A 144179-nucleotide genomic window follows, 5' to 3' on the forward strand; every position below is an offset into this window, starting at 1 on the left:
GACAAATTCAACACAAAACCTCCCTGAGTCTCCCGCAAGGCGCAAGGCGTGGTGCGGCACTGTGGGTGGTGGGAAGGGTGTGGATTTGAGTCCTTGCCCCAGCCCTCCCGCTGTGACGTAGGACAAGGTACTCAACCTCCAGCCTCTGTTTCCTCACCTGTGAAGTGACTGCGGCAAGTAAACACTCAGGCTGTTCTGTCCACGCCCCTCTCCCTCTCCCCCTCCCCTCTTTCCTCTCGGCTCCATTCTATACATGCTTTTAAACACACAAGCACTCGCACACACACACACACACAGACATTCACACGCACTTCCACATGTGCAAATACGCATGTACTCACCCCCACTGCGCGCACACACACACACACACACACACAAACACACTCACTCATGCACACATTTCCCTTAAGCTCCTCTGTTAAGAGGGGAAAAAGCACTCCTGCTCTGAGGCATCCAGAAAGCTGCTCCTCAGTCACAGAAATACTGAAATGTTATCTACCTGTTATCACAGAGGCCTAGGACGTAGCCAGCTCAATTAAAAGGCGGGGACAGCCGGCTCGGGGGCCAGAGAAACCAGCGGGGCGAGAGGCAAGGAACTGATTAATTCCTCTCTCCCTGCCCCATCGCTCTATTGACCGTCCACTGAACATACGTGAACCGTCACAAAGCCAATCCCGCCTTCTCTGCTCTGATCTTTATCCCAGGCAGAAGCTGAGTTCATTAGAGATACTTGTTACCCTAATTAGGCAGCTGCATGAAGAGCCATCCTAACTTGGAGGACAGGTGGGTGAGCGGCCGATGGGGTGGGGGGCCGGTGTCCCTGAGATCTGCGGGTGGCCGTTCATTGTAGAGTGTGCATCCTTAATCGTGGGTTGTGGCTGGCGTATCACGTGTGCCGAATAGGCAGGAACCGAAGCCCTGAGTTCCCCTAAGTCAGCCCCACGTCCCTGGCACCCGGCAGACCCCGCCCCCCACCCCCTGCGACGGCCCCCACTCCCCCCGGGTGCTTTCTGGGCAGCGGTGTCCTTTGCGGGTGTGCTGGGGAACCTCAGGGTGCTGCTGAGTTCAATACATCCCTAAATCTAAAGCGTTCGGAAACCTGACTTATACGCAGCGTCCTGGTGTCGCTGCCTGACTGACGGTGCGGGGTTGGAGGGGCCGGAGGTGCTAGTGTGGCCGAGGAGAGGAAGGGGCAGGGCAGTCCCTGTCCCGGCCACACTCCCTCCCCGGGCGGCTCCTGCAGACTTCGAGGAGAGCTGGTCCCCCATGGAGCTGGGCTTAGGACAGAAGGCCAAGGAGCAGCGAATGCAAGTCCAGGCGAGATGCTGGACACGCCCGGGACCGAGGCAGCCAAGCAGGGCCCAGCTGGGGCCAGGGTCATTGCCCTGTTCAGCCCCTCAGCACAGCAGCAGAGAGCAGCTACATGGCCACTCTGGCGGGGGACCTGTCCCTCGAGGGCCACCAGCGGAGGCAGCAGAGGCCAGGGCTTCTGTGACTGAGGGCCTATGGGTTGTGCCTGGAAGAGACTTTGCCAGGAATTATCTACCCAACAAAGATCAGAGTGGTTTCCTGAAGGACTTAGGTGGCAGGGCATGAAACAGAAAGATCAACCAGTTGGTGGACCATCTCCAAAAAGATTGGGAAACCCTATTTTTAAGGCCATAGTCATTCATATTTTTAAAAAGCTACCAAATTCTTCACCTTCTTCTCTCCTATCAAACTTCCCAAGTTCAATAAACTTCTTTAAATCGCTAAACACATTTGGGAGCCCATGAGAAACAGAGCTGAGGCAGACGGCCTCTCTCCCTACAGACTGGGGATGCCGTGCACATGAGAAAGGCCTTCCGGTAGGACCAGCTCCACAAAACATTAAACAGCAAGAAGCAAGCACCTTGCACTGAGGTGAAACTTGACGTCTTGAATTTATTTTTCCCTATAAAATGCATTTGCCATTTTCTCTCCAAGACAAATGAGGGGCTTGTGGTTACTTTAAAACCCCGTTTTGCTTCTTTTGGTGACTTCTGAGGTCCCTGAGATGCCGAACTCATTCTCTCTGAAATATGTTCTCTTTGGTAGAGCGGAACGAATGGGTCGGTTAAAGATGCCTTTTTTGGGTAAAATATTCATCAAGTGTTGCCTCCCAATCTCCCAACATCTAGTTATGAACACTTGCCATCAAAAGTCTTATGGTGAAAAAAAAAGTTCCCAGGAGATGGCGAAAAAACCGACTTACATGGTGACGTTTATATTCCCGGTCCAGTGTTTCAGCATTCCACAAAGCTTCATGTTTGTCTAGAGCAGTGGTTCTCAACCTTCCTAATGCCGCGACCCTTTAATACAGCTCCTCATGTTGTGGTGACCCCCAACCATAAAATTATTTTCATTGCTACTTCATAACTGTAATTTTGCTACTGTTTTGAATCGTCATGTAAATATCTGATATGATATGCAGGATGTATTTTCATTGTTACAAATTGAACATAATTAAAGCATAGTGATTAATCACAAAAACAATATATAATTATATATGTGTTTTCCGATGGTCTTAGGCGACCCCTGTGAAAGGGTCGTTCGACCCCCAAAGGGTCGCGACCCACAGGTTGAGAACCCCTGGTCTAGAGAATAATATCTGGAGTTTTCTTCCTTCTCGATGACTAGTTATGCCAGGAACATACAATGTTGGAGAACTGTTGAGTCTTGGATTAGAATCCACTGGAGAAACTAGTTTGGGATGCAGCTTAGAAGATAGTTGGTCGAGTTCCAAAGGCTCTCCGTCCGATGCCAGTGCTGACAAACGGAGAAAGGGCCGGCTCTTCGGAAGATGTGGTCTGTAAAGCTGGTTGAGCCAATGTCTTCAAATAAGAGCTCCGGTGGGCACCTCACTACTAATAGACAAGAGTTATACCCTCGAATCCCGTGGTCTCTCTGCTGGGAAGTAATGAAAACCCTTTGGTTTTTCTGTCCAAGTAATAACAAGTCTTGTTCAGAGAAACTAGTTTTACTTAGAGCTTTGAGATGGTTGGGAATTTTTTCCTCGGTTGAGAAAAATGAAGTCAGCATTGAGAGATGCTTACTTGTTTCTTGACTATAGAAGGAGAGCCCTGCTTATCTTCTCAGATTCCTCTGGGGAACTGGGATTCACTGGAGACTAGATAAGGAGTAGTCACCACTTCACCAATGTCTAGCTCGCTTTTAAATTACTTATTTCACGTATTAAGCAAACGTTGATATATTATGTCTACTTTGTGCTAAGCATCGTTCTGTGTATTTTACATACTATATTACCTCCATTCATCTTCATGGCACTCAATAAGATTTTCCTGATAATTTCTTCTTTTCTCCCAAAGTTAAGATCACAATGAACTATTGGTATGGATAGGACTCATATTTCTACTTAAGTCTTTTTCTCCTTAAGGATTGTTCCAAGCAGCTAGAAATGAAGAAAAAATAGTGAGTTAAACTTTAAAATATGATTTGGGGATCAACATCAGTAGAGAAATTACCAAAAAAAAAGTGTTTCAAAAAGTAAATATTTAACTCTGGTAGAGCTTGTAGCTTGGGAAATTGGTATATAAACAGGCTAACCTCCAGCCATATAAGCTAACCAGCATGTATTTATTGTATTAAAAAATTAGAAACTTTTGTCACTAATGTACCATGAAATGCAATTCCCTAGATCATATACTAGAGTTAACAGAGTGTAGTTAATGGCAGTTATCACAGTGCTTATTAAGCATGTAGAGAAAATATCACCACGGAATAGAATGCTATCCTACATTACAGAAGACCGAGGTCTTAGTTTGGTCTTTCATTTCTCATGTGTCTTGAGTTGTGTCATTTATGACACCTCCCTTAATGAAACTTGAGGATTGGCCAGATGAATTTCTGAAGTCCCTCCACTGTAACTCAAGATGGTATCCCTCATTTCATGTATCAGCTTGCCCTCATCTAGCCCAGTAGTCTTCAAACTGTGATTCCCAAAGATACATCGTTTCAGAAATGCCTCATATCATGTGGCCCTCCTGGAGATACACAATGTACAAAAGACTCAGAAAAGTCCCTTACCCAGCCTTTGTGTCCTGAGAACGTAGCTAGAACCACTATTTTATCTAGTGAACTCTGGACAGTTTGGTCCAATGTATGAGGACAAGTGTGTTGCAGAGAGGAAACATGACCTTGGGAGGAAAAATGACCTTGACTCTTCCAACCTACCATACAACAAATGAACTTGAAATGGATCAGAGACCTCAATGTAAAAACTTAAACAGTGAAATGTCTAAAGGTAACCATAGAAGAAAAAATCTTCTCAACCTTGGGTAGGCAAAGCTAAGAGACAAAGAACACCAACCATAAAAGACGACAGCGATAAACTGAACTTGATCCAACGTAGAACTTCTGCTCCTCCAAAGACACCACGAAGAAAGTGAGAAGATGAGCCCTGTTTTGAGTGGGAGTTTCCAGAGCTGCGTTTACTGAGACCACAGGCTCAGAAAGCTTCCCCGTTCCACGGGGAAAGACTCTACCACACGCCAATGCCCTCGTTTGCTTTTCCCTGGCTTGGTTCCATTCCCATTTTACTGAAGATTGGCCAAGGGCTCTCTGCAAAGGGACAGTGGGTTTGGCAGCAGTAACCTGATTCCTGCCCAGTCCCCAGACTGGACCGGACACAGCCAGGTCAGGAAGCCAAGCGGGGCCGACCCCTGCGCTCACTTGGCTTGTCTCAGAAATCAGGGAAATGGAGCCCTTGGTCTAAGTGTGGGTCTGTGGGTAAGTGTGTGTTCACGTCCGTGTTTCTTATTTTATAAAAGCAGAATATGCTCATTCCCTAACAACCAGTAAAAGCAAATTCATTATCCAGAGCTCATTGTTTGCGAGTGACAGAAAGTCAGTTCAAAAACAACTGGATTCAGGGCTCAGAGGACACGTGCAGGTTCCCTCGCTCTCCACTGTCAGTTCTCCATCCCTCACTCAGGGGGCCAGCCTCCTTTTCACCTACTACCTGCTGCTGCTGCTTCCTCCAGGCGGCCGGGCCAGAAGGACAGCCACCCAAGGCTCACCTCTTTCCACTTAGCAGCTCGAGAGTGACAAGGCAAAACCCTTTCTCAAAATTTGCAAACAGGCCTAGAGAGATGAATGATTGATCCTGCCTGAGCCGAGTGCCTTGGTTCTTCCCTGCTGTCAGAGGAAGGAAAAACCCCAATCACAAACCAGGGTGACCTCCTTCCCGAGAATTGAACAGAATTTTCGTGCCTTCGGCCTCTCCCTCCGAGAGAGTGCGGCATCGCACTGTCACCGCCTCCACTAGTCTTCACAGACCTTCACACGGACCCCCACTCGTTCCTTCAACAAGCAGCCTGCCTCGTGTCCTGCCCGGCACTGGGTGCCGACGACACAAGATGAGACACTGCCCCTGGCTGGGCTGCTGACCACGGGGACCCTTCTCCAGCTGATGGGACGTCTGCCGTCATGGGGCCACCAGGAGCAGTGGTGTGGGGCTGAGCCCTAGAGAAAAAACACTTGCACACATTCCTTCCAGAATTTCAAAATACGCTCACTTTTCTTTTGGCTCACAATTATAGGGGTGCTCCTAGAGTTCCCGGAGCCCAGGTTAACTGGCCTCTCTCCCTCCACACAGTTGTATGAACTTGGATGTTTCACTGTTTCCTTCAGCCTATAAAGCAGCGGTTCTCAACCTGTGGGTCGCGACCCCTTTGGGGGTCGAACAACCCTTTCACAGGGGTTGCCTAAGGCCATCCTGCATATCAGATATTTACATTACGATTCATAACAGTAGCAACATTACATTTATGAAGTAGCAACGAAAATAATTTTATGGTTGGGTCACAACATGAGGAACTGTATTTAAAGGGCCAGAAGGTTGAGAACCACTGCAAAGTATTCCTCCTCTGGTTCCCCAAGTTAAACTCAAGATCATCTGAAACACTAGCGACAGCCGAAGTCGCCTATTAACCAATAGAAAGATGTGGGGGATGGTCACCAAACAGAACAGCAGTGGGGCCACCCAGTCCTTCCCAGTTACTTCTATTGTGTGTTCAGAAAGCTGTCTTTTCTTCAATCGATAAAGAGCCACAGTCACTAAGATATCCGAGAGTGGACTGGAGATGCAGGGGAGCTGCAGGGCGGTCCTCCCCGCACGCTGGGCGGTGACGTGTGTCGGGTGGAGGACTTTGTAGGGATAACAACGAGGACGGAATCTTAGTGCCAACCGCTCCGTGCGTGTAACCCAACCTTCCCCCGTCTTTTAAATGAAGCATGAAAACTTTAAAGCTAGTCTGGAGCCAACATTTCCTGCATTTTCCAAAAGAGAGATGAGCCCCAACCCAGGCTCACAGAAGATACAAACGCACAGATATAAATATAGTTTATGTAGCAGAAAGACAAAGGGTCCTTATTTTACTTTGGCAAAAGGAATACTCATTGCAGAATTCCTTCAGATAGCATTAAAGAATGCTATTGATTTTGTACTAAAAGTTAAATGGAAAACAACAAAAATTCAACTTACTCGCCGTGTCCGAGGAATGCATCCATGTGTAACACTTGACAGTGGTGTGTGTACAATATGTGTGTGTGTGTGTGTGTGTGTGTGTGTGTGTTTCTAGGAACAGGCTGCTCAGAGGGCCACCTGAGCCCCGGTTTCCTTTCCAACGCGGTGATGAGTCCATACATTTGCTGATCAGCATCGGGTCTTGGATCCAAATGAACATTTGGTTGGTGGCAGTTGTAGGGGAGAACGGAGCACAGCAGATTGGAAATGCACGAACCTTCTGGAAACGCTGTTTCCTGAGCTCGTGTCAAATTTGCCTGAGTTGGTGGCGGCAGCTGCAAAATCGAGGCTCCCGGGTGCAGATGGTGCCCCGGTCACGTGGCCAAGGGTTGGCTGGATCCCTCACATGGCAGAGCCCTCAGCCAGCGGAGGTAGGCCCTCTGTAGGGCACCTGCACCCACTCCAGCCACCACACCTGCCAGGCAGGGCTGCAGCGCGAGCCAGGCGTGGTAGCAGAGAAGGGGCGCTTGCTGTGCCCCCACATGTGCCACAGCCAGCAGCACCTGGACCACTTTGAAAACTTCCAGTTACTACCCCAAATAGACAGCTGCCTCCAGCGACGCAAATCCTTCCCCATCCTGTTTCTTCTTCACATTCTCTCTCTTAATCTCCAGCCTCAGTGCTAAGCTGAAACAAATTAGAAAAGTGGTAGAGCCCTAGCCGGTTTGGCTCAGTGGATAGAGCATCAGCCTGCGGACTGAAGGGTCCCAGGTTTGATTCCGGTCAAGGGCACATGCCTGGGTTGTGGGCTTGATCCCCAGTGTGGGGTGTGCAGGAGGCAGCCGGTCAATGATTCTCTCTCATCATTGATGTTTCTAGCTCTCTTTCCCTCTTAATTCCTCTCTGAAATCAATGAAAATATGTTTTTTAAAAAAAGTGGTAGAAACCAAAAAGATTTCTGCTCATGCAGAGAGGAGGGGCGGAGCTAAGAGGCGGGACCATCCCTCCCCTGCCTCCCTGATGTACAGTCACTCGCCACAGAGCTGAGCTGTGGGCCTCTCCCTGCTCCCCACACTTTGCCCTGAAGGGTTCTCTCTTAGCTCACAAAAAGCAGCGTTCCCCATTTCTCGTATTTTTATGCCTTTGACTTTATTAGACTTGGAGCATTCAATTATGTATGAAAAAATCATTTCATGTCTAATAAAGCAGGGTTGGCAGACAAACTTTTTTTTTTTTGCTAGAGAACCTGTGAGCACCATCGTTAAAACTTTAACAAGCTATCCTGCGTCGTATCGATTCGGGGGAGTGTTTCACGGCACACCGAGGGAATCGGGTTCAGGGCCAACTGATTTCCCTTCGTCTGAACTTCTCTGAGCATCTCTAGTCCTGTCGTGGGAAAGAGCTGGCAATATAGATCTCTACAGCGCAGCACAATGGGTTCACGGGGGTCCCTCTAAACATCCACGTTAATAAGAACTTGGGGGGATATTTATTTCAGGAAATCGGTGAGTAGTAGACAATAAGTGAGAGCTTTTTTATTAATAGTGTAGCTCAGTACCCATTTCGATCTGGTTGAATGTGGCCATCAGCTGCCTTGTTCTCATTTCTTTTCCTGAACGCCTCAGGGTTCAGCCCACTCCAGCGGCAGGAAGGAATGACCCAGCCCTTCCTTTGTCCGAGAAAAAGAACCATTTTGGAGGCCATGGATTTGAGCTGTTTTCTGGGCCACCACAGTCTATTGTGCAAGGAAAGGGGAACAGAGCTCTCTGTGAGGTTCGGGTGAAGGACCAGGGAGGGAGGGAGGTGAGGAAGGGCCAGCAGGGGATGAGTTACTGTTGAGGCCCTTGTACGGGACTGCATTCCTGCATCTGACCCCCAGAAGGTTTCCTCAGAAAATCACTCCTGTTCTTGCCCGGGGAGCCGAGTGGGCAGAGGAAGAGCTCTGTGAGCGCCAGCATCCTCCTTGGTTCAGAGATGGGCCAGGCCTCCCACATGAGGGGGCTCCCTCTGGCTGCACCCTGTGGGTTCAGCCTGCAGTAAGCACTTCCACTCGGCCTGCCCCTCAGCAATCACCTGTCCTGCAGGAGGAACACGCAGCCAGATCCTCCCACGCACCCACCTCCTCTAGGTGCCCAGAGCCCACCCTGGACACCCAGTGAGCAACATAGGAGGGGGAGGGGCCTGGGAAGGGAGGGTCGGCAGCGGGCATGGGACATCCTGGCCTTCCGTGCCCTTCCTAATTCCCTCAAGGCATTTGGGGGACTTTAAGAACCATGGACACCTGAGTGTGAAGGAATAATCAGTTTAATGTTAGGAAATGCTTTTGCTACTCCCAGAACAAAGAGAAGCTTGTGCCTTGATCATTAGGGATTAATGTTTTAAATTATCAGGACAGAACCAGGATGACTCTCCTGTATTTATAAAACCTCTGGGCCCCCTTCTAAGCACACAGCAGTCAGAAGGAAACCTGTCTGTCTCATGTCTCTCTCCACCAGCCCGGCCGGTCTGCAGCGCCCCTAGCGGCCTCCGGGTCATCGCGCCTCTGCAGCGCCGGTGCCTGCTCGTCCGTGTCCACCAGAGGGCGCCAGTGCTACTCAGGAGGCCGCCGCCGTCTACACGGATGCGGAGTTGCAATGAGGATACAGAAGACCAGGACCCTAGCCACCTGGCTTCTGGATCACACGTACGTTACCCGAACGTGCAGCCCAGGAGGCTATTTTACACCCCCTTGTGGCAGCCCCTCTCCGAAAATAATAGTAATAATAATAGTAATAATAATAATAGTCATGTATTTGTAATCGCCCTTGACGGAGGGTTTTCTGCCCCAGGACAATCTTGTCTCGGCTGCTCCTGATAATCATTACCTCTGGGGAGTCTAACTATTATCTCTCCCTCAAGTATTTGCAAATTTTTAATTAATAATATCTTTTATTTGCATACTCATCTGGCTTTTAAACTTCTCATTTGGACCTCACAAAAAGTGTTCATTTCCCTTAAAGATGAACCAACAGACGGGAGAGGCTATTCTGACTGTTGGAGAGAAAGGCTCGGCGAGGAAGCAGCACCTGGACTCGGGCACCATCGCCATCCCTGGCTCTTCCCTCCCCGAGTCTCTGCTGACCTGTCTGCAGCCAGCACGGCCTTCCTCGGCCTCTGTTGACGGTACACGTGGACCAGAGTGACGCAGCCAGGGGAGGGGCAGGGGTAAAAGCAGGCCGTGCTGGCATCTGGAGGGCCTGACCTGTCACCACTGCCCCTGGCAGTGGGGCCACACTACCTGCTGCCGCTCCGCCTGGGATCTCTGAGGACACCCGCAGCCCTAAGGTTTCTGGATGGTGATTGTCTGAAAAGCAAGTGCTTCTCGCCAAAGCCAGCTCTCAGCTCTGCCCCCGCCCTGTCCCCCGTCACGGCCAACAAGCTCCGGGTGTGGTCCGGCCATTAACTATGAGAACCGGATACTGAGTGGTCAGGCCCTGCCTTAGGGGCCCTGTCACCCCCCTCTCTGCCAGTTGCATGGTATCACCTGGACCTTCGTCTCACAGGTTGGGAGGACTCAGTCCTCAATGACGGGGAGCAGCTCCCAGCCTCCTGTTTATTTCTCCAGCTGCCACACCTCTGACAGCCAATAATGGATCTACTGATTGTAAGGGCGGAGTGGTTTTACTAAAGGAAGAAGACACGGGCAATCGCCTTGCAAGTAAAGGCACACACTTATCCCAAGAACCGCCACTGCATCTCCAAGACGGAGAGTGCTCCTCCACTTTTCTGGCAAGTCCACGCGCTCCGATGCCGTTCCCCACCTCCGGGGCTCCCCTCACAGCCCCAGCGCTGTCACAGCTGCTTCGGTTCTCTTCCTCCTCAAGAGCGGGTTCCCCCGGCGCCTGTCCCCGACAGGTGTCTCCCGAAACCTCGGGAGGAAGGGACTTTCAGGCAGCGCCTGGAGCCTCAGGGCCTGGGGCTGGGCCAGGGGGGAGGACGGGCCGGTCCCCAGGCCAACAGGCCCTGGGCCAGGTGCCTGGGGGCCATGGCCCCCCTCCCCGAGGGGGTGGCCCACCTCGGGGGCACAGTGTGTCCCTGGCAGGCTGAACCAGGACAGGCTGCACAGACCGGGAGCCTGGCCAGACGGTGCTCTGCGTGGCTGCCATCGCTCTCAGCCCTGCTGCCCAGCTCCCCTGCAGCCACCAGCGTCCAGCCTCACCCCGGCCTTGGGGAGGGGTCTTCCTCTCAGGCCTGGCCCTCCTGAGGACTGCCCTCCGGCAGGGGCTGTGGCACCCCTGCCAGCGTCCTGTCTGTGTGCCTGCTCCAGGCGCGTAAACCCCACGCAGCACAAGGAAACGGGGCTCCGGCTCGAGCTGAGGAGCGTCCCCATTGACAGGCACCGAGGAAGCTGAGGGGACCCTCGGAGACGGCACACTCCAGCCCGGCTCAGGTCCGACGCATCAGACAGCCTCTCCCACTGCCCCTGCTTTTCTCCGCCTCTTCATGTGCAGGGCCCGTCTCAGAGTCCAGGATAAACTGCCGGAACCAGGGCTTGGACAAGACAGAAGTTTCTGAGGAAACAGTGCAAACACACAGGCGGTCCAGGTGGGTGATCTGCCCTCCTTAGCACTGGTTCACAAAGCAGGCCTTGCCCCAGGGCTGGGAGCACTGACCTGTCCTGAGGCCTGGCTGCCTCGGGCTCTTCCCAGCTCCTCCCAACAGCCTGTTGGCATCTTCCTCCCATGGCCCCAGATGTGGGCCAGGTGGGGGCACAGGGCCCGAGGTCACGCTGGCCCAGCTTCTCGCAGCGCCCCTCTAGCTCTCTGGGCTCAGTGTCTGGCCTCCCTGGGGCAGCCTCCCTGTGTCCAGAGAAGGCGACAGAGAACAGGGCGCAGTCCCAGCAGCTGCAAGCACAAGCCCTCCTGTCCCATCCCCGTCCCCCAGCCAGCACCCAGCCCAGCAGCCGGGGAGGACCCTCAGGCACTGGTTCCCACGCCCGCCCAGGCAGGTGCCTCCTCCCTGAGGTGGTGGACACTGTCCTGACTCATGTCGGGCCCAGAGGACGTGGGAGTAGTGGGCACCACGGGCCCCTCCCCACCCCAACACACAGTTCATTATAAACGGACCCTCTTCCCCAGCACTCACTCTTAAATCAGCGGAGGAGTGCCCCAGAGAAGCCAGTTCACTCAAAGGTAATAAACAGTGACTTCAGACGCTGAGCGCAGGTGTTGCCGTGGTTACACACACAGACTGGCAGCCAGGCTAACCTTTAAATCTAAGGTCTGCCCCTTCCTAGCGCCAGGGTGTGAGCAAATTATGTAACCCCTCTGAGCCTCAGTTCCTTCATTTAAAAATAGGACTAATAACGGGGAACCTACTTCAGAGTCTTCACAAAGAACTGCTACGTAGAAAGTGCTTAAAACAGTGCCCGCCACAAAGCACTCAACTAATGCTGCTACTGTCGCCCTCGTAGAAGCCTTGGGATCTTACTGAAGGAGAATGACAAGCGACCCTGTGGAAATACACGCTCATGGCGCCTCCCACACACGGAGCAACGTGAGTGACCAACCTTGGCACGTCTTGTTCCCTGCTGTCCATGCAGACGAGCCACCTGCTCTCTCCTCTTCCCTCTCTGCGCCCCCCTCCGAGTTCACAGTGAGATATTGTTCCCTCATTTTCTCCACCTTGAGACGTCACTAGCTCAGTTTAACCTATTATCCGACCACAACCTTCTATTCTCCCGTCTGTCTGTTCAACTATCCAGCCGTCAACGTCATCAAAATACCCCGTCCATCCAAGTAATATTCCCTTACCCACCACCTCTTCCTCTCACGTACCTGAGCTACGGTTCACCGTGGCCTATGGTTCATCACACCATGGCGTTCAGCCAACATTCTAAACGCTTCTGGCTTCGTTTTATGCACAGCCTAGCACAACCCCAGCCCTGATCTTCCTGCCATCTCGCTGCCTGCCCTCAGCCAGCTGAGCAATGTTACAGAAAATAAAGAGCAACAACCAACATCCTTTAACGCCCAACTATACTAGTATATCAGGCACTTTTCCAAGTGCTTCACACTTAATAACTTAAGGTACTTCCTCCAACGATTCTGAGAAAAAGATGATTCCTCTCACTGCCGGTGAGGCCCGGCACCAAGCAACATGTACAAAGTCACAGTCAGTGCGGTTTCTTGGGCAACCCCCTGGCCTCAATTAGTGATCTATTTTACTTCCTAAATCTCTCAAAAATCGGACTATTTTCTCCATTGCCAGGTAGCCAGTTTAGGGCTCACCTGATTCCTCAGGAGCCTACAACTGCCTCTCCACTTCCAATCTTCTCGACAGCCCCTCTTCACAGTTAAAATGACCTTTCGAAAAGGCAATTCTGATGATGTCAACTCCCCAAGCCCCATTGTGCTTAATGTTCCTCAGGGCTCCTTGCTGCCCCCAGTGTAAGCCCCAACCCCTTCCACATGGTTTTCAAGAAACTCTGCTTGAAAAGTACCTCCTCAGCTCTACAGCTTCTGGTTTTCCTGCTTCAACTTCACCTCCATTCCAGGCAACTGGAATACAAGCACATCCTCTCTCATTGTCAGGCTTCTCTTTTCACTCTCTGCCTGGACCAGTTTTATCTTTTATTAGTGGAAGAGATCACCTCCCTGACTAACAAAGTGTGGGGTCCTACGTGTTCCTACTATACGCTGAGCTACTTTCTGTCACAGCATGCACCAGTCTCACCAGGAGTCTAACACACCTGTGAGGGCAGGGACTGTATTTTACCTTGTTCACTACTGTATCTCCAGTGCCTACACGCAGTATAAATATTTTTAATGAATTTAAATAATTCTCAACTCAGTGAGGAAGAAAAAAAGAAATTCATTTGAAAACGTTTTCAATTTTCTAATTTAATAGAAATAACCAAAACAATGTGGCTTTCAAACAAGGCTTTAAACTAATCTAATACAACTTCTACAACACATTCCAGAGCATTATAACAAGAAATATTTACAGGCAGCTAATGTATTAAATAACCATGAAAAGAAAATCTTGCTTTTATTACACACCAGCAAAAAACACAGGAACGGAACAACTAGAAACTGCAACCTTGTTTTAAAAAATTAAATATGATTATTTAGAGAATACAATACCACAGAAACAGCACTTTTTCTTTAAGAATCATATTGAAGGGTAGTTAACTATGTGCAAAAATAATAGTAGTTATGGTAGTCGAGGGGAGGACACCAGTTGAAATCCTGGAAGCCAGGAACCAGGAAGGCTGTGAATTTAACCCTTTCGTGTGTCAGTATTTCTACATAGAAAATTAACAGGCTTTCAGATTGCACAAATCTTTTTTCATAGGTTTATATACATCTTTCACTGTGATTTAAAACATAGTAAATGCCTACATTTTTCAGACCAGGAGCAGACATGCATTTCGTTAAGATTGAAATTTAGGCCACACTTGAAAGGGAATATTGCAGTGGCACTTAGAAAATTATTTCTGTGCCTTCCCACATACAAATTTGGTGAATTTAAAAGAACAGCACTTTTCATTTTAAAGATCACTTGCTAGAAAAGGGCTCAACTTAATTTGTACATTTTGTAGTTTGATTTTAACAAATATATCCAATGGATTTGTTTTTGAGGATAATTTTGTTTCTCCGATACAATAAAAAATATATATAAAAGACCACAAAGGCAAACACAAGGAACTAAGACTGAAGAAATGCTACACATGCATTTTGACCAAGTAAAAGAAACCGTTATATCCCAGAGTAACATGTTGAAATCTGAAATGTCTATGTAAACTGAGGCATATAAATTTTTTTCTTAAAAAAGTACCTTCAATTTTTTTACTCAAACACCTACTTTTAAAAAAATATGCAACTTTCCCCAATTTTTAAAATAAAATGCCACAATATATTGTCATTAGCTCCAGCATACATTTACTTTTCTTAATTTTTAAAAGATAGACTGGGTGATATGCATACAAACTTTCCTATAAAGTCACCATCCAGGGGAGGGTTGTGGCGTGCTGAGGCAGCAGACGGAAGTAAAGCAGTGTTATTGCTTTGTCAGGGAGGAGATGACTGTGAGGAGGAGAACATCTAGGTCCAACGCATGATCAAACTGTGATGCACCTTGAAAACCGTGGCTCGCCTTCAGCAGATTACTGATACAGATGGTGAGTGAAGAACCTCATTGTTTCAATTAGGAGAGATGGGGTAGATTTTATAAAGCTACTCACTGATCTAATGCTGATTATGCAAATAAGCAGTGCTAACAAGAAGTGAGATTTTCATACTTTGTTATGTGTGAGTGGAAGTAGGTAAGGGACTTAAAAGGTAAAGGGTGCCTGGCCAGTGTGGCTCAGTGGATTGAGCATCATCTCATGAGCCAAGAGGTCACCGATTCCTGCCCAGGTTGCAGGCTCAATCCCCAGTAGGGGGCATGCAAGAGGCAGTCAATAGATTATTCTCTCTCATCATTGGTATTTCTCTCTCCTTCCCTCTCCCTTCTTTCCTTTCTTTGTACAAAATCAATAAAAACTTTTTTTTTAAAGGTAAAGGGAGAGGGAGCCACAGCATCTACTCCCATTTTGGATACTGAGAGACTGTTCAGTCACATCTGGTAGGCCATAATCCAAGGGCATAGTCAGAAGACCTAAATCTTTTAACTTATTAACACTAATCACTAATAATTAATTACATGGCAGGATACCTGCTGAGGTAATTGATAAATCTACAAATTGCACACTATAAACCTTTTGCTTCTATTTAAAAACATTGTTTCTTTGGATTAATGAAAAATTTTAAAAACTGTTACAACAAAAAGTGAGAATTAACTGACTTTAAATTTTATTTAAAATTCCCTTATATAAGAAACAGAGTCAGAAAGTACCTTGTTGATTCCAAAATGGATTAATTTCAACAATGGCTCCAGTGCCTAATCACTTCTCTGCGGCCGTGATTTGATATTTCTATACAGAGCATGACCTACAATCACACACATGCTTCTCCTTATAAAGCAATTCCTTCAGTGAATCAGCTCAGCTCAGTGTTAAAATATACAAATGTAGGCCAGCGGAACGGACTAAGGAACACTTTATTCTTGGTGTTCTCATAGCAGATAGGAACTGAAATGTGGCGAAAACTTTGCAAACCTTTAAGGAAACATTAACATCTCCAAATCTAAAATACTGCCTTTCAAGGAAGAATACAAATGTGAGAGTATAAAAACAAACAGGAACTGATATACAATGTTTGTCTTTTTAAAACATAATAGGAAACCATGTAAGATTTCTGAATATCAAGTTAATACTTTTGAACAGTTATATCAGTGCACAGATCAGCTTTGAAACTGATCAGTGTGCAAAAAAAAGCTTTAAATGAAATCTAAAGTGAACAACTTCATTTAATGGTGGTTTATGGACAGCTACTAATGAATGGTACTTCCTCAGCAGTATGAATTTTCTTGTTAACAGAAATGGAGCCTATTAAATGTTGACAATAAAGTGGCTTTTTAAGAACCAAAGAACCAATCTTAAAACAAAGGGGATAAACCCCATCTAACATGGTAATATCTTTAAGAGAACACATTATCTTTTAAGGCCCCAAGTATTGAGAAATAAATATTTACTTAAAATTTTGTTTCTTCTGCCATTGGTAGAAAGTATTTATGACTTACTATCTGGTAATAGTGAAAGACAGCAAACAAAAAACATTAGACAAAATGAAGCTATACGGCTAACTCTCCAGTTTTCAAAAATGTGCCCTTAGGTATGTCTCCTGATAATGAAATCACAAATATTATAGGAAAGAGGGGAATAAGCACAGATAAAAGCATTTTTTAAACAATATTCTCCCTCTTATCAGAAAACTCTTCTTTAAAATTTGAGCAAGATGAGTTTGAAATATGTTTTTTAAGTTTACAACAAAACTGAAAGAGAAGCCAAAAGGAAGTTAGAGAATGAAACAAGTCAACAGCAATGACAAAATCAATACCATTAGAAGGCTTGAATCATATTCATGTTTACCCCCACCACTTAAGAAAAGAACAACAACCCAAAGGAGTTTGCATAATAATTTCTTTAAAGCACTTTATTTTATTCAATATGCACTAAAAAATATTTACCTCTTAGACAATTGTGTCAAATAATTTTTCTGAGTAACCTGTCTGAACTGCTTCAGCTGGATTTTTTAAAAGGCAAACGATTTGCCACAAATCTGATATCTGAAAATATCTAATGGAGAGTCTTCTATTTTGGTCACTTTGTATGCTAATGTGTCCAGACAAAAGTAGGACTAAAATTTTTAATCCAACAAAAGAGAAGCCTGTACACAGTCTAGACACACATCTTGGACATGAGCATCACAAATGAAGAGAAGAAAAATGAGACAGAGCCAAGGTGGTGTACCTGCCTCGGTGCTGAAATCAGGGTTAAAGGTGGGTTACTCCAGGAACCAGTCAAGTGGGGATTGGCTCATTTTCAGGATTTACTTACAAGTCTCTTCTCTGTCCTTCAGGCCCCAGTCCATGCAATGTCCCACTTGGTGGACAGATGAGTAATCTAACCCCACCGGGTTTATTTCAATATTTTGATATTTTAATAATAAGCTGCTTCTGAAGATTTTCTGAGAAGTCTGTTCTCTATTAAAATAAGATAGAACCTCAAAATATGAATGTGAACATTAGAAATAGACAGCATATATTACAAATCCATTCTTGATAGGAACATTAGTAAGAATACACATTAGCTTAAAAAACAGGCTCAGCAAATGTTGCCGATCTGCCAGAAGTTTTAGTTCACTATTTACAAATAAGACAAAGTGAAATACAGAAAATGTTACACATTTGGTAGCTGACAGATTACCGTTTGCCAATAGTGGTCTATCGGAAACTGACAGGAAGGAAGACGGGTCAGAGCCAGCTATCCCCTCCTCAATCCAATCTAAATACACAAAAACGAGGCCAATAGTCAACATTCTGCCTTTCATGGGAATAACTAGGATCCGATGATTTGGTTGAGAGATGCAATTTGTGGACGTGTTTTCTGGGAATGATTACTATAATTACATGATCTCCTACTGAAAAGTTACCATATTTATTTCAGTAGACCATTAAAGTTGATTAAATAATGATCAACGGTCATGTTCCCTAGACTCCAAGTATGAACAAAAAAATAAAACTACTGTCGACTTCTTTATATTTATATTTTAAATATAAAAACTAAGGCCCAACAGCATCAAAATGAGAAAAAATGTAAGTGTATGATTCAATGCACATCTGTATTGACATCAAAAATGTCAACTTTAACTAGAAAACAAGCCAGTGTGTATGTGTGGAGGGAGAGGCATCAGAATTGTTTAATAGCTGTACGCTGTGGTCCACAGAGACAATTTATCAAGTGACATGACCCGCAAGTATTTATTTACTTATACATCCAGCATCCTGCACCAATCAATACCACATAATCAACATCTGCCGATTCTAACAGTCAAAACTCTTCAGTAACAGAAATCTTCAAAGTATTTCACTTTTATTTTTATTTTTACTTTTAATGGTGCAGAGTTGTCTCCCCTTCTTGACAAGAATGTGGTTTCTGTCCATTGTTTCAATCTAATACTGTGTAAAAGCTATCAGTTTCTTCAAGGAGGTGCCCCCACTGTAGGCAGAATTTTCCAGCAACACTTAAAAGTGTTTTCGCTCTCTTTTTAAACAACTGGTTTAAGTTCGTGTCTTTTTACTTTATATGTATTGGTCTGTCGTCTGACTTTAGGCGTTTTCTGCGGGGTTGTATAAAGTCTTCATCAGAGTCCTCAGTTACCTCACCGTCATCCTCTTCCTGCTCAAACTCTGGCAAAGGTGCGAAGGTCCTGTCTGAGTAGATCTCTGTGAGTTTATCTTCAAAGTACAACGCAACTGCTTTCCCTGCCTGAGCTACTTCTGAATCAGCCTGCAAGCAAAAGATAGGATATTCACCTATTGGTAATGCATATTCCTTCACCAAGTGTGCATGGTCTGAAAAGCTTACCTTCAAATTAATCTCTTGTGTTTCTGCATAAACTTGAACAACTCTCATCATCTAAAAAGGATACCAGAGTCAAAAAAAAAAGGGAAATTATAAATCCTTTCTAAAATTATAAAACTGCATAGGAACTGGCGACAAGAGTCAGCCATACTAAGGGTGTCAGATTATAAGTGCTTCCTAAAGTTTTACAGAACATGGAACCACTTTCTTTACAAAGTTCTAAGACTGAAGCTACCGTGAAACCTCAATAATTGTCTCAAATTCTGAATTACTGAGGTCAACCTAAATAGAAATTGGTCAGAATATATCAATCTGTTTAAGAGAAACATATCTGTGAGATGAATAATGTAAGAAATGTTGCTTTTAAAAATCTGCCAAACTTTCAACAAACCACTTAATCAGAATGCCATCTATATGGCAATTTGTTAATCATAAATTATTTAACTATTACTAAAGCAGAAAAAAATGGGCCTTCTTCCTGGCAAATGCTAGCTATAGTTCATGAAAGCACATTTATTTAAAATAACCTAAGTGCATTAGAAAACAAGACAAAAACTTGGGACTGTATTAATTTTACTTTGATAGAAGTTTTACTGTTCTCTGTGGCATACTGCTATTGAGGTGACTAGACTTTTCACCTAGTAAGAACTTTTTAAAATTTTTTACAATCATCTAGATGCTTCCAGAAGCAGCTATGAGTAAATTTTAAATGATTCAACGTGATTTATTTTAGTAATAGTCACATGGCACCCAATTTTTACCAGTAATAAAGATGAGACTTTAGTAATAAAGTAATCCTTTTTAAAGATTTTATGAATTCTCATCCAATTCCATTTTCTCCTTCTGTAATAATGAAAAATTTCCTTAACAATAGGCAACTTGACTTTTCCCAAAGATAACCAAAATTATCTCAAGGGAGGTGTGTGTGTGTGTGTGTGTGTGTGTGTGTGTATCACATTTCTTTACAAGATATGGATAACAAATCCTTATCCTCATAAAAATTCAAAGTCAAAGTTAATGAAAGTCACATTGCTGAGATCCAAAAACTCAACATTATATACTCTGGGCTACTGTTCAAAACGAGCCACCAGAGAGTTGTTGCTGATTTTAAGGTTCTACATTTATATGGTCAATAATAAAATCAAAGGACACTGTTACAAATGTCTTTCTTCAATGTACCCAAAATTTAGGCTTTTATAATAGTTTCCCACAAAACATACTTAACTAGAGACTACTTTCTATACTTATCTTAATCCTCAACTTGTTCAGGAAGGGATATTTAATAACATTCCTGATTTATTATGTTTAAGTATATACTTCAAATCATACACAGTAAACTCTCTTTTTTGGAGCTGTAGATGACAATTTTACTCTTGACAGAATTGAAGCAGAAAAAGAAATTTTAAATCAAATTAGAAAAATCACTTGGCAGGAAAAGCAAAATCCAAACAATAAAACCAACAAACAAATAAAAACTAATAATCCCAGACTACAGTTTGGAAGCTAACATACTTCATTAAACCTTTCACAGTTCTTGAAGATCAAACGGACGTCAGCCACAAAGTCATCTGGGACTTGGTAGTGTTGGGAATGTTTTTTCTGCAGCTTCTTTTTCACGGTAGATAAATCCATTGGTTTCTTTATAATTTTATAGTAGTTTGGTATCTAAAAGAGCAAATAAATACAGCTAGATAAGGATTCTCCCAAATGCCAAACTGTTTTTAATTTGAAAATCCATAGCATATTAATTTTAGGGGGAAAATGTATTGACTAATGAGTCAGCTACTTGAAAATTTGGGGTACAGTGAATGTACTGTTTATCTTTGGCCCCAATTTTATCATGAAAATCAAATCATGTTCAGAATATGTGGCAGTATCCATGTTATGAAAGCCCTAAGTTCTATCTTTAAGAAGTAAATTTAGAAAGAAAGCAAATAGCAAGGATAACCAGTCACTAATGTTAAAGATACAGCTAGCTCATCAGAATTTTATGATTCCTGAAGAGGTTATTTTTAAATAGGAAAGGGAAACAAAATGGTTACAAAAGGCATTGTTATTATTAGAACATGATATCTTTTAGAGGACTTAACTTTTTATCACAAAGTACTGTGGGCATAGCAACAGAGGAAGAAAGATTGGAATACCGCCGCCCCCCCACCCCCGCCAACAAAAAAAATTTTTAACCACTTAGTGATCATGCTGGAAAGTTCTGGCCCCGACTCTTGGCCAAAAAGTTGTATCCTCGGGAAATAACTAAACGCAGAGAAGCTTTTTCAATAGTTCATGAAAAATAATTTGAAAGTCACTTTCTCATGAACTTAAAGACAAGACAGACTTGCTAATATCAGATGATTACTATTTGCACAAAACATATTCCTTGTGTCTAGACCAGTGGTTCTCAACCTTCCTAATGCCGCGACCCTTAATACAGTTCCTCATGTTGTGGTGACCCCCAACCATAAAATTATTTGCTTGCTACTTCATAACTGTAATTTTGCTACTGTTATAAATCGTAATGTAAATATCTGATATGCAGGATGTATTTTCATTGTTACAAATTGAACATAATTAAAGCATAGTGATTAATCACAAAAACAATATGTAATTATATATGTGTTTTCCGATGGTCTTAGGCAACCCCTGTGAAAGGGTCATTCGACCCCCAAAGGGGTCGCGACCCACAGGTTGAGAACTGCTGGTCTAGACCTTCTGTGCTGTAAAATTCATTTCTGAAGCTATTCAGTACACAAGTCTACTATTCAATATTGTATAGCACATCTGGTATTCAGTAACATCTTAATTCAACAAATGCTGGCTAACAAATAAAAGATGTATAGCACAGTCTCAGACCATTTATGACGCACTGAGCACCTCTTACATTCCTTTTGCTATGGGACTTCGGAGGCAATATTTATTCCTTACTAAAGTCCCCTTTAAGTTAAACAAAGAATACTGACTTGCAAAATTTTCCCAATCTTTTCTTAATCTTGACTTTTCATAAAAGAGGGCTTATAAAGGCAGAGCCAGTATAAAAGATTAAATTTTACACATTTATTCAAATACATAGATTGTTTTCTCCCCAACCTACAGAACCTAGAATCGTAGAACTAGAATCTTAGAAATAATTTAGTCCAATACTCCCACTGCACAGTTTAAAGAGTAAAGGCAAAAAAAAAATGGAGAGTCGACCAAGATGGCGGCGTAGGTAAACACCGGAGACCGCTGCCGCAAACAACCATTTCAAAAATACAACTAAAAGACTGAACGGACATCACCCAGAACCACAGGAAGGCTGGCTGAAGAGAGACTCTACAACTAGAAGGAAAGAGAACAGCAAATCGAGGCTCAGAGGCGGCGCAGTGTGGAAAATACAAAGGTACCGAGGTGCGCGCGAAAGCGGGCTGGTGGCTGAGGGCGCGGTTGTCGTTTTCTGTCGGGACTGAGTCTCAGACTCTGGGCTCCAGATCCGGGCGAGTCTCTAGGGACCCAGACTCAAACGGGAGAAGCGGGATTACCCGGCATCAGTTGGAACCTGAGGGCAGCTTTCTCTCCGAGGTTTGCAGCGGCTGCCGGGGTTCTGAGAAGCAGAGCCTCTGGGAACGGGACTGAGCGTGGCCATAACTGCTCCCTCCGCCCGCCCTGTTGATCCCGCCCCGCCCAAAGCCTGCGCACAGCCATTTGCTGATCGCCTCAGGCAAAGGCTGGATTAGCGCCTCCCCAGAAGACAGAGTTTTCCGCACAGCTGATTACTATAGCCAGCCAGCCTGAGGGTCAAATCCCCCTAGTGTTAACTACAACAATTAAGGCTTGGCTAGAACAAGACTGCGCACAGAGACCACAAGGGGGTGCACCAAGAAAGCATAAAAGATGCGGAGACAAAAAAACATGACAGAAATGGAGGATATGGAGCTAAGAATCGCAATTTTGAGGGCTTGCCATAAATTTGTGCAGAACCTCACGAAAACTAATGAGACCCTCGATGCTACGATAAAGAAATTAGAAAGTAAGCATACACGGACTGAAATAAAGAATATTATACCCAATAGCAGACCAGAGGAGTACAATAATCAAACCAAAGATTCGACAAAAAACACCCAATTGGAAAAGCAAAATGAAAAAAGAATCCGAAAGTGTGAAGATAGTGTAAGGAGCCTCTGGGACAGCTTTAAGCGGTCTAATATCAGAGTCATTGGAGTGCCAGAAGATGAGAGACAGCAAGATATTGAAAACCTATTTCAAGAAATAATGGCAGAAAACTTCCCCCACCTGGTGAAAGAAATGGACTTACAGGTCCAAGAAGCGCAGAGAACCCCAAACAAAAGGAATCCAAAGAGGACCACACCAAGACACATCATCATTAAAATGCCAAGAGCAAAAGACAAAGAGAAAATCTTAAAAGCAGCAAGAGAAAGAGGCTCAATTACCTACAAGGGAATACCCATACGACTGTCAGCTGATTTCTCAACAGAAACTTTGCAGGCCAGAAGGGAATGGCAAGAAATTTTCAAAGTGCTGAATACCAAGAACCTACAACCAAGATTACTTTATCCAGCAAAGCTATCATTCAGAATTGAAGGTCAGATAAAGAGCTTCACAGATAAGGAAAAGCTAAAGGAGTTCATCACCGCCAAACCAGTATTATATGAAATGCTGAAAGGTATCCTTTAAGAAGAGGAAGAAGAAGAAAAAGGTAAAGATACAAATTATGAACAACAAACATGCATCTATCAACAAATGAATCTAAGAATCAAGTGAATAAATAACCTGATGTACAGAATGAACTGGTGATTATAATAGAATCAGGGACATAGAAAGGGAATGGACTGACTATTCTTGGGGGAAAAAGGGGTGTGGGAGATGCGGGAAGTGACTGGACAAAAATCATGCACCTATGGATGAACACAGTGGGTGGGGAGTGAGGGTGGAGGGTGGGGTGGGAGCTGGAAGGAGGGGAGTTATGGGGGGAAAAAAGAGGAACAAATGTAATAATCTGAACAATAAAGATTTAATTAAAAAAAAAAAAATAAATAAATAAAAAAAATAAAAAAAAATAAAAAAAATAAAAAAAAATAAAGAGTAAAGGCAAGAATATATGTAATTTTCCCAGTTATAAGAATGGCTAATGGCAGAACTGAGAGAAGTTGCCTTCTGAGTCCTAGGTTCAAGCTTATTTCCATTATACCTATTACCCCTTACCTTACAGGTAATAGAGGACATGGAAATTAAATTCACTACGTTTCCATCAGAGCAACAAAATCTTTAAAAACAAACTCCAATTTTAACTAGTGGACCTCATATCCACTTGGCCCTACTAAAATTTCTGATTAATAAGAAATATTTAAAATGCTACTAGGTATGATGCTAAAACATTTACACAGGTTACCATAGACTATATATCCCTTGAAAGAACCCAATGAGGGAAGAAATAGCATTAGAAAAGAAAACTTGAGCCTTGGAGAGGTTGAGGAGAGTCTTCAAGAAGCTGGAGTTTTAACAGAGGAGTCTTCACCAGGGTGGTACTAAGGAAAACAACTCACCGAAGCAGGAACTGGCTCCTGGAATTCAATACTTAACTCATGACAATAGAGGTAAAGCAGAAGACGTTCACATTTCTGGCCAAAAAAAAAGATAAGAAAACCCTTAAGTTTTTTTTGCCTAATAAGATCTTTTTGAGAATAAGGAGTTTATCATTATAAAGTACTAGAGGTCCAGTGCACAAGATTCGTGCACTCGGGGAGGTCCCTCAGCCCGGCCTGCGCTCTCTCGCCATCGGGAGCCCTGGCAGGGAGCGGGCCTAAACCATAATCCTTAGTGAGAGGCTCCGCCACCACTGAGCTCACCAGCTGTGAGCCAGGCTTCTGGGCTTCTGGCTGAGCAGCACTCCTCCTGTGGAAGTGCACTGACCACCAGGGGGCAGCTCCTGTATTGAGCGTCTGCCCCCTGGTGGTCAGTGTGCATCATGTCATAGTGACTGGTCATTCAGCCGTTCAATCGATTTGCACATTACCCGTTTATTATATAGTATTATTACTACTAGCTCTCCAACTAAACATACACCCAAAGAAAACCGCTTCGTTTCCCGTTTAGTTTTGAAACTATCTTCTGTTCTACTTTAAATGCACTTATCAAAGACAGAGAGTGCTTTTGTTCTTATCTGATAACAAAGGTAATTTATCTACTATTAATGCAACTATTTATACACATGGAAGGAGTCAGAAAAGCAACATATAGCATTTTGTACAATAATTTATAGATTACCTAGTAATCTATAAATTATTGCTGTTGCTACTCCTATTGTAATCCCCTGTGGCAGGCCAGACATGTTTTTAATTCCTTTCTTGAAATTATTCTACTCAGGTTCAAAATTAAATAAAAACTATCTGTATCTTCTCTACCCAAATCTAGAATATTTTTTAAAAATCAGAAATAAATTGAAATGCATTTTACCTTTAGTTTTCATTTGCTTAAATTTCTTTTAAGTTTGTACATTCTAAACACATACCTTCTCTTCATAGATAGTGGAGGGGGGATTTTGTTAAGTATATACATCAAATTAGAGCCAAACATAATTAACCACAGAACTATGTGAAAGGTATTTTTCTATGAAGATCAGACTATGGACTACATGAGCAGAAATCCGACTGAAGTGAGTAAGAAGATTTTGATTCCATTTTTAATAGAATGAGAAGCTGTTCAAGGATGTTAAGCAAGGGAGTGATAGCCCTGTTTACATTTTTAAAAAGAACGTTATGAACAGTACAGAAAATGGACTGTAAGGGGGCAGGAGTAGAATCAGGGAGTCCAGTGAAGAGATTATTACAGTAGTGCAGATGACAGGCTATGATGGCTATCTCATAATTATCATTAGGGGAAGTAAGAACATAATATTATAAAGTCACTCCTGATTCTTTTATTTCTCTCAGATTTCTGGCTTGAGCAACAGAGATAATGGTAATATACTGGGGGAGAAGTACAGTTTTTATGTTGTTATTTGCTTATTTATTGCTTTTGCTTTTTGAAGAAGACAATTAAAAATGAAGATTTTGGTTGAGGCATGTTCAGTATGAGAAAACTGGATATAAGAGTCTAAAGCTGAGGGCTAGAGATGAAGATTTCAGAAGTCATCAATATATCATCAGATGGAAAGATTAAAAAATGAAAGTGTATCAGGTTACATGTATATCACACTTAAAAAATGTAGAGCCAGACAACCACAGGATCCCTAACAGTACATCAACTGGTTTCACACTTACCCTTTGGTCCACAGGGCTTAATCCCTGTGCAGTTTTCCCCTTCTTACTATGTTGCAAATTGTCGCAATCATATTCAACTTCTGGTTTCCCAATATCTCTGCAAAATGTGCATATCCAATCCCCACTAAAGAGGAAAACAGACAATTAGTCCATATAATGACAACAAAACCCACTCCAGGAAAGCTAATTCCTTAGAGGTTAAGACTCTAATTTGTTTGTTTCCTCTCGTTTCTATTTTTTTTTCCATAAAGTGAAATTGTATGATAAAACTTTCCCCAAATTTTCCCAGTCACTCTTCAATTGATTACCTTCTGGAAAGCAATATAAAACCAGTATCTTGGCATTCAATAGGTCTTCTCATAGTACAAAGCTGATGAGCAGTACGCACGTAAGACCAATTCTCAGACACCAGTAATCACAATGATCCCATATTAACAAACAAGAAAAGAGTACAGGACACGGAATTCCTCAGGTGTCCTGTACTGTTTTGGGATGTATTAAACATGCCAAAAATAAAACAACTATTTGTTCATAGCCAGTCAAAAGCCTAGACTCACATGCATACACACACGCATACGAACACACACACACACACACACCCTTACAATTACAAGCACGAGCACATATACACCTTAGCTTTCAAATCTGCTCAGTCTATCAAACCATAAACTCCAATGAGTCATGCGCATTCGCTCTCCTCATCCCGTACACACACACGTAAACTCTACATCTCGAGGCTATACTGTGTGCCAACAGCTTCGATTCCTCCCAAAGCTCTGCCTTTGAGAGAAGGCATTCAGTGGCAAAATTCTAATGTTCCAGCAGATGTTACTATTCAAAGACAAGAAAAATATGAAAAGCCTTAATTTCAAGACCAAAACGCCAATACTTTTCTAAAAAAGTAAAGAAAAAGAAGGCCCTTATGGCATCTCTGGCAAATGACTATGCCTCCTAAGATTTAGGTAAGAATACAATTCTTTAGAAAAATATTCTGACAGTTTTTATATCCACCAGTGTTCTAAGCCAAAAGGTTGAATTTTTCACATTCAACCAAAATCACTGTTTCTCAGAAATCTGAGAGGACATGTAAGCTTGTTATGTATAGACAGGAAAGGTGAGTTTCCCCAAGAACACCAGTTTACTTTCCTTTAAAAGAAACCCAGGGTAAGGGTTGGGGAAGAGGTAAGACAGAAAGCAGTATGACTCAACTTATGATCTCTGAAATCAACTGAAGTTGAAACTGTGTGAACATAAAATGTTCAAGAAGAAAAAGAGCTCTTCTAAAACCAACTACCACTTGTAGATGTAGACAATCCCTAAAAATCTGTGAGCAGCCCAAAGTAATCAAGTTAATTAGTTCCCTACAGAGTTATAGCTAGACTACTTTGTAACCCGCCCAGCACATCTATTCCATTGCATTAACTGGCCTCTCAGCTTGCCTTGGGTGCTCAATGACAGCTGTTTTATTACTTGAAACTAGATTTAGCCGACATGGGGTCCAAGGACAATGCTCTTTATTTGATCCCCAAATTATTTACTTTTAAATAAGTAATTCAGTAATTGTCTATTCAAAGTTAATGACTAAAAGACATTTCACCTAGATCCAAAGAAAAGCCTGAGAAGTCTGCACACAGTGCTTCAGGCAGGCAGAACCAATTAACTACTTCCAGTGGTCAAGAGAAAGCTGTTTCTAAAAAAATTCACAACACTGAAGGTGTTTTTACAAGGAGTTTTTTCTTTAAAATGTCTTCTGAGAGCTTTCAGACATTAAAAAAGTTTGGGTAAAATTTAATATAGTTGTCATAAAACTAAATAGCATTCAGATATAAAATAATAATTGAAGAACCTATTAAAATTTATGGCAATTGCCCAGCTGGTTTGGCTCAGTGAATTGAGCATCATCCCATGCACCAAGAGGTCACTGGTTCGATCCCCAGTCAGGGCACATGCCTGGGATGCAGGCTCGATCCCCAGTAGGGGGCGTCAGGAGGTAGCTGATTGATGTTTCTCTTTCCCTCTCAAATTAATAAAAACATATATATTTTTAAAAACGATGGCAATAGATTTAAAAAATTAACTTGAAAAGGAAATCTGCCCTTGCCCCTTATAATTAAGAGTTTTATCTAATTTGTTTACATTAAATATAAACTGAAGGCCAGGAAATAATCTACACTTTACCATTAATGCGGCAGCACTTACATCTTGGACAGTTTATTGTTCAACTATTAGTTTCTCTAGAAGGTAATACCAAAGGAACAACAGGCCCGTTTTACTATATATGCAATGGTTAAGAAGGCCAGCTGCCCTAACTTTCTGGTGGGTTTGTTTGTTTATAAAAGTAAACATCATCAAAAAATCAATTATTTCACTGGTACCTTGGAAAGCTAAGAAGTGTTGGAACATGACAAGTTAGATGAAAGACCTTTGGACATTTTTCACAGCACAAGAGATCCCCTCCATTTTGGCAGACAGCACACCAATCTTCGTTTGGATCATCATCTTTGCTGTTGCCATCTCCTCCCATCCTTGCCGACCTGTGCATGAGGCTTCGAATTGAAGACTTTCCATTAACAAGGCTGCTGAGCCCTGACTGTTTGCAGCTCTCATTCGTATCTGTAGGCTCAGTTTTCACATGGTTTTCCACTCCTGGTAATGCATCCAGCTCACTCTCTAGATGCAGGTTGGTTGAGAGAGGTGGTGTCAGACTACTCTCAGGGCTGCTCAACTAAAACAAAACAAGGACAACCTCTTGAAGAATCATTTAATCCAGTACTGTGAGCTGTGTGTGTGACCTTATGTTAACATGTACACAGATACACTGACCTAACTTAAAATTACTTCGGAAATCATATTAGTGACATAAAGGAATGAAATTAACCCCCAATTTATTTAGGCATGTTAATTTGTGATTTTAGGGAGCAGTCTCCGAAATATTGGTTCACTCAGATAGTAAGGAAATTAATTGAACAGCTAAGCACACTGACTGGGAAGTGAGCATAGGGTTATACTTTTACTAAAGAGAGTTGACGTTGGTGTGTTATTTTTCACTCAAGAATCTACTGCATAGCTTTTGAGGAGCATTCTTCTGCCCACTTATTCTACAAATGTAGGAAGATTATGACAATATAAAAAAGAATCTTTTAACCTGTTTTGGAGGTACTTTCCAGATTAAGTTCTGGATGAAGAGGTGATACTGCTCCAAACCCATGGCTAAATGTGCTGCTCTCTAAACCTACATACAGTGCATTCAATATATAGCTCGAGCTAAAATTTCTATGTGCCAACCACACAGAAGCCCAGGCAGGAAGAAAAAAACCAAGATAGAAATTTCTAAACAAAGAGACTTGTGCCTCCTTTCATCCTATATTATAAATTCTATAAAGTGTCCCATCTGGGAACTCTAAAATGGGTAATAATTCAGAAGCTAAAGGCAATCTTCCCCCATCACAAAACTCTTTGATTGTTAACTTCTTTCATGTCAGCAGCCTTAATTCTGAATGTACCGGTCCAGGCAAATAGCCAAGGGTCATTTGTGGCCTGAGATCATTAAAAAGTTCAGAATAAGATAGAACCTGACTTAAAATCATAGCAAAAAATATGATCAATTAAAAACGAAAAGATAATTTTAAATGAATCTTTAGTATGATTCTTTTCTGATTAGTTACAGCTAACATTTCGAGACACTGAGTTAGAAAAAGAGATAACTGGCCTAGTACCAGGCATAGGCATAGAAATGCAAGCATAAGTACATGTTCACGGAAGCACTATTCAGTCTAGCACACTCAGAGCGGGAAGAATCCCTGGCAGACCCCAGTGGGCTTTACCATGCAGGCACTCCTCCTGCCATCCTCTGTCTTCTCTTGCTTCACGGCTCCTGAAAAGCTACATATTTCATCTTCAGTCCCAGGTTCTTGCTTGACCTTCACTTGATCAGACTTGAAACTAAGACTTGTCTTCTCAGCAGTTCTTCCTGATGACCCACAGCTAATAAAAAAACAAGAAAGGCCACATATATTTGACTGTGTGGTATGTATAAAAATAATGTTCATTAATGTGAAAGCAACAGACAATTTATTAATTTTAAGATAAGATACTTCATAATGTTGTTAAGAGGCGTGTGGTATAAACTTAGCTTCCAATTCTTAAAAATGTAAATCAAACTTTCAGAAGATCTTAAAAACACATGTTATGTTCTGAGGCACTTAAAATACACCAGGTAAGAAGTCTAGTAAACAATCATTTTCCCTTCTCTCTATAAAAGTAATTTCAATTCTTCTCTACCCCCAAACATCTGAAGAAAATAACATCAACCGTCGTTCATGCAGCCTTCTCAAAGGAATTGCTAGTTTAGTTTTTATGGGCAGGGAATTGGGAAAAGAGGAAAACAAATAGTAAACAACCTAGAATGTCCTTATTTGAAATCAATGTAATGATACAAGATTAATCAGTTCTATCTAGAACACAAAGCAAAACCACTGGCAAGAGGTGTGAATAACTGGTAAGACTGTATTACTTCTAAGAATGAACACCTTTTTTTTCACTCAATTTATTCTTTTCTTCTAAAAGTACTGATTATTAAAGTACAATTAAAAAGTCAGGCAAGTGTTTGAAAGGACCAGTCTTCAAAATGCATGTGCACACATGCATATAAAAGAATCCTCTAACGTAAATCTTTCTTGCATTATATTATACTAAATTATTTAAACTAAAGAGTAAAAGTCAACATTATTGTATTTGTCTTAAAACACACTCTCTCCCACCACCCCCATTTTCTTAGTTCTGTCCACCAAAAAGGCATAAAAAACAATGAATAATTCAGTAGTAATGAGTATCCCTAGTACCTAGAAGACTGTCTCCAAGCACCATTTCTCACTAACATGACCAGATTTCTTAGAGAAATGGCTGATTCCAGTTCTGAAGCAGGTAATGTACAAGATGAACCTAGACAATCATTTTATAACAACAAACAAGGAAGCCTTCAGAGGATGCTGGGGTTATACCTCCCCAAAAAGGGGGGGGACTTTAAAAAGCTCTGACAGGCCAAAGATAAAAAACTTTAAGCATCAATAAAATAACATCTACAATGGTTTGGATCATATAAAATATATTTAAGTATATGAGTTCATAAAGCTAAAAATAATAAAACCACTGGTCACTGTTGAAGGGTGCTGGGAAGTCAACTCAATAGGTAAAGAGAGAGAACGAATCTATTCACTCGGCTTTTCCCATAACCAAATAGTTGATGCAGAAAGTGTCTCTTTACAGAATTGTTTAAAATAATAAACAAAGAAGGAATAATACAATAATTCAAATGCATCATTTTTCAACCAGTAAAAAAAAAGTTAGGCAATGATCAGTAATGATCGCTTTCACAAGACAAACAAAAAAACCCGACCAGACATTATGTGACCCTTATGGGAATGCACAGACCACTACCCTTTCCCCCAAATCAAACCTGAATCCAATCAAACCTCCTCATCTAAATACAATAGAGAAAAAACAGCAGGCAGTGTATTTAAATGACAAAATGGATGGAATGCTATAGGAAAAACAATACCCCTACCTCCTCACATACATTGATTCTGACTTCAACATATATATTGATGGCAATGTAAAGGTATTTATGGGAAATTTTAAAAGGTATTTATGGGGAAATCTGAACATTTAACTGTATCTCTAGTAATATTAAAGAATTATCCATTACATTTTTTCTAGGTGTGACAATAATTCTGTGGTTATAAAATTTTTAAATCCTTATATTTTAAGTGATATATTCTGAAACAGTCACAAGTAAATAGGATATCTGAGATTTGTTTCAAAATAATCCAGACCAAGAGGGAATAAACAGAAGAATTAAGATTGGCCATGACTTGGTGATTATTGAAGCTAGATTGTAAGTATATAAGAGTTCACTGTAATAATCATTTTTTAAAGTATATATTTGAAATATTTCTTAATAAAAAATTGTGCCTATTAATAATGTAATACTCACCTGCCTCTGCTGCCAGTACTAGATGTACTAGGGGGTCTCACAGGGGTGTGAGAATTGGATAAACCTGCAAATAAGTCAAAATGAATATTAATGCAGGTATGAATATTCAGAATTCTACCTACTAGTTACAGATTCCAAGATGATCATAATACAATTTAGCTGCCCTGGCCAGATAGCTCAGTTGGTTAGAGCATTGACTGATAAACCAAGGTTGTGGGTATGATAAGTAGGACAACAAATCAATCTCTCCCTCTGTTCCTCCCTCCCTTCCTCTATCTAAAATCAACACATAATTTTTTTTTAATTTCCTGAAAATCAGACCCGGCGTAGCCCTGAAGTCAGGTATGGCATTTGTAATCACTGGCAGACCGCAACCAGTTTCTCTCAGATGAGCACCGTCCCCAGAGCCTCACAGCAGCACGGTCCGATCTATGAAAACTGCCGAAACCGGTTTGGCTCAGTGGATAGAGCGTCGGCCTGCGGACTCAAGGGTCCCAGGTTCGATTCCGGTCAAGGGCATGTACCTGGGTTGCGGGCACATCCTCAGTGGGAGATGTGCAGGAGGCAGCTGGTCGATGTTTCTCTCTCATCGATATTTCTAACTCTCTATCTCTCTCCCTTCCTCTCTGTAAAAAATCAATAAAATATATTTTTTAAAAAAAATGAAAACTAACCAAGAGAAAGCTATTTGCCATCTTTCCCTACGTTATCTGATAAATATACTACTTATATTCCTATTATTTATTCTTTTTTTCAGAGTTCTAGAAGAATTACTTTAAACCTCAAAAATTATATGACTCAAAAAATCTATTAATGATGCATCTCATGCAAAACCCACATTTAAATTTGAACTATTCTTTCTCTAGAAATAATGAGGTAATCTGTTTTAGTAAGAAAAAAATAACATCTCATTTATACCAGAAAAATATATCCCGTAACCACTCTGCACCATAAATCTGGGGGGAGCTGCTTCAATCATTCACTCTTTTTTTTTTTTTTTTAAATATATTTTATTGATTTTTTTACAGAGAGGAAGGGAGAGAGAGATAGAGAGTTAGAAACATCGATGAGAGAAACATCGATCAGCTGCCTCCTGCACATCTCCCACTGGGGATGTGCCCGCAACCCAGGTACATGCCCTTGACCGGAATCGAACCTGGGACCTTTCAGTCCGCAGGCCGACGCTCCATCCACTGAGCCAAACCGGTTTCGGCCAATCATTCACTCTTGGTAAGGTCAATAAACACCTGGGTTTCGGAAGAGAGCTACATCTCACGGACTTGATTGGTCACTTTTTAACAGTTTCCAATAAATTTAAGTTTTTGTTTTAAAATTACCATTTGAAAATTCACTTGCCTTTCCTCAACTCTTTTTTTAAAACAATTTTTCCACTTTTCATTATTTTACCAAGTGTTTTGAAGTTGGGTTGAAACCAAAGAATTCTTCAAATGATGATCTATATCATAAAATATAAGACATGGAAAGTAAATGGAACTACAGGTCCAGCAATGAACATGAATAAAGCCGGGGAGAGGGGCACACTGGAGTTCTGAACAGTGTGCACTATGATAGAAACTCCTACTACTTCAGTTAGCTGAAGAATGCCTAAAGTATTTGAAGAAAAATAGAGCAGGCAGAAAAAACATATATTTTATGAGGTTGTTACTTTGGTGCATCAACTTGGCTAGAATATAATACCAGTTGTTTGTCCAAACACCAGTCTAAATGTTATTATGAAGGTATTTTAAGATGTGATTAACACTTAAATCAGTAAGGAGATTTACAGTAAAAAAGATCAACTTCCATAATGTGTTTGGGCCTCATCCAATGAGTTGAAAACCTTAAAAGACTGAGATCAACCTGGCTGGAGATCCCGGCTAGAACCTGGCTAGAGAACCTGGCTAGGCTGCTGATCAACTGAAAAAAAAAGGACTGAGATCACCAGAGGAAGAAAGAATTTTGCCTCTACACTCAAGGCTGCAACATCAACTCTTCTCTGGGTCTCCAGCATGGCAACCAACCTGCAGACTTCGGACTTGCCAGCCCCAACAATCACATGAGCTACTCCTTAACATCTCTCTCTCTTTCCCTTCCCACCCGCGCACAAATCTCCTATTGATTCTATTTTCTGAAGAACCCAAATGCATATACTGAGAGACAATTTTTGTTAAGGTGTTAAAGAAATGAGGCAGTACCTCAGTTGGTTTTACCTGATGATCCTGGAGATAGGGCAGAGGGACCTGGAGAGGGATTCATGGTACTTGTAGGCTGTGGGGGTAGGTGGCTGCCTGAGATGTATCTACTTAGTAGATTATCTAAACTACTTGAACCAGCATCTTCCAACTAAAGAGAAAAACAAAAAAGATAAATTTGCTTTGATTAAACAGAGATGTTATTCATTTAATTAATATCAGTTTCCTAATAAATAGATTAGCCTACATCTAAGTCGGCTTAACTATTGCTTCTTTAGGCTCCCTGAGGCTCCACACAGTATAAAGTTGATGTGAATAAAGCCATAATAATATGCAACAAACACCTGGCAGGTCAGGACAGACCCAGCGATCCACTAAGCTCTTTATGTTCTGCTATGAAAACAGGGCTGACACACTGACATGTCTGCCTTTACTCAAAACTGATGCAGGACCGTTTTCCAACATCCTTGTTCTGTCTTCCTCCCTTCATTTCAACAAACATAGCTCCCCCAAAACCATTCACCTAAATAGAAATTTAATGTCAATACCTCACTTTAAAGCTCTCAATTGTCTATACTCAACAGAAAGCCCTTAGCCTGAGATATAAGGTCCCTCATTACACACACAAAGAGGGGCAGTCGACAGGCTGTAGATTAAAGATAGAAGCCTTGGCGCCAACTTTGGCCTGATTTCCAATTGAACATCAATTTCCTATCTTTAAAATATTTATCTCTACTGAGGACTGTGATGATGAAATGAGAAAATACATATGTAAGAAATAGTAAACATATACTATTTAATTATGAAAATTACCATAAGTAAAAGTTTATAGTATTCCATATAGGGGATCATCAAATTATTCTTAAATAATTGCTACCCTTCTTGCTCATCTGTTTGTATCCACACTTGTCCCTTTTAATCTTCTCTCCTGCTAGAGGCAAGATCACTTTTTGAAAACTGAACACATATATTTATTACTTGCTGTCCTTTCCTCTCAAAAACCACACTGATTTTCATGACTATAAAACAGAAAAATATGGCATTGAAGCAGAAACTGTGAAAGAAACTATACATACAAAAACCAAGGTAGAATTGGATTGACAGAAAACTAATCAGAATAAAGCAGCTCAAAACATATCAGAGGCAAGGGAGGACTCTTCTAAAAGTAAATAGATTCAACATCCATTAATGAAAAAAAAACTATCAACAAAGTGGGTACAGAGAAAACATACCTCAACATAATAAAGGACATAAATCATAAGTCCAGAGCTACATCATACTTAACAGTGAAAAGCTGAAAGCTTTTCCTTTAAGATCAGGAAAAAGACAAGGAAGACCACTCTTGCCACTTTTACTCAACATAGTATTGGAAGTCCTAGCAAGAGCAATTAAGAAAAAGAAAGAAAAGGCATCTAATTTGGATAGGAAGAAGTAAAACTGTCACTATTTGCAGATGACATGATATTACATAGAAAACCTAAAGATTCTACCAAATATCCAAAATTGCCCTTGCATTTATTTTCTGCTTTGTTACATAGTTAATGCTACCCCATCTGCTTCCTGTATAGCTTCCCAGGTTTCCTTTTACTATACCATGGAAACTATAGGACAGGAGAGAAGTGGTTCTTCTAAAGATAATACGTTGTTTCCCTTTCTATTTTTGGTTCATATAGTTAACTATGTCTTACTGTGGCTGGGCTTTTGTGTAACACCTCTAATTCCTTTTAAACACAAGTGACAATAACAAGTATTGGCAAGAACGTGGAGAAACTGAAATCCTCACACACTGCTGCTGAGAATGTAAAATGGTGCAGCTACGTGAAAACCAGTTTGGAGAGTGGCTGCTAATGGGTACAGTTTCTTTCGGGGCAGTGGTCGGCAAACTGCGGCTCTTTGGCCCCTTGAGTGTGGCTCTTCCACAAAATACCGATTTCTGCACATGGACCACAAAGTTTCAATTGCACTGTACGTGCACGCCCGCACGTGGTATTTTGTGGAAGAGCCACACTCAAGGGGCCAAAGAGCCACGTGTGGCTCGCGAGCCACAGTTTGCCGACCACTGTTTTGGGGTAACGAAATGTTCTGAAATTAAGTGGTGATAGTAGCACACTCTTGTAAATACACTAACAACCAATGAACTGTACATTTTTAAAAGTGGGGTTTTATGGTATGTGAATTATATCTCAATTTTTAAAAGTAAATGATAACTTTAATAAGAGAAGGTATATCAGAGAAGATATGGATTCTATTCTCTGCCCACTTTAAAAAATTAAACACTGGAGGGCACACATTCCAGAGCTTCTTGTCTTGACCTCATAGCTCTTCTGGGCAAGATGACAAGGAAAGTATATGTGCCTTCTTCCCTTATGATGCCCAACTTTTCAAAGATGTGGGACATATACACTTCCACCACCTGGTCTGTGTAAGAAAGAACTAGACCAGTGGTCGGCAAACTGCGGCTCGCGAGCCACATGCGGCTCTTTGGCCCCTTGAGTGTGGCTCTTCCACAAAATACCACGTGCGGGCGAGCACGAACAGTGCGATTGAAACTTCGTGGCCCATGCGCAGAAGTTGGTATTTTGTGGAAGAGCCACACTCAAGGGGCCAAAGAACTGCATGTGGCTCGCGAGCCGCAGTTTGCCGACCACTAAACTAGACCAAGGTCAGAGTGACCCTAGCAAATTATGATAAGTGTGACATTAGCAACCTTCCTTCTCCCTTGGAAAGTTTCTTTAAGAATTGGAATCAAGTCCTGTCTATCTTTTTACTAGAGGCCCGGTGCAAGAAATTCGTGCATGGGGTAGGGTCCCTAGGCCTGGCAGCGATCAGGGCTGATCAAGTTCCCCGCCTCCCCACCTCCTCCTTCCCTTGCTCCCTCAGCGCCCCACCACTGCCGCTGGTCGCCCGCCATGTTCCACGCCGCCTCCTGGTGGTCAGAGTACGTCATAGCAAGCGATCAAACTCCCACTCTCCCAATCGAACTCCCAACGAGACACTTTGCATATTAGCCTTTTATATAGAGAGACAGAAGATCATCAATGCCCAGGACTTCAGCATTCATAGTGCTTAGTAAAATGTCAATGACTCCTTAAACATGTACACACCTCTCTCCGGTTGCCCAAAGCCTCTGAAAACTAACAGCTTTCCAGGCCTCCAATCCCAAACTATCTCCCTGCAATCTCTACAAATATTAGGGAGAGAACTGGACTTGTAATCAGGAATCTAGATTTTGAATTACAACTTTCCCAACACATTTACTGGGTGACTCTGAGAAAGTCACTATCCTCTTACTTTCATCCATAAAGTAGATATATTACATCTATATATATAAAATCCTAAGCAACCAGTCAACCAGTTGATCGTTGGACCAGTTGCTATGACATGCACTGACCACCAGGGGGCAGATGCTCAATGCAGGAGCTGTCCCCTGGTGGTCAGTGCCTCCCACAGTGGGAGCGTCACTCAGCTGACTGAAGGGCACCAGACATCCCCCAAGGGTCCCAGATTGCGAGAGAGAATGCAGGCCAGGCTGAGGTACCCCGGGCCTCTAGTATCATATAAAATGATTTCAAGCATTAAGCTAGTATCTGTTAAAGTTCTTTGTAAATTATAATAAGCTTATAACTCAGCAATTTTATTTTTTACAGATATAGCCCAAAATTTTCCATATAGCCCAGTACTCTTAGTGCCAACACAACGACAATTTGCTTAGCCAAAAAAGATCTCTCCGAACATCAGAAAAGCAATCAGGTTAAAATAATTTACAATGAATTCATGATTTTTGAACAATATTGGAGTTATATTGAGGATTGCTAGTTTTAACACAATGTAACTTTTAAAATTCAAATATATTCTAAATTTAAAATGCCTCAACTTAAAAACAACAACCAGAAAAATATACTCAAAATCTCTAATTAAGACAAGGTTTTAAATCTTTCATTAAACTTAAATACAAACCTGTATGGGTGGAATATCTGGTAGGGATGGAAGGTTTTCTGGGTTGGTAACTGAGGGGATTAACTCTATTGCTGTAACAGATGGGCTGGTGGGACCTCGATTTGCACTTGCCATAGTAGCGGTAGTAGGGCTGGTTGGATTGATTGTGGTGTTGTGCACTGACACAACAGGAAAGGGTCCAGCATGCCCTGGGTTTGAGTGCTGTTAGGAAAGAAGATGCTATCATTATTTAATCAGTGGTGATACCTTAATATGAATAAACCTTGACAACAATTTTTAATTTAAGTTAGATTGTACAAGGATCTGATAACTATGGTTGAGAAACAAAAACATAAGCCCTCTCAAACTTATACAGGAAATAAATAATAATTTAACTCAGCCTTTTCATTTTTCTATTTTTTTTGTTGTATTTAGGAAAAGCCCGTCAGCCTGATGACATGATCTTATTCAGAACAAAGATGCACGTAAACAGATGATCTGGAAGCCCCCGAGTTTTCAAACAGCATTTCCTGAAAGCCACTGTTTTGTCTACATTCCTCTTTGACTCTTTTTTTTTTAAATAAAAGGAATTAATTGTGTATTGTATAATTTATATGTAAATAATGACTCTACAAACAGAAATATGACATCAATTCCCGACTCTAACACGTGTGACATAATCTCAGTTATTTAGAAATGTGAATAATGATGAACAAAAATGAACATATCTGTCTCATTGTAAGGGCTGTTATGAGGATCGTTTAAGATCATGTAGATGAAAAGCTTTGGAAAATAAATTTCCATACACATATAAATCATTTAAAACATTAAAAAATGTAAAATTCTAAACTTCGGGGATTCTGTAGGGACCCTAAAGCATAAGAGCACTGTTCTTAGGTGGCTGGTGAGTGTGATTCTGTAGCTCCTGCCCTCTTCCAAAGGGTGTACCTGGCCCCCCAGTAATACTTGAAGGCTTTCCATGTATTAAGCGGTGAACACTTCGCCCTGACCAGTTTGTAAAAAAAATCAATAAAATATATTTTTTTAAAAAGGGGGGCGGGGGGTGAACACTTCTAGGGCAATTAATGCCCAGAGCTTCAATCATATGTACTTTTTTCTAAAGAAAACTCAATTTACCTAAGAATGTGCTGTGGTCTGCAAGTTCTTTTTTCATTATTTCGCAACTACCCTTCTCCACAAAAAAACAGCAAACCTCTGACCCATTCCTAATCTTATCTAGCACATTGCCCCAAGGTAAAAAACAAACAAGAGAGACAAGTAAAGGTACAATAAAGCTGTCACACTGTTGATCAAGTGCGTGACCAAAACCTGTGTAACAAATTTTTAAGTGGGTTCTGATATTTGATGAGCAACAAAAATTAAGGAAGACCTGAAAAGCCATCAATTGATAAGATATTTTAAAGTTTTGACAGCTCATTGTGAGATTCATTCAGCTTTGATAACCTAGAAAATGTTCAAAGAATTGAAATTCTTATACTTCCCAGACACAATTTTTTGTGAACATGTCTCCTGAGCATCACATGAAAACAAAAAAACAAGCTAGTAATAAAAACTGATGTTGAATTCTGACTTACTCTAACAATAACAAACACATATAACTGAAAAGACTCTATTTTTCTCAAAAAGAAATGTAGATCTAAAAGAATTTTACTCTTTATGTTTCCTAATATTCTTAAAGCATGTAAATAAATATGCTGCTTAAAAAACTGAATAGGAATAATTGTAATACAAATTTGGTCCAAAGAAAAAGTTTCAGTTTAATAATAGCCTTACTATGGCTGGAAATTTAACAATTTTTGTTTTATAATAAACATTTTTTCCTGCAGAATAACTGCAAAGACTGATTGATTTATAACTTTATCTAACATAAATACACATATTTTTATAAAATGCTACAGAGAAAGTAGAAGAGATATTCAAGTCCCAGCGTAAAATTTTGACTTTCAAAAAGGAGCTTGCTGTGGTATTTGGAACGCCAGTGGATTCATTTACTAGAATAAAATATAAGAGTTTTACTTTATAATGTCAATATTTACAATATGCCAGAAATTATGTCCTTTGGAACTATTTAAACTTAAACTTATAATGTAACTTTTAAATGTCAATCTTTAAATGTGAGAGAGCACTAATTCTTCAAAAGTTGAAGGACAGTATGTCAACTTTGGTATGCAGATTGATGTGAGTCCGTAAGAGTTCACACATTTCTGAGTAACCCCCTCCTAGAAATTCTGATTCAGTGGGTACGGCTCAGAATCTGTTTCTGATGAGGCCTCTAAATCATTCTGATGGTCTTTAAAAAATCTTTAAAAGAGCACTAGCTGGTTTAGCTCAGTGGATAGAGTGTCGGCCTTTGGACTGAAGGGTCCCGTGTTCGATTCCAGTCAAGGATACACGCCTGGTTGCAGGCTCGAACCCCAGTAAGGGGTGTTGATCAATGATTTTCTCTCATCATTGATGTTTCTCTCTCTCTCTCTCCCTCTTACTTCCTCTCTGAAATCAATAAAAAAAAATATTTTTAAATGTTTTTTTAAAAAAACCTTTAAAAGAAACATCACTCCTACTGTTATAAACTGCATTCTTTCATAACTAGAAATCCTGTCTCAAAGTAGCTTCATTTTAAAATCATGCCTCCTATACAAAGGTAACCTACTATTCAGACAAAGAGTAAAAAACATGTCCCTAAATACATTTATTTTTAAGGATGGGTATATCTACATCCCAAAAAGAACAATACTAAGTAGAGAGAAGCAAAAAAGTAAAAATAAGTTTTTAAAAATACATTGTTTTGTTCTCAAAACAAAATGTATTAGGCTCAAAATGTCACATTAAAAGAGCAGAGGAACAATTTCTGGAAACTATGGCTCTAATCTTGGTTTTACCGTTATCTCTTGTGACCTTGGGGAAATAACAAGCTCCTTTATTATTTAGATCTATAGAATGAATTGGCTGGACTAGATCAGGGGTCCTCATCCCATAGTATATAGAGGGATTAATGGCATCAAAGAAGTTGTTAAAATTGAATACAAAATTTTATGTCTTAATTCTTAAAGGTATCAGTGACTCTCCCCCCACCAACTGATCAAGAAAAGTGATGTCTTTTAGTTTTAAAATTGTATGATTCTTACAAATGTAACTCTAGGCATACTTGTCTTTGGAGGTGTGGCTGCATCATGGAATACTGAGGGCCGCTGTGCCTGGGTATCCCTGGTATTCGGGCAGCGTTCTGAGCCAATCTCATCTGATGGGCTTGGAAAGCTCCACAGTTCATGTTGTTTCTTTGCATTGTTTGCACACTGATCAGTCTTGGAGGCTACAAAGGGTAGAAATGGCATTTCTGTAATAATATTTTTTATAGATTTATTTTCAATCATTAAATGTTATATAAAAAGACTTGTCAGGATACAGAAGGACATAAAGTAAAAAGTGTAAGTCATTCTCCTCATCTCTAGCTCCAAGCCCCTTCTCTCAGTATATGTGTGTGTTTAAAGCATTAACTTATCCAAACCTACACTAACAGCTCTGATTTGGATGGGGGAGGAGAGAACAAGAGAGGTACAGGGATGGGAATGATTTGAACAAATGCCTAAAGAATATGTCAGGCCCAGCCAGCGTGGCTCAGTGGTTGAGTGTAGAACTATGAACCAGGAGGTCACAGTTCGATTCCCAGGCAGGGCACATGTCCAGGTTGTGGGCTCAATCCCCAGTGTGGAGCGTGCAGGAGGCAGCCAATCAATGATTCTCTCTCATCACTGATGTTTCCAACTTTCTCTCCCTCTCCCTTCTTCTCTGAAATCAATAAAAATATTTTTTTTTTCAAAAAAGAATATATCAGTATTGGGCAAAAATAATCTGGCTCTTTGGCCCAAAATCACATGTATGTGTAAAACAAAAAAGATCTAGTTTGGAGGAATAAAAACTTGTGTACTAGTGAGTTAATTTGTTTCCCATGGTAAGTATTTACTTACTGCCCTTCCTCACACTTTGCAACATCCCTGCGATCCCCAGAACAAATATTTAAACTCTGACCTTGCAGTTTTCTCCATGCTAGTCACGTGAAATGTGTAACTCATTTATGGAGGACAGAATGTAGCCCTGAGGTCTGCACAATGTGTACCGATAATGTAGTGATACAATACTCACCTGTTGTTGTAACATCTGAGGAGCTGCTTGTCGTGGGTGCTGTTGTGTTGTTGTTGTTGTCGTCGATACAGGGGCAGGTGGTTGCTGTATCCTCATCTGTTGCAACTGCTGATGCTTCTGTGCATACACTTGTTGTTGCATGTGTTGGAGTCGAAGTTGTGCTAAGTTAATCTGTCCAGGAGTTTTACTAATGTGGTTTGTCCCTGGAGGAACTTGCCCAACTACAACATTAGGAGTATACCCAGGAGCTGGTTTACTCTCTATTACTAGATTACCTGGAGAATTTAAAAAATGAGAATAATTTGCATATAATCAAATAAATCATCTACTTTGTAGATTAATCAATATCTTTTCCTTTTCTCTGACAACCCTCAGCACTCAAAGCTTCCAATAGTATAGCAGGGATGGGAGCTAGGTTTAAAGATGATAAAGACCAGAAACCTAGTATAGTCCAAAGACAAATAATCGGCTTTTGATTGCTCAGATATATTACCTGCCCTTATGCTTTATTTAGGTAGATTTACAGAAAATTTAAGAGTTGAAAGAGATGTTATTAGAGGAAGCCCATCTAGTCCGTCTAAATCAGCAGTTGCCAACCGGTGGTGCACGGACCACTGGTGGTCCGTGAGGTCCGAAAGGTTGGCGACCGCTGGTCTAAATCAATTCTCCTTTGACAAGATTCAAGGATACTCAAGATTACTATTGCTGATTCCACCTGCTTTTGAATTGCCAAAATGCGCAGGGCAGAGTATTGCATTGCTACAAAACTGTCTTCTGTGGAAATACTGAATGTTTTAAACCACTTACGTCCTTAGAAATGACACTTTTCCTGATTTCTCATATCAATATCCCTGTACCTCTCTTGCTCTTCCCTCCCCCATCCAAATCAGAGCCCATTGCTTTCTAAAAACAGCAGACAAATTTTAGGAAGGTTTGATCTAAGGTAAAGCTGGCAAACCTTTCCTATAACAAGCCAGATATTTTAGGCTTCATAAGAACTGTCATATGTTCTTTTTTATTTATTTGCTTTTACAACTCTTTAAAATGTAAAAAACAAATTTAGCTACCATGCCACACTAAAACAGTTTGCTGATGCCTGATCTAAGGCTTTAGCCAAATCTGAATATACACAAAGACTACTTTTTCATAGAAGGCTGTCCACTTCTGCTTTGATAGCTTCTGTACACAGTACTAATTGTTGGAAAAGTTTTTGGGGTTTTGCCTTGTTTTAAACTGAGCTATTGGTCTGTCGCTCTGTAACTTTCACCTATGGTCCTTAGATCCACGCTGTGAAGTAACAAAAGCAAAGCCCATTTCTCTTCCATGTGGAAAGAGCTACTTCTATCTTTCAAACATTCCTCAGGACACAACTTTTAGACACATCAGCATCCTGGACATCCTCCTCCAGAGGACAATTCGGTTCAATTAATCTACAAACTACTAAGCATCTAACAAATTCTTCCAGAGAATGAAGACCTGTTTGCTAAGTTTCAAGGAAAGAGTCAATGCCAATTTAATAGATGTCAGGAAATATTAAAAATGATACACATTTTTAAAAACTATACAGGAGACTCTCAACATTCTTAAAGATATAAGGAACATATAGTTTAGGTGAGTTTCCAATGAAAAACATATTTTCTAAAAGTGAAGTTAAAAAACTTTCAATATATAAAATTTGCTTTAGATACTTCCTCCTCCTAATTCAGTGTTCCAAGTTATATTCATAAAACTAATTATTTCTCACCTAAATTGACTACATTCTTTGCCCAGAAGGTGGGATCACAATGAAAACGTATTGCTCCATTAGCAGCAGGGACGGGATCACAACGAGCTTTCAAAATATGGCGCAACTGAAAAGTAATCTTCAAGGGAAAAAATTCACATTAGTCTTAAAATTAAATATCACTTAAAAAACCATAAGATAAAGACATAAAAGCTCATGTAGCCCCACAGTGTCAGTCTCAAATGAAATAATATCAGCGTGTCAAAGACTACTTATATTAGCAATCAAATGCACATGCGTGCATTTCTGCCATTTCTGATGATAAACTGCATACAATACTAGGTATCTTCAAAACAGAATACTGTATGATTCCACTTATATGAAATTCTAGAAAAGACAAAAATCAGACTAATAGTTGCCTAGGGCCTGGGGTAAAGGGGAACAAGGAAACTTGACTGGGTGGTGGAGATTTTCTGTATCTTTATGTGGTGGTGGATATATTTGCCAAAATTCAAAATCTACACTTTAAACAGGTGCAGTTCCCGAATGCATAACAAAGTCAACCTACAGAAAAATAGACAACATGTGCCTCACCAGCCGCTTGCTGTACAGGAGGGCTGTGCTGCTGCCACTCGCAATTGCCCAGTTTGTAAAGTTCATCACATGCTTCACCTGCCGCGAGAGGCCTGTGATGTCATTCTGCTGCTGTATTAACTTCATCTGTCTTTCTTTTGTAACAGTCTGAAACAGAACAAGAGGGTCGCCCAAGAATTCTATATGAAAACAATCAAGTCATTATTTCTATTGAAAATGAACACAATACTGCCTGGCCAGTGTGGCTCAGTGGTTGAGTGTCGACCTATGAACCAGGAGGTCATGGTTAGATTCCTGGTCAGGGCACATGCCCAGTTGCAGGCTTGATCCCCAGTAGGGGGCATGCAGGAGGCAGCTGATCAATGATTCTCTCACACCACTGATGTTTCTATCTCTCTCTCCCTCTTCCTTCTTCTCTGAAATCAATAAAAATTAAAAATTAAAGAAAATGAGCACAATACCTACATATATATTTTTTAACATAAAAGTTAACAAGTTCCATGCCGAGACCAGTTTGGCTCAGTGAATAGAGCGTCGGCCTGCGGACTGAAGGGTCCCGGGTTCGATTCCGGTCAAGGGCATATACCTGGGTTGCGGGCACATCCCCAGTGGGAGATGTGCAGGAGGCAGCTGGTCGATGTTTCTCTCTCATCGATGTTTCTAACTCTCTATCTCTCTCCCTTCCTCTCTGTAAAAAATCAATAAAATATATTTTAAAAAAAAAAAAAAAAAGTTAACAAGTTCCTCATTATTTAATGAGCCTATGATCAAAAGAAAAGTTACTCACAAAAGTGGGACTAAAACTTCGTTCTCTAGAGAAACTGTTACTTATCTCTTTTTTCCTTCAAAAGATGAAATGTTTTTGTTACAGTGTCTTTCCATCAGGCAAATCCAGAGATTTTCAACCAGTGTGCCACAAGAATTTTTAGAACATGTAATACCTGAACTCTTTTCCCTTAGAATGTCAAATAAAACATGACAACAGCCAACACAATAGCCATCCAATGTGAATGAATCAAAAGTATAAATTTTGGTGGGCGGGGGAGGGCGGGGGGGAAGGTAAGGTGAGATCATCAAAAAATATTTTTTTATGTGCCGAAGAATTTTAGTTATTACTTTATCTGTGCTGTAAGATGAAAAAGGTTGAAAATCACTGGGCTAATACATTATACGAAGTATATAGCACAATGAGTTGACTTTTAGAAATAATGTTATATAATCTTAACCCACTACACTTTCAGGCCGAAGAAAACTTTCTGTTACCAGTGCCACCTACTGGTGTGGCATGAAGCTAATGTTCAAATCTCTTCTCTTAAATGCTCAAAGTGAGAGAGATAAATTCCACAAGCTCTTAAGAGCAGAGATTAGGGAAAGTTTTGATCTGACAAAAAAGCATGAAGAACAAATGAGTAAGTGAGAGTTGAAGGAAAGACTAATGTGGAGAAAATGCTGCAAAGGAAAAAAAATAAACTGATTTTTTGGGAAGTAAAACTCCCAGAAAGGATAGGTGATGTCCTATGTCCTTTGACATTCAGCACAGCAAACAACCTATCTACTTCGCTCTTAACCACTTTTTCTTTTTCTTTTGTTCAAAAATGACTCAACTTGATTTATTAGACAATTTTTTTCTCTAAGAAAACAAGTTGCCCATTTTATAATATAAAATCAATGAATAACAGTATTCAACTGACAAAAATCTGACAACTTCCCTGGAAATCATCCCTCTTATAAAACTTAGGAAAAACTCTATTTTACAAATTTAGAAACATATTACACTAGAAAACATCTACTGTTTAAATTATCAGCACATTAGGAGAGTGTATCAGATTTAACATTAGGTATTTATGTATACTTTAGCATTAAAAGGCATCTTTTAATACTAAAGTTCTTGAAATGGTTTAAAAACATTATTTTAGACGTATTGTTAAAATGTATTTACAGTAAGTTAAAAGATATAAAAAATCATTACATGCCCACTGCTCTCTCTGTTCCCATGGTCCTTTTGAAAATAAAAATCTATCAGGGTTAAGTGTAACTGGCTGGATGTGTAACAGGAAAGAGACCATAAACTCTAACAATATGCGTTAGAGAACTTTTAATCTCACAATGTGTCTCAATGGAAAGATGAAATTCAGAAATAAAACTACACTGACATCATTTCTTTCACTTGTATGTAATTATGTGTCTAATATTTCTAAGTGCTCTACGAGAAACAGAACAGAAAAAAATCTACTATGGAAAATTTGAGGTTAATAGCAATGAAGTTAATACTTATGAAGTAATCAAAAAATACTCATGTAAGCCCTGGCTGGTGTGGGTCAGCGGTTAGAGTAGCGGTTCTCAACCTTCCTAATGCCTCGACCCTTTAATACAGTTCCTCATGTTGTGGTGACCCCCAACCATAAAATTATTTGCGTTGCTACTTCATAACTGTAATTTTGCTACTGTTATGAATCGTCATGTAAATATCTGATATGCAGGATGTACTTTCATTGTTACAAATTAAACATAATTAAAGCATAGTGATTAATCACAAAAACGGTATGTAATTATATATGTGTTTTCTGATGGTCTTAGGCGACCCCTGTGAAAGGGTCGTTCGACCCCAAAAGGGTTGTGACCCACAGGTTGAGAACCACTGGGTTAGAGCATTGGCCCACAGACCAAAGGATTGCAGTTTCGATTCCTAATCAAAGGCACATACCTGGGTTGCAGGTTTGACCTCTGCCCCCCTATAGGGGTATGTGCAGGAAGCAACCAATTGATGTGTCTCTCACATCAATGTTCGCGCGCGCTCTCTCTCTCTTTCTCTCTCGCTCTCTCTCCTCTCCCTCCCTTCCACTCTCTTTAGAAGTCATTGGAAAAAAATATATGTTCAACAGTGCAGAAAATATAACCCCATATAATGTAAGCCTACTGAAGAGCACAAAATTTTGAGAACAAATCAACTATAGTCAGTAAAGATGATGAATCTTTGATTAAAACTTAATTTGGGTCTCACAGATTGATTGAATTCGCATCTAGAAATTTATATCTACATATTAATCTCAAATATGTAAAACAAAGACCTAATATAACAAAACTATCAGTAAGTTTAAAGTGTACAAATTTCACCCAGCCGGTGTGGCTCAATGGTTAATTGTCCCCCATAAACCAAGGGGTCACCGGTTGGATTCCCAGTCAGGGAACATGCCAGGTTGTGTGCTCAGTCCCCAGTGGGGGTGTGCAGGAGGCAGCAAATTGATGTTTCTCTTTCACCGATGTTTTTATCTCTCTATCCCTTTCCCTTGCTTTCTCTCTGAAAAATATCAGCAAAAATCTATTTTACAAATAAATAAAGTTTACAAATTTCAAAATGAGCAGCACTTTTTGCAAAATTACGGAATATTTTTTTAAATTAAGTGAAACATGCAAATGACTCAAGCAGACTCCCAATATACATTCATATGTATGTAGAAGTTAAATTGAGAATTTGGGAGGTGGGGGCATTAGCTTTGTCTTCAGTTACATCACATTTTAATAATAATTCTTTAATTCCTAAGAGGACAATACTAATTTATACAGCTAAAATCAATGGTATTAAATTGTGGTGCAAAGTAACTACCTCAAAAAAAGGTCTATTTATCAATAGAACATTTAAAAAAAAAATTTTTTTTAGTTTACTTTCGTATCCCCCCCCAACCAATCTAAAAGACTTTTCAATAAACATTAAAAAACAGCTAAAGATAAATAGAAGCAGTTTTTGTTTGATTTTGGCTTTGAACCGTACCTCTAGCTGCTGTAAGAGAGATTTTCCTTTCTTATTAATTTCATTGATAAGGGTGAAAATGGCCACTTTTATTTCCTGTTCTACTCGTTTGTTAGTCTCATTTACTTCTTTTATCCTGAATAAGAGAAATGCATCATTAGGTTATCAATTTATCTCTAAATCATCAACTTACAGAAATTCAACTGGGCACTTAACCGAGCAATTAAAATTAAACCTTTGCCAAAATGTATTACTTATGTTTCAGCAGACCTGATCACTCATTTTGGTCCAAGCAAGTTATGTATATGGACTAAGAATGGCAAGTATATGGATTAAATATTCAGTCATTTTAAATTAAATTCATAAAGGCCAGTTTATTAATCTAGATGGTAATCTCCATTAGTTCCCATGACATGAATGTGATATACAAATATCTGACATCAATGATTGCTGGTATCAAATCTGGCACACTGGTTCTATTTAATCTTAATGCTTTTGAAGAACAATGTGCAAAAAAACAATGTTGCAACCAATAATTACCTTTTCAAATAATAGGAATTAAGCTTAGAATCATTAATTTTCATTTATAACTTAACCATTTCAAATATAAGTTGTAATATGCCCCTTTCACAAATCTTCTCAAAATGGTTTCTTATTGTATACAGTTAAAGGCATAAAACATTTTCAATCCATTCTTTTAAAATAGCTGTTAGATGTTCTAGAAATAGGTATAAGCTCCCACTGTGGTTAGAAAAGTTTTGGTTGCAGATTTTATTTACAAAATAAATAGAGGAAAATCCCACCAATATGAATAAATAAAATATTAAAGAACCATAAGGCAGCCTACAAACTCATTCTACTTCTGCACAAACTATAACCCACACTTAAAACCCCTGAACTGATCTTTATTTGCCAAATTCAAATCTGAGGACTTTAATACACTTAATCATAATAACATAGTTTTCTCTCTTTTGTCTGTATATCAGTGCTTGTTTGGACACTTATTTAAAAATTTTATTCAATTCTGTCCTTAAAGTCATTTTTTTTAATGGGAGTACTGATTACTAATGATAAGACATATGGGACTCAAACTTACAATGATTTTGGCCAAAAATTGAAATCATTAAGCAAGCTGAAAGCAGAGAGCAGTTAGCCATAGTCAGACTCTCATTGGATTTAAGCATGTCTACTATATGTTCAATCGTGAAGGAAGAAAAATAGAGAAAGATCATCAAAAAATATGTCTCAGAGAAGCATCATTAATACCTTTGTTTAAAAGTTTTCTGCAGATGAAATCATCAATCTCCCCAACCCTTTACAATCTTATAAAACATAAACTTCTTGCTCTATTTCTCTACATAAATTCAGAAACATATATACAAAATATGTATAAAACATATAGACAAAAATATCAGACTGCCATGTGAATCAACTCATGTCCTTTCTCTAAAAAGGACATCTATCTGTAATTTATGAGAAGACAGCTATCATCTCCAATATCACCCACAACATATCAACATACCCAAAACACCCTGACATATCCATAAGAACCAACCATCCATGCTTAGTGTGTCTGTATATTTACATATACACTGAGTGGCCAGATTATTATGTCCACCCTGAGCATCAGTACTTCATTGACACTTCCAAAAATACTGAATATTGAAAACTTCCTAAGCAAATATTCTCAAGGTTTTATTATTATTATTTGCATAACTAATTCACTTCACTGTACTGATGGGGTGGTCATAATAATCTGGCCACTCAGTGTATGTGCAACTTAAGATGAAAATTCTACCACCTTACTGTCCAATATATAATTTTCTATTTTCTAACATATAATGTACCATTCATTCATTCATCTATTTAATATTTTTTAGTGTCTACTAGGTGCCATCTTAAATAATCATAAATGAATTTTAATATTCCAAAAGTACCTAAAAGTTCTAGTATTTGTGAATCTGAATAATGAACATCTATCAACCCTATTCATAAATCCAGGAATATACAAGTTTTAATTATGCCAGCTCCAAGTGTTAGTCTTCCTACATTAAGGGCCCTCATTTTGTTAATCTATTCACTTATGAAACTTACTCCCATTTGTCTTATCAACAAATTTGGTTTACTTAGAAATGAACCAAAATAGGATTTTTAAAATACTAATGGTGTTATTGATAAAAATAATAGCAACAATAAAAATTTGAGAGTTTACTATGTGCTATATATTCATCTTATAATAATACTTTAAGAGAAGTACTGTTTTTAATGCTTGTTTTACAGATGAGAAAATAAATTTGTCCACCCTCTTCATATTCTCTCTCCTGTGTCTTCCATAGTCTCTAGTTAAATTTTATAATTCAGCCTTGGCCAGGTGGCTCAGTTGTTTGAAGCACTGTCCCATACACCAAAAGGTTGCAGGTTTGATTCCCGGTCAGAGCACATACATAGGTGTGGGTTTGTTCCCCAGTCGGGGTGCGTACAGAAGGCAACCAATTAATGATTCTCTCTCACATCGATGTTTCTCTCTTTAAAAATCTATAAAAACATATCCTCAGGTGAGGATTATATTTTTTAATTTATAATTCAATTCCTTATGTATTAATTGCATTTTTCACATTTAATTAAGGTTTACAAAGACTAGAGTCTTATTAATTACAAAACAGTCAAAGATGTATCCTAAAAGACTATTCAAAAATTTGGCCAATTAAATTTTACTTAACAAATATTATACTCCAAACTCAAACTTACACCATTTACCCCTCCAAAAACTAATATTTTTAAATATTCTTAGTATTAATATATATTTTTTAAAATTTAAACTGAACCCACTGTATTTAATAATCCTTTAAGTGAAATTATAGTTTTAAGGCAACACTTACCTATTCTGCACCTGAGTAGCTGCAAAATGAACGTAATTCTTCTTCTCAAGAAGCTTAGCTAGTAGATTCTCAATTGCACCTTTCTGGTTTTGAAAAGCTTCTTCCAAAAACTGGTACCTTAAAGCCAAAACAAAAACTACATTTAAACAGGAAATTATTAAGATTTTGGACATGAAGAACTGCTGCACAGGTAAATCTTGAAAGCTTACTTAAATGATCAGCATTGTATGCTGGCCACACATACATTATGTCAATAGCAACTTTTAATTACCAGTACCTCCCCATCTGACCCAACCCTGAAAAGACATTGTAAGATTAAAAAAATAGCTTAAAAACTGTTCAAGTGCTCTTACATTAGAGTTCTGATTCAGGATGACTTTTTTTTTTTAATCCAAATATTAGCAAAAGTTCAATAAACAAGCTGCTTTCTCTCTGACGATAAATGTACCTTATGAAGACAATATGCGTAGATCGGAAACCTTGATTTGTCATCATAGCTCTAAAGCTAGGTCCCTGAGAGGACTAACAGCAGATATGAATTTATGTCATTTCTACCAGCTATTTGGATCTCATCTAAAAAGCTTTGTTAACTTTAGAAGAATTTACAGAAAAAACAAAAATGAATTTGGCAAAGGTTCTTCTTAAAGTAGTTATCTACTTTCACTGAAAAACTAAAACCACCTACGATGACTTATCACTATTCTTAAAATACTTTTAAAAAGATTTTGATGTCCAAAATGTAATAAAAGGTTCTTTTTTTTTTCTTTAAATATATTTTATTGATTTTTTACAGAGAGGAAGGAAGAGGGATAGAGAGTTAGAAACACCAATGAGAGTAACATCAATCAGTTGCCTCCTGCACACCGCCCCCTGGGGATGTGCCCGCAACCAAGGTACATGCCCTTGACCGGAATCGAACCCAGGACCCTTGAGTCTGCAGGCCGACGCTCTATCCACTAAGCCAAACCGGTTTCGGCAATAAAAGGTTCTTATTAACCAGTCTGGAGTAGCACTAAGGCATCAGTATTCTTTTAAAGCTCTCTAGGTACTTATATATCTAAGATTGCAAATATCTACTTTAAAGCTTATTTACAGATATTCATCAATCCATCCTATTTTTAATTTAAAGAACACATTCCAAGAAGCTATTTCTTTAGGAAAATATTTTTGAGAAATGTTACTTACATTGCTTTATTCAAAGGACCACCATTATAAACCATCTTACTCTTTAAAATGCCTGACATCAGGTTTTAAGCAACCACTCTCAAACCATATTGATGCTCAAAAATAATCCACAAATGCCCTTCTCTAACTACACTAGTGTACACAAACTGCAATAGGGGATAGGAAATATTAAGGAAACTTTCACTTGCAGCCATGACAAAGTTAACGGGTACCTCACCAGTCCTGCCACGAAAAACTATTAAACCAGACAAAAATATATGAGGCAATTGTATTCAGTCAGTGGGAAACCTTTGCCAAACTCATTTTTCAGAGAAATTCGGCAGTCCTTCGGAGAGAATCACAATCAGCCTGCCTCTCTGTCTGTAGACAATTTCATGATAACTGGCACAGAGCTAGAGACCAAGCAGAGTACAAAGTTTCTTTGAGCTGAGGAGGCAGAAATCAGGGTTGGGAACTACTAAGCACCTGGAATAGAAGGAGCTGTGCAGAGAGAGGCTGAGGAGTCAGTGAATCCCTCACAAAACCATGTGCAATGTCTGTGCTACACATGTACAGGGTAGGGTCTTGCGGCTGCTATAAAAGTTGACTATGGAAGAAAAAAACCCCAGAGGCCAAGCAGTTCTGGCCGACAGAATTCCAGCTGAGCCAGTGGGGGAAGGGACTTTGTTCACCTCCCAGGCATCTACCTAAGAAACCAGAAAGGCCACATCTTAAAGGAAAATAACTATAGGTGGAAAAACTTCTACCCTAGGCCTATCCTGTCCTAACAAAGCCTAAAACTAAACCTTCATATGATCTTTCAAGAAAGAGCTTAGAAGTTAAGTTCAACCAAGTTACAGGCTTGGGAAATACCTTGGGCTTTCCACAGACCATCCCTAACTAAGTGTAAAAACAAGCTTACAAAAAAAAAAAAAAAAAGGTAATCAATCAACCAGTAATTCAACTGCCCCCCTAGAACAATAATTAAAGAGTCTGCAGAGAAAGAGAATCCAGTTTCAGTAATATATTACCCACAATATTCCGGTCAAGGGCATGTACCTTGGTTGCGGGCACATCCCCAGTAGGGAGTGTGTAGGAGGCAGCTGATCGATGTTTCTCTCTCATCGATGTTTCTAACTCTCTATCCCTCTCCTTTCCTCTCTGTAAAAAAAATCAATTAAATATATTTAAAAAAAAAGAAATGACTGCTAGATTTAGTAAAGCAATGGTATTGGTGACCTTGAAAAAAAATTTAGGTAGAATGCTGACAAGTGTGTACATATTTAAGAGGAAATGGGACAGTAGAAATGGCTCTCTTCAAATATAAGCATACTTTCTAAAAGTTTTGCTACAGCCCTAGCTGGTTTGGCTCAGTGGGTAGAGCATCGGCTTGAAGGCTGAAGGGTCCCAGGTTTGATTCTGGTCAAGGGCACATGCCCGGGTTGCAGGCTTGATCCCCAGTAGGGGCATGCTGGAGGCAGCCGATCAATGATTCTCCCATTATTGATGCTTCTATCTCTCTCTCCCACTCTGAAATAAATAAAAATATATTTAAAAACAAAAAGTTTTGCTGCAAAGAGGCATAGGAACAGCTGTTGGCAGGAAAAGTAGGTTGAAGAAAAGGTTTTGTATTTTCTTTATTTTTAAAGATAAAAAAGTGGCAGAATATGGAAATACTGATAGGAATAACTACTAAAGACTGAAAAACTGACATCAGCAGAAAAGGACAAACTGCTGAAGCAATGTCCTTGGCTAGATAACACGAGATGGAATCTAAGTGTGTTAGTGGGGAAATTGGCTTTATAGAGAGACAGGCATATAATGGTGTCCCAGTTCCAGGCCTCACAACCAAATTCAAGAAGGGAAAGGCTAAAAAAGGCTGACACCTGCAACATTTGTCCCTTTCATCAGGAAGGCAAAAGCTTTCTGAAAATCACCCACAAAGCAGAATTCCACTTCTGTTTTATGGCCATAAACTGTGGATCAGAGCTACCCTAATGCCAGGAATGCTGAGAAAGATAACTCAACTTTTCCAGTCTCTATATTGGCAGACAAGAAAGAAAGGAGTTGAGAATTCTCAACATATCTCAAAATGTATGGCATATGACAATGGCTCTCTTCAAATGTGAGATGATCCTCCCATCCATTCTTACTTAAATGTATTTAAAAACTGCTTAGAGCCCTGGCCTGTGTGTTCAGTGGTTAGACGCTGGCCTGCGCACCAGGGGGGTCTCGGATTCAATTCCTGGTCAAGGGCATGGACATGAGTTGCAGGTTCAACCCCCACCCCCCGGTTGGATAGTGTGTGGGAGGCAACCAGTAGGTGTCTCTCTCACATCTATGCTTCTCTTTTTCCTCTCCCTCTCCCTCTCTTCTCCCTCCCCCTCCCTTCCACTCTCTCTAAAAATCAATAGGAAAAATATCCTCACTCTTTGGGAGAGGATTTAATTTTTAAAATAATTAAAAACAATAAAAAACTGTTTAGAATCATGTGTGAGAAATAGCAGAACTTATGAACTGGTGAACTTCACTGTAAGGGAATTTTTTTAATTAGAAATGAACCCCAAATGTCAACATTTAGAGGCTTCTTTTGATCATTCACTTTCTCCAGAGAGTTAAAAGGCCTCTATTTCCGGAAAGGGGAATAGAGAGAAATAGTAAAATAGGAAAGTATCACTACTGGTAATCTGGAATCAAGTTGGGGGAAGTGAAAGTCCCAGTTTAGTGTGTAGATTTAATCTTAATCTTTACAATCTGGCCAAATTCCTCATCCCCACCCTCCATTTAGACCTAATATCCTCAAGTTCAGAGCCTTTGATTTTATTTATTCAAAGAATAAGCCCAACTTTTGTGATACCTATTACTTCTAGAGTGACTTCCTTTCTATCTCCTTTACCCTTGGATTGTAGTTCATTCAACTCAACTAAGTCAAATATCAGAATCACTAGATATTCAACTTTCTTGTTTTTTAAAAATTAACTGAAATCTTCATTGGTGACTTCTTGATATTTATAAGTCTATACTTTTCTTTATTCATTTACTGTTAGGAGAATTATTAGAGTAAGGAGGGATAACCCCATGGTTTAACTAGAAACCATGTAACGTTTTAAGGTACAAAATGTCATTAAGTTCTAAAGCTGCTTTCCTTTTTAAGAACTTACAAGACCATAAAGAAATGTCTGGCCCTAAGTGGTTTGGCTCAGTGGATAGAGCGTGGGCCTGCGGACTGAAGGGTCCCAGGTTCGATTCCGGTCAAGGGCATGTACCTTGTTGCGGGCACATCCCCAGTAGGGGGTGTGCAGGAGGCAGCTGATCGATGTTTCTTTCTAACTCTATATCTCTCTCCCTTCCTCTCTGTAAAAAATCAATAAAATATATATTTAAAAAAAGAAATGCCTGAGCCAACAGAAGTTATTAACTTGAGACAATCTAGGATACACCTGGTGGACAAAAAGAGATTACCACTTTAATAACAAATTAGAAGCTAAAGTGCTGGTACCAATGAATTCCCTGTTACAATAACCTTGTGCAGCCTGTGAAGAAGTGGATGGCTCATCAAGGCTAACACACTAGCCGAAACCGGTTTGGCTCGGTGGATAGAGCGTCGGCCTGCGGACTGAGGGGTCCCGGGTTCGATTCCGGTCAAGGGCATGTGCCTGGGTTGCGGGCACATCCCCAGTAGGAGATGTGCAGGAGGCAGCTGATCGATGTTTCTCTCTCGTCGATGTTTCTGACTCTCTGTCTCTCTCCCTTCCTCTCTGTAAAAAATCAATAAAATATATTAAAAAAAAAAAAAAGACTAACACACTATTAAAGCTTTAATAAAGTAGTGCCACCATAGCATCAGCAGTGCCTGATATGGTTTCAACAGTATAAAAATACATACACAGGCTAAAGGGACATGGTACTCAGTGACCGATCCCAAAAATGTTTTCTTCTCTGCCTCAATCTCAAAAATATGCCAACAGCAATTTTCCTTCCTGTGCAAGGATCCCAACTTACATTTACTATACTGCCACAGGGTTATTTCAATTCACCAGTTTACTGGTATAATTTGGTTAGAAGGGATTTAGACTTCATGCAGGTTCTAAGAATAATAATACACTGTATTGATATCATGATAATATCAGAAACTAAGGATGAAGATAGGACTGACTTAAATGCAATGGAGACACACACGACCAACAAAGGCTTTTAATAAATCCAGCAAAGGTCCAAGTACTCGCCCAAACTGGTGATATTCTTAGGAATAACCTAGGCAGAATAGCCTTGACATTCCACAGGTAACAAATACAGTTTTTGCCAACCACCTTTAGAACTAAACAAGAAGCCCAACATTTGGTTGGTATATTTGAATTTTGAATATTACCACATCTGGTAATATTACTAGTACTAATCAATACAACCACCCCAAAGAAGGTCATTCATATTTGAATGGGGGCAGGCCTTGTCTGAATTGCAAAAAGTAGTCTATTTCCAGATGCGTTTTGGGCCCTATGATCCACACTTGGAGCGATTTTGTAAGTATCAGCAACAGAGATTGCGCAGACTGGAGTTTATGGGGGATGGGGGTGGGCTAGAGGGGTCAATGGGGGGAAAAGGGGGACATATGTAATACTTTCAACAAAATAAATAAAAATAAAGGGGGGAGAAGAGGAGGGGGAGGGGAGGGAGAGGAGGAGGGGAGGGGAAGGGAAGGGGGAGGGGGAGGGGAGGGGGGAAGGGGAGGGGAGGGGGAGAGGAGGGGAGGGAAGGGGGAGGGGGAGGGGAGGGGGGAAGGGGAGGGGAGGGGGAGAGGAGGGGAGGGAAGGGGGAGGGGGAGGGGAGGGGGAAGGGGAGGGGGAGGGGAGGGGAAGGGAAGGGAGAGGGGAAGGGGAGGGGGAAAGGGGAAGGGGGAAGGGGAGGGGGAGGGGGAGGGGGAGGGGGAGGAGCAGCAGCAGCAGCTTAAATTTTCCCGTTAAGGAAGCAAAGCCCAACTCTTCAGGCTCTGGAGGATACGGAAAGAGGAAAAGAAAGGTGTGTGGAAGAAGTCATGCCACATTGTTCTTGCTTTCCCTCCTTGGTTTGGAACTGGGGAATCCTGGCATGGTGGATCCATCCAGATGGGTCTGCAGGAGTTTATGGACATAGACTAGGGGATGCTTCAAATCAGAAGCTGCTTAGGGTAGCTGTACCCAACAGGAACTTGGCAAAGAGCATGAAAGAGGTAGATGGAGGAGGGGAAGGAGAAGAGCCTCACAATGTGGTTTGATGCAGGGGCCCAGCACTCCCAGCTTGACACAGTGAGATGGGTACTGATCTGCTGAAAGGTCCCTCAGCCAGATGAGGCCTGAGAAGTTGAAGAGAGGAGACAATGATGGCCATGGGCATGGAGGGTCAGCAGGCAGTAGTGGATGCCATTTAAAAAAAAAAAAGCCTATCAGTGCTACTCAGCAGCAACCACTGGGATTTTGGACCAGAAAATTCCTGGGTGCTGTGGTAAGATATACGCCATGTAAGAGAAAATTACTGGCTTGCCATTAGGCATTACTTGAGACTGACTCTATGACTTAAGAACATAAAATAACCTGAAACCTGAAATGCCCATAATGTCTTGGATGATGGAGCACTCTAATAAGGAAGGCAGTGCCTCAAGGAGTTCTGTATACACAGAAACTGTTTGTGCACAAACATGCAACAAGGAGGATGCAAAGATGTATTTATGGTTTTTATGAGCAGGTGCCCAGCCTCTTTCCCCTTAAGTATGACTTTGGAACCACCCGAGGAGCTGCTGAATCCTATGATCCCACAGGTGGTGCTCTATAAACAGCTATTAACCAACAGAGAGCTGCCTCGTTTATGGATGGCAGTTCCAAGGTGAAGGCACATCCTGTGTGGAAAGCTACCACTCTAACTGAAGAAGGCAACAGCAAATCATATCAATGAGCTGAATTGCATGCTGTTGGCTCCTATATTTGGGTTTTTTGGACTCTGCAGTTGGCATCAGAAGCAAGGGTGGTCTTGTGGGCTGTTTCCTAACTTCATACAGATGATGAAGAGAACAACTTTGGGTAAGGCTCAATGAAGTACGCAATATTGAACACTTTCAACTTTGATTATGGGGGACCACTGAAGGGCTCTTTTAAAAAAGGGTGGGGAGGGGGGCAGCTCCATATCTTACCAAAATAACCCTTGCAGCAATACGGACAGATGAATTTAACAAGATAAACTTCAAAACAAGGAGACCAGTTAGAAATGTGTTGAACGTAGGTTTTTAATTCCAATGACATGGGTTCTGCAATAGTCTATCCAGGAAAGGTGAAAAGTATGAACTAAAGAAAAGGGGAAAAACATTCAACAGATAATTAGGACCTGGTATATTTTCCTTTATCAAGGAAAATGATAAAGAAAGGGGAAGGATCGTGGCTAAACTTTGACAGAGGGGCAGTGGAAGCTATTCTTTCATGAGAAAAAGGATGCCATCTTCTTGTTCTTTTTGAATCTCGCCATTAATTTAAAAAGCCTATGAAATCTAAGATTTCTCAAAGATCTAACTGAAGCTGAGAGAAAGTAATCTAGTATCTTACTGAGATTATTACAAAATAATCAAAGGTAAGATTTGGCCCTGAGGTAAAGGCAGGCACAAGATTAGTAACCTCAAGTAAAATATTAGCCAACCTTCAGGTAAGATGAAACATACTGGAACAAATTAGGATATAAACATTTTAAGTACATTTCTAATCAAATGTTCTGTAGAACATAAGTGCAGCCTTGGGAAAGAACAAAGGGCATTATATATATGATTAGTTTTGAGGGATTCTACATACTGTATTCTAGGTTCTATACACCATATGGGAGAAAATAAGCATATGAACTAAAATAGATCTGGAGTCTGACCACTTTATTCAAATTCTGGTTCTACCACTAACAGTGAGACCGTGTACAGATTACTAAAACTTTTTGGGAATAGACTCCCTCTCCTTTAAAACAGTCATGATACTAGTACCAACACTTCATGGGTAATTGGTGTGAATTCAGAAAAGTGTGGCACAAACTATGAATTAATGTATCACCTCCTTTTTAGGAGAATTCTAAATGAATTCAAATGAATCTAACAAATTAAAACCTCTAGGACATCTTACAGTTAAAAAACAGATTAAAGTGTGGTTGATCCAACTTAGCCTACTCTTTTATGACAGGAGATTCATAAAACCTATTTCCAATTCAGCTGAACTGTTTTAAGAAAATACTTTAGAAAATTCTGTATGGGTAAGCAAGACCATCTTTTTAACTGTAATAAATAGATCTCATATCAACTGGGAAATTTACTAGAGGATTCTGTTATATAACGGACAAGAAATTTCAGTACATTCTAGAACAGTTAGGATGTTACAGACTAGTGATAAGTAAATACTATTGAATTCTGAGGTTATAACGGGTTAAAATACTAAGATATGTATTAAAGAATTAGTAACTATGCTACTTAGATGCTTATAAATTCCTGATTTTTCTGCAAATTGTATATCTAAAATGAAATCAGTTTATTTATGCTTTAACATTAAAATAGGTATCATTTGTCCATACCCCTGAGAATATTACCTTTTTAGATTACAGCTCATAGCCTAAATAACACAGTACTTGAAAAAAAGTGTATCTGAACCAAGGCAGAGCAAACAAAGAAATACAATCCATTCTTACAAACCCAAATCCATATAATGCAGTGGTTCTCAACCGTCTGGCCCTTTAAATACAGTTCCTCATGTTGTGACCCAACCATAAAATTATTTTCGTTGCTACTTCATTACTGTAATGTTGCTACTGTTATGAATTGTAACGTAAGTATCTGATATGCAGGATGGTCTTAGGCGACCCCTGTGAAAGGGTCGTTTGACCGCCAAAGGGGTCGCGGCCCACAGGTTGAGAACCGCTGAATTTTTAACAAATCATAAAACTATTAGGTATGAATGTGAAAACCATTAACAACGTTCTGACTTAAGAAATATATAAAAGTGAGAATTAAAATGCTAACAAAGAAATCTGTGGAATACATACTTGCTTTAGGAAAAGTAAATAAGAATTTTTAAAGAACTTATTATAGTATTTCTTGATAAGCAATTATGACTTCTGTACCTATGTTCTTTGTGTTCCAATAGCTGACAGTCTCTACATGTCAATCTGTCACATGTTTCACAGAAAAGTTTCAACTGTTCTTGTTTGTGTACAGGGCAGAAAACAGGGCGCTGACCAGATGCTCCAACAGACTCTGTAGTAAAATAAAACATGTATTTTTAAACTGAACAAAATTTTTGTCTAACTTTCTAAATTCTTATCGATACTGGTATCCAAAGCTTATAAAGAATATGCAGAAATGATATAAGGGCAAAAGAGGGAGATTAATAGTAATCATTAAAATTGCTTCTCTCTTACCTGAGACATCTTCCTTCTTCCTGATCAAGTGATCTTTAGTGAATTTCACTCTTTGATGTGCTTCAATACATGTCTTACATAGCCACTCCCCACATTCTACACAAAAGCCAACTGCACTTGCATTGTCTTCACAACTAGTGCAGACCTACAAGAGGAAATAAATACTAAGCTACATTAGATTTACAAAATATAGATCCACAAAATAAAAAGGTGAAAACTTCCTAACTTGCTTCCAAGTTACATATATTAATTTACGTACCTAGAATAAAATTATTTTATTATCCATTTATCTTTAATGAGATCCTCTCCTTCCAGATCAAACACTCAGTGGATAAAAATCTAAGTCTCAGAAACAAAATCTATAAAAGATTTCAATTTTTCAGTAATGATCTTGTATCATTGAGCCAGATCTGCGAGGGTATAGAATAAAGATACCCTTTATTTTCAATTTGAAAGATGTAACTATAGCAGAACTAGCCTAATTTATGTAACAACCCAAGCATGCTTTTCTAGTAACTTACATTTTGATATCAAGATAGAAATATAAAGAAAAATTGAGAAGCATACCTGTTCTGATTTCTCATCAGAACTGCTAGGAGCTTCAGATGTATCTTTCACAAAATAATTATCCACAAGGTCTATCTGTCTGCATTCTTGGCGGCATACTGGGCACCGTATCACACCAACTACAATACAAAATAACATTAAGAAATATTTTTCAGAAAAAAATAAGAAAAACTGTGCATGTTGCCCATACGAAAACTAGTCATTCAATATGTCACAGACAAGACCAAAGAAATGAGCATTAAGGGCTGAGTAAAATAAGCCACTGAATTATTCCATTGGGAAAAAATGATATCCTATTTAGGAAGAGAAAAACAATCATTAATATGCAAAAAGTTTAAAGGTGCATCTTTATTACAATATGTGTTTTCCAAAAGATATCCAGGTCCTACTCCTTGGAAAACCTGTCAGTGTCACTTATACCGATGATTAAATTAAGGCTCTTGAGATGGAAATGCTGTCCTGGATTATTGGATGGGCCCTAAATGCCATCACAAGTGATCTTATAAGAGGGAGGCAGAGGAAGATTAGATTATAAAAAAGGAGAAGGGAACTGATAATGGAAGCTTTCGAGATGGAGCCACAAGCTACGAAATACAGGTAACTTCAATGGTGGCTAAAAAACACAAAGAAACAGACTCTTTCCTCAGAGCCACCAGAAAGAGCCAGAGCTGCTGACACAGACTCTGCAAGACACTCTGGCTTAGCCCAGTAAAACTGAATTCAAACTTTTAGCCTCCAGACCAGTAAGAAAATAAAATGTGTTGTATTAAGGACCCAAGTTTATGGCAATTCTGTGACAGCACCAACTGAAATATACAATCTATCATCTTATAAATTCTGACTTAGTTCAGAACTACATGAATTCATGCTAGTGTGGTAAGAAAGATCATCTGTCCCTTAACCTGCTATCGCTCCGGCATCTGTAAAAACAGATAAACTTGCTGAGGTAACATACAGATGTTAAAGTTAACAATTAAAAAATAGCACCACAGTCAATACAACAAACTGATTACAACGTATCAGCCATAAATTTGAGGATATAGCATAAATGACACAATCCTTACTTTCAAGAGAGGGTTCCAAGACTAGTATATAAATATTACTTTTTACACCATGCAGAGATAAGGAGAGATGAAAACTACAAACAAGAAGAAAGCTAAATAACTGAATGAGAAAGTCCAGCATGTGTCAATCAGAAGTTCTAGAAGTTCATGAAGGAAAGGAGGCAGAGATGCTTTATCAAGAGATAATGACCAAGAATTTCAAAACTGAATAAATGAGTTCTCAAATCGCAATCCAATTCCTGAGCACGATAATTAAAATTAATCCACACCTAAACAAACCACAGATGGAGCAAAAACTCTTCATAACTGCTAATAGTAGAATATAATCAAGACTAACAACAGAACTACCTCATCAGTAAAAAAAACAATGCCAAAAGATAGCAGGCAATCTTTTCAAAGCTTTTAGAGAAAATAACAGCCAACCTAGCAATCTATACCCTGATAAAACTATTACTCAAGTGTAAAAGGAAATTAACTTTTCAGACATATAACAGAACCATTGTTGTAATAACTAATGAAGCATTAAGTTGGACCATATAAATCTGCCAATAGTAGACCACTGCAGACCTGCAAATACAGCCGTTTTATACAGTTCAACCTAATCTCATATATATATATAAAAGGCTAAGTGACCAATGGTACATCCGTCCAACCGGTACATATGACGCGCACAGGCAATTTAAAAATAATAAACACTGACTTGCACATGCACAACACATATAAAGCTCTTGCTGGCGCATGTAAAAGGCTAAGTGACCGACCTGTCACTTCTATTATAAAGGGCGAACAGCAATATTAAAATACTTCTTCTAATTAATTTCCTTTCTATGTGCATGAATCCGTGCACTGGGCCACTAGTATTTAAGAATGTGGAAAAATATTTAGAAGCGAAATTTCAAAAATAATTAACAAAGGCATCAATAATAAATATGCATGAGCTAAAAGTAAATATATATATTAATTTTGGAAGTGGAAAATACATGAAATTAAAATATCAAACTACAATAATTTATTCTAATTCAATTTCAGCTTTAAAAAAACATTCTAACTACAATATGAAGAGGAAATTGAGATAAAAGGTTAATTAAAAATAAGGGAGCCTGGACCAGTTGGTGTTGCTCAGTGGTTGAGCAACAACTATATACTGGAAGTTTGCCAGTTTGATTCCCAGTCAGGGTACAAACCTGGGTTGTAGGTTCGATCCCCAGTTGGGACACATGGAAGACAACCAATCACATTGATGTTTTTCTCTCTCTCCCTCTCTCCCTTCCTCTCTCTAAGCATGTCCTTGGGTGAGGATTAAAAATAATCAATTAATTAATTTAAAAAATAGGTAAAACCCTGCCTTAACAAAATAAGTGAGGCCCCAAAATTCAACTGCATAAAATAGAGAATTATTTTTTATTATTATTATTATTTCCCCTCGTTAATTATAATTAATGAGGGGGAACAGGATCAAGGACAGTATCCTTCAGTACACCAATATTTATGACTTGAGCAGAAAAGGAGTTCTCTGTTGGAAAGTAAAATAATTGCATAAGCTTTCTTAGCCAGCCAAACTAAGACTAACATGAACTAAGACTGTAGTTTGATACCAGGCTGAAGCTGTTGTTCTAAGGAATTCCAGGAATCTCTTATTAGTTGGTGCCATTTTTCCCACTTGATTCATAAAAATTGGCTCAGAAGACCATTGGGACCTCTGCCACCCAGATCTCTTCTCTGATGTTTCCCAACCCAACCTTGCTCTACCCAGCACTTCTGCCCTCACTCCAGTAAGAATTTTAACCTGCCTGTTTGAGAATGAGGAGATAATCGTGATCAAATTATATTTAAATCTGCATTAATACAAAGTTTTACTGTAAGACCCATTAGTACTTATTGAAAAATTTATATGTATTAGTTCAATGAGTCCTCAAACACCTCTTAAAGTAAGTTCAATTACTATCACCATTTCAAAGATGAGGAAATTAAGGTTCAGAGCTCAAGTAACATTCTCAAGATCATATGGCAATGTAAACAGGAGTTGAGAGAAGGGCCAAGATCTGAAACCATGATGTCTGAATATACCCTTCCTCTTAAATCCTAGGCTAAACTAGCTCTCTAGTTAAAAGGCTGGTTCATTAGACACAAAATAAGAGACTAAACTATACAGATATATGGAGGATAACTTAGAGGCAAAACCAAATGACTTCATGATGACTTTCTGATGACGGTGTTAGTAATTCATGGACAATTACACAATTACTCAAAATGAGGGGAAAGTAATCTTAGCCAGAATGTAATAAGTTTTATATAAAATGTGTTTATAGTTCCAGAGGGAACCACCAGCATTGTAAGTAGTTCAATCTGAAGCAGTTATAATTAACTAGAGGCCCAGTGAATGAAATTCGTGCACCTGGTTGAGGAGGGGAGGGGGATCCCTCAGCCTGGCCTGCGCCCTCTCGCAGTCCGGAGCTGTCAGTCAGACATCCCTAGAGTTGCCTCGGAGGCAGGAGAGGTTCCCACCACCACCGCTACGCTCGCCAGATGTGAGCCTGATTTCTGACTGAGCGACGCTCCCCCTGTGGTAGCACACTGACCACCAGGGGGCAGCTCCTGCATTGAGTGTCTGCCCCCTGGTGGTCAGTGCATATCATAGCGACCAGTCGTTCCACTGTTTGGTTGATTTGCATATTAGCCTTTTATTATATAGGATGAGGGGGAATTGCATCAAGGACAGTACCCTTCAGGACACCAATATTTATGACTTGAGCAGAAAAGGAGTTCTCAGATTTAAGAAACAGATTTCAAACATTTTTCAAATGCAAATCACAAGTGCACTTTACATCAAAAGCCAGTACACAAAAACATAGGCAGCAAAATCTCAGACATCTTTCATAGCAATATTTTTGCTAATACATCTGCTTGGGTAAGGGAAACACGGGAAAAAAATAAACAAGTGGGACTACATCAAACTAAAAAGTTTCTTCACATCAAAGAAAACAGCATCAAAATAAAAAGGGAACCCACTGTATGAAAGGACATATTTGCCAATGATACATCCAACAAGGGATTAATATCCAAAATGGGCAGACCTGAATAGACATTTCTCCAAAGAGGACATACAAATAGCCAAGAGACCTATTAAAAAATACTCAGTCACTAATCATCAGAGAAATGCAAATTAAAATCACAATAAGATATTACCTCACACCTGTCAGAATGGCTATCATCAAAAAAATCAGCAAACAACAAGTGCTGGCGAGGATGTGGAAAAAAGGGAATACTAGTTCACTGCTGGTGGGAATGCATATTAATGCAGCCACTATGGAAAACAGTATGGAGTTTCCTCAAAAAATTAAAAATGAAATTTCCGTTTGACCCAGCAATCCCACTTCTGAGAACATATCCTAAAAACCCCTAAACACCAATCAGAAATAATATATGCACCCCTTATTTACAATAGCTAAGATTTGGAAACAGCTTAAGAGCCCATCAGTGGATGAATGAATAAAAAAAGCTGTAAGACATCTACACCACGGAATACTATGCAGCTGTGAAAAAGAGGGATCTCTTACTTTTGGCACATGGATGGACCTGGAGACTATTCTGCTAACTGAAATTAGCCACTCTGAGAAAGACAAATATCACATGATCTCACTTATTTGTGGAATCTAATGAACAAAATGAATTGACCAACAAAATAAGTCCTGAAGCATGGAGGCATGGAGCACCCTGACATACCTCGATGTGGGGGTGGAGGATGAAGAGAGAGAAACAAAGTAACTTATATGCATAGCCCATCAACACAGACAGTAAGGTGGTGAAGACAATGAGGGGACTGTCAACAATAAAAATATTTTTCAAATAATTTTTAAAAATAGATTTCAATGGGAACAGATATCTAGAAACAAAAATAGCTAAATAATTAAAATTTTAAGTATTAAAATGAAAGGAGACATGACAAAAATAAAAGTATAACGGAACTTTTTAGTACACTTTTTAAATGAGCTAAAAAAGAAAAAATGGGTAATACAATTTAAGAGCTATTTATATATTTCAAGAATAAAAAAACATACATTTTTTGGCATGTCTGTAGAATACTAAGAAAATGTAATGTTGTATTATGTTGCCAAAAACAGCATCCATCTGATACTCTCTCCATATGAAAAAGCCACATTTAGGTAAAATTTTACTCTGCCTTAATGGCCTTGATTGTTTAAAAATAATAATATAGATAGCCCTAGCCTGCATTGCTCAGTGGTTAGAGCATTAGCCCGTGGACAGAAAGGTAACGAGTTCAAATCTCCATCAAGGGCATGTACCTGGGTTGCAGGTTCGTTCCCTGGTCCCAGTTGGGGCATGTGCATGAGGCAACCAGTCGATGTATCTCTCTCATATTGATGTTTTTTTTCTCTCCCCCGCCCCCTCCCCCCGCCCCTCTCTCCCCCCTACTCCTGCCTCTACCCATTCCACCCTCTCTAAAAAAACAACAAACAAAATCAATGAAAAAATATCCTCTGGTAAGGATTAACCAAAAAAAAAAAGAGGATAATATTACCTGAGATATTTTTTATAAGCAATACCATGAAAAAGTTTTAACTTGGAGCTGATGTTATTTTACAGATAAGGAACATAAAGTCGTAATAAGATTCAAATAAATTTGTCCATATCTGTTTGTCTTCATCTGTTATTAATTCAGATAGCTGACCTTGAAGCCACAAGACATAAACTGGGTATGGAAAACAGAGAAAGAATAAAACTATATCAATGTTAAAACAGCCTAAATTATAGCCAAAACCTTAAAAGCAAAATCAATCATAATAATATGCATGTGAGAAAGAGGGATCATCACCTTCAAACCAACATTAAGAGCAAAAGCAGATTTCAGCCATGACTAATTTCTCTTCTAAACCATATTTCCTGAACTTTTGATTATTAATTATTTTAAAGATTTTTTTATTGATTTTGAGAGAGAGAGAGAGGAAGAGGAAGGGAGAGAGGGAACTATCTATATGAGAGGGAAACATTGATCAGCTGTTGCCTACACGCCCTCCACCGGGGATCAAGCCTGCAACCCAGCAACCCGGGCACATGCCCAACCAGGAATTAAACCACTGGCAACCCCTTGATGCACAGAACAATGCCCAACCAACTGAGTCACAAGGGCCAGGGCTAATTTATTGTGCAGTCTTATGCTATTCTCTAATAATGTGTCTTATCTCTTCAATGGCGTCAAGGTTCATTTAATATATTCATTTTATATACTCACAACACATAAAGTTGATGCTCAACACAAAGCAGAATTTCAAGTTTGCAGAGGACAGCTGAAATGCAGTGTTCTCTATTAATCATTTCCAATTGTTTAGACTCACTTTAGCCTCATAAACATAATAAAAGTTAAATGACTCTAAATATGCTACCCTCATATCTCCTTTATTCCCAATAAAAAAAAAACACAGAGATCTTCTGAATGATATTAACATTTTGCATAAATATTTATGTAAGGATGAGTTTTTAAGCCATTCCTTATTAACAGAAAAGAAAGCTGTTTAACTTGAATATTAGCATTCTATTAATAAACTACAAATGGGATGACAGGCCAGATTGATCTAAAATTCTGGCAATCATTTGTGATGCTAAAAGAAATGTGGAAATTCTCATCCAAATCCATTGTGGACAACAGGTCAGATTGTACATACCATACTCCTTGAAACCTGTGCCTAGTACTACCCACCAAATTCAAATGTAGGGCATGGCATCAGAAGGCACAGTATTTTTGGCTTTGCAGGAAAAGACAAAATCAAAGATATTATATAGGTACTTACATAAAAAAGAAACTTCCCGTTTTTATTCACGAAATTCAAAATCTCTATATATAAATGCCTAATATGCAAAGTGTCCCTTTGGGAGTTCAACCAGTTCAATCGCTCACTATGACTTGCGCTGACCACCAGGGGGCGGCACGGAACGAAGGAAGGCCCGCCCAGCAGTCAGCAGCCAGGGAAGGGAGGCCCCGCCAGCCCTGATCGCCAGCCAGGCCTAGGGACCCTACCCATGGACGTATTTCATGCACCAGGCCTCTACTATAATAATAATCTAAACATTTTTGTAATACAAATTTATAATAAGAATTGCAAAATTCTTTGTAGGAGACAACATTTTACTTAACTGGGAGAATTTAATTAACTCACCATCAGTGAAGAGCTTTTCCTTGCCTGGCTAACAAATAATCCACTCAGAAACTTACTTTGATTTCATTTTATCTTTAAGAAATTCTGCTGTGATGAGATATTATTCCATTTCAAAATTTCTAACTTCTCTGTCCACTGCTTTCCTTGAGTTGGGAGTATTATGACCAGTACTTAGTCTAGTGCTATCTACATGTTGTACTCTTTTAGCAGAGCTATAGTAAAAGTGTATAAGAAACACTTTGCCAACTAATTCAAAAAGAAAATAACCCCCACTCCACTGTGCCTTAAAAGTGTGACACGTGAAATCCATTTTTCTCAACTTGTTTCAAATGATAGGTATGCATTGATAATTAAAGTATTTTTTTAAATATATATATTTTTTATTGATTATTTACAGAGAGAAAGGGAGAGGGATAGAGAGTTAGAAACATTGATGAGAGAGAAACATCGATCAGCTGCCTCCTGCACACTCCCTACTGGGGATGTGCCCACAACCAAGGTATATGCCCTTGACTGGAATCGAACCCGGGACCCTTCAGTCCGCAGGCCGACGCTCTATCCACTGAGCCAAACCAGTTAGGGCGATAATTAAAGTATTTTTGTAAGTGTCATGCTATAGCCATACATATATGCTTATTAAGTTATTACTACAACACTGCAATTTGTAGTACACCAAAAAGCAGTGCAAAGCAATGAGTACCACACAGTCTTTGTAACAACTACTCATTTTGCCATTGCAGCATGAAAGCAGTCATAGATAAATACATAAAGAAATGGACATAACTGTGTTCCAAAAATGTTATTTATGAACAGAAATTTTAATTTCATATAATTTTCACATCACAAAATATTCTTTTGATTATTTTCAACCATTTAAAAATATAAAAATCATTCTTAGCACATGAGCCATATAAAACGAGACAGCAAGCTAGATTTGGCCCATGGGCTCTGGTTTGCCAACCCCTGATCTAAACTGAAGTCCAAGAGCCCTGGCAAGTGTGACTCTGTTGGTTAAACATCATCCCATGTACTGAAAGGTCATTGGTTTGATTCCAGGTCAGGCACATACCCAGGGTTCAATCCCAGTCGGGTGCATGTGGGAGGCAACCAATCGATGTTTCTCGCTCACTCTCCCTCTCCCTCCCCTTCTCTAAAAGATCAATAAAACCATTAAAAAAAAAGGGGAAGTCCAACAATTAACAAACATAAAACCTCCAATCAGAGTTTTCTTGTCTCACTCAAGTAGGAAAAGTACAAGGGTTATCCACTCCTTGAGGAAGCCTCAAACCAAAAGGGACAAAGAGATCAACATAAAAAGAAAAAAGATTAGAAAATAAAGTCAATGGAGAGCATTATGCTAAGTAAAATAAGCCAGTCAGAGAAAGATAAATATCACATGATCTCACTCATATGTGGGATATAATGATCAACATAAACTGATGAACAGAAATAGATCCAGGGACAAATGGCAGGGGGTGGGGGTAGAGATCAACCAAAGGACTTGTAAGCATGCATATTAGCATAACTAATGGACACAGACACTGGGGCAGTGAGGGCTTGCTCTCAGGGGTGGAAGAGGGGGGGTCAATCGGGAAAAAGGAGACATATGTAAAACTTTAGAAAATAAAATAAATATAAAAAAATAAAATAAAGAAAGAAAATAAAGTCAAGATCTTTCAGAATGTCAGTTGAATAAGAAAGCAAACAGAAGAAAAACATAAGAGAAAAGGAAGGAGAGAGTATAAACCCAAGAGTGCCAACATCCAAAGTGCACCGGTTCCAAAAAGTATGTGTGTGGAGAGGTGATTGGGGAAGGGAGGGTATACTTATGAAAAAAATTTAAGTTTACAGTTTTGTTACTAAAAGCAAAGATCAATAGAAAACAAACAGTGAACTATTAAAAACATTGAAAGGTAAAACAATAAATCGAGGCACATCACCAAATTTCAGAATAAGGATAAAGAGATAATTAAAAGGAAAATTGTACAAAGGATTGTACAAAGGAGCAAAATCAGACTAGCACCGGCAAAACTGATTTCTTAAGAAACTGGAAGATATACCCTCTAAGTTCTGAGGAAAAAATATTTTCAACCTAGAATTTCGTATTCAGTGACGCTTTTTATATTTTTAAGTATCTCTTTAATGCCTGGTCTAATAGAAGATGGCAACATATGCTTTTGCATTGAATCTGTTGTGATGACTTATTTTATTGGAAGAATATGAAGAACACCTGGCCACCCTAGCCGGTCTGGTTCAGTGGACAGAGTGTCAGCCTGCTAACCGAAGGGTCTGGGTTTCAATTCCAGTCAAGGGCACATGTCCAGGTGGCGGGCTCGATCCCCAGTAGGGGGCATGCGGGAGGCAGCCAATCAATGATTCCCTCTCATCATTGATGTTTCTCATTAATGTTTCTCTCTCTCCCTTCCTCTCTGAAGTCAATAAAAATATTTTTTAAAAATGAAATAAACAACACCTGGCCTCTCACAGCTATGTATTTTTTAAAAAGGGAGAGAGGCCTGGTTGGTGTGGCTCAGTGGATGAGAGGGTTGACCAATGAACCAGGAGGTCACAGTTCAATTCCCACTCAGGGCACATGGCCAGTTGCAGGCTCAATCCCCAGTGGGGGGTGTGCAGGAGGCAGCCAATCAATGATTCTCTCTCATCACTGATGTTTCTATCTCTCTCTCCTTCTCCCTTTCTCTCTGAAATCAATAAAAATGTATTTTAAAGAAATAAATTTTAATAAAGGAAGCCCTGGCCTTTTCAAATATGTGGCTACTGAGGAATCGAAGATGGCGGCATAGGTAAACACCGGAGACTGCCGCCGTGGACAACCACTTCAAAAATACAACTAAAAGTCGGAGCGGACATCAACCAGAACCACAGGAAGGCTGGCTGAGGAGAGTCTCTTCAACTAGAAGCAAAAACAACAGCATTCCGACGCTCAGCGGAGGCGCAATGTGGAAAATTTAAAGGTACGGCAGTGCGGTGGTGAGGGTGCGCGCGCAAAGCGGGCTGGCGGCTGAGGGCGCGATTGTCGTTTTCAATCAGGAGCGAGTCTCAGACTCTGGGCTACAGATCCGGGCGAGTCTCTAGGGACCCAGACTCAAACGGGAGAAGCGGGACTGTCTGGCTACGGCCCCTCCAAGGTTTGCAGCGATTGCTGGGACAGAGAGGCAGAGCCCCTGGGGACGGACTGAGAGCGGCCATAGCTGCTCCCTCCCCCCGCCCTGTTGAGCCCGCCCCGCCCAAACCCTGCGCACAGCCATTTGCCGATCGCCTCAGGCAAAGGCTGGACTAGCGCCTCCCCTGAGGACTGAAGTTTTCCCACAGCTGATTTCCACAGCCAGTCGGCCTGGTGGTCAAATCCCTCTAGTGTTAACTACAACAATTAAGGCTTGGCTAGAACAAGACTGCGCACAGAGACCACAAGGGGGTGCACCAAGAAAGCATAAAAGATGCGGAGACAAAAAAACATGACAGAAATGGAGGATATGGAGCTAAGAATCGCAATTTTGAGGGCTTGCCATAAATTTGTGCAGAGCCTCACGAAAACTAATGAGACCCTCGATGCTACGATAAAGAAATTAGAAAGTAAGCATACACGGACTGAAATAAAGAATATTATACCCAATAGCAGACCAGAGGAGCACAAGAATCAAACCAAAGATTCGACAAAAAACACCCAATTGGAAAAGCAAAATGAAAAAAGAATCCGAAAGTGTGAAGATAGTGTAAGGAGCCTCTGGGACAGCTTTAAGCGGACTAATATCAGAGTCATTGGAGTGCCAGAAGATGAGAGACAGCAAGATATTGAAAACCTATTTCAAGAAATAATGGCAGAAAACTTCCCCCACCTGGAGAAAGAAAAGGACTTACAGGTCCAAGAAGCGCAGAGAACCCCAAACAAAAGGAATCCAAAGAGGACCACACCAAGACACATCATCATTAAAATGCCAAGAGCAAAAGACAAAGAGAAAATCTTAAAAGCAGCAAGAAAAAGAGGCTCAATTACCTACAAGGGAATACCCATACGACTGTCAGCTGATTTCTCAACAGAAACTTTGCAGGCCAGAAGGGAATGGCAAGAAATATTCAAGAGTGCTGAATACCAAGAACCTACAACCAAGATTACTTTATCCAGCAAAGCTATCATTCAGAATTGAAGGTCAGATAAAGAGCTTCACAGATAAGGAAAAACTAAAGGAGTTCATCACCGCCAAACCAGTATTATATTAAATGCTGAAAGGTATCCTTTAAGAAGAGGAAGAAGAAGAAAAAGGTAAAGATACAAATTATGAACAACAAATATGCATCTATCAACAAATGAATCTAAGAATCAAGTGAATAAATAACCTGATGTACAGAATGAACTGGTGACTATAATGAATCAGGGACATAGAAAGGGAATGGACTGACTATTCTTGGGGGAAAAGGGGTGTGGGAGATGCGGGAAGTGACTGGACAAAAATCATGCACCTATGGATGAACTCAGTGGGTGGGGAGTGAGGGTGGAGGGTGGGGTGGGAGCTGGAAGGAGGGGAGTTATGGGGGGAAAAAAAGAGGAACAAATGTAATAATCTGAACAATAAAGATTTATAAAAAAAAAAAAATATGTGGCTACTTACTCTTCTTTGATATAATACAAAAAATAAAAAAAGTGAACAGCATTTACTTCTTAAATATCTGCCTCAAGCTGGAACTTCAAACCATACTGATGCACTTTCACTACTCTCTTATATTAAAACCTATTGGTGTATTTTAAACTTTGAATCTTTTTTCTATGTATGATTTTGTAACATCATGCATTGGTCATTTGTGGAAAATATTAATTCACTATGTGGATTTAAAATGTTGACATTTCATTGCACAATATCCTAGAAAAAAAGAGTGCTAATATCACTACCAATTTCATCAAAAATGCCTTTTTTTTAAATATTCACATTCTTTATTATTATTTTTTGTTGTTAATCCTCACCTGAGGATATTTTTCCACTGATTTTTTAAAAATATATTTTATTGATTTTTTACAGAGAGGAAGGGAGAAGGATAGAGAGTTAGAAACATCAATGAGAGAGAAACATTGATCAGCTGCCTCCTGCACGCCCCTCACTGGGGATGTGCCCGAAACCAAGGTTCATGCCCTTGACCGGAATCGAACCCGGGACCTTTCAGTCCACAGGCCAACACTCTATCCACTGAGCCAAACTGGCTACGGCTCCACTGATATTTTTAGAGAGAGTGGAAGGGAGGGGGAGAGACAGAGTGAGAGAAACATCAATGTGAGACAGACACATTGACTGGTCTCCTACAGGGACCTCAACCAGGGCTGGGGATCTAGCCTGCAATAGAGGTACATGCCCTCAACTGGAATCAAACCCAGGACCCTTCAGTACGAGGGCTGACCTCTACCCACTGAGCCAAACCAGCTAGGTCAAAAATGCCTTTAAATATTGAGAATCTGTCAAGCTCATGGTAGCAGATTAAGTTTCCCAAAATTCTAATTTTTATTTAAAAGCTCTGTATCTTCCTCTTAAGTAAAAAAAAAAAAAAGGGGGGGGGGGGGGCTTGTCCAGGTAGCTCAGTTGGTTAGAGCATTGTCACAATGTGCCAAGATTTCCGGATCGAACCCCAGTCAGGGCACATACAAGAAGCAACAATGAATGCATGAATAAGTAGAACAACAAATTGATGTTTATCTCTCTCTCTCTCTCATCAATAAAATAAAAAATTTTAAGAAAAAAAAAAAGGAATAGTCAGAAAAAGCCTTTCTTAGGAAGCAACATTTGAAGGAGCCCTTTACGCAAGAACGCTGGTTCTCAAACTTGGTGTGCATCAAAATCACCTGAAGACTTTTAAAACAGACTGCTGATCAGAAGGTCTATAGTGGGCACAAAATTTGCATTCCCAACAAGTTCACAGAAGATGCTGATGCTGCTGGTCCAAAAGCTATACAGTACTTGGAGGCAGAGATCTACAAGGAACAGCTACAGGGTGTGAATAACTGGTGTGTTAGAGGAACAGAAAAAACGTCAGTTAGGAGGGAGGGTAATGTACCTGTCATCATTTCAGAAACACTTAAAATGGTGAATTAAACTACCAGCTATGGCTTCCCAGGCCAGAGATGGAATAATAGGTTGTTCAACAATACCTTGCATCTGCAAGGCATTTCACAGTTTATAAAAACATTTTCATATTTATTATTTAACTTGACTCAGTGAGATATAAGTGAAGAACTATTAGCTACAGTGTAGAGATAGACTGAAGGACAAAAACATTATGAACCTGAGAGAACCAGAAAACAAGTAGCAAAACTATGTTGCCTGACTCCAAATCCAGTGTTCCTTCCAGAACAGCATGCTGGCTTTTTTAAAAAGCAAATCAAAGATACAGGAGTTAATGCTAACAAATTATTTTCTAAGCTAGAGGCCCGGTGCACAAAAATTTGTGCTCTCGGGGGTAGGGGGTTCCTCAGCCCGGCCTGTGCCCTCTCGCAGTCTGGGACCCCTCGGGGGTGACCACTTGCTGGCTTAGGCCTGCTCCCCGGGGGATTGAGCCTAAGATGGCAATCAGACATCCCTCTGGCAGCCCGGCAGCCCTCGGGGGATGTCCATTTGCCAGCAGGGAGCAGACCTAAGCTGCAGTCAGACATCCTTAGCGCTGCTGAGGAGGCAGGAGAGGCTCCCACCACCACTGCTGTACTGGCAGCCATCAGCCTGGCTTGTGGCTGAGCAGAGCTCCCCGATGTGAGAGCGCACTGACCACAGGAGGGCAGCTCCTGCATTGAGCATCTGCCCCCTGGTGGTCAGTGTGTGTCATAGTGACCAGTCATTCCCAGTCTTTCTGTTGTTAGGGTCAGTTTGCATATTACCCTTTTACTATATAGGATAGAGGCCTGGTGCACGGATGGGGGCCAGCTGGTTTGCCTTGAAGGGTGTCCCGGATCAGGGTGAGGGCCCGCGTGGGTGCCTGGCCAGCCTGGATGATGGGCTGATGGCTGTTTGCAGCTGGTCACACCCCCTTCAGGGTGGGGGTCCCCGCTGGGGTGCCTGGCCAGCCTGGGTGAGGGGCTGAGGGCCATTTTCAGGCTGGCGGGTGACTGAAGCTCCCAGCCTCTTTTTTTTTTTTTTTTTTTATTCTGGGATTTATTTACCTTCTATAACTGTCACTGGAGCTGAGAGCCAGCTCCAGCTCGGAGGCCTGGCTCAAGCTCTGAGGCCGTTGCCGGCTGAAAACAGGTATCTGGGTTTGTTTAGCTTCTATAATTGAAACTCTGTTGCCATCACTGGTGCTCTAAGCTCTGAGGCCCCAGCTGGCTGAAAGCAGGTACCTGGGGTTTGTTTAGCTTCTATAATTGAAACATTGTTGCTTCCGGAGCTCAGAGCTGGGCCGAGGCAGGCGGGGAACCTTGGCTTCCTCCATCACTGGAGCAAGCAAGCCTCATGTTCGCTTCAGCTGCGTGGCTGCCGGCCGCCATCTTTGTTGGCAGTTAATTTGCATATCCTGCTGACTAGCCAATGGGAAGCATAGCGGAGGTGCGGTTAATTACCTTGTTTGTCTATTATTAGATAGGATTCCATACCTAAAAACATGGTGGCTTCCAGACTTCATTTGTTTTAGATACTGGTTAGAAAGCAACATCTCCTTAAGATTAACAGTATTTAGTACCATCTACTTATTTCTACCAGTTCAAAAACAAAGCATGTAGAAATGAAGAGGGAATTTACAGACTATTATTCTCTTGCCTGCATATATATCAGAGAGCCAACTGCATTACTTCAGTCCCTTAGCCACAGCAGTCAAACACAATTTCCATCCTGTGCTCCTTCTAAATCTCCCACGCAATCCAGGTTCCCACAAGAACACTGAATCCCACTTCTTACTACACTCAGGGCGCCATGAGCAGCAGTTACTTACACAACCATTACCCACCTTCTATACATCCATTACCATTTAGTATCTTCTCCATCAATCAAACCCTTATGTTTTGTTTTTGTCTTGTTAAACCTCACCTGAGGATATTATTTTTCCCCACTGATTTTTAGAAGAGTGAAAGGGCCCAGCGGGCACTGCTCAGTGGTTGAGTGTCACGACTGTTCGCTTCCGGGTCAGGGCACTTGCCCAGGTTGCCGGCTCAATCCCCAGCGTGGGGCGTGCAGGAGGCAGCCGATCAAAGATTATCTCTCATCATTGATGTTTCTCTCTCTTCCTTCCTCTCTGAAATCAATAGAAATGTTTTAAAAAAAAAAGTGGGAGGGATGGAGGGAGGGGCATTGATGTGAAAGAGACACATCGATAGGTTGCCTCCTGCACACGCCTGGACCAGGGCTAGGATCAAGCCTGCAACCCATGTGGATGCCTTTGACCGGGAATCAAACCTAGACCCTCAGGTCCCGGGGCCAACGCTCTAACCCTTATTCTTAACATTCTTACCAAAATGTCTCAATACTTCAAACCCAAAACATTCAAAACTAAAATTATATCCTCCCTCCACCACACAAACACACCCTGCTCTGTGCCTGAATTCTTTTCTTTTTATTTTTCGATTGATTTGAGAGAGAGAAACACTGATGTGAGAAACATACATTGGCTGCCAGGGATTGAGCCTGAAACCTGGGCATGTGCCCTCAGGAATCCAATCAGTGACCTCTTGGTGCATGTGACAATACTAAACCAACTGAGCAACACTGGCCAGGCCCTGAATTCTTTTATTTGCTATTAGCACTGTTTCCATCTCCATTTCCATGGCTATTCACAATTATTAGTTACTACAAATAATAAACCAGCTGCCATTTCATTAATAGCTACCGTGTAGTAGTACTAGTCACTGACACACTTCATTCTAACAATAACCCTATGAGGTAGGTAATTCTGTCCTTGTTTCACAAATGAGAAAACCTGGGCTAAGAAAAATTAATCTGTCCATGTCACAAGTAGGAAGTGACAAAGTAAACATCCAAACTCAAATCTATCTCCCAAAGTCCATACCTTTGCCCCATAGCAAACTGCTTATTTCTTTGATCCCTGATATAAGTCCTCTACTACCCATGCCAAATCTGTCACCTAGATTACTTCAAGATTCTCCTAACTGGTCCTGCCCTCCAGCCTTGCCTTCCCTTACCCTTCAACGTGCCAAATGATCTTTCTGGATCACAAATGTGATCCTTTTATCCTCTTGACATAAAAGTCCTTCAGGAACCCCCTTTAGTCTACACTGTACAGGTACACCCTACAGAATGCATCCCAAACCCAGAGCAGGCCCACAATCCCTTACCTGCAGTTCCAAAACTCAAAAGCTTTGTAAAATTTTAAATATTTTTCATAAATTTGCAGCAAAACCCACCCTGAATTGTGGAAGGCTACTTATTGTCTATCCCATTAGTGTGATATTTATGTGTTTCAGTACATAAATATTAACATGTTTGATAATGTGTTAACCCTCGCCCCCCCTGGAGTATTAAAGACCTTACCAGGAAGAAGAAAATTTCCAAACTATTCTGAAGTCTAAAACACACCTGGTCCCAACGGTTTCAGAGAAGACAGGGGTGGGGAACATCCAGCCTGCCGCTGTATGCCCCTGAAATCACTTGGTCTGGGCCTGCCACGGCGTTAGGGGTGCGTTAATTAAATGTTTGATCAGCTATAGCAAGCTCATGTTTAAGTTGATAATTCTGTATGGCCCTCCAATGATATTATAAATATCCCAATGGCCCTCAGCAGAAAAAAGGTTCCCCACCCCTGAGATAAGGGCTTACACACACCCCTCACCTAATCAGCCCACGAATCCAAATTTCCACCAATCACGTTACACATCCGTGCAGCAAAGGGCTGTGTAAGGTGCCCTGTGAGCTACTCACCTTTCAGGAAAGCGCTCAGGGTTCTCTTTTCAGTGAAGTTTCCCCGACATCCTAGTCTAGATGGTGCCACAACCCTGCGGCAGGTACCCACCTCTACCGCTATCGGCTTTCTGTTTCCCGTGAGGCTGTGAATGAGCTCCACTCTGAGTATTCTATTCAATCCTACAGTGTCTGCAGCACTAGGGGCTCATTAATGCACAATGAGCTGAAATGCATGCCCAGCTCCCCCCAATTCCCAATTCCCTCCAAAGCTCTTTTCTCCTTCACCCCCCAAACCTTAGTATTTTTCCCGAGCCACGCAGGCCCCTCGGAGCTGTTCTCCTTCCCAATGTCATCTTAAAATTACTTTCTACCAGGCGCCTTCTCCTCACCCCAAACTCTCCCGTGCCCTTTATCCTCCCCTCCCTTCAACTCCTAGTCCTTTCCCCTAGTCCTGAACAGGTCGAGTCCTCTCCCACGGAGACAATTCATCCTCGGCCCGCCTCGCTTACCTGCTCCCTCCACACCTCTCCCGGCCCCCGGCCCCCGCTCCCAAAGCGCTCCGCACCGGCTCCTTCCCAGACCCGCAGCCCCTTCCCTCTCCCAGTCCGGGTCCACCTGCTCCCGAACCCGCGCCCGGCCCGCATCCGCACAGCGCAAACCTCCCCAGGAGCGGGGTCCCCTCCCCCAGCCCCCCGCGGCGGGCACCCCCTCCCTCCGCCCTCCCGGTATCCCTGGGGTCCAGCTCCCCTGGAAACTGCTCCGAAGGCCGTGCCTTTCACCGTAGCACCCTCGGGACCGCGCCGCCCCGAGCAGCCCCGACCCCGCAATCCCCCGGCGGCCCAGACCCCGGACAAGGAGGGCCCCGCTCACCCTGCTGGATGTCGCCGTTGCTGCCCCCCGGGATGGGCACGTTGAGCTGGCGCTCGGGCTCCGGCAGGCAGCGCAGGCAGAAGGAGTGCAGACAGGGCAGCAGCTTGGGCTCCGCCTCTCGCCGGCTCTGCAGGCTCTGCTGACACACCGCGCAGGTGTCCAGGAGCGAGGCTGGCGGTCCCAGGGGCGGCCCCGCCGAAGGACCCGGAGCGGGGGCCGCGGCAGGAGCGGGGGCCGGCGTCGATGCCGCGCCCCCGGGAACGCCAGGGCCCGCGGAGGCGGCCGGGGCGGAGGCGGCCGGGGTCGATCCGGAGGCCGCGGCCACCCCCCCGTCGTCGGGCCCCGCCGCGCCGCTCTCCGCGTCGGCCCTGCCGCCTTCCTCCTCCTCCTCCTCCACCAGCACCGCGGCGAGAGGCGGCTCCGCCTCCTGCGCCGCGGGCCCGACGGCCCCGGCAGTTACCGGCGCGCTGCCGCTGCCCCCGCCGCCGCTCTCGGCTTCGCCGCCGCCTTTGTTTTCCGCCATGTTTTCCTCTTTGAACCCGCCGGACCGCCCCGCGCCGCCCGCCGCCCGCGCCGCCGCCGCCCCCAGCCCCAGCCGCAGCCGCAGCGAGAACGGCCGCCGAGAGCGAGCAGGCAACGAACGGACGGGAGCGCGCGCGCACGCGGCGCCCCCGCCCTCGCGTCGCGCGGCTGAGCAGGGGCGGGGCGCGCGCGCGCACGCACGACGTCCCCGAGGGGGCGGGGACTCGGGGCGCGGACTCGGGGCGCGGGCGCGGGCGCGGGCCCTGCCTCGCCGCGCTTCCCGACCTGGCGTCCGCGCCGCCGCGGTGCAGCTCGGTTCTGGAGCCCGAGGCCAGGGCGCCGCACCGCCTCCGGCGCGTGGTTGTGCGCTCGGGCGCGGAGGCGGAGGCGGTGGGAGGAGGCGGGGCGGAGCGGGGGAGGGGGGAAGAGTGGGAAAGGCTGGAGGGCGGGAGGCAGGGCTGATTCCTGCCCAGCGAGCGTCTCCCGGGCGGCTCGGTCCCCACCGGTGGGCGCGTCTCCGCGGAGACCTCACCGGCACGGCCGGGCGCCCGGGCCTCGGGGCTCCGGGGTGCGCACCCCCTGGGTCTCTGTCGGGCCGCGTTCCTTTGGGTGTTTGTGCCTCGGGGGCGCAGTAAAAGGGCTTCATTTATGTTTTTCTTTCTAACGGGGGGGCCTGCCCCGAAATAGACGGGAAAGACCCGGCGAGGAAGACACTCCCGAGCGGCTGTGTTTAGCTGCTGAAGGTGTTGGATTCGCAGACGTGGCTTCGTATCAGAAAACCCATCAGCTGGGGGCTCTTGCAAAGCCGAGATAGCGAGACCACACCCAGGCCCGCGTCCGGAAGTGGGGAGGGCGGAGGATGTGGAGGAGGCGCTGGGGCCGGGGCGACGGGTGTCGGTTGGGGAGTCGCCTCTCTGACCAGCGTGAGGCCCCGGAGCCCCACTCGGCGTCCGGCGCGCGTGGGGCGGGGGAGGCCCTGAGGGCGCTGGCCACCGGCGCTTTCCGCAGGGGCTGTCTTTATTTGAGAACACGTGTACTCGGGGGCGGTGAGGGGGGGATATCTGTCCTTAAAGGCAGCCACCTGAAAACATGGTAACATTTGTTCAGAACATAGTGACCTCCTCGATGTATCGGGCCGTGTTTCAGAGCCTCTCAGCATTACAGCAGAGAGCAAAAGAGGCCCTTGCCTTCAAGGAGCTTGCGATCGGATGAAGAAATAAAATGGGGTCACTATTGTCAAGCCGCTAAATTACTAAAAATCAAGTAGGTTGAGGTATGCGGAAACAATTCTATTCTTGTTTGAACTAGCCTAGGAAGTTAAACTTTTAAACTTTCCAGCCCCTAGCCCTCCCCTCCCCATCCCCCCCCATCCCCAAATGAATGAACTTTCCAGTCTTGCAGCAATGCCTGGACATACATCAGACCGCCAGGTAACCCTCTTATTACCCCCGGCAGGACTCACCAGTTTAGACCACCTGACATCTGACTGCTAACTATCTTGGACCAATCTTAGGGCTAAGAATGCAGGACTAATTATGCTCAAGAATGCTTCTTACTATAAGAACTCTTTTCCTTCTTCTTAGGGGTTTTTTACTTAGTTGTGTTTCCAGTTTGCAAACCTTAAGACCCTTGAATAAATCATTTATTTCTAATCAAAGCCTCCAAACTCTTTTTGAGTTCGTTCAACACTAATAGAGGAAGGTTGGAAATAAATTTCTGATGATAACTCTAATTATGGGCAAGTCCTTCCATTTAGATTCTTTAACAGGGAGATCAAGTTTCTCTTGAAGGTTCAAGAGACTTGAAGGTTCAGGGACTTGATTGCTTTTAGCTCAAAATAATCCTCATGCCAAAGTGGCACATCTTGGGGAGACCTGTCCTGAACCCCTTTATTCATGGTATCTAGAAGGTGGAAACAACTCAAGTGTGCATTGGTTGATGAATAGATAAACAAAATGTGGTATGCTTATCCAGCCTTAAGAAAGGATATTCTGACCCATGCAACAAAATGGATGAAACTTCTATACATTATGCTAAATTAAATAAGCCAGGCACAAAAGGACAGGTATATGTTTCTACTCACATAAAGTACTTAAAGGAGTCAAATTCATAGAGACAAAAAATAGAATGGTGTTTGCCAGGAGCTGGGGGAAGGAGAAAATGGAGAGTTATTGTTTAATGGGTACAGAGTTTCATCTAGGAAAGATGAAAGTTTGGGAGATGCATGGTGGTAATGGTGCACAACAATGGGAATGTATATTAATGCTACTGAACTGTACACTTAAAAGTGGTTTAAAAAATAGTTTAAATGGCCCTGCTGGTGTGGCTCCATGGTTGGGAATCAATCTATAAACCAGGAGGTCACAGTTCAATTCCTGGTCAGGGCACATGTCCAGGTTGTGGGCTCGGTTCCCAGTGTGGGGTGTGCAGGAGGCAGCCAATCAATGATTCTCTCTCATCATTGATGTGTCTTACTCTCTCACCCTCTCCCTTCATCTCTCTTTTTAAAAAACCAATGAAGACATATTTAAAAATAAGTAAAAGTTTACCTAGATCCATCCTATATAATAAAAGACTAATATGCAAATCAACTGAATGGTAGAATGACTGGTCACTCTGATGTGCACTGACCACCAGGGGGCAGACACTCAATGCAGGGGCTGTCCCCTCGTGGTCAGTGCACTCCCACAGTGGGAGCACCGCTCAGCCACAAGCCAGGCCCACAGCTGGCACCTCTCCTGCCTCCGTGGCAGTGCTAAGGATGTCCGACTGCGGGCCTAAGATGTCAGACATCCCCTGAGGGCTCCTGGACTGCAAGAGGGTGCAGGCCAGGCTGAGGAAGCCACCCCCCAAGTGCACAAATTTTGTGCATGGGGCCTCTAGTATTTTTATAATGTCTAGGTGTTGAAAGAAATAGCTTGTAAAATCCACAGCATTTATGGATTACATTTAGTTACAGTTTTATGTTCACATTATATATAGGTATTTTCGAATGTATTTATATGTAAGTCTTGGACATTTTTTGGCAAATTTCTAGAGGATTTTATCCTCTTATAAAACAAATACTTTCTAATGGAGACTCCTGGAAGACACCACATCACATGTTCAAGGTTAACATCACCAGTAAGTTATAAAAGCATCATGTTGTACCCCATGCTATGATGCAATCAGAAGGCTGTATCACCCTGTAATATCCTTTCCAATAATGCAGAGCCTCAATCTAATCATGAGACAACATCAGACAGTTGTGAATGACTGTCCCAGCTGCCGGGCAGCCTATAAAATAACTGACCAGTATTCTTCAAAAGTGTCTAGGTCTACTTTGTAGTTACTAAATATCTTGCGTGTTCATTATTTTTTTAATTATTTTTTACTTTTCAATTACAGTTAACATACAACATCATTTTTGAGTAATCTATCTTTCCCCACTAACTTTAAAAAGATTTTTTTAAAAATATTTTTTATACATTATAAATTTTATGTACATCTAAGTCTATTTTTCTACTTTCGATTTTTTCCTTTGATCTGATTTAGGTCCTGCACTAGTGCCAATATGTGTGAAATATTATAGCGTTATAAGATTTATTATCTGGTTATTTGGTATAGCTAACCACCTGTTCTCATCTTTATCAAATGTTACCTGGCTCTCCTCACACCCATATTCTTCTATAAACTACAAAATCAATTCAGTAATTCTAACCAAATAAGCAAACACAAAGCAATTGGTATTGAGTTTGGAGCTGTATTGAAATTACAGATTGAGCCGAAACCGGTTTGGCTCAGTGGATAGAGCGTCGGCCTGCGGACTGAAGGGTCCCAGGTTCGATTCCGGTCAAAGGCATGTGCCTGGGTTGCGGGCACATCTCCGGTGGGGGATGTGGGGAGGTGGCTGATCGATGTTTCTCTCTCATCGATGTTTCTCTCTCATCGATGTTTCTGACTCTCTATCTCTCTCCCTTCCTCTCTGTAAAAAAATCAATAAAATATATTTTTTTAAAAAAAGAAATTACAGATTGATTTTGTTAAAAATTGGTATGTTTATAATAGATTTTAGTCTTCCTAGCCAAAATTTTTTAAATGTTATTCAATTATTTTTAAAAATACATTTCATTTTATTTTTAAATATATTTTTATTGATTTCAGAGAAAAATACATTTCATTTCCATAAACATGTTCTTGAATGCCCAATGTGTATTAGATGCTGTACTAGGCATCAGAGGCACAAAAATTAAGGTATGGCCTTTAGGAACTCATACCTGTCTGACAAGTAAACAGTGGCTCTACTATCATGTGTGATAAGTCAATATAAAGGTGCACCTACTACTTAAAGAACATAGACAAAGAAGAGCATAACCGCCTCCTGCAGGAGGGTGGCAGGGAAGGCTGCAAGGAGGCTCGGACCCTCACCTGTTCTTTGAAGGATGAGCATAAATTCATCAGCAGTAAAATGGGGAAGGTATTCTAAGGAGAGGAAATAAACAGATGAATAGAGACAACATAATAAAAGTGTATGTCAAAGTGGGTTTGGAGAATTATGAAAATTTCACTACTTCTTGAATTGGTAGATAAGACTTAAAAAATAACTGGTGTTAGATTTAGAAGTGAGAGCAGAACTTACTATGTGCAGTTTATGTGTTTTAACTAGCACAGTCCTTACAAAAACCCTAATAGATAGGTACAGTGTTTGTGCACATTTTTCAGATGGGGAACAGACACCAAGGATAAATAAACGGCCTTGAGGTCACAGAGCTAGCTGTACGTGACCATCAAAGTTTCCTCCTGGAAGTCTGACAAGCAGCAGGCTCACTGCCTACTTCTCTGGAAAGCTTTGAATGCCATGGCACAAAGTGTAGTTTTTAACTACAGGTAATAAGGAGCCAATACAAATTTTTTTAAAAAGAAGTGACTTCATAGGTTAATTTTGGGGTGAATATTAGTTTGGTAGGGGCTTTGGGGGAGAGGTAGTAGGGAAAGAATGTTTACAAGGCGAACAGAGAAGAAGCTATTCCTAACATTTAGAGATGAGGAGGACCTAAAGTCCTGACCGGTGGCAATGAATACAGGAAGCTCGGGATTAGTGTAACAATTCCAAAGTAAATAAATAAATAGGACTCATGGCCAGTTGGATATAAGGATTAAGGAGGTGCTAAGGACAAGTTGAGTCTGAGAATCTGGAAAAACATGCAGGGCCCCTGGCTAAAGATAACAGATTAGTGAGTCATCCGGTTTATTGGTGGTAATTGAAGCCTACAGAATGGATGGCTCAGGTAACTAACTCAACAGAGCCTTAGGGAACACCAGCCTGGGAGCAATGGGCAGGAGAGAAGGAGTCTACAAAAATACCGATGAAGACTGGTAAAACTGGTAGGAAGATAGTAAACATAAAAATAGAAAGCAGCAAGTACCATAAAAGAGGTACAAACAAAGGAATGTGGGAGTTCAGACGCAGATTACAACTTAATCTTTCTGAGCCTCTGTTTAGTCATCTGTAAAATTGGGTTGGACTAAGTCAGTGATGGTGAATCCTTTGAGCTCGGCGTGTCAGCATTTTGAAAAACCCTAACTGAACTCTGGTGCCGTGTCACATATAGAAATTTTTTGATATTTGCAACCATAGTAAAACAAAGACTTATATTTTTGATATTTATTTTATATATTTAAATGCCATTTACAAAGAAAAATCAACCAAAAAAATGAGTTGGCGTGTCACCTCTGACACGCGTGTCATAGGTTCGCCATCACTGGACTAAGTGGTCCCTGAAGCCTACACCTACACACACACACACACACACACACAGTGGAGATGGAGATCATTTATAATTAAGGGGTGAATTTTGTGGCATAGCCTATAGCTGCAAATCCAGGGAAGGAAGAGATTACAATCATATATGTATAGAAGCTTATGGAAGAAGAGCGAGCGTGGTGATAGGTAGGATATAAATAGAGAAGAGGAAAAGCCTGAGTAGAAATAAAGATGCCTGGCCACTTACTTCCCTGATGAACTTTGAGGTCTCAGCTAGAAATTCATGGGAAATAGGGTTGGAGGGAGGTAGGGTAAGGCCAGATGATGGTGGTCCTTACAAACCAGAGGGTGGAGTTTAGAAATGGCACGGCGGCAGTAGGCAGTTACTGCAGACTCTTGGACAGGGTTGTGATATATTTAAGGTACAGGATATAGGTGATTTGATCTCCGCTATTTTTACTGCCCAACATGTCTATTGCTATGACACTTCGCCATTGCCATTTTCACACTGTAGAGAACGATGTGTGTGCCACCCAGATCGCTCCCTCTCTAGGTCCCGAGCACTCCAGCTCTGACCCAGTAAACAGCTGGCAACTTTCAGCCAAGTCTCTCTCCGGAACTTGCCCTTGATGGAGAGAGCCACTTTGTCCACAGCCATGCCACTGCACCAGGAGCAGCGCCCATTCAATCACTGGTGGACGGTGTTTACAAAGATCCAGCCAACCCTCCTCAGTTCAGAAAAGCTCAGTAGTGGCATCCCAGCTCCCGAGTTCCCAGCAGGGATCAACCAAGGCCTTTGTTGCAACTGCATCACAGTTCATTCAGCTTCTCCTGCGGCCAAATCCTTCTTTCTTCATTCCCCCACAGGTGCTAATCCCAAGAACACTCCATAATAAACTTCCTGTATGCTAATTTCCGTCTCAGAATTATTTTTTCCTGGAGAATCAAACTGCAACACACATGGGAATTATATTTTCACTCAACTCGTCTTCTGTGCTTACTTAACAACTTAATTGTAGAAAATGTTGTGAGCTCAGATTTTGTTTTGAGCAGTTTTTCTCAACAATTTTCACATTTGTAGCTTCCAACACCAAGATATCCTTTTATAAAACCTCCAGTATCTAAGATCACATACCCCTTTAGGCAATGTACATCAGGTCAAATGTGAAGAGTATAGCCACAAACAGCTAAGTCTAACTAATGAACACCATGGGGAAGGAAATAATAGGTTGGTGGTAACCACGTGTTCGCAGGATATACCCTTGGCTAACAGAGCATGTAGCTCGGTGCCCTGTATATACACTTGGAGGTCCCAGGTGCTCTGCAGAGGGAATCCATAGCTGGAAAGTTTACAGAGTGCTGTTTCAGGTCACAAAGAAATTATGACATCATTTGATTTTCTTTTTGCAGTTGTCCAAAATATCTTACATTTATATATTTAACACACAGCACTGTTTTTTTTAAAAAATATCACCAACCATTTCACTACCAGATGGCTTTAGCTAAGCACATTACTGTCCTTCAGTTTAAAAGCATCATGAACAAAGCTCAAAAATTTAAAACTTGGAATAAAAACAGGCAACAAACCGTTGTCATTCTAAAATTGATGGTTAAGTAGTTAGTACTGGTAGAATGGTTGCCTCAGTGTCCACAGCATCAAAGTATGTTGCCAAGTTGATGATCAGTCTGCCAGCTTTTGAGGGAAGAACGTGGTGTGGAAAAGGGACTGGAGACATTGGCCATCTGTTGCTGATGGCCTATGTCACTCTTGTCCTTAAGAGGTTTTGTTTCTCAAAATGCCTTTTCCTCAACAAGAATAATAGATGTAGTTTAGAATCATGTCCAGTGCTCACTGAAGTGACCAAGTTTTTAACCCTGAGGTAGATGGGCTTACGTTGCACTCTTTATAATATATACAGATTCTGTAAAGGGAAACGTATTGAAAGCTGGCTGTGTAATTGACATATTGCCAAGGAATAAATTATATCCTGTACTGTGATTATGTATTCAGCAATAATGAATACTAGGAGAAAAGAGCAAAGTAGCAATTATACCAATTACAATTGATTAGTTGGTATTAACATAACAAGATGTGCTTATTTTATTATACTTTCTTACTTCACAAGAAAGCTCTAATGTCTTAAGCTATCTGGTTCCTCTTCAAAATCCCTTTATAATTGATTAATTCAGTGAATTTGGAAGAAGACTGGAAATTTGTATTATTACTAATGATAAAATTTTATCTGGTTGTGCTACCATTTTCACTGTTTTATGTTATTATGGTTTCTAATCTGTTTTTTTCTGTGCTATTGGAATGGCAACTGCATTTTTAAAATTTTATTTTTCAATTACAGTTTTCATTCAATATTTTATTTTAGTTTCAGGTATATGCATTTTAAAAATATATTTTATTGATTTTTTACAAAGAGTAAGGGAGAGGGATAGAGAGTTAGAAACATCAATGAGAAACATCGATCAGCTGCCTCCTGCACACCCCCTACTGGGGATATGCCCGCAACCAAGGTACATGCTCTTGACCAGAATCAAACTTGGGACCCTTCAGTCCTCAGGCCGACGCTCTAATCCAGTGAGCCAAACCAGTTAGGGCAGGTATATGCACTTTTAAAATATTAAAAATATATATATTTTATTGATTTCAGAGAGGAAAGGAGAGGAAGAGAGAGATGGAAACATCAATGATGAGAAAGAATCATTGATTGGCTGCCTCCTAGCACGCCCTGGCATGTGCACTGATTGGGAATCAAACCGTGACCTCCTGGTTCATAGGTCAATGCTCAACCACTGAGCCAGCTGTGTATGTTGTATTGTACCCCACGAATCACACAAGGACGCCTCAAGAAATCGAATTAAGGAGCCACATTAATTTCAAAGCCGGGACTACGAGGGGGCAAATGCTCTCCAAATCTTGTAGTCCCCCCTTGGCCGAAACATCAGACCTACATAGGCAAATATCACAAAGGTATTGATTACATCTTGAGGTTTGGAATAAGGAACCTGGTTTGAAAAAGCAGTTTGTTACAGAAGCTTAGATTTGAGCAAGTTAGTTATCTACAAAGATTAATTATAGTTTCGGGTCTTGGGACCACTGAGTCAATGGAAACACATTATCTGGAGCCACTGAGGCAATTTAGAGTAATTGTGCTGTCCTGGTCAGGTCTTGGGACCACTGAGTCAACAGAAACATATTATCTGGAGCCACTGAGGCAATTTAAAGTAATTGTGCTGTCCTGGTCTCCAGGTGCAGAGGAATGTGTTTCCAAATACCAGTAAGATCACAATCAATGGGGGAATTCAAACCACAACCAATGGAGTATTCAATCGAATGGGATAACTTATATGAGTTCAGAAAATTAAAATAACTTTTCTATTATTTTAGCAAGCAAATAATTACAGAAGCCAAATCAGCAGGGTTAAAATATTAAACAGCAATTTTTACCCAAGCATGGTTGCTACCATGCTTCATGTATACATTTTTTAATAGAAAAAAATAATGCAAAAGAACTATAATAATTGGAGCACATGAATATCCACTATTGTTTACTTTTTGTTAGAAATTGAGATGAAAGAATTGAAATTTTTTTAAGAAAATTAGGTGGCAAGGTAATCACAGTTCTCTATAAAGCAGAACTCTGCTTCTTTGCAGATCTCCAAAGTGTGAATTTGACAGTTTAGCAGAACAAGTTGATAATCTTACACACTTCTGGTGAGTTGGGCACCCTTTACATTTTTAAAAAAAATGTATTTTATTGATTTTTCACAGAGAGGAAGGGAGAGGGATAGAGAGTCAGAAATATCGATGAGAGAGAAACATCGATCAGACGCCTCCCGCACACCTCCCACTGGGGATGTGCCCACAACTAAGGCACATGCCCCCGACTGGAATCGAACCCGGGACCTTTCAGTCCGCAGACCGAAGCTCTATCCACCGAGCCAAACTGGTTAGGGCGCCCTTTACATTTTTAACAATGAAAATGAAGTCTGTTAAATTTAAACTCTGAAAAAAAAAACACACACACATAGGAAGATCCTTCAGTGTGTGAAACACCAAAGTAAATTAATTAACTGTTTTCCAAAGTCATGGAAAGGGGAGCAGACAGGTATGAGTAATTTATTCAACTTTTAAGTGACAGCGACCGTCTGCCCCCTATGGTCAAACAAGCATACTACAAGAAGCAAGCAGTTCTCTTCAAAGTAGGCGCGCCCTGGTCCAGTGGCTCAGTTGGTTGCAGTGTTGTCCTGATGTGCCAGGGTTGAGGTTCGTTCCCTAGTCGGGGCACATACAGGAATCAACCAGTGGGTGCATGAGTGGATGGAACAGCAGATTTCTGTCTCTCTCACTCTCTACCTATCTATCTGTCTATCTAAACAATAAAGGAGAAAGAATTATTTAAACAAGTAGGAGAGCATAACAATGTGGATTGAAGGGAAGACCTTCAAACTTAGTATGAAAAGTAGAAGACGTAAGACAAGGCAAAAAATACTTAAGTGTGACTAAGTAGATGTGCTTAGGGTCAACTTATTGAGTGGCTAAGATTTAATTATAATTATAAGCAAAAGCCGAACATAAAAGGTCATTAACAGAATTCAATTTAAGAGTTATTTTCCAAAGTGTAATAAACAGTTGATGTGTTATAGAATTGTATGCTTGAAACCTATATAATTTTAGTTATTAGTGTTACTATCACCCCCCTTTCTCTTATTGTATTTAAGGCACTTCTTTTCACTTGGTGAAATATAATGCGGCATTTGGGGTACCTCCCATTTCATTTCTAGGTTCTGCAGAGTGGGATTATGTATTCACATGAAAAAAATTTGTTTATCACAAAATGTTGATATCCATTTTAGAAGCATTTCTATCTGTAGCAAATTGTATATAAATTAATATTATTTTTTTCCATTCTCTTCTATTGGTTTGACATTCTCTTGTAATTATTTTTATGATGGTGCAAAATCAGTTTTGAGAAACAAGTTTAACTTAAGGTAACACAAAACATTGCAGTTGGTATTAATGGTTTTTACTGTACAGTAAAATCTCATTTAATGAGTATAAATTGCTATGTTTTTAAATAAATTTGCTCTGTTGAATCCAGATATCATTAAAATGTAAATTTTCTGCTACTGTGAATAGACAAGACTGTTTCATCATTTAAGTAAAACAAATGCTAAGCACGTTGTTCACATCATTATCAGCACAGTATCCTTTTTTGTGTGTGCCACCTTATCTTCTGTTAGCTTGACAGTAATTTATGGTGTGCTGCTAGATAAGTCATCAAAATCCAAGGGTAAGAGTCCTGGTTGGTAAAATGTGGAAATTAAGGGCATGACTTGCAACTTGCATACATCACTTCAGTTCCTCTCTCACTGGACACAACCTAGTCACATGGTGTATGATTGGATGGGAAATTGGGACATTCGTTTTTAGCTGAGCTGCCAAGTGCCCAGCTACCACTTCTATAGTTACACAAGGGGATAACACTGGGACACGAAGTAGTCTCTGCTACCGTAAGTCAATGAGACAGTATGCTCTGGGTTTATCCCATTCCCTCTCAAAAAACCTAAGATTCCAACCAAGTGAGATAGTCATTAAAGGGGTAATCTTGAATGTGTATAATATATTTAAAGAGAGAGTTATTAAAAACTTCAAATCTTGACCTACTGTTAATAATAAATTACTTATACCTGATCTCTAAACAAAAGACTACAGCTGTTGAGTTTTATGGCTGTTTCCCAGCCCAAGTATGTAATACACTAGTAAAAACATCCCAATTTTCCACTACTAAAATTACAACAGAATAAACGTAACATGTCTACTACACTTTACAAAGAAATACATCATGGAGAGTAGGTGGGTGAACTGCTTATCATACTGGGCCAGCCACGACCAAAGGGTTCTCTCTTAACCTAGAGAGTATCTGACGTGTAATAGATATGTTACTTTTATCTGCATAATTTCCCTCCTTCTGCTGGAGGCTCACCATCCTCACCTTATTTTGGGGAATTATCACTCAAATCCAGTCAACTGGACAGCAGTCTTCTCATTCTGTTCTCACCTAGAAGAAGGGGGTAAGAAACTTTGGGGTCTTTTTGAAATCTTTTAAATGTTTTTTAAAAATTGATTTTAGAGAGAGAGAGAAACATCGATTGACTGCCTCCTGCACGTGCCCTGACCCGGAACCGAACCCACAACCTTCTGGTGTACGGGTTGATGCTCCAACCAACAAAGCCACACCGGCCAAGGCGAGGATGTATTTCTTAAAAAACAAAAAAGATTTGCTTCTTGCACCATCTGCTTTCTCCGCGGTTTCCCATTTGTTTCGTTCCTTGCTTTTCATGATCAAGATGTCTCAGCTACCTGTCTGGTAATCCTCACTCGATTGCCTGTTCATGTATTTTTTAAAACTATATTTTTATTGATTTCAGAGAGGAAGGGAGAGAGAAACATCAATGATGAGAGTCACTGATTGGCTGCCTCCTGCACACACTATTGGGGATCAAGGGCACAACCCGGGCACGTGCCCTTCACTGGAATAGAACCTAGGACCCTTCAGTCCACAGGCCGACGCTCTATCCACTGAGCCAAACCAGCCAGGGCTTTCCTGTTCATTTTTTTTTTTTTTAAATATATTTTTATTGATTTTTTACAGAGAGGAAGGAAGAGAGATAGAGAGTTAGAAACATCGATGAGAGAGAAACATCGATCAGCTGCCTCCTGCACATCTCCTACTGGGGATGTGCCCGCAACCCAGGTACATGCCCTTGACCAGAATCGAACCTGGGACCTTTCAGTCCGCAGGCCGACGCTCTATCCACTGAGCCAAACCGGTTTCGGCTCCTGTTCATTTTTAAGAGTGAGGAGCTAAAACATAGATTAGAAGCTGTGTGTTATGGTGGAAAGGGGTTGTTGTATAAAAACTGAAAATAAATTTTAAAAAACTACAAGTGGTAATATGATTAAAATATTTAAGACAAATTACAAACATGCCAGTGAACTTGATGTAACTGAAAATTTTTTCATATGGTTAGAAAGCTGTTTCTAAGTTGACAGATTATGATGGACTATTTTACTCTTATCCCTGCCCAATACTTTCCTTGTAGGATGAGGAGACCCCAAACCAAATTGTCTAGTGTGAGGTAAACATTATAAATATTAAGTGTTTGTTGCCTATGTTAAATCTCTTCAGAAAAAAGCAATCTGGGTATTTTGTCTTGAGGGCCTAAAGTAAGGATAGCTTATGTTGCAAGTGAGAAAATTTAACTCAAAGTGACTTGCAAAATGGGCAACTTATTGGCAGTGGTAGGGCTGGTTAACTTGCTATAGTTCATCCAGTATCATACAGATTTTCGTTTTCCCTTAGCTTTGTTGGGGTCATCCTCAAACTCTATGTAGTTATGAACAAGAGAGGATTCTTAGTAGGACCAAATTTTATGAGCAAGATTAATTTTTTAAAAATGCAAAGAATTATCAGTCTTAGTCATTTGTTGTTTACTAGAACTACTGCTTTCTATGGAGTAGTACACCCTAAACCCAGCTCACCAAACTCACCCAGGCCAAGGAAATATGCAAGCTTTCTAAGGTGGTCACTACAGGAGACTGGGACTTACTAGCAAACAGTACAACAAAGGACTCTGAGTATCACGCAGAATCAGGCAGGAGCAAAGATGACCTGAAATCTGGTCTTTCAGTCAAGGAAGGGAAGAATATACAATTTCTTTGGGCTGAGTAGAAGGTGCAGCAAATTGGATTAGGCAATGGTAGAATGAACACTCCATGGGCATTAAAATTTTTTAACAGAATCAAAAGATGCCCTAGCTCCATGGTCAGCAAACTGCGGCTCGTGAGCCACATGCGGCTCTTTGGCCCCTTGAGTGTGGCTCTTCCTAAGCCTTAGGAGTACCCTAATTAAATTAATAACAATGTACCTACCTATATAGTTTAAGTTTAAAAAATTTGGCTCTCAGAAGAAATTTCAATTGTTGTACTGTTGATATTTGTTTGGCTCTGTTGACTAATGAGTTTGCCGACCACTGCCCTAGCTGGTTTGGCTCAGCGGATAGAGCGCCGGCCTGCAGACTGAAGGGTCCCAGGTTTGATTCTGGTGAAGGGCACATACATGGGTTGCAGGCTCAATCCCCAGTACGGGGCGTGCAGAAGGCAGCCGATCAATATCTCTTACCATTGATATTTCTCTCTCTCCCCCTTCTCTGAAATCAATGAAAAAATTTTTTTAAACATCAAAAGATCACATTTGATGCTCAAACTGTCTTAAAAAAAATGTTAAAGAAAAATAAGTAGCACTGACTTGTGAAGGTCTTTATACATGAAGACTACTTATCCTTTGATATGTTGCAAGTATTTTTCTGAATTGGGCAGGACTCTCATATTTTCAAATTCCTCACTAATAGAGTGGGTAAGAATACAACTCTGGTGCTAGACTGGGGTTCAAAACCTGGATGGCACTTTCTGGCTATAAAACTTTGGCAAGTTACATCGGCACCTGTTACAAGTCTGTGTGTGGGAACAATAGTACCTACTGTCTGTTTTTGAGGATCAAATAATTATTTTATTCGTGTAAGTTTAGTTCATCTGCCTAAAGCACTTAGAACAATGCTCAGCACATATTCAGCTTTATGTAACTGTTACCTATGGTAAGGAAAACAGATGACATACATGGAGCCACTGTATTTCTTTCTTTTCTTTAAATGTTTTTATTGATTTGAGAAAAGGAAGGAGAGGGAGACAGACCAAAACATCAATCGGCTGCCTCCCATATGTATCCCGACCTGGGACCGAAGCTGCAACCTAGTCACGTGCCCTGACTGGGAATGGGACCAGCGATCCTTTGGTGCACAGGACAATGCACAGCCACCCGAGCCACACCAGCCAGGGCACCACTGTGTTTCTTGTCTTGTTTGAATCAAGAATTTGTATACAGCTATCTCTTTATTTGAAAAATATATAAACCAAAAGTTTCCAACTTCTTGTACATGTTGAAAACTTTCATTAAAGATCTCTTGGATACAAAATATGGTCCAAGTGGCTCAAAATTAATTCTATGACATATTCTAAAGTCATACTTATTTAGAAAGTCTGAAGATTTTTTTTATGGTAAAAAAATACCAAGCTGAAACTTTTTATTTTGCTAATGTACAAACAGAAGATCACAGTCACTTTCTATGGTTTCTAAGCACAACTGATGATTCCTGTAAGATGCTGCTGACCTTCACAGAGCAGTGCCCGATCTTCTGTGAAAACCCAACCTGCCTTCCTTCCGACCCACAGAATTAATGTCTCTTCAGAAGTCTTGTCGGATGTTTTCTTTGTTGGCCTCTCCAAGTTGCTGCTTCATTTGGAAGACTTCATTTTCTAATTGTACAATAGTCCTTTCAATCTCATAATTCTTACTGACCAAGGATACCCAACTAGAATAGAAAAATAAAGGAAAATTATTCATTGTAAAATTTCTTTTAGAAGATTTTATCAGATATACATTTTCAGTCAGGGCCGTAACATTAATCTTCACTTTTAACTTTTCTTTTTAATGTTTTTATTGATTTCAGAGAGGACGGGAAAGGGGGAGAGATAGAAACATCAATGATGAGAGAGAATCATTATCAGCTGCCTCCTGCACGCCCCCCACTGGGGACTGAGCCCACAGTTCGGGCATGTGCCCTGACCAGAAATTGAACTGTGACCTCCAGGCTCACAGGTTGATGCTCAACCACTGAACAACATTGGTCGGGCTGCATTATTTCTTACAACTGCATCTGAATTTATAATTATTTCAAAAGAACTGGAGAGATAAGAAAGAGTGAGGGGAGATAGTATTTTAAGTGATTAACTGAAAAGGAGAGAGAAATAGGGCAGAGTCATTAGTTTAACACAGTGGAGAAATTTCTAGAGTTGATAAGAAAGAGTTCCAGCGATTCAAGGAGTCTTTCCCTAGGAAAAAAAATCTCTAAAAACAAACAAAAAGAAACACACATGTATGTTTAGGTTATATTAGCTTGGAAAAAATATGAAAAGTTGCCTAATAGATAACATGGAGTACATGAAGGTGGAGGGGAAGGTGAAACAAGGAGAGTAATGTATGTGACAGAGGGAGGGAAGGTAGAAGAACAGCAGAGAAAAAAAGAAAAAATAATACAAAAATTCACAATTATATTTAGGAATTTGTATAAACTTATGTGTATATAAAGAACAACATTCAAAAAAGAAAATATATAAACAAAGGATAAAAAGGACTAAGACACCAATTATCAAGAAAGTACTAAAACTCCCTTCTGAAAGCTAAAAAATAGGTCATTTTTTTCCCCTTAAAAACAGGTAGAACTGCATTCAGAGAAGAAACACTGCACTGAAAACAGGGCACTCTAAGAACAGAATCAATTAGCAGCAGTTCAGGTTTTGGTTTAACTCTTCCATTGTCTTCTAAGCCCATGCTTCAGGAGGCAAGGCAGTATTCAGAAGACAGCATTGCTTTGACACCTGTGACATCCATCCCATTGGAATACTGTTTGAATCAGACTATTGAATCTTGATCTTAAATTTGCTAAGCAATTTAATACATGATGGAATTGGAGGTACTCACTTTGACTCCATTTCTCTTAATTTAGATCCAGCTGTGAGTTGCATGTTCTTTCGCTGCCAGTTTAAATCTTGAATATGTTTCCTGTAAAAAGAATTACTTATAAAACCCACCTACATTTTAACAATCTATAGTCAATGTAATATATCTTTAATTCCTTGAGAGCAGATACATGAAATCATACTCATTCCAGAAATTAACCTTCCTCTAATTATTTTTCAATTCAATTTCATAAAACACACCTATTGTGAAAAAACTAAGCATACACACATATGCAGGCTAGAAACTGAAAGCCCTCCTCCCATGTGCTTCTCCTCCTCCCCAAGAACAGCTGGTTAGTTTTTGATAGATGTCTTTTGGACTCTTTCCTATACGTGTAGAGATTAATTTGTTTGTGGGTTTTTTTACATAAATCAGAATATGCAGGTTATTCTGCAACTTTTCTCCCTTCTAAAAGATCCTTTTCAATGCCTGCAGACTTGTAAATTCAAAGTGACCTGGTAGAGATGTTTTCAGACCTCAGGGCTCTTTCTCCTCCACTCAGGTGGGGCACACCCAACACCGGATGCCGGACAAAGAGCAGATCATCAATAGCTTACTCTGATATGACTATAATCCATTGGTTCCTTTTTCTTCTCACTCTATTAATTAGGGGTTCAGCTAAACTTTATTCTGAAATGAGAAAACATTTTACCTTAACTTCTGGAGCTCTTTCTGTGCATGTTCAATCATATGAACTAGATTTCTAAGGAAGAAAATGAGAAAAATCAGATTAAAATACATTAAAATCTAATAGAACCAATTAAAAGTGATCTAGCTGACACAGGGTCATATTTTTCTGCCTAAAAATAGTTAATATTGCCCTAGCTGGTTTGACTCAGTGCATTGGGCGTTGGCCTGCAGACTGAAGGATCCCAGGTTCTATTCTGATCATGCCCAGGTTGTGGGCACTTTGTTTCTGATGTTCTCTATTCAGTCAATTCTTATTTTTGCAGATTCTGTATTAATGAATTTTCCTACCCAATCAGATTCATTTGTAACCTCAAAATCAATACTTGCAATATTCTGGATCATTCGGCAGACATTCTCAGAGCAGTGAAAAATCTGAGCAGTGGACGCACGTGTTCCCAGCTAAAGTGGAGTAAGACGACGCTCTGCTTGCCCGTGTCAGGTCTCATACAGAGATGACTGAAGGATGGAGCCTAATGTCCAACTCTGACAAGTTACTCAATACTTCTGAACTTTGTTTTCTCTTTTAAAAAGAAAATAGAACCTGCCAGGATGAGTTATTTATATGTACGTGTGTATTTATTTTCCCCAGGAGAAATGTTACACTATTTGCTTATTCAGTATTTAAGACCACTTTTATAGAACATAACATGAAACCAACAAGAATCAACTATGTAAGTAATTCCCGTTAAGAATTACATTCTACTAAGTTGTGATTTGTAAATCAGACCTCAGAACTCATTTTATTATATTATACAATAAACGTGATAGTTAGGTTTATGTTTGGTTGTTTTTTTGATAGTTAGGTTTATGTACACAAACTCTGAGGTGGGTCTTAGATGGATGTGAAAGAGACACATTGATTGGTTGTCTCCTGCATGAGCCCTGACCAGGACTAGGGATCAAGTCTGCAATTGAGGTACTTGCCCTTGATAGAATCAAATCCACAACCGTTCAGTCCCAAGGCTGTCGCTCTAACCACTGAGCAACTGACTAGGGCTCAGCTCTACTATTTTTATCCCAGTTCCTCTATCCTACTTCCTACATTAAAAACAAACACACACACAAAAACCCAAAGCTGTGGGTGGAACGGCTTTTTTAAAAAAACAACAAGCAATTTCTTACTCATTATATACTTTCCAGGCATTGCATCCATGCTGTGACATTAGTTCTAGATTCTCAATTCGAACAGCTTGATGCTCTAACTGGGCCATAGAATTGTTTACACATTCTTGCCATGCAGTTATGTCATTTTTCTGACCCGAGGAAGGGGCTGGAAGTTCATATCTGAAATTAAACAACAATATAACTACATAGTCCCCCAAACCTTTTCTCTTCCCAACAGAATGCCTCATGGGCCTAAGCACACTATAAAAACTACAGAAGATTGAAGATAAGATGCAGACTTTACAATGACAAAAAACCTATTTACCCTAACAAGCAACCACTTTACAAAGAGGAGTTAGCAATATTACACACAGCTACAAAAAACTGTTCCCATCAATGTGAAAAGATTCACTAATCTATGGTACATTCATATAAAGGAATGCTATAATAGATATTAAATGATGTTACTGATGAACACTTAAAACATTAAGATGTTTGTAATGTAGTAAGGGGGAAAAGTAGGATACAAAAAACCATGCTATCATTTTTGTAAAACACACCTATGATCTCTCCACATTCCCACCCACATACCCACACCCTCGAGAGAAAAATATTGGACCTCACTCTGTTCTCTTCACACTGCCCAGTCTTTTAACACTGCCAATAGAGCCAGCAAACACTCTTCATAAATCTGTTCACTACTAATGAGTTACTACAAACGAAGTTTTCATTTCCATTTTAATATTATTACTAGATACTGTGTAAAAACTGCAATTATTCTTTAAAAACTGAGGAAATGCAACTGGGATCAAGAGGTAAACCATTTTGTTTTAAAAAACAAAAACAAACACCTTAGGGGGGAAAAAGGAAAAAATAAACCACACTTTATGAATGTAGCATTTTTCAAACCTCTGACTACAACCTAGAGCAGTGATGGCGAACCTTTTGAGCTCGGCGTGTCAGCATTTTGAAAAACCCGAACTTAACTCTGGTGCCGTGTCACATATAGAAATTTTTTGATACTTGCAACCATAGTATAACAAAGACTTATATTTTTGATATTTATTTTATATATTTAAGTGCCATTTAACAAAGAAAAATCAACCAAAAAAATGAGTTCGCGTGTCACCTCTGACACGCTGTCATAGGTTCGCCATCACTGACCTAGAGTAAGAAATATTTTACACTGTGACCCACTACACAAAGCAATACTTACCTGTAGATACAATGCATTCTGACATTTTCTATCCTACTTCCTTTACCAAGTGCTGTGGTGCCTTACTACATTTACTTCACAACCTACTGCTTATGGGTCATTACAAGTTGGTTAGAGCATCTTCCCATACACCAGAAGGTGGTCAGGGCACATACCTGGATTGTGGGTTCCATCCCTGGTTGGGGTGCATGCGGGAAGCAACTGATCAATGTTTCTTTCTCTCTCTCAAATCAATGAAAACATATCCTCGGGTGAGGATAAAAAAAAGGAACATCTTCAAACATTAACACAGGATTATATGAACTACTACTATATGAAAAAACAAACACATAAGCAGACAAGGATTTTCCCCTTCCAGTATTTGTTTTAACATGGCTGTAGTAGTTTTACAAAAAAATTAAGATTAAAGAATGATTTGAGATAGGACCAAGATGGCGGCGTAGGTAAACACCGGAGACCGCTGCCGCAAACAACCATTTCAAAAATACAACTAAAAGACTGAACGGACATCACCCAGAACCACAGGAAGGCTGGCTGAAGAGAGACTCTACAACTAGAAGGAAAGAGAACAGCAAATCGAGGCTCAGAGGCGGCGCAGTGTGGAAAATACAAAGGTACCGAGGTGCGCGCGAAAGCGGGCTGGTGGCTGAGGGCGCGGTTGTCGTTTTCTGTCGGGAGTGAGTCTCAGACTCTGGGCTCCAGATCCGGGCGAGTCTCTAGGGACCCAGACTCAAACGGGAGAAGCGGGATTACCCGGCATCAGTTGGAACCTGAGGGCAGCTTTCTCTCCGAGGTTTGCAGCGGCTGCCGGGGTTCTGAGAAGCAGAACCTCTGGGAACGGGACTGAGCGTGGCCATAACTGCTCCCTCCGCCCGCCCTGTTGATCCCGCCCCGCCCAAAGCCTGCGCACAGCCATTTGCCGATCGCCTCAGGCAAAGGCTGGATTAGCGCCTCCCCAGAAGACAGACGTTTTCCGCACAGCTGATTCCTATAGCCAGTCGGCCTGAGGGTCAAATCCCCCTAGTGTTAACTACAACAATTAAGGCTTGGCTAGAACAAGACTGCGCACAGAGACCACAAGGGGGTGCACCAAGAAAGCATAAAAGATGCGGAGACAAAAAAACATGACAGAAATGGAGGATATGGAGCTAAGAATCGCAATTTTGAGGGCTTGCCATAAATTTGTGCAGAACCTCACGAAAACTAATGAGACCCTCGATGCTACGATAAAGAAATTAGAAAGTAAGCATACACGGACTGAAATAAAGAATATTATACCCAATAGCAGACCAGAGGAGTACAATAATCAAACCAAAGATTCGACAAAAAACACCCAATTGGAAAAGCAAAATGAAAAAAGAATCCGAAAGTGTGAAGATAGTGTAAGGAGCCTCTGGGACAGCTTTAAGTGGTCTAATATCAGAGTCATTGGAGTGCCAGAAGATGAGAGACAGCAAGATATTGAAAACCTATTTCAAGAAATAATGGCAGAAAACTTCCCCCACCTGGTGAAAGAAATGGACTTACAGGTCCAAGAAGCGCAGAGAACCCCAAACAAAAGGAATCCAAAGAGGACCACACCAAGACACATCATCATTAAAATGCCAAGAGCAAAAGACAAAGAGAAAATCTTAAAAGCAGCAAGAGAAAGAGGCTCAATTACCTACAAGGGAATACCCATACGACTGTCAGCTGATTTCTCAACAGAAACTTTGCAGGCCAGAAGGGAATGGCAAGAAATTTTCAAAGTGCTGAATACCAAGAACCTACAACCAAGATTACTTTATCCAGCAAAGCTATCATTCAGAATTGAAGGTCAGATAAAGAGCTTCACAGATAAGGAAAAGCTAAAGGAGTTCATCACCGCCAAACCAGTATTATATGAAATGCTGAAAGGTATCCTTTAAGAAGAGGAAGAAGAAGAAAAAGGTAAAGATACAAATTATGAACAACAAACATGCATCTATCAACAAATGAATCTAAGAATCAAGTGAATAAATAACCTGATGTACAGAATGAACTGGTGATTATAATAGAATCAGGGACATAGAAAGGGAATAGACTGACTATTCTTGGGGGAAAAAGGGGTGTGGGAGATGCGGGAAGTGACTGGACAAAAATCATGCACCTATGGATGAACACAGTGGGTGGGGAGTGAGGGTGGAGGGTGGGGTGGGAGCTGGAAGGAGGGGAGTTATGGGGGGAAAAAAGAGGAACAAATGTAATAATCTGAACAATAAAGATTTAATTTAAAAAAATAAAAAAATAAAAAAAAATAAAAAAATAAAATAAAAGCAATGCTTGGATCAGGCAGCAATGGAATGGATGGCCCATCCTACATGAGAAAAATACAGGCATAGCAGTTCTATAATGTATCTGCAGCACCCATGGCCTACTTGGTCCAAATACAAGAATTTATAATTAAGATCCCATTTATGATTTGACTAGTAGGGTCTGAATCATATATTTACTATGGTTTTTACTGGTGAAATCTATAGTTGTATTTGGGATATGGATATTCTGTAAACATATGCTACTTTTTGGATTATAGATTTCCACTCTCTGCCCCCTGTTTTTGTTTGCTTTCTTTTGTTAATTTGTTTGTGATGAATTTCAGTAAACAGATATATTTAAACTACTATAAAACCACTATTATTAAAGTAAGTTATTATTACAAAAAAAAAAAAAAAAAAAAAAAAAAAAAGAATGATTTGAGCCTAGCTGACTCCAGAAATAGGACTTACCGTTTCATACTGAGCAATTCAATTGGTTGTCGAGCAGCCAGTCTTTCAAATTCGTTTCTCATTATGTCTGTCTGATGTGGAAATTAGAGAAAGAATTATTTCCAAAATCATACCAGCAAGTTAAAATTAACAACCACCAAACAAATAATGAATCTAACCTACTAAAATGCTTATACTTTATAATGACCCATGATAAGTGATCATCACCCTTCTCACAAGTCTTCTCAGGGTTAAATGCTCTCTAGGGTCCGGAGAACAGGCACACACTTCGTATGTAAAGGGTCTGGGCGGACAGGACTGATTATCCTAGTAAGATTCTCAATCCCAGTAGTAGACTAGAATCAGCTGGGAGCTTTGAAAACAATTCCAATCTCAGCCACACCCCACCCTGTTCCCCCAGTCCAGTGGTCGGCAAACTGCGGCTCGCGAGCCACATGCGGCTCTTTGGCTCCTTGAGCGTGGCTCTTCCACAAAATACCACATGCGGGCGCGCATGAACAGTGCGACTGAAACTTCGTGGGCCATGCGCAGAAGTTGGTATTTTGTGGAAGAGCCACACTCAAGGGGCCAAAGAGCCGCATGTGGCTTGCGAGCCGCAGTTTGCCGGCCACCGCCCCAGTCCATTTAATTGTCCTGAAGTGGAGACTGGACACAATTATAATTTTTGTTTTTAATTCACCAGTCAATTGTAAACTAAAGCCAGTGTTGAGAATCATGGATCTAAGTATTCATTGGGGGTGAGGAATAGAGGGCTTGGACATAAAATGATTTGCTCTAAGGCTATGAACCTAAGGCTATAGTTTCTTTTTTGGTCCTGGCTGCTATTTTACATTTTACTCCTTACCAAGAATGAAGGGGGGAATGGGCAAAACAAACAAACAAACACAAAAAACCCCACAAAAAACAAAACTGGTTTCTACTATCTGGTCTAACAATTTTCCCAAAAATTGTGGTATAACTCTGTTTCTTTGGGCCCAATGTTTTGATCAATATCCTATTCCATTTGTTCTGCATATTTCCAGCCCTGAATATAAAGAACTGCATTAAGTGAAATATTTAGATATCCCATGTAATTTCATTTTTGAAGGTTGCAACTTTCTCAACAATTAGGCCTAAGGGGGGTAAAAAAAAAAAAAAAGGCTTTCAGAAGCCCACATTCCTAGTTTACAAGTTTTGCATTAAGCATTTCTTATTGGAGAAAACCTTTTTTTTTTTTTTTTTTTTTTTTTTTTACTACTGCTGTTACACAAAGCTCTAAGAAAATATAGTTATCTAGTTTCCTGCAGAAAACCAGGGTATTCTAGCTAGAGAATATGCAGTGACAGACAAGGATAACAACCAACAATTAGATAAAAGAGAAGCTATAAAAATGAAGCAAGCCATCTTGAGCCATTAATGTAGGAACTCTTACTAACTCACATGGCCAGTTAAGTGAGAGATCTGGAGTTTGAACTCAACTCGCTGCAAAGACTGAGCCAACTCTCATGGAGCTAATTTATGAAAAAACACTAGGCATGTCTGGCACCAGTAAGCATTCACTGAATAAAACTGCCTTAGAAGCTCTTTAAATATTTAGGTGCCTATTGTGTACCAGGCAGGCTTCTAAGTGATAAAGATATGGCGGTGAAGAAGACATAACTACTTTAATTCTTTGTATAGCTTTATCAATAATCTAATATTTTCTGCCTTATTTGTCCTCACACTCTAGAACGTAACCTCCATGAGTATGGACCTTACCTATCCTGTGCCCTTTACTTGGCATAGAAAAGACCTTCATGAATAGTTGTTAAATTAATTAACAAAGGGCAGTTTCAAAGCCAGTTTGAGGAGTGGTTAAGGTCTTGAGCACATTAGCCTCTCTAAGCTGCAGTTTTCCCATCTACAAAATTTGGGATAGTAAACATAATTATATAGTTCACAGGCTATTTTTAGGACCTCGAGAGTAAGCCCAGTACACAACCAGCTCCTATTATTAAAAAGGATTAAATAATCAGAATACTAATTATAAAGATAGGAAGCATGTTGTATTTTAGAGAGCTAAAAAAACTAGTTCGAGTATTTGTAAGTTTGTAACTGAATGCCAGCTGTGAAACTTTCAAAAATCAATCTACTAAGAGAGCATTACTGTACTTAATTCTCGATGTGGTACTATCTATATTTGGATAACAGTATTTAGAAAAAGCATGGGAAAATAGCGTATCATGGGAAAATCTCTCTCCTACTTAAAACAGTATATTTTTCATGTTACTTCAACATAAATATTGCATTTTAATGACAGAATCTTTCATAAATAAATGGTTACCTATAACGGGGAAAAACCCCAAACATGTATGTATTAAAATGCTTAACAGAATCCATTAACTTAAAAATATTTTACATTTAATTTCGCTCATTAGACCCTAAATATCTTGGGTGTACAGACAAAACATGTAACTGGTATATTAGGCAGATATGGTTGGTCCCCTCATTCACGTTCTGTAAACACCTAGGCTTTATAGAGAGGCTACTACCATCCAGGGGTTCTCAGGCGCTTAGGGCATTCGGCTGATCTATACTTAAAAACCCTACATCACTTAGAGTGGACCTCAGAGCGCAGGGGACCCGCTGAGAAGTAACAAAAGGAATCTAGCTCAGAAACACGTACACACTAATTTTTGGATTGTTAAGTAATTTTCGGAGCTTCAGAAAGTCTGTGGGTCTCAGAATAACAACCCCAGAACAGAAGGCTTATCTAGCTGTTTTTATAAAAATTGTTTTTTTAAATCCTCACCTGAGGATAGTTTTCCATTGATTTTTCAGGAAGAGTGTAAGTGAGGAAAAGACAGAGAGAAACATCGATGTGAGAGAAACACATCGGTTGGTTGCCTCCCGCCCCCCCAGGGCCCGGGCCTGCAACCAAGGTACGTGCCCTTGACCGGAATCCAACCGGGGCCCTTGGTCCGCAGGCCAACGCTCTATCCATTGAGCCAACCCGGCTAGGGCCTATCTAGCTGTTTTCAATGGCCTGGTAATACCTATGCAAGTCAAGCAAGCAATACTTAGAAGCCGGAATTTAGAATTCACTTGAACGTGGTAAGGCTCTCAACCCAAACTAAAGATTCGCGGGAATCCTGATTCCTATGCCGGGCTCAAGACATCACACTTACCTCAAAAGCAGAATAATCCGGGGCTGTCAGGTAGCTCAGGTAGTTCTTAGTAGGTCGATACCTGCGAGTTTCCTCCTCCACCAGTGCCGCAGCCTGAGAACGAGAAAGGGGGCCAGTGTCGGGGCAGCAAATTGTACGCGGCTGCTTCCAGCTCCAAGGGCCAGCGAGCGCGAGTCTCCTGCAGAGACACCCAAACTCACCGCTTCCCGCACTCCGGGCGCTTCATAACCTTGGTCAAAATACGGCAGCGCATCCACCACAGCCTCTCCAGCCACCAAGCCCGTGCCCGCCATCCTGAGGTTCACCTGCGTTTTCTGAAACTGCGCAGGCTCAAGCCTGTTTCACTACGCCTGCGCCCGCTGCCCACAATTTACGTCACGTGCGCATGCTCAGTTGTTAATTCTGAAGGCGCGCTCCGCCCTGTTTTGTTTTGGCCGGATGTGACGTCACGTCGTTGCCCATTCGGTGGACCGTGTCAATTTCCCGTCCCGGCCTGCACCACTTTTATGCTTCCGTCTGGCTGCAGCTTGTGGAGGAGTGAGACCGTTGCTCTCCTCCCGGACGCGCTCTGAGAGGGGATCGTAACACTTCTGTGTGGGACTGGCTGCAGGATTTGGCGTGGGGAGAGAAACCGGTTTCCCCCCTCGGCTTACTCCTCTAACCTTCCACCTTCCCTTAGGCTCCTCTCCCCTTGCACTCCATGCTGTCCTCCCACCCTTCGTGCTCGGCGCCCTAAGATGCTGCGCTTTGGGTAAGGGCAGTGTTTTCACAGATTCTAGAAGTGGGCGCAGTCCCCAGCTCTAATGGTCTGCCTACCAAAAGTAATCTGATCTACACCAGGCGAGATTGGTAACTGCCCACCAACCCCAACTTTTAAAAATCCTGTCATTTTGCCTTCAGGGCGTTTGTAAAATCCAGTCATTTTGTTGTTAGGACAGCCGGTAATAGAATATATCCTGCCCTGTGTGCAGTCTAAATCCAAGCTTTTTGTCTGCCAAGTGCCTGAAAATATTGGCCACGGTAATTAAGCCTGGTTAGTCTTGGGTTAATTCAGACGGTCGTTTATGCAGTGGATTTTAGTATATTGATTTTTATATCCAACTTTGTTTGTTTCTAATAGTTTTTTGGTGTAGTCTTTAGGGTTTTCTATATATAGAATCATATCTGAAAAAGTGACACCGGATTACCTTTTAACCTGTTAGATGGATGTGCTAGCTATAGATTTAGTGAAATAAAAGATCTTTACATTTTAAGCAATTTTACTTAAAATTCTCCAAGAGACCCATGGGATTTTTGTATTTATTCATTAGAAGAACTGTAAACAACATTTTATACACATCTTGAACAATTCTTTTACAAACATGTCCAGAATTCATAAAACTTTACAAAAAACAAAATAAAACAGACCTAAGAAAAGGAAGCAGCTCCAGCTTACAGGGATAAAATATGACCCTCATCCCCAAAGCAAAGGTCTCACAGAGGCATGGCCAGGATCCACCACAATAATACCTACTGCCCCCATTTTATAAACAATTCCAAGTTACTGATTGTTCTCTCATCAGCAGCTAGTGTTCCCTCTTCTGACAATCTTTGTCAGAAGAGACCAAATGGAGAGTTATCTGGTAAAAGCCCCATTGGGGTAAGCTGCTTAATAAACATTTTTAAAAAGACATGGGCTCAGTTCTACTTGCTGGACCCACATCTATAGTAATTATGTAGCACCGGTTACCTGGTGTCTGCTTCAATTCATCCATGCACACCTGAATGGGTGAACTGACAATACTGTACAAGTCAATAAACTATGTCCTCATATACCTTGTAAGGTTTTGTTAAGCTTGAATAAATATTTTTATGCCAGGTAAAACCATCATCAGGAGTTGAAGAAAACTGACATTTGCTGTAACACCAAAGAAAACAGCACCATCACTGACAAGTTCCTCTTTCCAATCACTAACTGCAGCTTTAGACCTTAAAGGTTAGGGTGATGATGTGGTGTCGTCCCAGGTAATGTTCATCTTCATGACTCCAATTAGAGCAAAAATTCCAACAATCCTAGGAGAACTGAAAAGAGTCTCATCGAGACACCTCTAGTTTGAAGTCCCTTATCCTCAGAGCTGAGTTGGCTCTGGTACACTTCAGCTTAAAAGAGAACTTTTCAATAGCTACAATCCCATAGAGCTCAAATGTCCAGCTCAGGACCAACCAGCTTTATCTGTGTTCACCAACGAACAGTTTTGGCTTCAGTCCTGGTTCTATTGTATAACTTTGGGCAAGTTACTTAACTCCTTTGAATTCCAGTTTCTTCACTAGTAAGATGGAGATGCAAGTATCTCAGAAAGTCGATTTGAAGACTAAGATGACATACACACATGTATGACAGTGCATGGCACGGGGTAGACACTAAAAAAGTAAAATAAAACGTAGATCTCATGCCCTTGGAAGGACATTTCCTATTAGTTGTAATTCCAAAAAGTTTCATGTTGACACATGAGGGACATGCTACTCCAGTACCACACAGTGTGGGGGAAGAGTTGCAAGATGTCTACTTTTACAGGGTACTCAGTAACAGTACTAATAAATAGGGCTTCCAATAAGTGAGACTCCCCTAGACGGAACATGGACAGAAAACAGCCCATAGGTTTAAAGCTGCCATGTAGTTCAGTGATGAGAATTACATGTTGGAGAGCTAGTGTTAGCCACTTCTGTCATGCCTCCCTAGTACCTTGAACTCAGCACTTCTCTCATTGTGCTCCTCTTTTGAGCTGCTTTTTAAAAAATGCAACACCAAGTCTTTCCCTGATAAAAGACAAGTGCCTTTACAGCCTAAGCACAAAACACAAAGAATAAGCCCAAGAATCAAGTAGAAAAGGCCACTTAAAAACAACCAGAGGCAGAGTGAAGAGAGCATTGGTTCCAGATGACTCCCAACAGTTCTCCAGTGATTACAAAGCAGCACCAGGAGACTCCTCCTCCAAGACTCTGGCCCGCTTTGGAACCTTTTCAGCTTTCAAGGATTTTGTAGAATACTTCAGGGCATCCTGACTCTTGGAAAAATACTTTCTTTGGCACTTTCTGTCCTATTTAGGATGAGAAGTCAGTGGGAGATTTCATTTCTTCTGCAGAAATTTCATTTTACTTCCTACAGGGAGAAAAAAGTAGAGTGAGCTCTCATTAGTTCATTTTTTTTTATTTTACATTATTTGAGGCAAGGGATTAATAACCTAGTTATTCAGAACAGCTCTGGAGTAAGCTGCTATATCAAGCGAACAGTTGATGTGATTAACCGATTCCTCCAAGGTCTACAATTGTAGAGGCAGAAGGGAACTCAGACATCATCTAATCCAGTGGTTTTCAACCCTGCCTGCAGGTTAAAATCACTGGCATGCTCCCCAGAGATTATAATATTGTGGTCAGAGCTGAGAACCACTGATCTAATCTAACCCCATGGTATAAAGATGAAACAACAGCCCAAGGCATAATTTGTCCATGGTCTCTCAGCTAGTTAAGGACAAGGCCTAATTTTAATTAGGGGTATATATTTCAAAGATGAATGTAAATACCATAGATTGTAGGTTCTTCATTGTTTTGGGCTAGCACACCACTGTTCTTCTATATCATACTGAAAACTTAAAAAGGTAACTATAATTGAACAATCATAAACTACCATATTTCTTTTTAAAAAATATTTTTTTCTTGATTTCAGAGAGGAAGAGAGAGGAGAGAGATGGAAACATCAATAATGAGAGAGAATCATTGATTGGCTGCCTCCTGCATGTCCCACACGGGGATTGAGCCCACAACCTGGGCATGTGCCCTGACCGGGAATCGAACCATGACCTCCAGGTTCATAGGTCGACACGCAACCACTGAGGCACACCGGCCGGGCCCAAGTTTCTTTATGATGTGTAAAATTAGAGACTTGCAGGACAACCTCTGTTGTTTCAGATGTCCTCTAAGCCAGATGTTTTTAAACTGGAGTCCATGATGGACTTTAGGGGGGTTCATGAACACCCTAAAGTTATATGCAAAATGTTTGTATGTTCTAACTATATTTTTCTGGGAAAAAGTCCAGTTTTTATAAGATTCCCCCAGGGATGTGACCTAGAAAAGAGTAATAATTGTGACATGCAAATTCTTACATCTTAAGGGAGCATCATCTGAGGAAAACGGTCCCATGGACAACTCTGACGGAGAATCCCAACCTCTGAGAAAGAGACTTCTTTTGCTCCAAAACACTTTGGAATTAGGGGTCATGGTTTCTGGTCAGCCTGCTTGGGTTATATCATTGATCTGATTGTAAAGGTTTTGCAATGAGGCATGCTTATTGCAAAAGCTTTTCTCAGCCTCGTTTTTCTAATAGGAAGATACGGCAACTCACCGAGACTCCGCAAAATTCTGTTCACCCCACTGGGTTCAGACTCAGGAATTGTTTCCAAATACTGGAAGGCCCGGACCTCAAACAAACCTACAAGGAAAACTCACAGTGAAATTGTCCAACGCTCAAGATTGAAAATCCATTAAATAAAACTCTGTGTTCACTACTATGTATCTTCATAGTTAAAACAATATTACAAAAAATATTTCCCATAATAAACAACTCAGATTTTGAGCCCTTGTAGCTTTATGCTATTTTTTGTTTATATTATTTTCGAACCTTCCAAGTGCTCACTAAATAGGGAGGAAGAACTTCATGAGGAAACCGACCTTTCACCCCACTTTTCCGAAGCTCTCGGTCCTGGATGAATCCTGCAAACATCTGAGTTTCCATGAAGAGATCCAGGAAGTGGCGAACGCTGCGGGAGGTGTGAGATTTACGGAATGGCTCCCTTTGGAATACACGCTCCCCACGCTCAGTGACAGTCATGTTCAGAGAGTAATGTCCCACCAGCTCCACAAAAAACCTGACAAATGCTTCGGACACCAGAGAGTTGAGTGTCACATCTGATGCAAAATGAAAGAAAAGAAAAAGTCCTCTAAATTTTGTGTTTATGGGAACACTGGGTCTAGTTACGAAACTGATGCCTAGGAAATCATGATTAAAGGAAGGAGAATGAACATAGGAATACTCATTCTTAGCATTCTTGCACTCTCCATGACTTGCAAAAGCAAAGTCATTCTTACCTTCAATTCCTTCCCACACCAACACTCCCATTACATGTTTGATATGCAAAGCCGGGCTTGCACATCTATAATTTTACTGGGACTGCTCTTTCTAAGGCCACTAGTGAGAACCAGACAAATTTGCTCTGCTCTTCTATTGTTAGACTTCTTTAAATTCTATGTTGCATTTGTGCTAATCCCCTCCTCAGTCCCCGGGTCTCCCACAATTGTATGCTTTCTTGATTTCCTGATTCCTCTCCTGCCTTTAGACCAATTTTTCTCTTGCATTTCGTTCCTCTTCTGGAGCATGGTCCCTTCCTTAAGCAGCTAATTGGCATACAGATAGATAGAGCTGGCTCTCCACGTTGATAATTCCGAACCTTAGATCTCCATCCCTGGTATTTTACGAAAATTCACCTTCTACATTTTCAGACTTCCTATGGGTGACCATCATTTGGCTGTCCCATTAGCACTTAAATCCCATTTGTCCGAATGTCACCATATAAGGTCCTTTCAGGAAATTGGTAGAATATGAATTGAATAAATAAATGATACATGTTCTGAACCATATTCATTGTATTTCACCACCAAAATCAGTTTCTCTTTCAACTTTCCCATTTCATATAGCATCATGATTATCCCATAATAAATAATAATTTATTGAGTGCTTAAGATATGTCAAGCACTGTATTGTGCTTTTACTGATGTAAAAGTACGATGAGGTAGGTATTATTTATTTATCTTTTACAGATGAGGAAACTGAGACTCAAAACAAAGACATTCTCCGGAGACATTTCATCTAGTACAGTGAGAAGCTGCCCGACTGCCGAGTCAGGTGATTTTGAACCAGTACCGCATATAATAATGCATTGCCTTCCAGGGTCCAGGCTCAAGCCTCAAATTCACCTTCAACTCCTCATTTTCCTTCCATATCCAAACAGTACTTTCCCCCTTCACAATGCTTCTAGCTCTTTCCCATGGGCTTTCAAATAGCAACTTCTAAATGTATGTTTCTAAGGTAAATATTTCCTCTGAATCCCAAATACATGTATGTAAAAGCCGATTTGGTATCTCCAGTTGTATGTTTGCTAGGTAGTGGATGTCCAATAGGTATCTCAATATTGAAAACTGAACTTTTAATTACTCGTCCAAACCTGCTCCTTCCCTAATGCTCCCCATCAGCAAATAGCCTTAGTGTTCTCATATGTAAAATGGCAATTAAATAATGATACAAAGATGAAATAAGATGTAAACTAAGTTCTTAGCACAATGCCTGGAATGGAGTAAGCCACCCTATAATTGTTATTTGCCTATTTATTCAACAATACTTACTGAATATCTATCGAATACTGTTTAAAAGCACTGGAGATAGAAAACAATACAGACAGTTGCTGCTTTCATGGAACTTGGATTCTAGGACATCAGCTGATGATAAAAGCCACGATAAAAAACAAGGTCGGGAGGATGCCGTGGAGTGGTAAGGGAACGGGGACAATTTTATTTCTTTTTTTTACAAATGATTTAAAAAATTCTCCTTTATAATAGTCTGAATTTTCCAAGTGTTCTATAATTAGAACTTATGTACTTATTTATTTTTATTCCTATTCCTCTACCTCCTCCTCCATGGTGACCATCAGCTTATTCTCAATACCTATGGGTCTGTTTCTGTTTTGTTGATTTGTTTTGTATTTTTATTTATTATTTTTTTAATCCCCACCCAAGGATGTTTTTCCATTGATTTTTAGAGAGAGAGGAAGACAGAGAGAAATATCAATGTGAGAGAAACACATCGATTGACTGCCTCCTGCTCATGCCCCTATCAGGGCCCAGGCTGGAGAGGAGCCTGCAACCAAGATATGTGCCCTTGACCAGAATCAAACCCAGGACCCATCATCTGCAGGCTGATGCTCTAGCCACTGAGCCAAACTGGCTAGGGCTGTTTTGCATTATTAGATTCCACATATAAATGAGATTATACAGTATTTTTCTCTCTCTGTCGGACTTACTTCACTTAGCATAATACCGTCTAATTCAGTGTTCTCAACCTTCCTAATGCCGCGACCCTTTAATACAGTTCCTCATGTTGTGGTGACTCCCAATTTCATTGTTACAAACTGAACATAAGTAAAGCATAGTGATTAATCACAAAAACAATATGTAATTATACATGTGTTTTCTGATGGTCTTAGGCGACCCCTGTGAAAGGGTCGTTCGACCCCCAAAGGGGTCGCGACCCACAGGTTGAGAACCGCTGGTCTAGGTCCATCTGTGTTGTCACAAATGGCAATGGTATTATTGCTGAGTAATAGTCCATTGTGTATTTATACACATCTTCTTTTCCCATTCATTCTACTGATGGACATCTAGGTTGCTTCCATATCTTGCCTTTTACTAGCAATGCTACAGTGATCACAGGGGTGCATATACCTTTTTGAATTAAGTGTTTTTGTTTTCTTTGGAGAAATACCCAGAAGTGGAATTGCTAGGTTGTATGGCCACTCTAATTTTAATTTTCTGAGGAACCTCCATAGTGTTTTTCCACAGCAGCCGCACTAATTTACCACCCCTAGGACAGGACAGTCAGGAACAGCCTCACTGACAAGGTGACACCTGGGCATGGAAGAAAGAGCAGGAGCCAGGGGGCTATCTGGGGGAAGAGCTTTCCATAAATGCGACCGAGCAAGTGCAAAGGTCCTGAAGTAGAAGGGGAGCTGGCACAGTGAGGGTCAGCGGGAAGCTCATCATAAGCTTTTTCAGGACACAGGCACAATCTCATACTCTCTACCTTGCATGTCCTGGAGCGGGTGCTGACATTCAGTAAATATTTACTGCCTTGACCGCAAGTCCTCAGGCCACCTGTCACATACCTTGTGAGAAATTCTGCTCCTGAGCCAAAATTTCATTTCGTTCTTCCAAAATCTGCATTAGGGCAGCTTGGAGTTTAGGTGGTAAAATCTCATCCTCGTCAGATACCTTAAGAGAAGAAATTGAAAATGTTCATAAACTTTGAGAGAGAGAGAGTGCACTAGTTAGGGCCCCCAAATGCCAGTGACTGTATAAGTGGCTGAAGAGTCAGTGTGAAGCTTCCTTCCCGCACTGAGCAGACTCCAAGATGCTTATGGCGTCTACATCTTCACTATATTAAATAATATAATTACCAAATTTTCTGGCACTCTCTATTAAATATCTCTCATTTACAAGTCTTATGATACATTAGAAAGATCATCCCCAAACAAATGGTGTTTCAAAAGTGATGAGCTAAGGGATTTTGAAAAAAGTCTAGGGAAATATTCTTTCAACCCTGGGTTCAGTGCTCACAAGCCTACATACAGTTTACATATACTAAGGGCTGCTCTAAGCAGGCGTTACCAACTCTCTCTTCCACTTTCATACCCAGAAGAAATGACCACGTCTTTTTTGTCCCTACTGTATACCTTGTACAAATTTCTATTACACCATTTTTAAAACTTTATGTGTATGTCTGCACCCCCTCCCCACTGTTAGACTATAAGGCTTAAGGGCTCAAACTGTGTCTTACTCATATTTAGATTCAGAATATCTGGAAATAATCAGTTTCAAATGCTTGTTATGTTTAATTAAATTAGAGGCTTATACGTCAACCCGTCTGGACTTGAAGGGAGAGTTGCCTCTTTTGAGAAGCACCTGTAATCTGTTTCCTCCTTCCTTCTTTGGGTTACACAGCTAAGCCCAAGCCAAACGGTTCAGGTCAATTGTGTATGATCAGCCACAGTGCCAGGTCAAGTATGTGTAGGAACTCAAAGTTGTGCCTGACTCATCTTCTCTAAGTACTTTCACATATTTCCTGTCTAATTATCCCCAAACATTATGTAATCACCTCCTTTGTCACTCACCTCCTGTAAGAACTTGTCCGCACAGAGATCAACTATCAGCACCTATAAAATAAAGGAGCCAGGCAAGTTAAACCAGAGACAGTCACAGGAAAATCTGTAGGCACTGCTTGGTCAGAAAGTTGCTAAGAACGTAGATCTTAAAGGTGTCCATCACAAAGAAAATAAATGTCTAACTATGTGAAATGATGAATGTTACATTTTTGTGGTAATCATTTCACAATATATACATATGTTAAATCATTATGTTGTACACCTTATACTAATACAAAGTCATAGGTCAATTATACATCAATGAGAAGCCTGGTGCACAGTAATCGTGCACTGGTGGGGTGTGTGGCCTGTGGGGATTGGCCCGCTGTGGGAGTGCCTCTCATCCAGGTCACCAGAGCAGCTATGGACCTGCCCTCTGAGCGGCTGCTCCCACTGCGGTAGCAGCTGCTCATGCCAGTCAGCTGAGTGCCTTGACCACCAGGGGGCAGCTCCTGCGTTGAACGTCTGCCCCCTGGTGGTCAGTGTGCATCATAGCAACTGGTCAACTGGTCGTTCTGGTCATTCCGCCATTCGGTCTCTGAGCTTTTAAAAAAAAAAAAAATATATATATATATATATTTTGATTTTTTACAGAGAGGAAGGGAGAGGGATAGAGAGTTAGAAACATCGATGAGAGAGAAACATCGATCAGCTGCCTCCTACACACTCCCTCCTAGGGATGTGCCTGCAACCAAGGTACATGCCCTTGACTGGAATTGAACCTGGGACTCTTGAGTCCACAGGCTGACGCTCTATCCATTGAGCCAAACTGGTTACGGCTCGATCTCTGAGCTTTTATTATACAGGATAAAACTGGGGGGTTGGGGAGTTAAACCCTAAAAGGGAAGACCAGTCCTTTCAGTAAATGGTATTAGGAGAGTTGGCTATTCATATGACAAAAAATAAAACAACACCCACCTCCTAGCATATTAAAAAACACACCAAGTTCCAGGATTCAGAATAAAAAATTAAAGGCATGCCCGGCCAGTTGGCTCAGTGGCTGAGCGTTGACCTATGAACCAGGAGGTCACAGTTTGATTCCCAAACAGGGCACATGCCCAGGTTGTGGGCTCATTCACAGTGTGGGGCGTGCAGGAGGCAGCCAGTCAATGATTCTCTCTCATCATCGATGTTTCTCTCTCTCTCTCCTTTCCTCTCTGAAATCAATAAACATATATATATTAAAGGCACAAGAATAAAGCTTCCAAAGCTTCCAAGATATAAGTAGAAGGATATCTCCATAAAGTTAATATAAGCAAAAATTTAAGTAGCTCACACATACAAAAAAACTCCTACCATAAAGGAAAAGATTGACAATTCTAACCACATTAAAATTAAGAACTTCTGTGCATTAAAAAATGCTGTTTTGGAGAATGAAAAGGCAAGCCATAAAGGGCTGGTATCTAAAATATAAAATGGCCTCTTAAAAATCAGTGAGGATGAACAATCCAGTAGGGAAGATAGACAATGAATTTTATACAAAATGATTTCAAATGGCCAATAAATAGATGCTCACCCTCAACAGTAATCAAGGAATGCAAATTAAACCACAATGAGAATACCACTACACACCCACCTGAGAGGCTAAATTACACAAACTGATGATGACAAGTATTACTGGTGAGGAAGTGGAGCAATAGGAACTCTTATACACTACTGGAGGGAGTTTAGCTTGCCACAACTATTTTGGAAAAACAGTATGGACTTTATTTACTAAAGTTAAAGATATGCTTACCCTATAACCCAGCAACTCCATTTCCAAGTATATACCCATAGAAATGCATGCACATATATATACCCAGGGTCATACACAAAAATATTTACAGCAGCATTATTCATAATAACCCCAAATTGGAAACAACTCAAATATCCAACAATGGTAGGATGGATAAGAAAACTGGCACATTCACACAAAGGAATACTACAAACAATGAGAATGATCAAATTACTGTTAAATTCATCAACATGGATGAATCTTACAGACATAATGCTATCAAAAGAAGCCATTCAAAATATATATATTCAATGGGCAGGTCCATTTATATCAAACTTAAAACCAGGCAAAACTGAACTATATTACTTAGGGGTACATGCCTAGATGTAAAACTCTGAAGTAAAACAAGTACATAAACACCACAAAAGTCAAGACAGTGGTTACTTTCTGTGGGGGGTGGGGAAGGGAACAGTGACTAGAAGGAGGCATGAGGGGACCTCTGGGAAGAGGGAGGGGAGGCTGGCAGTGTTTCCATTGCTGCAATGTTCCCACTCTATTTAGTGTTAGTTACATAAGCAACATTGTGATAATTCACTGAACTGTACATTTTGTTTTGGGCACTCATCTACATGTGTGCTATATTTGAAATAATTTTTAAGTTAACCCAGAGTAGTTTTTATGTTTGACTTAAAAAAAAAAAAAGACTTGCACCAGCCAGTTTGGCTCAGTGGATAGAGCGTAGGCCTGCAGGCTGAAGGGTCCTGGGTTCGATTCCAGTCAAGGGCACATGCCCGGGTTGTGGGCTCAATCCCCAGTGTGGGGCGTGCAGGAGGCAGCTCATCATTGATGTTTCTCTCTCTCTCTCCCCCTCTTCCTTCCTCTCTGAAATCAATAATTAAAAAAAGATCTAACCTTCGAAATAACACAATGAATTCATAGTTCACTATTGTAAATAAGATATATGTGTACCATAGATTCAGGTATACTGTAGGATTTTTCTCATTGTAGTAAAAAGATAAAAAATATGATAGCATAATGCATTAATAATAATTATGTATTAATATTAATTAACAACTCCATCACTCTTTAAAGATCATTTGTTTTCACTGTCAGTGCGCCAGTCTTTCCATAGGCACTACTCCCCTCTCACCTCTTCAATGGGCAGGTCCTGGAGCTGTGGTAAGGAGCAAGACAGGATTCCAATAAGGAACGGAGTAGGTGAGCACACGATGTCGATCATAGATGCTGGCAGGACTGGGATGTAGGTATGCTGCCAGGTAAATGGATACAGTGTGGCAACCACAGCATGGCCACATTTTGACAGGGTGCTGGCAAGAGGAGAAAGCAAATGGCATCACATACAGAACATCACATGGAGGGCACTGCAGATGTTATGTTAGAATTACTAACTGATGCCAGTGAGCATAAATGAACAATTCTGTGATTACCCATTTTTAACATTTTCTTTAAAATTTTAACTTAATTTACTGAAAGTCTGGAACTTCCAATTTATATTGCTAAAAATTGGTGTGTACATAGAAAAGCAATACCAATTTTTAACTGCTTAAGCAAAAACACATTTAGAAAGGTAAATTAACTGCAACACCCAAAAGTCACCGGTATAGCTTAGTGCAAATAGGTTTTGGATTATTTACCATTTAGAATTATCTATGTCACCAAGGCATTATGTAACTGATTGAAATCATACAATTTTTTTTTAATATGCCCAAATTTTAAAATGGTCAAAATCCATAAAACACCAGTAGAAAGTAACATAATTTACTTATTTCTCACCTTAGGCTGTTGGCCACAAAGATTACCCTTCGCTCCAAAAGGAGAGACGCACAGACCCGAATGAGATGACACACGCTCAGGCACTTAAAGAGACATTCAAAGTCCACATGTTCCAGCCGGGAATCCAGTGGTCGGCAGAGTTCAACTGACTGCAATGCAAGAATCTGAATCAGGGGAGCTGATGCAATGCTAATGACAGGACTAATGGATCCTGTCATTCTTTTACAGGTCAAATTCAAGAAAAGGGCCTGCTACAAAGAGTTTGTAAAGCTGCCTAGTCTAATCCCAAGAATGAACACCTTTGTAATTTTGTAAATTTCTGGTAAAATCCTTTACCTCACTGACAATCTATATAATAAAATAATAGACAAACATGGTAATTGACTGTACCTTCGCTACGCCTCCCATGGGCTAATCAGCACAATATGCAAATTAGCCACCAACAAAGATGGTGGCTAATTTGCATACTGCAGGCAGGGCAGGACAGTACCATCCCACCTGACCTGCTGCCATCTGGGCCTGCTATTTGCGACCCGGGGCGGTGGGGTGGGACAGCACCATCCCGCCTGCCCTGCTATCTGCGACCCGGGGTGGCCAGCATCTGTGTGTGACCCAACCCGGGGCGGCCGGGCGGTGCAGCAGCGATCGGCCAACCCGCCCGGCCTCCACCCGGGCGTCCCATGTGCGACCCGACTCGGGGCAGCCAGGCGGGGCAGCAGCAATTGGCTGGCCCACCCGGGCATCCCGTGTGCAAACTGACCCGGGGCGGCGCCCCAACCCCCGGATCGACCCTGCCGTGTGCGCGACCCGGGGAAGTGGGGCAGGCACCGAGGGATCGGGCCTCCCATCTGCCACCCGGGGAGCCGGCCTAAGCCAGCAGGTGGTTATCTCCCAAGGGGTTCCAGACTGTGAGAGGGCACAAATTTTTGTGCACCGGGCCTCTAGTCTATATAATAAAAGGCCTGTGGTTGTGATGCTGTTATGGTCACCGGGAGGTGCATGGAGCACCTCATGGGCTGAGACTCGCGGCTCGCACAGTGAGGCAGGGCTCGAACGGGGCTGGCAGGGCTCTCGGGGCTCACGCAAGGCTGGCTGGCGGGGCTCGCGTGGGGCGGGGCGGGTCTGGGGTCCCACCGGCACAGTGGGTCTGGGTCTCACGCGATTTCGTTCGCTAGGCCTCTAGTAGTATTATAATCTTCATTTATCACAATTTATTGTAATGCCTGAAATTGTCATTGCGAAGCAGCTCAAGTGGATATTTCTCTGGTGCTTTGTGAGACTAAAACATTCTGTATTGTTTACAGAGAAGGGAAAACTATGCCCCGAGGCTTCTGGAAACTGCCTCCTACTGTCAGGCCTGCTTTTTGGCAGCTATCAAACCTTTTCAAAATGAGCAAACTCACCCCATCTCCAGCCCCAGGGAGGTAGCTCTTCACTGTGATGGTGCGTCCAGGGGCTGGGAAAGGAGCTTCCATGACACTTCGCATGAAGGGGTAAACCAGAGCTGGAGACATTTCTCTTCTCTTCTCTACTTCGTCCAAAATCTACACACACACAATATGCTCTTTTATTAGCAATTCAGTCAAAAGACATAATGAATCCTATTAATGAACTGACAAACTTGGCCCCCAAATTTAAAAATAACACCAACAGATTAAAAAAAATAAGCTTCAGCATTATCTGCCTTCATTAAAGGCATTATACCTCTTGGGGGTATCTTTGTATCCCCAAGAAAAGTTATTAAAATAAATCAACTTATTTTTAGAAGATGAGCCCCTTTCTATTTCCTGCAGTTGGGGGTCCAGGGAAAAAAATGAGACAAGTTAGCTTCAGGCTATGTTCTCCTTTAAGCTGGGAGGTTTAGCAGACCAAGATAAGGGGCAGGGCAAGAGCATCTGGATTAGAGATTAAAGCCTTCAAACCTGTGGCTCTAACTTACTAATGCAGCGGTTCTCAACCTGTGGGTCACGACCCCTTTGGCGGTCGAACGACCCTTTCACAGGGGTCGCCTAAGACCATCCTGCATATCAGATATTTACATTACAATTCATAAGAGTAGTAACATTACAGTTATGAAGTAGCAACAAAAATAATTTTATGGTTGGTTCACAACATGAGGAACTGTATTTAAAGGGCCAGAAGGTTGAGAACCACTGTACTAATGGGAACTCTACGTCATCGGAAACCAAACTTACTCAGAGCTCAGAGAGAACACCGCTTTCCACAGTATTGTCCACTCACCTTTGAAAATAGGTTGAAGCAGCCTAGGCGACTGACCATGCAGTAAACCTCGGGGAGTCGCTTTCCTTTGCCTTCCGGCTAAAAGAAAACACACAACAAAGCAAAAGTTAAGCAGCGTAAGTTTTTTACTAATTTGGACTATTAACACTCTCTTAATACTCTTTCATACAGAGTAGAAATCAAGGTTCTCATCCTCACTGAACACTGAAAGATGGGAAAATGGTAAAATACGATAGCATACTTATTCCAGGTTCAGTGGGGGCACTTAAGCAAGAAGAAAGTAACTCGGAGCCCTGGATTGGCTCATTGTGCTCCATTCCTCAAATGTATCAGACTGATGCAGCCACTGTGTCAGTGGTTTCTTTCTCTATTACAAACCAACAAACAAGATAAATCCACACCCTTTTATTCTAAAGTACTCTGTGGCTAACCCCAATCTTGCTCTTATTGTTGAAAGCTAACATAGCTTCTTTAACACTCATATCATTTAAAAAAATGTTTTTATTGATTTCAGAGAGGAAGAGAGAGGGAGAGAGAGAGATGGAGAGAAAGAGAATCATTGATTGGCTGCCTCCTGCGCACCCCTAACTGGGGATTGAGCCTGCAACCCGGGCATGTGCCTTTGATTGGAATTGAACTCGGGACCCTTCAGTCCGCAGGTCAACAACGCTCTATCCACTGAGCCAAACCAGCAAGGGCAACACACAGATCATTGAGAAACCCTCAAACTCATCGGGAGATAGCGTTTCTGAAGTTCCTAGTGTGACTCTCTATTGCTTCTTGACCAACCCTGCCTGTAGCACATGTCTGCAACTTACCAAAAGCTTCTTACAGTAACCAAACCACCGGCTCCCATCTTCACCAGTTAAGACAAAGGAGAACGTCTCACTAAAAACAAAAAACAAAAACAGGAACTAGTTTGAGATCCAAACAATTGTTTGACATTCCTCATAGAACAAACAATTGACAATTAGTCTAACAGCAGTGACTGTAAGAGGAGGGATTAATATTATATTTACAGCAAGTCACATTGCTCCCGAGGGAGAAAGTCCAGGCCTTGGGAATGTCCTGTCTTGCACTGGAGTGAGAGAATAGGTAGAGGACGAATTGTTGATGCTATTGCCTCCTTTTACTTTCTTTTTTTAAAAAAATATATTTTATTGCCTTTTACAGAGAGGAAGGGAGAGGGATAGAGAGTCAGAAACATCGATGAGAGAGAAACATCGATCAGCTGCCTCCTGCACACCCCCTACTGGGGATGTGACCACAACCAAGGTACATGCCCTTGACCAGAATCGAACCTGGGACCTTTCAGTTCACAGGCCGATGCTCTATCCACTGAGCCAAACCGGTCAGGGCTACTTTCTATTTATCCAGTCTAGTTATTCATCAAGCCTATTTTCCTTTTGTTGAATGTCCAATTTAGTCAAACATATCGAAAAGCCGTAAATGATTGTGATAAGCTATTTTTCCCTTCAAAAGTCTTCTATTTAGTTCTGAGAGGCCATATGAAATAGTGATAGGCAAAGGATAGTATCCTTAATATATAAAAATGAAGGATACTGTTCATAGGAAAATCACCAATTCCTCATTAGAAACAGAGAGAAAATATATGCAGAGATAATTTATGAAAAGAAGACTTAAAGATGTTAAGAAGTGAGTTCATTTATAAAAAGGTCCAAATTTGAGCAGTAAGTACATGTGTCCATATATGGCCAAAATTAAAGATTGGAAGGGAATAAGCCAAAATAGTTAGAGAGTGATTATCTCTGAGTAACCAGAATGCCAGTGACTTCTAATTTCTGTTTTTCATTTACTTTGCTGTATTTTCCGAATATCCTATATAATAAAAGCGTAGTATGCAAATTGTCCCCTCGACAATTGTCTGGGAGTTCAACCAGGGGGCGGGACCAACCAGGGGAAGGGAGGGAGCCCCTGGCCGCTGGCAGCTGCTAGGGACCCTACCAGTGCATGAATTTTGTGCATAGGGCCTCAAGTTCTAGAATAAACACACATAACTTGTTTGGGCGGGGGTGGGATGGGGGCAGGGAACCGACCATGGAGCAGCCAGGGCAATAAGGAAGAAGTGGCCTGTATGGTTGTAAGTGTAACTGCCAGCACAAAAGCCTCAGGATTGATGGCGCAGAGATGAGAGTGGCGATCAGGCTAAACTGGTTACAGCAGCTTAGTCTGGAGGCAATTGGAGGTGGAAGGGCAGGGCTCCTTAGGCAACAGCTGAAGCTGTCTTCCAGCAGGTCAGCGGCATGTGACATGGTTCACATAACCACCCTTCCAGTCAAAACGACATGATCAATAATTACAGTTTTGAACAAAGCAGTTACCAATTTATAAGCAGGATGCACGCACAATGGTTTATTGATTAAATATGGTATTTTTCTCTAGATACTGGGAAGAAGTTCTTTATATCTCCCCTCTCAATATTCTACATGGGAGCCTCCCACAATGGCACATACAATCTGGACTGTGGCTTCTTCTATCAACTCGAAGGAGAAACAGATGCATTGCTCTGTTTGACCTGTTTCTGAGTCCCTAAGGTTGCCTTTTCCTTTTCTATCCACTTGGTGGCACTTCTGGTTGTATGTAAAGTGGAACTTTTTTCTCTGCAGGACTGGCAAAGTGGAGAGGCTCTCACACTTGTTTTCCCTTTGACACTGACATTATTCCATGGGTTTTTTTTTCCTGAGTCCCAGAGAGGAAATGTTCTAATTCTGTTTCTTCCTTTCCCCCCGCTGCCTCCTTGACCTGCCACAGTCCACACTGCTTCCCTGCTGGCTCTCCCACTTCTCAAGCCCTCTGTTTGATTCTATGTTTGTGGTTCCAACAAATAGAAACCAGATAAAGTAGCCTATTTACCTCTTGAGTTCTGAGGTTGGAGCCCAGTCCTTCGAATCAGGAAAACAAAATTTGGGGATAACTTTGAGCCTCTCTTCAGTGTCTTTGGATTGCTTAAAGCCATTATCACCCTGAAAAAGATAACAATGCAGGTGACTAATAATTTATGCAAGTGGAGAACAGAAATAAAATACTGAGCCTGGTCTTGGGAAAAGAGGTCTCTGATAAGCCTAAGTAGTCATCTCAGCATAGTTTTGTGCTGTTTAACAAAACAGGAAGGCCAAGATTGGTAACCACTGAAGATGCATTGAGAGCAAAGTTACTGAGAATTAAAAAATCCTATTTTTACACAGAAATGGTATTGTGGAGATCCTATAACTGAACATGGAATATCAAATAAATAAAAATCTATTCTATAATATACTGATAGCAAAAATCTAGTCAGATCTAGACACTCTCTGATCAATAATCAAAGATGTTTTGAAAAAGCAGATGAATGTTTTTCAGAAAAGGAATTTTTAGAATCCACTCCATATATAATCATTTCCCTTAGCATGTAATCTTTGCTACCTAATTACTGGTTTGCAACTTCCTGTAAAATTTCAGCATGGAAGATCCTTTTGTGCAAGTCTGGTATTATACTTAAAGGACAGTCTAAGTTTAGTTAAACCAAAAGACATTGAAAATTTAGTATAAAAACAAGCAGATAATAAGTCTAATTACCATATTGCCTTCATGTAACTAATACAAATGCTCTATCCTTTCATTTCTAAAGCAAAACATGCATCCATTCTGGGTCACTTGAATATTAAGTTCTTAAGAAATGGAAAGCATATTGTTAAATGATTCACAATCATCTTCATTCAAGGTTTCCTGCAATAGGACCGAGAGGGGCTTGGTCAGCTCTTTCCATCCCTAACTTATGGTGCCTAGTGCACAAAGATGCTAAACAAATCGCTCAGAGACGCCCCTGAGTCACTGCCAGAGAGTCATCTGGATCCTTATCTGGTTCTGAGCCGATTAATTCAGGCTGTGTTGAAAACAGGTTCCACCTCAAGATTTCTCTCTGCAAATATAAGACATCAAAAATGGTGGTGGGTAACTAATAAAGAATTTAAAGATTAAAAAAAATTAAAATTAAAAAAATGGTGGCGGGGGTGTGTGAAGTTCCTCTTTATGGAAAATTTGATTCCTCAAGACCATCTAGATTACATTATTTTAGACTCTAATGGTCCCATGTTACTAAGCAGGGCCATGACCCCGTGCTCTCAGGCTACACTGAGAAATTTTATTAAAAATTAAACTTATTGATTTATTTATAGTTGGGATGTTGCTGAGAATTTTTAAAAAATGAGAATCCATACAGGAAACATCTCTTAGATTCAGTACAGTCGTTCTTCACTAGCTTTTTTAGTGAAACATGTAACTCAAGGTTAGAAACCAAAAGTCCTAACAGGGCTGAGCAGATGACGTAAATGAGAGAAGTGCTCCAAGGAGGAAGCTGGGAGTGAGCAAACGTCTCTATTTACAGGGATCACTCCTCACCAGGGCCAGCTACTTAATCTGCAGAGCACAGTGCAAGGTGAACTGTGGGCCCCTTGCTCAAAAAGCAGTAAACATGAAACATAAAATAAAATATAAAACATTTTCTCCTGTGGTCTTTCACCCTATGATGGGGTTTTTATTTGCTATTTAATGTCATGCTCCCTCAGGCACAAGGATCCTAGTGTCAAATGCAGACCCTCACAATCCTCACTGGCACCCAGAGGTCCTGGCCCGCAATCTGGTGCATAAGTGACCCACCAGCTGATGGGTTTCCAGATGCAGAACTGAAACTGTGTCCCAACTAGAGGTGAGGAAGCTAAGCCAGGCTTCTCCCCATCTCTTGGGCCACTGCTCCAACCCACAGCAGCGAGGCAACCCCCATGGGTTGTAGCCTCCACAGGAGGATGTGCTTGGTCCTTGGATTGAGGGTGGTGGAAGTTCTTGCCCCACCAAGGCACCACTGAACATGCGTGGCTCTGCCAGCCCAGACAGGGAAGGTCTTGCTATGCGTTGCCTAGAGATTCTGTGGGGCAATGCTTGCCTGGTCCTGACCCTCTCCATGCCTATGCCCAAGTCCCTGCCAGGGACAGAGGGGGCAGTAGTCACTGAGTAGGGGCAGAAGGGAGGAAGTCAGACAGGGCCCAGGAAACCAGGGGGCAGGGGAGAGGACAAGTAGAGAACCATCCTGGGGAGGTGGCAAGAGGTGAGACCATGCATGAACCAAGCATTTAAGACCTAGCCTCTTGCCTCCTTGTTCCATCGGATCTCACTTCCAAAACACAAATTCAAAGACAACGTTATTAAGAATTGCAGTGGGGACTACAGAGCATTCAATCCCCAGCACAGGGCTCTTCTGAGGGAGGGGCCTCATGTGACTGTGCTGGTCACGTGCCCATGAAGTCAGCTATGGCTTACTCAGTTTCAGCCAATTTTTGCCGCTCAGGAATGTAGGCTGAGTGCGGGTAGGCTTTCCAGTTTCTCAGGAAAAAGCAGAAGCACAGGTTTTTATGTGAAATTTGACTTTTAAACATTGGCAACAAATAATTTATTGTTATTATTTTTACAAAAACACCACAAATTAAAAAAACAACCTGTAGGCTCAATTTGCTCAGAGGCCACCGTTTGCAAGCCCTGATGCAATGATTATGTTCCTCTCTTTGTATTTGCTGCCACGAAGCTCAGAACCACATCTGGGGTCTGTGTTCTAAGCCCTGTAAGGGCAGGGACCAAGAAGGTCTTTTTCATTTGTATTCCTAGCATCTAATATCGGCAAACAGTGGGTATTTAAGAAATATTTGATGAAATGAATGAATCATGTTTTGAAAAAGGCAGAGCAAACTAAATAATATTGTTAATAATAGCTACCAATAAAAAAAAATAACAGCTACCATTTACCAAGCGCTTACATGTGCCAGGAATGGCGCTTTGCATACATTATGTCGTTAAATCCCCACTAACGGCTAGCACCATATGGGGCTTACTATGGGCTAGGCACTGTTCAAAGGGCCTTATATAGCTCATCGAGTCCTCACCACAGCTCAGTGGAATGGCCATTATTATGATTCCCTCCATTTTATAAATGAAGAAACCGAGGCACAGGGTAATTATGTAATTGCTCAAAGTCACAGAGCTAATAAGTGGCAAATGCAGATAGCTGGTTTAGAATTCATGCTCTAAACTGCTACCCTGTTCTGCCACATTTATTATTACTCTCAATAAGGACGAGAAAACGGAGGCTTTGCAACTTGTTAGAGGTCACTTAGTAAATAGCAGAGCAAAAAATAAAAAACAAACTTGGATAATGAGCTTTTTTCCCCCTTGAGGTGGCAGCTCATGCTTGACATAAGATGTCATCAGAGCTCGGCCTGCATGGCTCAGTGATTGAGCGTCAACCTATGAACCAGGAAGTCACAGTTCCAATTCCCGGTCTGGGCCATGCCCAGTTGTGGGCTCGATCCTCATTGTGGGGCATGCAGGAGGCAGCTGATGTTTCTCATGAATTCTCTCATCATTGATGTTTCTATCTCTCTCTCCCTCTCCCTTCCTCTGTGATATCAATATCTATCTATCTATCTATCTATACATACATACACACACACATACACACACACACACACACCCCTACATACATACACAAAAAGATGTCATCAGAGTCATCTACCAGACCCTATAGGAAGTACAGCACACTACTAAAAGCTGACCAAGACAACAATAAACAAGAGAGGAAGTAAATACATGCAGAGACACAGGAACATTCCTGAATGCCTCTGCCTGCTTGCACCTACCTTGCCAGGGAACTGCTGAATGACCTGGGGACTGTAGCTTATTTCTGATGGTTTCTTCTGCAGAGACACTACCACAAAGAGCTCAAACAGCTGCTGCTCCTGCAATTCAATGAGGTCGCGCTCTAAGGTCTGGTAGTGGGGGTTCCTCTTGGAAGGCTGCTGCAGTTGTGCTAAGCGCTTGTGGCGATCTGCAATGACAGCACGGAGCCTTGTTTTCCTTGGAAGCCAGCTTCCCTCTCGCACCCAGAGGTCGCAACCCAATCAGGACTAATCTTCACTCAGTTGCTGCTGAACGAATGTTTACTGACCAACGTCTGCCACACAGACATACCTGCTAGGGCTACGACAGGTTTGAGGATCAAGTGCAGATTCTCACAAGCACTTGGGGGCCCTGTGTTGGGACTGATGCTCCGTGTCCCAACTGATACTCTTATGTCCCAACACATACTCTATGTTATCCCATCTTTCATGGCCTAACACCAGGACACACGGAACATGTCAGGCAAAAGCACTGGCCTGACAAAAGATGTCACTATTGGGACCATGAAATCATTGGGGGGGGGGGGGGGGGGAGGAGGATGATATAATAAAAGAACTGAGTCCTACAGAGGGTAAATATATGAAGTTTGATAAAATTAAAACAAACTATTCTCACGTGAAAGAAACTGTCCATTTCCCTTCTCTCCTTGGCACATAGTTCTAATAATGGACATGTGCTTTTATCAATAAATGATGCTAGCCCAGCCAGCATGGCTCAGTTGAGTCAACCTATGAACCAGGAGGTCGAGGTTTAATTTCCGGTCAGGGCACATGCCAGGGTTGTGGGCTCAGTGCCCAGTGTGGGGCACGCAGGAGGCAGCCAATCAATAATTCTCTCTCATCATTGATGTTTCTATCTCTCTCTTTCTCTCACTTCATCTCTGAAATAAATAAATATCAATAAATGATGCTAAATGCAAGAGAAAATAATTGAAGTAGAAGACATTCATTCGCAGACTATTTCTCAAAAGAATAAAAACATACCACTTAAACAGTGCAAGCAATACCACTCAAAACTGGCTAGCATTTATCCTTTATTCTCATTTATCTTTAATTCTGAACAATTTGAGATAGTGCCCCCAGGGAAAAGGTAGTACTTGCAGAGGAAATAGTCCAAGTGGCTCAGAGACTTGCTTATGTGTCATTCTGCGCCAACGATGGAAAGACTCATCCTCTGACTAATCATTTTGATTTTTTAAAAATATATGATGCATTATGCCCCCAAAAGAGTTACACTATGGATCAAAAATACATCTAGGAGTGACTTCCCAGAATTATCTAGTACTTTTAGTGCTCTAGGAAAAATTTTACTTATCCCAAAGGGTTCACTTCAAGTCAAGAAAATTTTAGGTCCTATTTCTCAGTATCAACAGCACTAAATTAGTCATCTGTGCACATCCAGGCTGAACCTGATGCTGACTTAAGTTTCACCTTCAGGCTGCAGAATCAAACACCTGAACCAATTCAGGCCAGTGGAGGGAGCACCTGATTGTTAATCATAAGATCAGTGTATCAGACTTGGAACTGCCCTGCACGCAGCTTTGATTATTCACGTCTCCTACTTTCTCCATGCCTTGTCTGCCAATCAGTTAAACAGGAACTGAAAAACTTCCGGTGAGAATCCATTAAATGAAGGGTATCGAGCACCATGAAGCATAAGAACAAATATAGCAAAACTGCATGGCATATTCTATAGTCTAACAAAAAATAAATGGCACAATAATTTGGAATATAAATGCCTATGAAGAAGAAAGAGATCAATGTTTTATATCTCAGTGTCAGAGATATCAAAGTCACTTAATTAGACTTGAGCGACTATGAAAAATCTGATATTGAGTGACAAGTATTTGTCTCAGCGGATGATTCACACATACCCTATTTTGGCTGCTGGGAAATGTCTACACATTTGTCTGGACACGCAGCTCTGCCACTCCCCTAAGAACATTCCATCTTAGAACCATGAGGGTTTGCCTCACTCCACTCCGGGAGATGTTTAATGCTGTCAGACATCTGACAGTGTGCTGCTTAGTTCGCCAAATCTCAAGAAGCTCTTATAATGAAATCTCCTACAATATGACACTTCTTGTGGGAAAACATGCTTAATCACACAGGCAGGTGCCACCCCACCTATACCGTGATCATCACGAGAAAGGGAGCAGCCCATTGACTCACTCACTCTTTGGCAGATACTCGGCATCACTTTCGTTCCCACTGGTTTCACCTGAAAAGAGAGGTAGTTTCCATTTGTATTTGTGCAACGGTAGGAAGTACACTAGGATGAAAACAATATGAAACCTCCACAGACCTGGGGGCTCGGGGTCAGGAAAGCTAAGCCTGTCTCCAACCACTTAGTTACATCAGGGCAGGCCAGTCACAAGAAAATGCAAGGCCCAGACGAGACTCTATTCTATTCTGTCTTCTTCCCACTCCCTCCCTTCCTGATCCTAGAAATTAACAGTAGTTCAGACTAGTCTTAAGAAGTCTAGTTTGGAGTTTATTTCTACATCCATATCCTTATCTTTAAATTCTCGAATAAAGTATCCAAGGTTGAACACCAACCTGACTAAATAAAAATCTCAACACAGAACAAACTATGAATTTAAAATCACGGAAAATGTTGGGGCAAGGGGGGTTACCAAATAAGTTTATGAAGTAACAATCTCTCTTTTGCGATACCTCTAAGTGAACTCTAGGCCAAACTGAACTCTTCTATTCAGAATTCTGCTTTAAGCTGCTCTTATTTTTCCCAAACAAATTTTAAGTTTCTTGAGAATAAGGGCTATAATTTTACAAGAGAATGTTTTACAAGTGAACAAAAAATTTCTAGATTAAATCTGAAAAGTTAGGGCAAAAATAAAATGTAAAGAAAGGAGAAAACTTTAAATATATCAGGAAAAACAAGGCCCAGAGATCTAAGAGATGTTACAGAAAAATTAGCTATTTAAATATTGGGTACCACATATGTTTGTAACTTCAAATTAACCACCATGACAAAAAATATACTGGGGTATGAAGGAACAACTGCTGTCAGCTCCTGAGTCCTTAGCTGCAGGCACCTTCGGGGAGCCTAGGAAGTTTAAGGAAAAAAAGAAAAGAAAGGGAAAAGGGAGGAGAGATAATATAACTGGAAAAGACCATATAATACATTCACATCTATGGTTTTGTGACTTGCACTCTGGGACACTAAATGAAGGTTAAGGTTAAGGGGTTTATAAGCCACCAAGAAAATCTATGCAGAATCTATAGGGATCAAAAAAGTACTAGGTTGTTCCTTTTTACATGCGACTTTAACACAGAAAACTGTAATGACAGAATTGAAGAATGGCACTAAATCATTCTGTAATGCTGATAACTGAAACTTAAGAAATGTTTAGGTTGGAATAGATTCAGTACAGCTTAGCATGTACTGACACAGTAGGTAAATATAATTATTTGGTTCTACTAGACATTGTTGATAAGCAGACAAATGCGTAAGGAGGAAAACAAAAATCTGAGAACAGTGACCATGGAACCAGGAGATCCTCAGGCCTGAGAGAAAGCCCCCTGGCCTGCTGGAGAAGTTAGTCACGGAGACTGGGTAAATGCATGCTGTCTTTGAGGCACACAAATGAAAAACAATCTTGTAGGAAAGGGTTACAACTTACAACTTCAGGACTGCGTTTTGTGTGTGTGTGCTAGAAGTTGGCAATTCAGGCTGCTGAATTTTTTTCCTTTTCAGTAATGATGCAGTGAAAAAAGAATTTGTCTCTTCAAAAACTTGTTTTACAGCTGAATTTACTAAAATGTTCCTAATCCATAAGGCATAAAGCATTCGAATAAGAGATCGGTATTAACCTACTGAGGGTGCCATATCTGGAGAGTATAGTTATCAATAGATTCTGTTCATCTGGGGAAATGATAATGTTCTTTAGAATTTGTCCTGGCCCCGTGTCCTGATATTGTACATAATTTGCAACTTATAATTTATGTCCTTGTCAACAACAGTGAGAGGGCTGTTTAGAAAACGAATGATAATATATTTGAAAGGATCCAGCATAATATCTGGCATCAGTTTTCATCTTCTGTATCTAGTTCTGGGTTATACAAATTAAAAGCCTTTGGCCATATCCTTAGTGAACATAAGGAAACATGGAGAGGAGACAGTGAAACTGCTAAAAATCAAAGTTTGTGAGAAAAATTGAGAGTAACTGTTGGTGACGGAAAAGGGTAAGACCTTGTGGTTCCATGTTCCTTTACTTAAAACGACATTTCCTCCTCTGTTTCTTAGTCTGTACAATTAGGATAGTCCCTACCTCCTAATGTGGTCATATGTTACACACGAGGTAGAGTACGTAAAGAAATTATTGCTTCATCCAGCGATGTTAGCTATTATTAACAATAATCAGAAGTATTTCTTCTGTAGAAGACTGAAACGTCTTTTACTAATTGCATTTGAGAATATAAAAACCGACATTTAAAATGGTGACCAGTTGATTTTAATCATTGCAGAGTAAGAAGAGTCTTGAATTGTAACACGAAGAATTTCACTTTCAGATAGTAATTGTTAGAAGGTAGAATAGATTTAAAGGAAATTTAAAAATTTTTGTCTTTGGAAGTCTGCAAAAATATAAAATATACTCTTCTGGTATGATTTGGTTGTTGTTTTTGACTTATGAATCTCACAGACAAAAACTACTAAATCCTGCATATTCTTTGCCAGACAACCAAGTTAAAAATGTTTTTTGAAATATATTTTATTGATTTTTTACAGAGAGGAAGGGAGAGGGATAGAGAGTTAGAAAGATTGATGAGAGAGAAACATTGATCAGCTGCCTCCTGCATATCTCCTACTGGGGATGTGCCTGCAACCAAGGTACATGCCCTTGACCGGAATCGAACCTGGGACCTTTCAGTCCATAAGCCGACGCTCTATCCACTGAGCCAAACTGGTTAGGACAAGTTAAAGAATCTTGCATAAGTTTTAAAGAAAATTCTAATAATTTACTCTGGATGTTGAAAGCTTAATTAGAACAATATAAGTTTTATCTAGGCATCTGAAGGATAAAATTATGGAACTTATAAGATGACTGACTACAAGTTGAGTACCACATATTTTCAGTCAATATATACTTAGTAATATTTTCATTTCTCCACTGAAAGAGACTATACCAGGGGTGTGGAAACTTTTTGACTCGAGGGCCACAATGGGTTCTTAAACTGGACCGGAGGGCCGGAACAAAAGCATGGATGGAGTGTTTGTGTGAACTAATGTAAATTCAAAGTAAACATCATTACATAAAAGGGTACGGTCTTTTTTTTTTAGTTTTATTCATTTCAAACGGGCCGGATCCGGCCCGCGGGCCGTAGTTTGCCCATGACTGGTCTATACTGATAAATGACTATAAATGAAAGTAGTACTACAAAAGGATGATGCAATTTACCTATGAAAATCAATCTCATTGGTTTATATGTATATATTTTTGATTTATTTAATTATCTATTTATTTACTTATTACTTGATAAAGAACTAAATAAGAGGAGCTTGAGGAAGAATAAGAAATAGCCCCTTATCCTAAATAAGTTTTATATTTAAGTGGGATAGATAGGAAAGTAAACCAAAAATTATAATTCACACCAACCATTAAGTTATATAATGATTCTCTCCTCATATGCTGATAGCTATGGACAGCTGGAACAATTCTTACCTTTAGAAGGAGGTACGTCTTTTCCAGTGTACGGGTGTAACTTTACTCTCTTTTTCCCTCTCTTTGATTCAAATATGTCCTCTATTCTCAATACAAGCTGAAAAAGACCAGAAAAGTACAAGTTAAAACTAACACCAACAAGTTTGCAGCCTAGTATCAATTTGAGATTCACATTGAGAAAAAGGTCCATTTTCTAAATGAAACTTACATTTCTCAATTTTGAATCTAAAATGATCTTTTAAAAGATTTTTTCTTATTGATTTCAGAGAGGAAGGGAGAGGGAGAGAGATAGAAACATCGATGATGAAAGAGAGTCATTGATTGGCTGCATCCTGCATGCCCCACATTGGGGATGGAGCCCACAACCTGGTCATGTGCCCTTGACCAGAATTGAACCCAGGACCCTTCAGTCTGCAGGACAACGCTCTATCCACTGAGCCAAACCAGCTAGGGCTAAAATGATCTTTACTAAGATAGTACGTTGCTCTAAACAAAGTCCATGTTACGTGGGTAAAAGAAGGGGAATCCTTTCCAGAAGAACCCAGCACAGGCTCTTGGAGAGATTCCTTGTCATTCCGTGTCACAACATGCAGGAAATCTAGATACTGCACCTAATAGGGTGACCAAGCATTTACTATCAGACTCAAGTTTTTGCCTGCCCAGAGTAGGAAGTGGAATACTTACTCACTTGGAAGGCAGGGTGGGGCTCAGTTATTTTTGCTCCCAGGAATTTTTAATAATGAGAGGATAAATCATACATAGAAAGTTTTTGTCAAAGGGAATACTCTATCTCTTTACTACTAGAAGCACTAATATTACAATTTATTTTTGAAACATCATAAAATTAGGAGACTCTCAAATATGCTCGAGTACAATAACTATGCTCCATTTAATAAACATTATTCATCAGAATGATTTCTTTGCTGCTGGGAGGAGTATATGAAAGACAGAGACAGAGAAAGACATATACACAGACTGGGCTTAAAAGAAAAGAGCTTGGCCAGTGTGGCTCAGTGATTGAGTGTCAACCTATGAACCAGGAGGTCTCAGTTTGATTCTGGGTCAGGGCACATGCCCAGGTTGTGGGCTTGATCCCCAGTAGGGGGCATGCAGGAGGCAGCCAATCAATGATTCTTTCTCATCATTGATGTTTCTCTCTCTTTTCCTCTTTGAAATCAATAAAAATATATTTTTTTAAAAAGGAAAGAATTAAAGCTTATCAACAGCCACTTTAAAAAAGGAAGAAGTGATTAGTTTTTTTCACGTATCTTTTACTTAAAATTCCAAGCTTTTTCTTAACTATTAATTCTGATTTAACATATTTAATGTTCAGAATTACAATTGTTAGGAACATTATATAAAATGATAACCAACAAAGTTGGAGAAAAACACTCTTGTTTTCTCTTTTGTCCTTGTTTCTCCAGCGATGTTGGCAGTCCATAGACAGTGAATGAGTCCAGAGTAAAAAATAACATGTGAGAAACATGTGCTTCCAATATGCAGATTATCCCCACATTTTTGGATGAGTTTGTTCTTTTAAAGATTTTTTGTGGCTGCGATGCAAGTGAAAAATTACCAATGTCTTTAAATATTAGCATTATGAAAAACAAATAAAAGAATCCAATGTAAAAAGGTACTGTTAGGGGCTATGGAATGATATATGAGAGCAAACACATATTTTTGGTTGCAAATGAACAAAACTAGCATACATTTTTTAAATTAAACTTACCTGGGTGACATTGGTCAATATGAGCATAACTACTATAAATATTAAAGTGCATTTAAAAAGTATACTCCAAAGTATACTCAATTATTATAAAGGAAAGGGAACAATCTGTCCTAGAAAGATGAGGTAAAGTAATAAAAGTTAAATTTGGTTATGAGCTAGGAAGAAGAGCCTACTTTTATCTTCTAATTGTAGGAAATACTGTAGAACAGCCTTCCTAAGAAATGATGGGAGCCACATTGTTGTACACATGTGACACAAACATTAGGGAATCTACTCTAGCAAACCAGGCTTCCACAGGAGGGTAAGAAAGGCAGGGTGGGGAAGAGCCATATGGACCAGATCAGTGATTTTCAAACTATGAAACCAGTTTCTCTTCCAGGGATAGCTCCAGTCATCAAAGGGGAAATAAATGAAAACAGCTTTTGTGTGGAATATTGTTCCGAAAAATACTCCAAAACCAAAATTTGTATTGCAAATGGAACATCCGAAAAGCATGTAATTCAAGGAGGAACACAGGTAGAAATGCTAACAGTCTGTTCCTGCCTGATAATCAAGAGTTCCTCCTCCTCCTCCTCCCACCCCATAATTTTAAAAAACAAACAAACAAACGAAAACCCCTCCAAAACCTTTGGGAAATATTAGAAAAGGAAAAGTTGGATCCTATCACCTATAATCAGAAAGAGAACATACTTCAAGCAGTCAGGAGATCCACAGTACAGAAAATAGAGGCATGAAGTCTAAAGCACTCAAATCTCCTCGGGCCTCATTAGACTCTACAATCCATAATTCCTAAGTATTTGTTCATGCCGTTCCAAAAACCACATCTTAAATGAAGTCTATTGTGTTTGTGTTCTGGCCCCTGGAAACACACGATGAGTTATTTCTGGGCCATGTGGAAAGCGGCTTCGTTGTGCCAGCGTGGTCTATCGAAGGGGAGAAAGGCTGCTGAAGGCCTGGTTAATTCTTTAAACCTCTGGTTTTTAACTCTTCCTCATCATTCATAGGAGAATAAACAGCTAAGGATTTTTTTTTCACTGAGAGAGATATGTTTAGTGCATTTTAGAAACTGTGTCTTTAACTTTTCACATATTAAAGTGGGAGGGGCAGGAAATAGATCAGAAGAATTAAAGTAATTATGGAACAGAGTATTTCCCAAGGAGCCAATCAGTTACTAAACCAAGAAACAGCTGTGACTTCTGTTTAGTGTTAAAATCAGGTACAAAAACTGTGCTAAACGAATGGGATTAAGGAAAGGAGTACTATTTAAATGACTGGATTTTTTTCATTTCTTAACAGTAATCCTGAAGACATTCTGAATTAGAGAAGAACAAAGTATCATAAAGAGTTTGAAAATATTTTCATGTAATTTATTAAGTGTCTCTCCTAAAATATATATATTTGTCTACAAATAATCCCAATTTCTTCATTTCGGTTCCATTGGCTCTGGTTGAGATGACTACAGACTTACTGACTTTTCTCCTGGAGAAAGAAGTAGTTTATTTAATATAATTGCTGAAAATTTCTATTCCCAAGTAATAGACAAGTTTCTTTTTTTCTTCCTCTGAATGGAAATATTTGTCCCAAATTTAATGGCCTATACTTTGTAATTACTGAAAATCTAAACTTGCACACAAAACTGAATTCACTTTGGCAATAATGTAAGTGAGTGAGAAGACCGAAGACAGCTTAATAAAATGTTCTTATATACGATATTCTAGTGCTTCCCTGACCCAAGCAGTTGACTGCAATGAGAACTAAGGTAGCTGAAGTGAAGCCCTCCATCTAAAGCAGTGGTTCTCAACCTGTGGGTCGAGACCCCTTTGGCAGTTGAACGACTCTTTCACAAGGGTCGCCTAAGACCATCCTGCATATCAGATATTTACATTACAATTCATAACAGTAGCAAAATTACAGTTATGAAGTAGCAATGAAAATAATTTTATGGTTGGGGGTCATCACAACATGAGGAACTGTATTAAAGGGTCGCGGCATTAGGAAGGTTGAGAGCCACTGTAATTCCAGTGGGTCAGTTCTAACCCATTATTTATATCCATCTAAAGTTTATTTATTCTCATTTTCTTACAATAAATGCTGAAATAAGAGTCAAAGAAAGAAAATCCTTACCCTTGGAACATTTTTTCTTTTCCTGCTTGCAACTTCTCCAGCTCGGAAGAGCTTCCATTCAGTTAAAGTGACGGGCAAAGTGGTATCCTTTGTGAATTTTGACCTTAAATAAGCTTGCGAGTTCTTCAGTTCCATGGTCTTCCGGTGAAGGAATGGAGGTTTGGGAGGAAGCTAAAACAGGAGAAGATGTAGTGTGGTAAGGGTAAGATCATCTAGTTAATGTCTGTGTTCTAAAATTCAAAGCTAACCCAGAAAAATATTTCTTTTCTTTAAAATCATCTTACATGAGGATACCGTAATTTCTTTTTCATCAAGCTTCTAATCCAAAGTTGTTCTACTACATTGTAATCCAATTCCCAGAAAACCATGGCTCAGAGTCCTCACTGACTCAAGGCAGCCTTTGCTTCCAGGAGTGGTGAAGGTTTTCAGGGACCAGACTTCCTGTGACTAATAGGGAGCTGTGGTAACTAACTATAGTGAACTGCAAAGTTCATGGCCTGTCTAAAGGTGCTTACATTCCATTTTTTTTAAAGTGCTAAACAACAAACAAACAACCCCTCCAACCAAAGAAAATAAAAAGCTGTATGCTACCCCCAAAACAAAGAATAAAAAAAACCACCATTACAAAACAACCCCATATTTTAATGCCTCTCAGTTTTGGCCCTAGTTAAACCATTTCAACCTTTTTCTAGGGAACAAGATGTAATGTTTTCTTATGCTAATTCTCTGGTTATACCTTGGGTGTTTTGAAGGCACTTTTGGGGGGTGGAAGCTTCCATGCTGAAGGGGATCTCCACATGGGAAAAGACTGCAATGGAATAGCTTCATATGGATTTTCTTTGGTGGGATCTTGAAAAACAACAAAAAAATAAGTTTAGAGGAACGTAACTAAATGAAAACAAAGTGACTACAGCTAGGAAAAGACATATTTTTAAAAAGTATGTTCAGCTTTCTATTTCCCATTGCTGGAGGGAGGGAGGTCTCAAAATTAATGGCACTTTAAGCTTATAAACTACTCAAGTGTCCAACCAAGCTAAAAAATATTCTCAAAATACGGTACTAGAAACATCTACTTCTGCACTGAGCAGTCCACTACACTAGCTGTATACTCCATTAAAGAATAAAAGAATTTATACAACAAAGGTTTCCATATTAAAAAGAAAAATCTAGAGCAAGATATGCTTGATTGTAAAAGGAAACACCATCCTATAGTTAAGGGCTCCAAGAAATACATACTCATTCAATTGAATTGCAAAGTTTGTGGACACCTACATATGATATCCTCATAGATATTGTCCTCAGACTGTGTGTAATAAAGTGCTGAGCCAGAATTTCTTCCAAGTTCTTCATGCATCTTCTGTGTGTTCTGATTTCGGAAGTGCTGAATGTCTTCAAATTCAAAGGATTTCCTTAAGAAAGGAGATATATGTTCAAGTTGTATCTTTTAAATTGGTATGACAGACAAAAATCGGTAAGTAAAAGACTTATGTGCAAAATTGTAAAGGTGTTTTATCAGATATCTAAGAGTAAACTAGGCTAATACCCTATATGCACAATGAGAAAATTGGAGGCTTTTAGCCAATCTCTATTCATGTTCTTCATTGGGTACCTTTTTTAAATTCATTCTCTAATAAAAAGGGAGACTAGGGCAAGCATGCTCTAAATGAAGTAGAAGACTGTACCTGCTTCCCTACACATGCTTGAAGACAGAAAATGGAAGTTTTTCTGATGCTCCTATGTCAATAGATTGTGTTAGTTATTGGGCATGCTTCTACTATTTCCTCGTGTACGTATTTTCCCCTCGGGTTAATCAACATCTGTACAATCAAATTAGGGGAATGGAAACTGTTTGAAAAGAAAAAAGGAACTCCAGGGTCCAGTAAGGAAAATACTTACAAATCATTACCTATTGAATAAAAACATACCTTTTGGATCTCCCTCTGATTTTCCCCCCATATTTCTTTGGTTCAGGTTCCTGAGAAGAGGCCAAATAAGACTCTGCACAAGAATTATTTTCACAGTGTTTTCTGTCACAGTTTCTTTCTTTACATGGCATAACACCAGATTCAGACAAATATCTGAATGTCCTACGAGGTTTTGGCAAAGGATTTATAGAAGGTCCACATTCTTGTCCTTCCGGTTCAGAATAGATATTTTCCAAGCTCTTGGTTACTCCATAGGAACTCTCCAGAACTCTGAAATTCAGTTCCTTTTCTGAAGAGACACAATGTTCTAGAGCCAAATTGAGGACTTTATCTGGGGGAAGTGCCTCGATTTTCTTCCACAGTATCTGTGAGGTATAGAAATTTCCTGGAGGTAATGAAGTCTCTGGATGCAAAGCAACTTCTTTCCAGCTTTCAATTTGTTTGACCCGAGAACATACCCAGTTGGATTCTGATTCACTTTTAAAGAAGTGAGTATCGTTACATTCACGTTTCTCCCTTTCATCCTCACTTTGATCCCGGCTTTTGGCATCTTCACTAACATCTAGACCAATGTTTTGAGAGTTGATTGCATCCAACTTTTTGCTCTTTCCCTCAGCAACACAATTCTTCTTAAGAAGAATCTCCTGATGATAGTTACTATATTTCGTTCCGAAGTCCTTTCGGTGCCACTTATCTGGATTAGATATACCATTAGTCCGTCCTTCCCACTGAGAAATTTTTTGTTTGATGTTTTTGCAGTGGCTTCTTGACAGTGTCTGAACAGCAGAACGAGAAAAACCAACATCCATGTTCCCAGTTGGGTGCATACCAAAGTGATGAATTTTACTGCAGTTCCATTACATGTAACTGGGAAATTCTGTGTTCTTTATCCTGTCAGTTAGAATCCAAATAATTCCAGTATTTTTCTTTCATCTTTAATTTGGAAATTTCTTTATAAAATTTTTTAAATCATTGAACCTTGTTGAAGATGGCTGCAACTTTATTTTGAACAATCCTATTAACATAAGAAAAGAATATGTTAACAGTTTTATAATTTTTAAAAAATATATTTTTGTTGAATTCAGAGAGGAAGGGAGAGGGAGAGAGAGACAGAAACATCAATGATGAGAGAATCATGGATCGACTGCGTCCCGCATGCCCCCACAACTGGAGATCAAGCCTGCAACCCCGGCACCTGCCCTGCCCGAGAATCAACTGTGATCTCCTAGCTCATAGGTTTACACTCAACCACTGAGCAACACCAGCTGGGCTATAATATTTTAAACATCTCTAAAACATTGCCCACCTATCTCTAAGTAATTCATTTATATTGAGTCTATAAAAACATACCTGTTGTCCATTAAGTAATTCAACTCTATAAAGGCATTCTGAAAATATTACTTGTAGTATTTCTCAAATTGTTAGTTTTTATGTTCTGCCATATTTAATTTCCTAAAGTTTGGCAGAATGAGATTTTGTAAGAGATTATACATAGTAGTACACAATATTATTTTATAATAAATTAACTCTTTACAAAACCTCCTCTTAATGAAACAAGGACCTACAGAGTATTATAAAAAGCATACATAACAGAAATACATCTCAAATAACCAAAGGTTTATGTATATGTCCAAAGGAAGAACCAGCTAGTCTAGGAAAACACCAATAGCTAATTTATACCTCCTATCCTATTTTGAGAAATAGTATTAGCCCATCACATACCCTATTTCAACATTTTTATTAGCAGCAGAGGACCCAATACACACAGTGCTAAAGACAATCCAAGGTACCATTAACTATCTCTTGCTTTAAAATGTAATAACCTATTATGTCACTGACTGAAATTTCCACATCTCTGCCCCCACACCCTTGACCCAAATCAGCAAAAATACAGTTACTGTCACATTCCTTCCTTTCACATAAAGGCTTCACTCATAGAGGCCCATAAACTGTTTCCTCAAATACAAAATTTGGCAGAGAATTTTTCCTATCAACTGAGTAAAGACCTGATCTCAAGTTCTACTGCATGTGGGTTATAAATAGAAACTGATTCAAAACTTCCTGAGGCCAGGGTCATCCTTCCTTGAGCTTTGTCTGTGTGGCCTTGATTAACAGGCAGGAAAATATCTTGGCCAGATCTGTCAGTGTAGCTGACCCAAACTGATACACACACAATGCACACTCAAAATGTATTCTAGGCAGAGCAGGACTTGCATCAGCTTTCATTTCAACTGTTCCTGTGGGTTGGTAGGAAAACCAGCTTTGTCAGCAAATAAATTTTGATGAGGGTCTGATGCAAAGAAAATCTTTCTAAAAAACCCTCCTGTAAAAAGTGGAAGACAGGGACACAGCAGACAATTATTGTCCCAAAGCCCCATCCCAAATACCATCACATTGGAGATTAGGGCTTAAGCCTATGATTTTGGGAGGAATACAAAAATTCAGTGTGAAACACCATTTGGTTAGTTATGGGAATAACTCATAGGGTCACAAAGCTGTGGCAAATAGAACCTCCAGGAGTACCCATTGGAATCAGTGAATAGCAAAGAAGAATTACAATCATTTGGAAGTTTCTAAAATAATGTGGATAACCAACCATGTAACATAATCACAAAGTTAGCATTATTCAGAGTCTTTGGTTTATGCCTCAAAATTCTGAAAATAATCTGCATTAAATCAACTATTATTTTTCATTAAAAACAATTCCCATGACAGATCTCAACAGAGTTGTAGAACTGTTAAAAAATTCAATTTTTTTGAAGAATAGTATTTCTTGCTTTGCAATTAGGCACAATAACTGCTTGAGAAGTTTATATTGTCTATTACTGGTAATATTGTGGGTTTTTTTTTTCAGGTTTCTTTGCTATTTGGGGAATCACTTTTAGTTACCTGTAAGGTGGTTTCCTCTGATAGGAGTGAGATAAAAGAATGATATCCTGGATGTGCTTGCTTTGAAGATTTGTTATTCAAGAAACAGGCAAGATAATAAAAGTTTAAAAGATAGAAGCCAATTTGACATTTGCTTTTTTTCCCTCTTTTGCTTTGTTCCTTTATCATTTGCTTTAAAATAATTTTAGCTAAATTCAATGAGGAATTTCATTCAAGATTTATTCCTGTGGGTTTTATTAAAAAGTTTATCCAGAGGCTTTACAAATGACATACTATAGTAATATTTTAATTAAATATTTAATTAAATATACTTCATAAAAAAGCAAATAATGTGAGCAGTTCAAATTTCTACCCATCTTCCTGAGCAGATTTTATTATTTTCAATTTTTCTCTAACACATCTTAGCATCCTCTTCTGTAAAAAGTACATTTTGAGACTTGGGTTTATTTTAGGTCTTTCAAGACAGCATCACAGAGGCATGTACTTCTATGGGCTATTAATGCTACTTCTTTTCATTTTCATCCCTGAGTGTCTTCTTTTTCTAAGTATACTTAGCAGGAATGACTCCAGAATATTAAGATTCTTGAGATCATGGAAAAAGTATACAGAAATATTTAAGGAGAACTCAAACGTGGAAGACAATTATAGGATTATTAACAGGTGTAATGGGAGCACACAGAAGTGAACTCTGGGTAAAGGGCTAAGGAAGGTTTCACAGAAAACTTTGAACTGGTCTTGGAAGTACTCTGTGTGTTTCTGAACTAATTAATAGTAGCTATCACTTATTGATCAGGTTTTATATGCCTGGAACTGTCTTAAACACTTTATTTACATAATTTCATATTTAACCCTCAACAACCACATAGAATAAATAAATACCTCTGTTTCTGTGGCAATGAGTGCTAAGACATGTATCAGTTACTTAACCTCTTTGTACCTTGTTTGTTCATCTGCAAAATGAGAATGACAATAGTGTTCACCTCCTGGGCTGTTACAGGTATTAGATGGGTTAATATTGTAAAGTAAGTGGCTCACGGTAATTGCTCAGTAAGCATGATCACATCCAGAGAACCTCTTGGCGGGGGGTGGGTGGAACTGTAATGATCAAGATTGATTAGGCCCTAACCGGTTTGGCTCAGTGGATAGAGCGTCGGCCTGCGGACTGAAGGGTCCTGGGGGTTCGATTCTGGTCAAGGGCATGTACCTTGGTTACGGGCACATCCCCAGGAGGGGGTGTGCAAGAGGCAGCTGATGGATGTTTCTCTCTCATCGATGTTTCTAACTCTCTATCCCTCTCCCTTCCTCTCTGTAAAAATATCAATAAAATATATTCTAAAAAAAAGATTGATTAGAATCTTGGCATATGGTGGAAAGAGCGCTATCCAATGGGATATTTAAAATGGTGATGGATTTGCATAGGTGATTTCAAGAGCTCTAGTCTGCAGATGACTGCCCTTTTGGGGTGGACTAGGATGAACACCTCACTGCTGTAGAGTATCTGCACCTGACTCAAGTCTCAGAGGGATGGGAGCCAGGGAATATTCCAACAAATGCTCATTATATAGATAAGGATCGTTTTATAGATAAGGAAGCAGGCTAAGAAGGATTAAGTAATTTGACTACAGTTACACAGCCAAGAAACAAGTCTGGTGGTATTTGAACTCTGTGTAACTCTAATCTAGTTTTAAACTACTAGCTGATGCAAATTATTTGGTGTTGGAATGTAGCATGTCAGCAAGGCAAGTTGCAGGAGTAAAAGCTGGAATCAGAGGGTGTTCCAGCTAGTAATCTAGCTTATTTATTTATTATTATTTTTTGCTTTTTTTTAGTAATCTAGTTTAGAGACAATCTAGGTATGGTTACTATAAATGGTACCATATGGGCCGTGTGGGCCACTGGCGAAACACGCCTTAAATAAAGTACAAAAGCAACTAATTTCCCAAACAAACTTCTTATATTATTAAGTGAGCCAAGTTTATATCACAATTTATAGAAAAAAAATCCAAATTTCCTAGGAAAGTGGCAGCAGACTCTTCAGCAGAGACCAATGTAGACTTGGAAATTAGATTCACAGAGTGCTTCGTGTGCTAAAAATTCTCATCTGATTTCTATATTGAATACAGGGACCAAGCTCCCAGCAACTCATGCCTTATCATACATGTCTCCTTTATAAACCTAGACATTTCTTTGGGATGCACATTTGATGCTTTATGTGAAAGGTATAAAAATGTTTCATTAATAAGACAGAGATGTAGCAAAACAGATATAAAATCTTTTTGTTCTGGCCCTAGCTGGTTAGGCTCAGGAGGCAACCAATTTTTCTCTTTCTGTCTCTCCCCCTCCCTTCAACTCTCTCTAAAAATTAATGAAAAAATTAATTTTGGGGTGAGAATTAACAACAACAAAAATCTTATTGTTCTGGCCAAAGAGGAAAAGAATGGTTTAATTTGCACAGTGGGCACTCTTACAGTCAAATTTAGATAATGAATGTCTAGTTGTTCCATCAGATGATAATTATCCACATTGTTCAAATCTCTAAAATTCTGCTGATTGTTCAAGCCTGAAGTCAGTTGGTGTCTAAATCACCTGCTTTCTGCTAAGTATTCCCCCTTAGCTATGGTTTCACTTGCCATGGTTTCAGTTACCTATGGTCAACTGCCATCTGAAAATATGCAATGGAAAATTCCAGAAATAAACAAGTCAAACGTTTAAAATTGCAAACTGTTCTGAGAAGTGTGATGAAATCTCATGCCACCCCTTCTGTCCTGCCTGTGACGTGATTTATCCCCTCAGCCAGCGTATCTATATTATTTACACCACCCGCCTGTTAGTCATGCAGTAGCCTTCTCAGTTACCAGGTCAATTGCTGTGGTATTCCAGTGCTTCTGCTTAAGTAATCCTTATGCTACTTAATCATGGCCCTAAAGCACAAGAGGAGTGATGCTGGCAATTCAGATATGCTGAAGAGAATACGTAAAGTGCATCCTTTTAAGTGAAAAGGTGAAAGTTCCCGACTTCACAAGGAAAGAACAAAAATCATATGCTGCAGTTGCTAAGATCTCCAGCAAGAATGAATCTTCTGTCGTGAAACTGTGAAGAAGGGAAAGAAATTTGTACTACTTTTGTTGTTGTATCTCAAACTGCAAAATATATGGCCACAGTGCACGATTAGTTCCTAAGATGGAAAAGGCATTAGATTTGTGGATGAAAACATGACATCTTCATGGATCGATGACCCCTCCCCCACTTCAGACATATCATCGGGTCAATAGCAGCCTTAACACTACGTCAGAATGCCTATGTCATTCACCTCACTTCATCTCATCAGGTAGATATTGTATCATCTCACCCATTGCAAGATGGGTGAGTATAGTACAATAGGTATTTTGAGAGAGAAAGACCACGTTCACATACTGCTATTACTAGTTTATTACTATAATTGTTCTATTTTATTATTGGTTTTTGTTG

At 40.6% G+C, this 144179-nt stretch overlaps 3 protein-coding genes across 6 annotated transcripts in view; all 3 read right to left on the bottom strand.

The window, feature by feature from the left end:
* Positions 1-16492: 16492 nt before the first annotated feature.
* On the bottom strand, positions 16493-79630 carry TRIM33 (tripartite motif containing 33). Of its 2 annotated transcripts, XM_070396980.1 has the most exons (20): positions 79074-79630; positions 61128-61246; positions 60561-60705; positions 60264-60396; positions 50991-51107; positions 48133-48247; positions 44364-44510; positions 43791-43908; positions 42047-42321; positions 41052-41216; positions 37907-38107; positions 33968-34100; positions 31758-31821; positions 29590-29749; positions 28141-28490; positions 25766-25889; positions 24050-24124; positions 20025-20177; positions 18516-18566; positions 16493-18437 (listed from the first exon to the last, which is right to left on the bottom strand). In XM_070396980.1, the coding sequence occupies exons 1-20, from the start codon at positions 79594-79596 to the stop codon at positions 18225-18227; spliced, it is 3381 nt and encodes a 1126-aa protein (XP_070253081.1). In that variant the 5' UTR covers positions 79597-79630; the 3' UTR covers positions 16493-18224. The 2 variants fall into 2 exon arrangements, with proteins under 2 accessions (XP_070253081.1, XP_070253082.1); XM_070396981.1 differs by lacking the exon at positions 18516-18566.
* A 14411-nt stretch (positions 79631-94041) lies between these two features.
* Positions 94042-105222, bottom strand: BCAS2 (BCAS2 pre-mRNA processing factor). The gene is made up of 7 exons (XM_070396312.1): positions 105088-105222; positions 104888-104980; positions 101742-101812; positions 97800-97961; positions 96640-96690; positions 95949-96029; positions 94042-94779 (listed from the first exon to the last, which is right to left on the bottom strand). Exons 1-7 carry the CDS (start codon positions 105178-105180, stop codon positions 94653-94655), a joined length of 678 nt encoding a protein of 225 aa, XP_070252413.1. The 5' UTR covers positions 105181-105222; the 3' UTR covers positions 94042-94652.
* A 928-nt stretch (positions 105223-106150) lies between these two features.
* The window catches only part of DENND2C (DENN domain containing 2C), a 50363-nt gene continuing 12334 nt past the window's right edge, over positions 106151-144179 (bottom strand). Inside the window, exons 2-19 of one of the 3 annotated variants that reach the window (XM_070396132.1) lie at positions 137823-138837; positions 137170-137306; positions 136634-136746; positions 135898-136068; positions 132045-132141; positions 128537-128581; positions 126322-126509; positions 122513-122622; positions 120457-120526; positions 119639-119716; positions 118801-118941; positions 117398-117546; positions 116754-116931; positions 113860-113901; positions 112855-112960; positions 109592-109828; positions 109266-109352; positions 106151-108026 (exon numbers count right to left, since the gene is read on the bottom strand). In XM_070396132.1, coding sequence (XP_070252233.1) covers positions 107995-108026; positions 109266-109352; positions 109592-109828; positions 112855-112960; positions 113860-113901; positions 116754-116931; positions 117398-117546; positions 118801-118941; positions 119639-119716; positions 120457-120526; positions 122513-122622; positions 126322-126509; positions 128537-128581; positions 132045-132141; positions 135898-136068; positions 136634-136746; positions 137170-137306; positions 137823-138649 — 2808 coding nt within the window. In that variant the 5' untranslated portion in view covers positions 138650-138837 and the 3' untranslated portion in view covers positions 106151-107994. The remainder of the gene's footprint in view (positions 108027-109265; positions 109353-109591; positions 109829-112854; positions 112961-113859; positions 113902-116753; positions 116932-117397; positions 117547-118800; positions 118942-119638; positions 119717-120456; positions 120527-122512; positions 122623-126321; positions 126510-128536; positions 128582-132044; positions 132142-135897; positions 136069-136633; positions 136747-137169; positions 137307-137822; positions 138838-144179) is intronic. The other 2 variants (XM_070396133.1, XM_070396135.1) reach the window with 2 other exon arrangements.

Source organism: Myotis yumanensis, unplaced genomic scaffold (genome assembly GCF_028538775.1).
Source record: "Myotis yumanensis isolate MYYU_CA2020_CCGP unplaced genomic scaffold, mMyoYum1.0.hap1 SCAF_17, whole genome shotgun sequence".
Classification (NCBI taxonomy): Eukaryota; Metazoa; Chordata; class Mammalia; order Chiroptera; family Vespertilionidae; genus Myotis; species Myotis yumanensis.

Excerpts from the sequence above, each read along its gene's own strand:
- TRIM33 (XM_070396980.1), bottom strand. The coding sequence starts at position 79,596 with ATGGCGGAAAACAAAGGCGGCGGCGAAGCCGAGAGCGGCGGCGGGGGC. Across the intron at positions 20,178-24,049 it reads AGGAGCCAGTTCCTGCTTCG|ATACCAAACTACTATAAAAT; the intron begins GTGAGTTGTTTT and ends TTGCTCTTTTAG. Across the intron at positions 18,567-20,024 it reads ACTGTGAAAGGTTTAATGAA|ATGATGAGAGTTGTTCAAGT; the intron begins GTATGTTAGCTT and ends TATCCTTTTTAG.
- BCAS2 (XM_070396312.1), bottom strand. The coding sequence starts at position 105,180 with ATGGCGGGCACGGGCTTGGTGGCTGGAGAGGCTGTGGTGGATGCGCTG. Across the intron at positions 101,813-104,887 it reads CGGATTATTCTGCTTTTGAG|ACAGACATAATGAGAAACGA; the intron begins GTAAGTGTGATG and ends TTTCCACATCAG. Across the intron at positions 97,962-101,741 it reads GAATTGCTCAGTATGAAACG|ATATGAACTTCCAGCCCCTT; the intron begins GTAAGTCCTATT and ends GTTTAATTTCAG.